Source organism: Sminthopsis crassicaudata, chromosome 3, assembly GCF_048593235.1.
Source record: "Sminthopsis crassicaudata isolate SCR6 chromosome 3, ASM4859323v1, whole genome shotgun sequence".
NCBI lineage: Eukaryota > Metazoa > Chordata > Mammalia > Dasyuromorphia > Dasyuridae > Sminthopsis > Sminthopsis crassicaudata.
Genome location: NC_133619.1, coordinates 185,173,963 through 185,295,858, shown reverse-complemented (window position 1 = coordinate 185,295,858; position 121,896 = coordinate 185,173,963). Strand labels below are relative to the sequence as shown.

Below are 121,896 nucleotides of genomic sequence, written 5' to 3'. Positions count from 1 at the left end.
GTGATAGGAGTATCACTTCCAGGAAGCTGCTAACTGAACCCATATGTAATGGTTCTCATAGAATGTTTTATAATTTAAAAACTTACTCAAAAGAGTTATATCCCATGGCCTCATTTTCACCATCATTGAAAACAATATCACGTTAAAGAATAGAGGACAACTTGCATGTTGTTGTTGTTGTTGTTTAATTATATCCAAGTCTTCATGAGTCCATTTGGAGTTTTCTAAGAAAAGATACTAGGATGGTTTGCTATTTTGTAGTCAATTTTATATAATGAAGGAACTAAAGCAAACAGTGACTTGCTCAGGGTCACAGAGCTAATAAGTGTCTGAGGCTGGATCTGAACTCAGGAAGATGAATCTGCCCTTTATTTTCATACATTCCCAAAATTAAAATATCTAGTGATGGTTTAATAATGTGATTCTCACAGACACACATGTAGTCAACAGAACTGATTATACATCATGAGTCAAGTAACAGCCATTGATATTGTAATGCTGAAGAAACTGAGGCAAGATAGAGTTTAGAGAGTTTTGAATATTTTATTTGAAAGAGAGATTGTGCTGGGGGGGCATGTTGCCCCCAGGGCTGATGTCTAAAGCATACAGCAACTAATGTGTGCTTCCCATGAAGTATATATACACACGTGGCTCAGCTACAGGGGTAGATCAAGGTGGAGTCAGAGCGCTGAGAACGAGAATGGACTATCAATCCGGTTATAACAGGGTTGGGGGAGGCACTGGACATTCTGATAAATTGGGATGGGGAGAAGCACCGGACATTCTGATGATGTCTAAGATAGAAGATCTTTATCCTTATCAAACATCCTGATGATTAAGAGGGAGAGGTAGTATTATAGGATTAAGCAGAACAATTCAGGGAAACTGAGGCAGGACGAAAAAAGGGTAATGTGGCACAACAATATGATCTTTTTATTTCAGCTTCCATCCCAAGTGATGGGCTATTCTTCCTAGTTGATGGCAATTTCTTGCATACCTTATGACTGAGAAATCTGGGCCACAGAATGATTATTTGACTGGCAGCTTGAATCTGTGTCTATCCTTTCTCTACTATTGCAATTCTTTTTCAATAAATAATGAAGGAACCCCTTGGGATGTATACAATGGTGGGAATGAAACAATAACAGGATATATATATATATAGATATATATATATATATATATATATATATATATATATATATATATATATATATATATATATATATATATATAATGATGGGAATGAGCTTAAGGGGACTTTCTAGGGTCAGTAATTACAGAGAAAAATGACTGATCTTATTTTAGAAAACACCTTGCAGGTGTGATGAACCAAACTAGCAGAAAACAGGAATGGGAAGGAGTATTCTTATATTTGTCATTTTGATCTATAGTGTGAGGAAGCCAAGTTGTGGTCCTCATAAGAAACCAACAGGGATCTTTTTAGGTTCAACAAACTTTCCCCAATCCCCCTTAAAGTCAGTGTCTTTCCTCTGTGAAATATTTCCTATTTATCCTGTATACAGATTGCTTTGTATATATTTGTTTGCATGTTATCTCCCCATTAGATTATAATAAACTCCTTGAGGGCAGGGATTGCCTTTTGCACTTCCCTGCCCCCCTCCCTTTTTTTTTCTTCAGTTCTCAGCACAGGCCCTTGCACATGCTAGGCACTTAATAAATATTTACTGATTGATGAATTTGCTGAATTAAAGAGGAGATATGACCTATTACCTTAGATCACTGAATATTTTCTAGGACTTTCTCTTTATCCAGAAAGAACAAGAACTTCAGATGACAATCACTTTAATTTCTGGTGCTTTGTATACTTAGCCGCTTATAAATTATATTAAAACAGCTTCCCCCTTTTAAAACCAGAAAGCTCTGCTACTCTGCTGAGTTTTTACTTTTAAAATACATATCTGAACATATATTTAGCATATCTAAATATCTACAGAGTAACCAGTGATATGTTTTAGAACCATCTGCTGCATAAATACTTTTCATACAAAAAAAGTAGGCAATTAAATAAGAAATTAATTATAAGCTATATTTAAGTGTAGATCATGCATATCACAAGAGGTCTTTGCAATTTGTAACTATGATTTATACATCTTCTATGAGCTTCTCAAATATCTTCTGGGATACCATTCAGCTCATGATAACTATTTTAAAATAAGAAATACTTGTTGAGGCAAGACTTTTTTTTTTTTTTTTTTTTTTTTTTAAGATAGTCACACCTATTGCTTTGGTACTATTTCATCTTCTTTCCATGTTTTATGATAATTTGAGACAGTGCCTGACACTAGTTAGTCATGGGAAGGTCAACTATTTTTGATCACTACGATCTTGATCCTCACTGTCCCCCCTCCTCTCCTGAGAAGCTCCTCAATTAATATCTTAAAATAGCAGGTCATCCTCAGCTGCCAGACTAAAGTCTGCCCAGGGGAGAGGAAAACATCAACTGATAAGAGTATAGGAGAAAAGTGACCAAAGACAAGGAAAGAGACACTCCCCAAATAGATTGTGTTTCCTTGGGAAGAAAAAGATCCCTTTCTTCTACATCAGTATATTGCTCCTGTCTTATTGAACATCAGAGTTTCACAAAAGATTTTTAAAAACTTTTTTGCTTTGTTTTTGAAAACGAAAACAGTGGCTTAACTATGAAACGGAACATTGCAGTCTTTTTTGGAGCTCTTTTTGGTGCCCTAGGAGTTCTGCTCTTCTTGGTGGCTTTTGGGTCAGATTATTGGCTGCTTGTGACTGAAGTTGGGAAATGTTCAGGTGAACATAATGTGCGTTTTCTTCTTCAGAATGATGATTTATTTTGTTGTTTCTAGTATATGTTTCCTTTCCTCATGTGCTTGGAGAATCCAAGGAAATCATGGGTTTAATGCTTGTATTCCTACGTTCAAGAGATGTGATGATATCAAATAATAGTCAACATTAGAAATATTTTTCTTTCTTTTTTTAAAAATGACAATGTGATTAGGTTGGTTGCTCTCTATTCTATAATATGGTTTTATGTTTTGGGCAGGTAGAAAATGTCACTTTCCATCATGAAGGTTTCTTTTGGAGATGTTGGTTTAGCGGTGTTGCTGAGGAAAACGCAGTCAACATTTGGAAATTCTGGTACAGTAAGTGAAATTTAACTTCATTTTTCCCCTTTTGTTAAAAAAAATAACTTTAACATTAAGTTAGTAAATATTTCACTGAGTTGTTATAGCATCTGAAATAGTTGCATTTACAATATTTTTAGGGAATAATTTCTTTGGTTAATACAGTTGAATGGAAATTGTGTGTGTGTGTGTGTGTGTGTGTGTGTGTGTGTGTGTAAAAGGTGACTGGTAGTAGTTAATGTGACACTTAATATCTTACAGTTCCCATCCAGCTAGGGGCAATTTAACTTTCCACTCCTTACCACCATACCAAATATTTGTTATTAACATTATCTTGAAAATCAAATTTCTTTTGATTATAATCCTTTAAAACCTTATAACTTCAGAAATTCTAGAAGACATGGTTTACCTTTAAATTTTTTGTCTAAGAATATACAGCAAAATCTTAAAAGAAATAGTAGTAGAGACACAAAAAAACGTATTTGAACTATTGTATGCTGTATTGATAGATTTTGTTTTATGTAAACAAAGTTTTGAAATGTACATAAGATATTTTCATGGCTCTATTTAAGACAGACTACTATGACCCTTTTCCCCCAAATATATTTCATGTGACTTATATAAACTCAGAAACTGATTTGTTTGAAAAACAAAACTTGCATTTTGGTCACTTAAAGAATGTTCATTTTTTTCTGATAATGATTGAGAACTTCATTCTTGCTGTTTATGATATCTATAATAATAAACCTTATGAGATATAGCAAGGAAAGTTACTTCCATGCCAGGAAAACTTGGAATCTATAATTAAGCATAGAATCATTGAACACTTTAGCAACCTAACTTATTGGGACAAAGGTAGGAATAAAGTTGATTTTAAGAGATTTTTTTGTATTTAATCATTTTTATTTTTAGTTCTATCTGACTGTAACCAAGTGCAAAACTTGGAGTTTTCTTGATAGACATACTGGGGAGGTTTGACATTTCTTTCTCCAGTTCATTTTACAGATGAGGAAATTGAGGCAAACAGTTATCTCACTTATTTAAAGTCACACAACTAGTAAGTGTATGTGAAGCCAGATTTTAATTCAGGAAATAGTATTTTTCTTCCTCTATATCTTGCCCTTTATCTGCTGTGCTACGGACTATTCCTTAAGGGTATCCTTTGAAGGAATAATAAAGATAAAGATAAATCAGTTAGTATGCTACATTTAGACTTCTAAAAGGTCTTTGATAATATTGAGTAGAATTTGAGTAGAGTTATGCTGTCTTGTATTTAAAGACAAAAATCAAATTATATTTTATATTGATAATATGGGGAATGACACATAGACATTGACATTTCTCTCAGGAGTAAATGTTGTCAACATTTTTCTGTATTTTTAGAAATGAATTTTTAGAGAGAATATACAGTGAAATCTCAGGTTTCCAGATCTTTTAGAGTTGTCTCTCTAAACAAATAAATAATAAACATTTAAGGGAACTAATGTTCTTTCCAATTTTATATTTTCTTTACAAATAGAAGTAAAAAAAAGACATGTAAAGGAAATATTCTTATTACTGATTTCTAGATAGTGCAGGTTTTATTCTACTGTTGATAGTAATAGAAAGGCCTGTCTTCATTTTGAAAACTCTGTTTAGTGGAACAGTTTCCTAATTGATTGAAATTGTAATTGATCTAGCATTATTGAAATAGTGATTCATCTAGCATGGCTATTATGTGCCAGATCTGTACTAATGTTTGAGAATATGAAGAAAGAAAAGAAAGAATTGCAAACAAGTACATACAAACAAGACATATACAGTATACATTGAGGGTAATTTCAGAGAGAAGTCATTAAGATTAAAGAAGATTGGGAAAAGTTTCTTGAAGAAGATGACATTTTAATTGAGACATCAAGGAAGCCAAAGAAGCTGAGATAAAGAGGGTCTTTATTCTAGTTATGAATGACAGGGCAAATTCTTAGAGCCAGGGAATGGAGTATTGTATAGAAGAAACAATGAGAAAGTCAGTGTTCCTTTAAGGGAGTAAGATAAAAGAAAACTGGACAGGTAGAAAAGAGCTAGGTAATGAAAGACTTTGAAAACCAAATAGATGATTTTACATTTAATCCTGAACTTAATAGGGAGAATTATAGATTCCAGAACCTTATCTTCAATAAATTACAGTTTATTGAATGAGGAGGAGGAATGGAGTGACTTGCTCAGACCTACATTTCAGGTAGTGGAGGATAGATTAGGATAGGGATAGACTGCAGGTAGGGAACCTAAGTAGTAGGGTATTGCAATAATTTAGGCATGAAGTGGTAAGGGCCAGATCTAGGGTGATAGCAGTGTCAGAAGAGAGAAAAAAATTATCTAAGAAAAGTGAAGGGACTTGGGGTAGTGGTGGAGAGAAAGTGTGATGAAACCTAGGTTTACTAAGAGGATAGTGGTACCCTTGATGGTAATAGGAAAGTTAGAAAGAAGATCACTGACTTTAGAGTCAGGAGAACCTGAGTTAAAATTCAGCTTCAGTTACTTACTAAGCTGTGTCAGAGCAAGTCACTTAACCTCAATTGCTTCACCCAAAAAACAAATCAAGAAAAAGTAAGGGTTTGAGAGAAAGATTCAGTTTTAAAAGTGTTTAATTTAAAATGTCTATAGGAGCAGATACTTTGAGCAAACAATGCTGAAATCAAGATGGAAAACAGTTTTCCAAGCTCCCCGTTGCCCTTCCAAATACCAAATAACAGTAGCTGTGTGTGTGTGTGTGTGTGTGTGTGTGTGTAGGATTTTCTGAATAATTTTAAAAATACTCTATTTTGTGTAATCCTAACTCTTATGTCCCCTTTATTATAAATAAGAACACCTTATCATCTCAATAACAAAGATTTTCTTTTTTTTTTTTTTTAATTGATTCATTTCTAGCAAATCAGTCACCATCTAAGAATTGTACACATGCTTACCTATCCCCATATCCCTTCCTGAGAGATGAGCACAATTCAACTTCCTATGACTCTGCAGTCAGTAAGTATTTCCATTTCTTGGAATGCACACTTTAAAGAATAATTACCTGAGTTAATGTTTGATCAAAAAGATTGGGGTTCATTTTTTAAAAAATCATTTAGTGAGCTGAAGTTAAGCATTTTTTCTTCCCATAAATAAATCATATGTCTATGGAATGATATTTAACAGATTCTTGGGTCTTCTAATACTACTATGAAAGGATTTCAGAATATGAAGTCAGAAGACCTTGGCTCAGATCCTAGTTTTGCCAGTTACTACTTGAATGACCTTGAATAAAATTCTTTACCTTGATAAGTCTCAGTTTCCTCACAAAATAGGGAGGTTAAAACAGATGATCTCTAAGTTTAATGAAAATGTCAAATTTTTCAATTTATTTTACCATTGGTTATTTGGCTACTCATAAAAATAAGGTTTTTCTGTCTTATCTTTAAGACTAATACAAGTGGCATAACTTATCCAACTTGATTCTCAGAATAATTAACTAGAAGATATACTTATGTAGCTTCCTTTGTGCCTACATAATTTCATTTAGTGAGTTTTAGAGAAAGTATAGAAATTTTCTAGGTCTCATAAACTGTCACCCTTATTTAATCATTGCATAAATCAAGGCTGATCAGCCTGACCAAGTGTAGGAGCCAGAATTCATCAATGTCATCAATGAAGGCCACAATATTTATATTTTCTAAATTTTAATACCTAATTCATTTTTATACTACACAGACTCAACAAATGTTTATATTATCCATCCATTTATTCATTTGTATGCAAAACTGGTTTTGTCTCCATATTATTATATCACTTTAGGTCTTCTAAAAGATGTAATACTACATTTAATGATAGCATCAATACAATACTTAATGCCAATTTTTCTTTTTTTTCCTCTCATACTTGCTTCAAATACTGCCACTCAAAGTTCTAAAGAATCCTAGCTATCTACCCTTGGCATATATTAATCTCTAGATAGGCCAAAGTATCAATAGTTACTTATCTAAATAGGATTTTGAGCCAGAATCACTTGATTAATTGTGTAGGATACTGAGCAGAAAGTAAGACACGAAGATATACCACTCCAAGGTCACTATATTTAGAAGTCACATTGTCTAAGTAAGTCAACATGGAAGAATTTATTAAAGTCCCATTTGTTTGCCATACTACACTAAGCATAATGCATGAATAATTTGTCCAGATGCCTCTTCCTGTCTCAATATAAAACTAATACTTTTCCTGGTTTAAAGACTTGTGTGTCCCAGAGCATCTATCATCAGAAAGTACTCTTAACTCCACATTATGTGGTATAGTTTACAAGTTTCCTTCATAAGGATTTGCAATCCTATTCAACTCAGTGCTTTGTCTAGTTAAGGAAGAACAATAAGGTTTCTATAAAGTAATCATGGATTATAAAATTAATGTAATCAATAGCAAATATGTTCTAATGGAGCTGGCAAGTACTTGTCATGGAAACTAGGGGAATTTTTTTTTTTAATTTAGACTCCCATCTTTCCTTTTTCTCTTCTCAATATTATTATATTTACCTTTGAATAAATGGCCTGCTCTGTAGAGGGCTGGAACTCTGAAAAGGTGTATTTGAATCCAGAACAGCAGAGTACTTAAGGCTAAGTACCTACTCAATGTGAGATAATGGTTCTATAAACATATACTTAGATGATATGGTGATGAGATGGTTCTCCTCACCATTGGCACCTGCTGAATGTGGTGTGATGAAATAATCATAGGGAAGGATTGGAGGGCTGAGGGAGAAAATTCTTTTGTCTGCTGAAGTAAACTCAGCAGGGAAGACTTCAGGCTCTAGACTCCAGAGTCCAGGATCCATCTTGGATGAGCTACATGGCAGCTTGCCTGCCTCCTTTACTTCTCTTCTTAAAGACCAAGGACTCTGATTCTGACTCTGATTGATCCTGAGGCCCTCCAGAGAGCTATCACAGACATTACACTGCTCCATGCTTTCCAGAATAGTATTTGTTGTCTAGTTGTTTCTGACTACTTGGGACATTATTTGAGGTTTTCTTAGCAAAGACACTAAAATGATTAGCCATTCTCTTTTCCACTCCAATTTACATACCAGGAAACTGAGGCAAACAGGATTAAGTGATTTGTTCAGGGTCACATAGTTAGGAAGTATCTGAGGCTAGATTTTAACTTGGGAAGGTGAGTCTTCATGCTCTGTACTTTATCCATTTCACCACTTAACTGAATAATATATTTATAAATCATTTGTAAATTAGGTGACTATAATTAGTGGAGGCCTGGGAGGTGGAAGGGACCAGGAGGTCATCCATACAAATTCCTCATGTTACACATGAGGAAACAGAGGCAAAGGCCCTAGGTCCTAGGCTATACAGTCAGTCAGTCAACAATTATTTATCAAGTGTTTATTGTGTGATAGCACAGTGCTAAGTAGGTTCTGGGATTCAAAAGAAAGGCAGCAGTCCCTGCCTTCAAGTAGTTCATGTTATAATACAGAAGAGAAAAATTTAAATAATTAAATGTGTACATATATATGATGTATTTATATACACATAGTAGATTGAAGGGATTATTAAAGAGAAACTCACTATAATAAAAAGGGAAAAGTCTCTTGTACAAGGGCAGATTTCATCTAATAATTGAAGAAAGCCCAGCCATGCTAGTCATCAGGACCTGTTAGTACAAAGGCAGGTGGACAGAGTATGAGAATATAAAAAGCAAGTGTCTGTATAGTTAGACTATAAGAGTTTGTAGTTGGGAGTAAAGCAGGAAAAGGCTATAAAGGTTGGAAAGGGTATTCTTCTTATGAAGAATTTTAAATGTCAAATAGAACTTTAAAATTGATTTTAGAGGTAACAAAGAGGTAACAAATGAGGGAGAGTAATAGTACTCTCTGCTGCATGCTGAGTGTAAGATAAATTGCAGTGGGGAAGACTTGAAGAAAGGAGATCAATTATATTTTGTTTTAATAATTTAGGATAGAGGTGGCCAGATCTTGAAAGAGAGTAGTCATTGTGTGTATAGAGAAGGGGAAACATGAGAAATGTTATGAAGGTAGAAACATAAAAGTTAAAATAATAAGTTTTGGAGACAAGATTTGAACCCAAGCCATCTGATTCAGTGCACTTTCCCTTGAATCAAGGCAAGTTACTTAACCCTGTTTTCCTTGGTTTCTTCATTTGTAAAATAGGCTGGAGTGGGAAATGACAAACCATTTCAGTATCTGCCAAGAACACCTTAAATGGGATCCTGACGTTGAACACAATTGAATAACAGCATAGTAAAGATGACTCATAGTTCCCCTACCACAATGAGATCATGTATATGAAACCATATACATGATCTCATTCAGTTGCCACAGCAATTCTTGTGAGATAGTTAGGAGATCTTGTTTCACAGTTGAGGGTACTGTGGCTCAGATAAATTAAAGGATTTGCCAGATGTCACATAATTACTAATTCCAACATTCAGCAGTTTTTCACTTTCTTTCTCTCTGTCTCTTTTTTCCTTCGTCCCCTCCTTCCTTCCCTCCTTTCTCCTTTCCTCCTTCCTTTTTTTCCTTCCCTCCTTCCTTCTCTCCTCTCCCTCCCTCCTTCCTTCCCTCCCTCCCTCCTTCTCTCCCTCCCTCCCTCTCTCCTTCCCTCCCTCCCTCCATCTCTCCTTCCCTCCCTCCCTCCTTCCTTCCCTCCCTCCCTCCTTCCTTCCCTCCCTCCCTCCCTCCCTCCTTCCTTCCCTCCCTCCCTCCCTCCCTCCTTCCTTCTCTCCTTCCCTCCCTCATTCCTTCCCTCCTTCCTTCCCTCCTCTCCTTCCTTCTCTCCCTCCCTCCCTCCTTCCCTCCCTCCCTCCCTCCTTCCTTCTCTCCCTCCCTCCCTCCTTCCTTCTCTCCCTCCCTCTCTCCCTCCCTCCTTCCTTCTCTCCCTCCCTCCTTCCTTCTCTCCCTCCCTCCCTCCTTCCTTCTCTCCCTCCCTCTCTCCCTCCCTCCTTCCTTCTCTCTCTCCCTCCCTCCTTCCCTCCCTCCCTCCTCCCCTCCCTCCTTCCCTCCCTCCCTCCCTCCCTTCCTTCCTTCCTTCCTTCCTCCCTCCCTCCCTTCCTTCCTTCCTTCCTTCCTTCCTTCCTTCCTTCCTTCCTTCCTTCCTTCCTTCCTTCCTCCCTCCCTCCCTTCCTTCCTTCCTTCCTTCCTTCCTTCCTTCCTTCCTTCCTTCCTTCCTTCCTTCCTTCCTTCCTTCCTTCCTTCCTCCCTCTCTCACCTCTTTCCTTCCCTCTCCTTCTTTCTTCTCTCCCTTTTTCCTTTCCCTCCTTCCTTCCTTTTCTCCCTCCCTTCCTCCTTCTCTCCCTTCTTCCTCCCTCCGTCCCTTCCTCCCTCCCTTCTTCTTTCCCTTCCTTCTTTCTATCCCCCTGCCTCTCCTCTTTTTCTTTTTCTCTCTCTTTCTCTCCTTCCTTCCTTCTTCTATTCATTTACTTTTTAAGTGCTTTTGATACTATCCAGCTGTCTTCCTGCTAGATTAGCAACAGCTAATATATGGGATGGAAAAATTTCATTCCTAAATAAGTCTATTTTTATATCACCATATTAATACAATTATATAGATGATGATTTTTCAGATTATTTGACTTGAAAACCAAGGATCCTGAATTTTGCTTTTCCTGACTCAACTATGCCCTTGTTAGCGCTAACTGCATCCCTAGCTTCAACTCAGAAAACTCCTTGAATCTCTCTCTAGTCTTAGCCCAATTCTTTCATGACAGCCCTATTTCTATGCTTACCCTCCAGGATTTCTGACTCTAAATCCCAATAGCCTTATCTCGTTCTAGTCTTATTTCAGTATATTTTCACAAACAATGAAGAATATGTTCTTGCTATCTATTTTTTCCACTTTCAAAAGAAAATTTCTCTAAATTTAATGTTAGTTTAACTTTGCTAAAAATGACAAAGGATTAAATTAACCTAGGGTTAGCTGTCTAACCCTAGTTGAGATGGAGAGGGAGAGACAATTCGGCTATCCATTCTGTAATGGACAGAATGTCCATTATGGAGTAAGAAAACCTGAGTTTAAATCCAACCTGAAACACTTATTAGCTGTGTGATACCCTGGCCAAATTGCTTAACCCTGTTTGCCAAATAGGATTTCCTTAATTGTAAAATGAGTTACAGAAAGAAAAAGCAAACTATTCCAGTATCTGTGGCAAGAAAACCCCAAAATGGGGTCACAAAGAGACAAACATGTTTGAGATGGTTCAATGACAATACTTTTAATCTCCATTTACTTATCCCTGAGCTCCTCTTATCAACTCTAATTCTTTCCTACTTTTTCAGATCTGGAAATTTAATTTGTTGATTCTATTACACTCTGGATAGGAAATATCAAGAGTGACCTTGTGCTACAGAAGCATCCTAGTCCTTTTCTCCTTTCAAATCAAAGATATCTAATCTGAAAACCTGAAATTGCAAAGAAAATTACAAATCTAGACATCATCTTTTATTCACTAGATAACTGTTTTCACCTCTTTTCATCTGCCAGAGCAGCAATTTGAAGCCAGATTTTTCACATCAAAAGTCACTGATCTTTTCACCATTATACACAGATAAATAAGACATGTTTTCTGAACTCACAGGGCTATTACTCTAGTAATAAGCTAGTGATAGCTCCTAGTATTAGAAGATGAAATTTTTGATGTTATTGTTCAGTTGTTTTTCAATCATTTCTGATTGTGGTTTGCCATTTCCTTCTCTTGGCCAATTTATACATGAAGAAACCAAATTAAACAATTAAGTGCCTTGTCCAAAATCATACAACTATAAGTGTCTGTGACTGAAGTTGAACTCAGGTCTTCCTGACTCCAGGCTTAGCACTCTATTCACTGTCACCTCCCTGACCAGTGAAATCATAGAAGAGGCTAAAAAGGAGAAAATTAGTAATGGACTAAAAGGAGGGGGAAAGTGTTTTATAAGTGTGGGAGCTCTGTTTATCTGCCTCATTACAGAATTCTGTTTTTTTTTTTTTTCCTTTTCATGCCACTGTGGCCTTATTATACCAAAGTTATATATTTTTCATGTCTTTCAAATACATGGAGGTTGATTTCTCACCCTATTGTGAGAACACAAGAAATTTCCTTACATAGTCTAATTAGAGCTACTTTCGTGAATGTGGATATGTGTAAACTCTCTCACTAATGAGAGGAAGAATGTCTTGGGGAAGCATAGGACAAATGCTTTCCTACTATTAAAAGAAAAAGACACCATTCACTTGCCAATCTTCTTTTATAAGCAAACTCTAAAGTAATGAAGGGTTGCAGCCCTAGAGAGTTGACTATGCATGCCATTATTATTTTTATTATAATTATTAATATAATAATTAATAATTTGTTTTCCACAGACAGAGATATTGTGTGAAGTTTTCAGTTAGAATAGAAGTTTCAATATTGGTGGAAAAAAAGTCTTTATCTAAAAGAAATAGTGGAGAGCATAAAAAACAAGGTAATATAATCCATGCATAATAATTATAGTGTAGATGGATAGTAAATACATGTCAGAAGAAATTGCACAGCAATTATACTTAGAATTATTAGGTAGCTCCATGTATAATTACTATGTCATTTTTTGGATCTAATGACAAAACAATATTTCACATTTTTTATAATCAGATCCATCTCTGGCAAGTAACTCCTTCATCATTTATAGCAACTTCATCAAATCCATATTCAAAACTTTTAGGAATGATGGCAACAGTAAAGAATATTTTGTTATGATAATAGGAATCTACCTGAGAAATAATTGTTTAGGTTGACTTTATTCTTTTTTGCCACTGCATACCCAGACATCTGACCTTATGCTTGGTCATGTACAATTTGTTTTTTACTTTAGCTGTGAAGAACATATACATACCGTTCTAAAACTGTACTATTGAATTGGAATTAAATATTGTTCTGTGATTCTTTTTATTCTTAAATAACATGAATAATCTTGTGCTGTATTACTTAGCTACAGATTCATTTTGTGAGCTTTATATTCTTTTTAGAGAATATTATGTATGGGTTGACTTATCATTGGCAAAGCAAAAGGATCATTTGCAAAAATGAGAGTACATAAGTATGGCAAATTATTTGTGTCCTATTTAGTTTGTGAAAATAATATGCTTCAGTTTGCTAGTATTGAAATAGGCTAAAAATAACAATCCTACTCTATTCTGAAACAATTATTTTGGAATGAATCATAGCATTTTAGAGCTGGAAGGTATCTTAGAGATCTGGTCCAATTCCTCATTTTACAGAGGAGAACACTGAGGCACAGAAAGTTAAGTACTACACTCACTGTAACAGTTGATTAGTGGCAAAGCCACTAGAAACCAAGTCCTCTTTTTTCCTTTTTTTGTTTTTGTTATATCAAATTTTCTGTTTGTCTGTCTCTGTCTCTCTCTGTCTCTGTGTGTCTTTGTCTCAATCTCCATTCATCTATACCTAACTATTTACACGTTGTTACATTAGAATATATGTTTCTTGGGGGTAGGACTATTTTTTATTTTTCTTCTTATATCTAGTACATGGCCCTTAGTAAGAGCTTATAAATGCTTGTAAATTGATTATAAATATAAGTTGGGAATAATGTGAGTCCGTAAGATAACAGAAAGAGTACCGGATTTCATGCCAGAGGACATGGTTTCAGTACATGGCTCTGCCCTCTTTGATTATAGGTAAGTTAAATAACTTACCTATAGCAGTTTTTTAGTTAGATGGCAAAGTAGATGGAGTAAGGAAGACTTGAGTTGAAATTCAGTCTCAAACACTTAAAATCTTGGACAAATAAATTAATCTCCATTTCCTTCAGTTTCCTCAGCTTATAAAACGGGGATGTTAATAACACCTACCTCACAAAATTGTTGTAAAGATTAAAAAATACTATTTGTAAAGAGCTTAACATAGTACCTGATATCTAATAAGTGCTATATAAATACTAGCTATTTGTATTGTTATTATTATGGTTAATTATCATATGGACTCATATAAAATACAGAGAGGAATTGTTCAATATATAGAGTGGCTTCTTGGCAATCAGAAATCTTAAAGTTGAGTGGGTTATTTTTAGAAATAGTGATTTCTTCAGCATTTATATAGTGGCTGATCTCTGTTCAAACATGCTGTAGAAAGGATTTATGCTTAGGTTTGGATTAGACTAGGTGAGTTCTAAAGTCTCTTTTAATTTCATGAGTCTATGTTCAATAAGTAGTTAAGAAACAATTTTTATCTACTAATTAAAGAAACTCAAGCAAAATGTTATATGTGAAGAAAAACATCTATATGATGTATATGACAGTTTTAAGCAACCAAAAATAAAATTTTATTCCAAACATAATACATTTTTAGTCATTCAAGTGAGTAGCACTATCTGTGGATTAGTGGATAAAAAATTGACCAACTCTATCAATCAGGAATATTTCTTATGTGACTCTGGTTGAGTTATTTAATTTTTTCTATGCTTCAGGCAACTCTTTAAGACTAAAAGCTAACACAAAGGTTCTGCAAAGATGAATGTTGAAAACTATCTTTGTATGTATTTGGAAAAATAAAATACTATTTAAAATAAATAAAAAAAGACTAAGAGCTACTGAGCTGTATTTACAGAGGGAACTTATGCTACCAATTAAATCATAGATTCAATCCAAAAAGAAAGGGACACATCAAAGAGTTGAATAAGATTGCACCAGAGAATTGATGAACTTGGAACTGTCTTCCTGTACAAAACAGATAACTTTGGGAAAAGCTGGTTTTTATTTATGAAGATTATATGTGGATGTGTATTGAACTCAGTATGTACATTCCTTAAATTCACAAGACATTTCAGTAACCTTTTGTTATGCTTTGACTGTAGAAACAAATTGTGTATATACAACACTGAAATGCTCAGATAGAAAGTGAAAAATTCAGTCAGTCATCCAGATGTTTTGTTTATAGAACATCAAATATCTGGGCGGTTAAAAACATCTGGATAATTGACTGAAATGTTTGCTGTTTATCCAGATGTTTGGCATTATATAGATGTTGTCATATGCAGGGCTTATACAACAGCAGTATCAGTTCTTAGTTGTTCACTGACTTGTCATGTGTGTTTCTAGGCTGGGCTTAATTTCACTGTTCAATTTTCTGTGTCACTCATAGGGTGGCATTCTAAGTTTTCTCACATCATCACTCATGCTGGCATGATCAACTTTTTACAGTTATAGGTTGCAGCTTCAAAACTGTAATTTTAAAAAATCTTTTTTACAGTTGCTGTTATTTTACGTTCTTTGCACGTTCATTCTTGAAAGCACCATGTGCCTCTAAGGATTGATTGGCAGTTTACAATAACAGTGTCTGCTAATGATAGGCAAATTCTTACCATGAAAGAGACTCTTCTCACTGGCTTCACAAAAAATTTCTCTGTGTATAGAAGACTCTGAGAACTAGTGTGGTGTAGTGAATAGGTGGTGTAGTGAATATAGTGCTAGGCCTAAAATCAGGAAGATTCATCTTCCTGACTTAAAACTTGATCTCAGATACTTATTAATTGTGTGATCCTGGGCAAGTCACTTAACCCTATTTACCTTAAGTAGAAGTGAAAGTAGAAAATGAAAGTATTGTGATAAAAACCAATTGGCGACCAAAAAAATCAGAAAATGTGCACTTTCCCATGCAGAAATAGAAATCCTATATTCTCATGGCATTCATCCCCCACTCCTCTTTTTGAGCTGCATTTGCACCATTTACACTATTTTACACCATCTGTAGACTACTTATTATGTTATTTGGACTAAAATATCCTTTAAATATTCCTGGTACATTTTTTTTTGATCTAGTGACATTGACTACTTGGCTAGTTCACAAGCAAGATACTTCATCTCTCAGTTCTGAGCAGTTTTCCTGGCTGTCCTTATGCCCACAATGTTCTCCCTTTTCCACTTTGAATACTAACCTTCTTTGTATCCTTTGAGTCCCAATTAAAATTTTACCATCTCTGGGAAGCCTTCCCCAATCTCTGTTAATTCCAATGCATTCTTTCTGTAATCATGTCTTTGATATAGTGGATAGAACACTGGCACTCAAGTTAGGAGGACCTGAGTTTAAATTCGGCCTCAGACACTTAATATTTCCTATCTGTGTGACCCTGGGCAAGTCAGTTAACTGTAATTGCCTCATAAATTTTTTTTTTTAAAGCCCTCAATAATTTTAATCATGTTCTAGTTAAATTGTATATGGCTTGTTTTGTAATATAATTGTTTGCGTGTTACCACCCTTGTCTCAAGTTTCTTGTAAGCTTCTTGAGATCAAAAATCACCTTTTGCCTCTTTTTGTATCCTTAGCACTTAGCACATTGCCTAACTCATAGTTCATATTTAATCAATGTTTATTTATTGATTGAATTCCTTCACAAAAAATGTGAACTCTTAGAATATGATTTTGAGAAGCTGTATGGGCTCAAAATATAACAAAAAAAACAATGTATAGAGCTGCTCTTAGAGTTATAAGACAACTGGTATGATCTTAGACAACCCACTTAATCTACTTGATCTAAAATTCCTCATTTCTAAAATGAAGGATTTGGATTAAATTGTCACTGAGATTCTTTTTGATTAGTGATTTTATGATTTTAGAAGTCTGTATCAGTGTAAACTATATGAACCTGGCCAAGTCACTTGATCTCTGCTTTGATTTTAATACCTGTAAAATATAATTCAATGGATCTAAAACTGGAAGGGACCTCAGAAGCTATTTAGCCCACTGCATCTCACTTCTATTATTTTAATGATAAGGTAACTGAGTTAATCGAAGAAAATTTAATTGACTTGCCCAAAGTCACAAATATAAGAAATGGGATTTGAATCCATGTCCTCCAATTCTAAAACTATTGATATTTTCACCTTATGTCTCATAAGGTTATTGATGAGGGGAGGAAGAGAGCTAGAGATAGAGAGACAGAGACAGAGACAGAGTGACAGAGACAGGGACAGAGAGACAGAGACAGAGAAACATTTTCTTTTTTTCTTTTTTTTTTGATATTTATTTATTCATTTTTTTTTACAAAAAATTTATGCAGAGGTCATTTTTTCAGAATTGACAATTGCAAAACCTTTTGTTCCAACTTTTCCCCTCCTTCTCCTTACCTCTTTCCCCAGATGGCAGGTTGACCAATATATGTTAAATATGTTAAAGTATAAGTTAAATACAATATATGTACACATGTCCAAGTTATTTTGCTGTACAAAAAGAATCAGACTTTGAAACAGTGTACAATTAGCCTGTGAAGGAAATAAAAAATATAGGTAGACAAAAATAGAAGGATTGGGAATTCTATGCAATGGTTCATAGTCAACTCCCAGAGTTCTTTTTCTGGGTATAGCTTGTTCAGTTCATTACTGCTCTATTGGAACAGATTTGGTTCATCTCATTGTTGAAGAGAGCCATGTCCATCAGAATTGATCATCATATAATATTGTTGTTGAAGTATATAATGTTCTCCTGGTCCTGCTCATTTCACTCAGCATCAGTTCATGTAAGTCTCTTCAGGCCTTTCTGAAATCATGCTGCTGGTCTTTTTTATAGAACAATAATATTCCATAATATTAATATACCACAATTTATTCAGCCATTCTCCAGTTGATGGGCATCCACTCAATTTCCAATTTCTGGCCACTACAAAGAGGGCTGCCACAAACATTCTTGCACATACATGTCCCTTTCCCTTCTTTAAAATCTCTTTGGGATATAAGCCCAGTAGTAATGCTGCTGGGTCAAAGGGTATGCACAATTTGATAACCAGAGAGACATTTTCTTGAAAAACTAGCCAGGAATGGGAAAGAGAGGAGAAGGAAAGAAGAGAGTTAAATTTCATTTTTTAAATCTGTGAACCTCCTCTCTGATAAGTATACTAAAAGAAGGAAAAAGAAAGGTAATCAGAAAATAGACATAATAAGAAGTGTTATCTCTATTTTTAAAATCCTTGAAAATGCTCCAAATACAATCCATCCAAGTAGCTCTACATAAGATTTCATCTTCCTTCTGATTTTCTCCTAATTAAAATATGGGCATTAAAACAAATTAAATTAGATAAAACATTTGTTAAGCTTTACTATGTAATAGGCCCTCAGCTAAATGCTAGGAATACAGATAGAACTAGAAAGGTATTTCCTGTTTTCAAGAAGTTTACTTATGGGTAAAGATTGTTCACATAAGAGTTGAAAAGGGAGTTGTGTGAGGGAGGCTGGGTGGAAAAGTAGTCCAGAGAGAGTCAAGAGCTCAATCAGCTAAGAAGTCAGTGAGATTGATGTAGGGTACTTCCTGAAAGAAAGGTAGCAAATGGAGACTCCCAATCAAAGGAAGACACCACAAGAGGAGAGGCATCTCTAGTATGAGAAGGCTTCTGGGATGGAGCTAAAGAAGCCCAGAGTCAGGAACTGATTTAAATCCTAAATCATTTTTTCATTTACTTTTCAATCTTTTAAAAATGTCTAGTAATTTTACTTGTATTTTTTGCTGCTGTTTTAATGTAAAATATCAGAGTTTCAGCTACATTATTAATGATTAGCTTGGAAACCCAACCACCTTTTATAACCCAGTTCTGAGTTCTGAGTTCCAAATAACCACTTATATATGGGGTAAAGTGTAGTATAGTACAAAGCATGATGAATTTGGAATAATTCTCATGATTTTCACCTCTGAGGTTATTGTCTATATGATCTAGGTAGATCATTTAACCTTCCTTGGTCTTTCATTTACCTCATTTGTAATATGAGAGGACTGGATTAGATGACTTTGAAGACTGACTCTAACTTTCAACTTTTAGTAAACTTCTTTTTAGATTTGATTTATACATGGGAAAAAAACAAAAAAGAAATCATTTGATCTACATATTTACATAATTTCTTACCTCTTTATTTCCCTTTGCTTTGTTAAGATCTGGCATTAGGAGAGATACTTTTAAATTCTCAAGACATTTTAGTAAGTTTAGTCAGGTTATGAAGTGGAAAGAATGCTAAAATTAGATCAGGAAGTCCTGAGTTCAAAACCAGTTTAAAACACCTATTAGCTATGTGACTCTAGGCAAGTTACTTAAGCATTGCCTGCCTCAGCTTCCTCAATTTCAAAATGGGGATAATAATAGCATTTATTTCCCTGGGATGTCATGAGGAAAAAATGGTATTATATTTGTAAAGATCTATATAAATGTTAGCTTTTATTATTAAGTCTAGTAGTTTTAAAGCCTGTTTTCTTAGACAATTGTCTAATGGTCAAATTTAAATTACTTTCTTTTATGCCAGTAATGGGTGGAATTCAATAGAAAAAGTTTGACTCTAGATATTTGTGAAATGCCATTTGAATGAATTCATTCTTTTTTTACTGCATATGTAACTATATGTTACATGTAATTATCACAATATAATTCTCCCTGAACTGAGAGAGTGATTGATGAAATGCTATTTTATAAGAGAAATCAAAAGAATTTATGAGTGATATGAAGTCTAGTCTATAAGTGAAATGCAATTTTAATTTGGAAAGCATGGAGTTAATTTATTTCTAGAGCAACAGCTGTTGTTATATAATACAGAGACATATTTACACACAACAGCTTGCATGTATCTAGTAAAGGGAAATCTTCCAACTCTGCACCCTCTCCTTACAAAATACATGAAATGAAGGAATGTATCAACTATGGATATATTGTATTTTTTCTCATGCAAAGATTTGAAGTTGGGAAATGTTAACTGCCAGCAATGGGTGGAATTTGGCACTTTATTATGGCACCTTGATCCCCAAGTTTTCATGAGTTTTTTAATCCAGAGAGATTATATTCTACATGAGAAACATGTTAAGATGATTCTTCAGCATTCCCAATGTACTGTGATTTTTTTTTATTATAGCTTTTTATTTACAAGATATATGCATGAGTAATTTTTCAGCATTGACAGTTGCAAAACCTTTTGTTCCAATTTTTCCCCTCTTTCTCCCCCAGATGGCAGGTTGACCAATACATGTTAAATATGTTAAAGTATATGTTAAATACAATATCTGTATACTTGTCCAAACAGTTATTTTGGTGCACAAAAAGAATCGGACTTTGAAATAGTGTACAATTAACCTGTGAAGGAAATAAAAAAATGCAGGCAGACAAAAATAGAGGGATTGGGAATTCTATGTAGTGGTTCATAGTCATCTCCCAGAGTTCTTTCGCTGGGTGTAGCTGGTTCAGTTCATTACAGCTCTATTGGAACTGATTTGATTCATCTCATTGTTGAAGAGGGCCTCGTCCATCGGAATTGATCGTCTTATAATATTGTTGTTGAAGTGTATAATGATCTCCTGGTCCTGCTCATTTCATTCAGCATCAGTTCTGTACTGTGATTTTATATAGAATAAATTTTTAAGAGAAATTTCAGAGTTATATTTAAATTTTATATAAAGAAAAGCCTTTTGACAATTAGGTCTATGAAAATGTGAAATGAAAAGTTGTGAAAAGTTGTGAATTGTGCAAGAGTAGAGGTCTTTAAGAAAAGTCTGTATTACTCCTTGTTGTATATTCTGTGGAGTAAAAGACACATTAGATGGGACTGAAAGTTTCCCTTTATGCATTTTCACAAAAATTCCTAATACTTTACATCCCCAAGACACCAAAATGGCTTTAATTACTACATTTAATAGATCATAATTTTGAAAATAGAAAAGATGGTATTTCCTCTAAAGTACAGAAAGTGTGATTCTTTAGTCTTTTAATGTCTCTTCACAGGCAAGGAAAATGTCTAGAGCTATTTTACAGCGGGAGGAGGAATGCTTGCCTCATCAGAATTTCCTACTATGTCTTCAGTTATCCTGCCTATCCCTGAGAGATACTCATTTTATAACATCTGAGTTACTTTTGCACATGGTGTGGATCCTAAATTGCACAGGTCCTAGATCCCCAACTGGCAAAGTATTTCTCAAATCACATCTATTCCTTGGCCTTCACAGTGTGAATACTCAGAAATACACTTGCATGCACACACACATACATACACACATGCTCACAGACATACATCCACAAATACTCTACACAATTTAATGGGTTCTTTCAATCCCATATCTTTGTTGGACTAATAAACTCAGGAGAGTGGCACAGGGGTCCTTCATAAAGGAATTTATGAAATTGAAACTGAAAAACTAGACTGGTAAAAGGAAGTTTATTGTTGGCTTTGGGAAGTCAGTCTTTGCTATGTATGAATAGAAAGACTGAATTCCTTAGTGTCAAGGTCTGACAGAGAAGTAGAGCTTCTAGTAGAGAAATCCTGGCAGAGAGGTATAAAGTCTTGTTAGGGAAATAGGTGAGAGAGTTAAGAGAGGGTAACGCTGAAAGAGAATATCATTTCAGCGGGCAGAAATTGCTGCTATGCCAGGAATGGCATATTAGGTCCTCCCCAAGGAAATGAGTTTAAAATTGGCTCGTTTTATAATAGAAACCTTGGTTACAAGCTGGGGTTTGTTCTTAATGGGGGCTGGGTGGGCTTGAGCTGGAATTGAATAGAATTAAATGAGTCTTTTAGTTTTGATCTTTAATTCAATAGGATTGGAATTTTCTAGCTCCTGACTCAACTAGCCCCACTTAGATAAACCACTTTTATCTTGATTCCCTGGAGCAGATCTCACAGAGGCAGATTCAAAGGAGAACTTCTCCTTCAAGGAACTTGTCAAATGCTCTACCTCATGGTTCATTCCCAAAGTTAGAAAGAGAGAAAGAGCAAGAGTTTTGGGGCTTCCCTCATCATTATGATATCTCTCCTCTAATGTAATTATAAGATGTGTGCTCCCTATGGAAACACTAATTTTTTGTGTAATAGGTTTGATTGCCATTCACTATTTTTAAAGACTTTTGTGTAATTAGCATTTGGTAGGAAGAAGCCAAGCAAATGAATATGAGCTTAAGAAATAATGACCAAGAAAGAATCTTTTTATTCTGAATTAATTATATTCCTAATCTAGCAATATTTAGGAAGATAAATTGATATAATTCTAGTTCACTAGCCCTCTCTCAGAGAAGAACTGCTAGCCCCATGTCTCCTTTTCCTGCTTCCCTCAAGGTCTAGGAATATAATTGATGTGAATGACAATCAAACATATTTATCAAAGCAAATAGAAAATCAAAATCAGAGAAATTCTATAGATTAGGGGGCAGCTAGGTGGCGCAGTGGATAGAGCACTAGCCTTGAATTCAGGAGGACCTGAGTTCAAATCTGGTCTCAGACACTTAACACTTCCTAGCTGTGTGACCCTGGGCAAGTCACTTAACCCCAGCATCAGGAAAAAAAAAAAGAAAAAGAAATTCTATAGATTAAATATATTAGAAAATATATTAATGGGGAAATGACTTTTTAGATAAGGATGAAATGAGATTTCCAGTCAACTAGGAGAGAGGACTAAATAGTATCATCTGAAATCTATAGGGAGGCAATCTTAGATATGAGCTGACTTCTTTTACATCTTAAAGAGATTGATTTTTTCCCTCTGCCTGAAGTTGGTCCCAAAGAGAATCTGTATCCACATGTGTATCACTGTCTTAAAAAGCTGAACAAAGCACTCAAAACAACTAAACTTCTCATGCCAGCACATAAGTGTTTTCTAGAAGATATTAACTTCACTGTTTACTAGGGTCTCAGGTATACTTCAGGCTCTACTGGAAACTTGGATTCCAGAATATTTCTCTCTCTCTCTCTCTCTCTCTCTCTCTCTCTCTCTCTCTCTCTCTCTCTCTCTCTCTCTCCTTTCTTTCTTTTTTCTTTCTCTTCCTTCTTTCCTTCCTTCCTCCATCCATCCCTCCCTCCTTCCTTCTCTTTCTTTCTTTCTTTCTTTCTTTCTTTCTTTCTTTCTTTCTTTCTTTCTTTCTTTCTTTCTTTCTTCTTTCTTTCTTTCTTTCTTTCTTTCTTTCTTTCTTTCTTTCTTTCTTTCTTTCTTTCTTTCTTTCTTTCTTTCTTTCTTTCTTTCTTTCTTTCTTCTTCTTTCTTTCTTCCTTCCTTCCTTCCTTCCTTCCTTCCTTCCTTCCTTCCTTCCTTCCTTCCTTCCTTCCTTCCTTCCTTCCTTCCTTCCTTCCTTCCTTCCTTCCTTCCTTTCTTTCTTTCTTTCTTTCTTTCTTTCTTTCTTTCTTTCTTTCTTTCTTTCTTTCTTTCTTTCTTTCTTTCTTTCTTTCTTTCTCTCTCTCTCTCTCTCTCTCTCTCTCTCTCTCTCTCTCTCTCTCTCTCTCTCTCTCTCTCCCCTTCCTTCCTTCCTTCCTTCCTTCCTTCCTTCCTTCCTTCCTTCCTTCCTTCCTTCCTTCCTTCCTTCCTTCCTTCCTTCCTTCCTTCCTTCCTTCCTTCCTTCCTTCCTTCCTTCTCTCTTTCTGTCTGTCTCTCTGTCTCTTTTTCTTTTCCTTTTATTATATAAGGTGGAGTTCAAATCTAGGCTCCAACACTTACCAGTTGTATGACCCTGAGGAGATCTCTTAACTCTCTTTGCCTCAGTTCTTCATCTGTATAATCTGGACAAAGAAATGGCAAATCACTTTAGTATCTTTGTCAAGAAAACCCCAAATAGAGCCATTGACAGTCAGACACAACTTAAAATTAACACAACAACAAAAGCAACTTACAAAAGGAAAAAAAAAAAAAGCATGTAGCTAACACAAAGGACTGCAGAGAAGCAATTGCTTTCTGTGGTATTTGTAAATTATTTTAATAAAAAAGAGATTTTATAGAATTCTAAGACATAGCCTTCTCATTTCAGATATAGGATGAGGCTATGTGTAGACAAAAGGCCAGTTCTTGTTCAAATATTTTATTAAAAATTTCTAAATGTTTACAGTAAAAAAAAAGATCGCATATGTAAATCTGTTTTAGTAAATATCTGTTAAACCTTACCCTACAAAACTCCCATCATAGTTTTAGAAAGTGGAATTTTTCATTATCTATCACTTGCTTTGTTGCATTCTTTATAATCTAAATGTATTATCTTCCTTTCTTGTTCATTTTCAAATTCTGATACAGAAAGGATTGAAACTGTATTTTGATTTTTTGCTTTCTAAAAGGAAAATAAATGAATCTAGGGAGGAAATAGAACATAAAAAGGCAAGTACAAATCATGGAGGACATACATACAGTACATTAATTATTTAATATAATATGTATTATGAGTATACATTATGATATAAATAATAATATGTATAGTTTTTTTTTAGAAAAGAAAAGAAGTGTAGTAGAACTTTAAGATGTAGACAGCAGTTAGCAGAAAACATTTACTGAAGTTACATTCCATTTTTCTGGGTTAAGAGAAAATTATAACAGGACAGATTATCTTGTATAAAACAATTAATACATAAAAATAATCATTTTTGTTTCATTGAGGACAGTAATAAAATAATCATGAGAATAGCAGAGATTTATGTAGAATGAGATGATTTACAAAGTACTTTCCATTCATTACTTCTCTTCATAGAAAAAGTATGTAAATTAGGTGAAATAAGGTGAAGAGGTATGTATGACAATGTATGCCTTGAACACTCTCATTATTGCAGAAGAGAATGTGATGAATAACAACCCTATAGATTCTTGTGAGCTCTGGTTTTTACTGTATTTCATTATTATGTGTATAATTTTTAATTCATTTTTATGGATATTCAGGTAGAATGGTAAAGAATATGATAAAATTCAGAAGAAAATAGAACTCTTGTAATTCTCAAGTACTCATATTCCAAAGAATATTTGAGTTATTTCCTCTACTACTATATTCTTCAAAGTATTTGAAGGGATATAATTTTGAAGAGTAAACTTCTTGTGTTTGGCTTTACAGGAAAAAATTAGGAACATTGAGTAAAAGTTGAAAAGAGATATCTTTAGGGTAGGTTAGGGAAAAAAGCTTCCTAAGCTCAAGTAGTGGATTCAATTCCTGCAGTAGTCACATAATTTCACTGTGAGCTATAGCAACCGGCTGAATATTAATTTCACCTCAAATTGTCTTACCAATGTATACAGAATAACTCAATGCAAAAACACATAGTGAATGATTTTCACCACATAATGACTAATGAAAAAAAAGTCAAAGGACAGACCTGATCTATTCATAGTAGTTAAGCAGAATAATTTTATTCTCATCAATATCTCATAACAGAAACAGCAAATAGCAGTAGCACTCACTAGTAATAGTAACAGCAACCTCATATTTATATAGCATTTTATGATTACAGATTATTTTCTCAATAGAGAAGTATTATTATCTTTCATATTACAGATAAGTAAAACATGCTCAGATAGCTAGAAAAGTGACAAGGCTAAGAGGTATACCAGTTATATACATACATATATGCATATATGTATATAAACATATATATGTATGTATATAGACACACACACACACACACACACACACACACACACACACACACACACGGTTTAGAGTCCAGAAGATCTGAGTTCTAATCACATCTCAGGCGTTTAGTAAATATGTGACCCTGGTAAAATTATTTAATCTTTCTCATCTTCAGTTTTTCTCCTCTTGATGACCCCTAAGTTTTTGACCAACTACAAAACTGTGTCTCAAAAGGTTATTTATTTTAAGGAAGTACAATTGCTTTTTGGACCATAAAATGTTCATTTCTTGACCTAAAAAAAAAAAAAGAAAAGTTTACTGAAGTCCATAAGTACTTAAGTGATCACTAGAGAATGACTATAACACCAGGAAGAATTTGGCTTGCTCTTTGAATAACTGTAGAATTCAGAAGCTGACATACTGTACAGCTTGTCCTTCTGTTTTGATCCAGGCATTACTGTATTTTTAGGTTCTTATGACATTGCCAAGACAAGTGGTATACTGAGATGAAAGAAAAGCTCACTGGCCTGCATAACAGACATGTTCTGTTTAAAGCGATTGCAACATATGCTGATAGCTGTGTTTGGGGGAGGGGTTGTTTTGTTTTGGCTCAATTTAGGACTTTTATAGCGTATTTCACACTCAACGTGCTTAGGAATGTGTTGAAACATAGATTTAGATTTCTGAACTATCTTGGGAGGTGTCTAAAGCAATTTAAAGTAAAAAAATTCAATAGCTAACCCTTATATTTGTTTTTGCATTCAGTTATGAATAAAATATTTTCTCAAATTAATTTTCTCATATATAACAAAAATTTAAAAATTTTGATCATACTAATTTGCAACCTATTCTTATTGGGATTGTCCTTTACCTCTTTGCTATTTATGAAAGTATGACTTTCTATGTGAATTGTACAGATGAACTACAAGAGAACTATTTGACCTTCCTAAGCAATTAAGCTATTTTTGAAATTTTACCAGCTCCAGTTGCTGGCAGACAATTAATGCACTAATTACAATGTTTTTGTAATGTTGTAATATTGTAATATTGTAATTGTGTTTTTTTCTTCTCTAAACTGGAGTTCAGAAGAAAGCATCCTGCTTGTATAAGCCTACAACAGAAGTAGCACCAATAGAAGGAGTGCAAAGAAAGACATTTATGTATGTGTAAAGCATCTTCCACATTCTTGTCAGTATGTTTATAGTTCAACTTTATTTAGTAATTAATAAATGAGAAACACTTATTGACAAAAAGGGAAAGAAAATAATAAATTAAAATGCAATTTAAAACAGTAGAAAACAAATAAATTTTTGAAATTTTAGTTAAACAATAAAATAGAAATTCTGAAAATAAAAGATGAAATTAACAAACTTTGAAAATACATTGAATAAAAATTAGAATCTTCCCCCAAAATAAAACAAAACAATAAAATAGATAAACTTTAGCTAAATTGAATAAGAAAACCAAATTACCAATATAAAAAATAAAAAAGGGGAATTCTTAACAAATTAAGAAAAAATAAAGTGTATTAATAAAAACAATTTTTGCCTAGCAATATAATAAACAATAAACCAGCAATTTAAATGAAATACATAAATTTTACACAAATATAAAAATATTCAATATAACTGGAAATAGAGACTTTAAACCACACAATTTCAAGAGAAAGAAAATAAATAAGCAATAAATGAATTTCCTAAGAGGAAAAAAAAAGAAATCCAGAATCAGTTGGATTTATAAATTAATTCTATCAAACTTTTAAAGAATAATTCATTTCAATATTACATAATTAGCAAAAATAGCAAAAGAAGAAATCCTACCAAATTCTTTCTATGACAAAGATATATTTTTGATCTCTAAGTCAGGGAGTGTTAAAAGAAAAAAAAATAAAATTGTAAACTTATATCCTTAATACAAAAATTTAAATAATTTAAATATTAACCAGGAGGTTATAATAATGTTTTTTTTTATTATAGCTTTTTATATACAAAACATATGCATGGGTAATTTTTCAACATTGACCCTTGCAAAAACTTCTGTTTCAACTTTTCTCTTTCTTCCTTCCACCCCCTTCCCTAGATGGCAGGTAGTCCCATACATGTTAAATATGTGTAACAATGTTTTACAAAGATTATACACTATGACCAGGTTGGAGTTATATCAAGAATGCATGATTGATTTATATAACTAAAACTTTAAAACCTAACTAATTACACTGTTAACAAAATCAACAAAAATCATATGATTAAAATAATCAATGGAGAAAAAAGCTTTTGACAAAATATAACACACATTTCCTTTAAATAGAAAAACACCAGGAAACAGGAATAATTGAAGATTTAGTAGAATCTAAAACTAAGATCTAAAACATTTTAATACAGTCGTGATATGCTAGTATCCTTTCCATTAAGTTTATGGGTGATAAAAGATGTCTTTGTCACACAATCTTAGAAATGTTCATTTATAGCTATAAAAACATGAAAATAAATTAAAAGTAAATAAGAAACAAAATAATCATTTTCCCCCAAATAGTATAAAGAACTACTTAGAGAACCCTAAAGAGTTAACTACAAAAACAAAGTTTAATAATTTTAGCTAGGGTATGAAATAAATTCACATGATATCAGCATTTCTACATAATTCCAATAAAACTCAATAGGAAGAAAAAGAGAAATTCCATTTAAAATACTACAGAAAGTGTAACATTCTCAGGATACTACCTGCCAAAATATACCCAATAAAAAATGAATACAGAAGGCAGTGAGGTGGTGAAGTGAATAGAACATGAGGTCTGGAGTTAGAAAGACTATTATCTTCCTGAGTAAAAATCTGGTCTTAAGTACCTTCTAAATAGGTTATTCTGGGCAACCCATTTACCCTTGTTTGCCTCAGTTTCCTTACGTGTAAAATGAATTGAAGAAGAAAATAGAAAACCATTCTAATAAGAAAACTCAAGAAGGGATGACAAAAAGTTGAACACAACTGAAAAACTATTGTATCAACAAATATAAATACAATTACAGACAACTGTTTACCTAAATAAAGATAGAACTTAATAATTGGGAAATTATTAATGACTCATTAGTAGTATTAGCCAGTATGTAAATGAGAAAATGGTAATACTTCTTAAATTAATTTACTCATTCAATGATATAAAAATCAAAATTCAATTTAATATGACAATTATTTATTAAGTACCCAGCACTAGAAACTGAACTATTTCCTGAGTATACAAAGGATAACATCAACAAATAATCTATTAGAATATGAACCAACATTTATACAGAAATTTAAGGGCTACAGAACACTTTTCCTTAGAACAACCCTATAAAAATAGGAATTGCAAATGTCATTTTCTCCATTTTACAATGAGGACCTGAAATAGGGAAAGGCTGTGACTTAAGTGCTTGTGGAATCTGGAGTTCTAAGGGATTACTGAAGTAACTGTGTAGAGGCCATCTAATCTAAGTTCCAATGTAGACCCAAATGATTTGCTCAGGATGATACAGATATTAATTGACAAAGGTGGAATTGGAGTTCAGGTTCTCTGACAACAGAGCCAAGTCCTCCTTTGATGTTACACTAGTCTAGATCCCTAATTTTTACAGATAAGGCTTAGAAATAGGAAGGGAACCATACAAGGTTCCATAGATAATGTTCCTTGAGGGTAAAGACAATTCTCTTTTCATATCCCCAAGCTCTGTACATTTTTTTTAGGTGGGGGGGAAAGGTAAAGCTTGGATTTATGATACTATATATGAAGAACATCAGGAGAAAAAAAAATTCTCTTTAACAATGTAGATGAGCTACATTTTGCTGTTTCTCTGAATAGAGTTGCACAGGGACTTTAAGAGGTTAAATGATGTGTCCATGGACTTTTAGCTAGTATAAATAACAAGTGGTACTAGAACCCAGGTCTTCTGGATTCAGAGAATGGCTTTTTATCCTTATACCACATTGTTGCTAATGCTCCCAAATGTTTTCTCCCATCTTTTAGGGAGTTCAGAAAAGAATAGCAATTTTGAAGAGACTTGAGCATCTAGACTAGTCAGTATGGATAGCCAAATTTAGGAAACAATTGTCAAACATTAACAATATGAACTTCTATCTTCTAATGTGCAACCCAGTGTTCTTTTGAAAATGATCACACAGCAGGGCCAGAATTAACATATAAGTTTTTCTTCTATCATTCAATAAACATATTATCAAGTGGCAGGCACTATGTGAGATGATGGATAAAGAAAAGCAAAAACAAAATCCCTCCTCTAAGAGAGATTATAATCTATTGGTAGGGAGAACAGGGAATACTGTGTACTTAGAAAAATAGAAAATATTTTGAAGGGTTGAGGGGACTCTACTTATTTTGCTTTACCGCATTACTTTTGTCATATCTTTGTCTTGTGTTATTTTTTTCTTGTTTTTGCACCTTTGATGCAGCATTAACTGCAAGTTTTGCAGGTTATTTGCCTGGAAAATCCCTAAAAAATTACTTTGGAGTTTGACCTCTTTTAAAAAAATATCAACAATTTTGCATTTTACTTCTGTTTGAATCTGAACATCCTATTTGTATAATCTTGATATCAGGCACTTTCCAATGAATAAAACTGGGAAAAATGAAATCAGAAAATTTTTCATTTTCAATATTATATTAGCATTTGCAAATGCATAAGACTAGAAAATGAAAACAGGAGAGTTACATAAGACAGTTCAACAAAACTTTACATGTTCTGTCTTCTTAAATTCAGAATTTTTAATTGAATAAACAGAATTTGAGCTTAAGTTAAATTGTCAACTTTACATGAGAAAAGGTAAAGTTGTAACTTTGTAAAGTTGTACCTGTAAAGGTAAGTTAATCATATAAGGAAAACTGAAAAGAGACTTGTTAAGCTTTTTTTTTTCAAATATTTCAGAAGAATTAAATTCACATTTCTTTGAAAATATTATGTTAAATATTTTACAAATTTAAATGTCCTTTGTGAAGTTTACTTAAGCCATATTGTAAATTTATATGTGATGTTCTAATGAACCATATTGTAAACCTTGCTTCATTCTTTAAAGACTTAATAGAAGTTCAACTTTTAGTTTATTATATTAAGTTATAAAACTTATTTTAATAATATATTTGCATTTAGTATGATGCTATGCAATGTATAGTCAACTGTCAAGAATGCTATTATGGAATGTGAGAATATATTATTTTAGAGTACTTGAGTAGAGATTTTGGTATCATAGACTTCCTTGGCAGTCTAGAAAGGCATATGGATCTCTCCTACTCAATTCCCTGGAATATTTTTTTTAAATTGGAGGAAATATTAAATTTCATTTATAGGTTAGTTGAAATGAAAATGTAATCATTTTTCCATCCAAGTTCATGGGCCTCATACAATCTATTTATGAGCCTATGTTCTAGGTTAAGAAGCTCTATGTTGAAAAAAATCAAATGATAGAATTTAGTGATGCTGGGAATCTTAAACTGTCATTTGATTTAGAAGCAGAAATATTATATCATGTTACAGATGAACTAAGGCACAGAAAAGCTTGATGATTTGGATAATGTTACAATAGAACCTAGATATCTACACCATATTTGTACTGAATTCACTTCAGAATTGCTCTATATCCCACTTAGAATGTCTACTTATGTGGATATATACATTTTGCTAAGAAACTATGAAGAAAGGAAGATATTTAACCTAACTGAAAAGCCTAACTAATTTTCTGCAGTGGTTAAAACAATAAAAGTTAAATTAAAGAAAGGATGATTCAGTTGAATTTGCAAGCTTGAGTAAAAAACAAAAACAAAAACAAAACAAAACAAACAACCAAAAAAAACCCAACTTCCTAATGTTCTAAATTAAAAGCTTTCATTTCATTTTATAGGATTCCCAGTCTTGAACTTTTATTTTCTAGACTCTGTTTCATTCTCACAAAAAGATCTTTATTAATATTCTTCTATATGACTCTTTTATTCTGGGGATAAAGAGGGTGCATAGGTCAATCAATCAACACATACTTATTAAGCTCTTATGTTTTCCAGACACTGTAAAGATGAGAATATTTTTTAAAAAGTTAAAAGAAAAGTCAGTTCCTATCTTCAAGGAACTTAAATTTTAATGGAGGAGGCAACATATCAACAAACTATGAACATACAAGATATATATTGAATAAATTGAAAATAATATCACAGGGCAGACACTAATTATGTGAATTAGTCTTGGAGCAGTGGGAAACCATTAAAAACCTTTTGAAGAAAGTAGGAATTAAATATAAGTCTTGAAGAAAGCTAGGGAAGCCAGAATACCAAGTGATTATGAAAAGGCATTCCAGACAAGAGGAAAGCAAAAATGCAAATGCCTTGATATTGGAGTCAGAGTGTTGTGTATAATAAAGAACAAGAAGGTAATTGCCGCTGGATCATAAAATACATAAGGAAGAGAAAGGTGTAAGAAAATTAGGAAGAGATTAGATTATGAGGGTCATTAAATGCCAAATAATTTGTTTTTGTTAGATCCTGGGGAAGTGATAGGGAACCAATGGAATTCATTGGGGGAGGTATGTGACAATCAGATTTATACTTAATTTCACAGTTAAGTAGATGATGGATTATATAGAGAAAGATTTGACCAACTTGAAAGTTCTTTAGTGAAGTAATCCATTGCTGGCAATGTGTTGCAGAGAAGGGGACATACATAAAAAGATTTGCCAAGAGACTGGATATTTTGAGTAAGTAGTACAGAATTGAAGATGATTTGGAGATTGCAAACCTGTTTGATTAGGAAGATGACAAGTGCACTCAATAGTAGTATAGAAGTTTGGAAGATGGTGAGATTTGGGGGCAAAGGGTAATAATGTTTTGGACATATTGAGTTTAAGATGCATGTGAGACATCCAACTTGAAATACCCATAAGGCAACTGGTAATGTAAAACTAGAGCTCAGGAGAGAAGTTAGGATATATATAATCAGAGAAGAGGGTGACCAACAGTGTCAAAAGTTATAGAGAAGTAAGAAAGTATGAGAATTTAGAGAAAGTCAATAGGTGATTACAGAAGATCATCAGTGATTTTTGAAAGAATAGTCTCAGGTGAATGATAAAGTCTGAAGCTAGATTATAGAAGGATTAAAATAGAGTAAGAGGAGGCAATGATTATAGACAGTTTTCTCAAGGAGTTTGAAAATCAGCAAATGGAGGATACATGCTTGAAATCTAATTACATCTAGGGAAAAAAGAAAAAAATACAAAGGCTTTAAATATACATACATGTATGTTATATATAATACATATATAATTCTTTCTTTGTTGTGAATCTTAAAGTGTTATATAAATGTTATCATTATACTTACACATGTGAAAAACATATGAGAAACAATTTCTCTTTAAGAACTTAAACATTACTCATTGTTTTGCTTAGTCTAAGCCTCATTATTTCCTGCATTTGTGGTCAAATTAACACTAGCATGTCATTGATAGAGATCCCAGACTTTCCATGTGTTCTTTTTTAACATGGATAACTCCTGTCCAAGTCCTTCTTCAAATCCTTCTAATTTCTCTCTTTTAAAACTCAGAATTTCTTGCAAAGTTCAGCTTACTTGCTATCTCTTATAGGAATCTATTCCTAATCACCCCATTTTAGTGCTTTCTACCTCTTAAAATTATGATGTATTACTTTGTGCTAACTTATTTTTAAACAAACATTATATTTGTGTTGTTACGCAAACCCAGTGGTTTCCAAAGATTTTGTTCCATTATCCCTTTTCAATAAAAAAAGTGTTATGAATCATCAGGCTAATTTTATATACTACTCAAAATATTCTTTGTAAGCACCATAAAGAATTTTTACTACAAACTCTTTAGACCATCATTGGATAGAGTATGTGAACCATTAAATAGAACCACTTACCTTACCCTATTTCACTCTCCCAAATATATTTTCAATATAAGCTCAATAAGGTACTGTTTCCTTTTTTTTTGTCTCTGTAATCATTGCACCAGGCAAATAGTAGATGCTTAATATATAATTGCTAAATTGAATTAAGTAGAACAAAGAGCTTTTATGGATGTTATACCCCATGAGATGGAGGATTTTAGTTCTTTTAATAGTTAATAGTACCAGTGCAGCTGCCATTTTTCCTGTTTCTTCTTCTTATCCTAGAAATCTCCCTTCACTTCAACATATTTGTCTTAACTTTACTACATCAGTCCTATACAACCTCAGAGGGCTTAGGTCGGGCACAAATAATCCATTAAAACATTTGGAATGAAGATGTTTCTCGATTTATACACCTTCTTTAATGCAGGCATGTTATGCTGGGTGGTCCTGTGCCAGGACCTCTCATGTCTCACAATCAATACAAAAGTTCTTCAGAAAAAAACTTGAAAATGTCCTAATACCAATTCTTCTGAGCATGATGTGGGTGCTTGCCTTGGGCAAGTTTTCTATAAAAATGTCCATTTAGAGGCTAACTGACCTGATTAAGATTACACTTCCAAAGTAAGACCTGAACTTGAATATTTCTGATATCAAGTTTAGCTGTTTATCCCTATTCCAGACTGATTGCTATTCAGTAATATTAAAATTAGTAGTTCATTGAAATCTTTTTTGAGGCATTTGTTGTTGTTTAGTTGATCCAGTCACATCTGACTCTTTATAACTCTATTTGGGGTTTTCTTGGAGTGATTTGCCATTTCCTTCTCCATCTCATTTTATAGATGAGGAAACAGAGACAAAATAGTGAAGTAATCTGCCCAAGGTCACACAATTAGGAAGTGTCTGAGATTTGAATATGAACACAGGAAGATGAATCTTCCTGAGTTTAGGCCCAGCACTCTATCCACTGTGCCACCAAACTGCTTTATTTTTGAAGCATTAGACTCAATCAATTCTATGTCAATTTTAAATGATACATTGAGCTGACTAGTTGTCCTAAGATTTCAGGGACAGAAGAGGTAAGTAAGTAATTCATGCCAAGATTTTAAAGTCTTAAGCATTTCAACATATATCTATTCTCTTCTATGTTTATTGATTGGTTGACTGATTACTTTAGCTGCAATGATGTCAACAATGTCACTTCTTAGCTCCTATCTGTTCCTCCTATATACTCTCCATTACCTTTCTCACTTTATAAGCTTTCACTTGATTGACATATTTCAGCATTGCCAGGTGGACCTTTTAAAAAGATTTTTGCTTTCTTTCTTTCTGTAGTTTCTGTTTTCCTATTCTGCAACACAGCCGATAAGAACTCATAATTTGACTAATAGGTTCCATTGAGGGTCTTTGAGTTAAATTTACAAGAAGAATTTATTTCAGTGTTTTAGCCTTTGAAAAATGATGAATTTGTTTAATAGATATGCAATTAACCAGCTTAAAAATGATCATTAGAAACCCTCTTTTATTTGGCTACTATATGCCTCCAAACCCTCAGTCCATTTATCACCAGCTGCATCCATTAATTCAGTATTACTTGTCCTTGACTAAGAGCCTTCTGAAACTTCACATTTTGAATTTAACAAAGTACAAATATTAGGACAGAGTCTTTTCTGCCTGAATATATCTGATTTTAAAGCTTGGAAAACATTGTTTTGAGTTTTTCTTACCATTTTTGTTGCTTTACAATATATTTAAAAAAAAAAAAAAGATTGGCAATCCATACAGTAGGATTGCAGTTGGTGAATATTACTAGTTTTCAAGTGATTGCTTTTTTCTAAGAAAGAAAGAAAAAGAAAAGAAATCGTTCTATCAGGGCTGGGCTGGGGTTTGTATATGAGATTTTTTTAGATTTAGTGCTAAGAATTTCAATGTCTTTTTATGTTTGTCTACATTTGTGGTAGAATACATATTTGATCCAGCTGGGCAGTCATTCAAAAGAATACTGCCTGCAGCTTTTGGTACTCCAAGTTTCAAAATATGAAATCTGATTGGGGAAAATTAACTCCCTAATTATATTAAGTATGTGTGTAGTGCAAATACCAAGAATCCAGGTTTGATTGTAGTCTACTATCATTTATTCCATGGCTTTTGGATAAAATCTGAGGTTCTAGCCTAATTCAATACACATGATGTATACTATGTCCTAGGATCAATAACAGAAGGGTTGCTGTTTTTACAGTTATAAAAATGAAAAAAAAAAAAAAAGAAACTTTATTTACTACTGGTTTAAGTTCTAAATATGTTTTTCTTTTCCTTCTCTCTTTTATTCTCTCTTTCCTCGGGGTTTCCAGTTTATCGTGGTTTCTGGGCAGTGTTCCTTTTCCTTGGTGTTATGGCAGCAATAATCGCTACCTTCTTCATCATCTGCGCTGCTCCCTTTGCCAGCCATATTCTGTTTAAAGCAGCAGGAGGTGCCTTTATCACTGCTGGTAGGTATAGTAGTACACTGCATAAATTTAAGTCCATGTTTTTCCATATTTTTTTTTATTTCTGTTTTTGGAGCTTTTAGACTTGACTTTTAGCTTAGCCTATAGCTATACAATATATATGCTTGCTCAAACATCTATATGAATTTTCCCATCTGTTGGATTGTGGAAAGTCGCAACTCCATCAATTTGATGGTTTCTGTGTAGCTGTGGACTTCCTTATGGTGTCTGAAAAGCAGGATAAAATTAACCCAAACTAAAATATCATGATATAGATTGCCTGTGAAGAAGTTGAGCCATGTAATCCTATTTGATACTGTTATAACAGGGAAGGGACAACAATAAGTACAGATGAATTATTTAGCATAAAATCAGGGTTTATATCATATTTTCTTTTTTTTTTTTCCTTTTTTCCTTCTCCCAAGCAAAATAGATGTGAACCTACAGTTCTCTCTCTCTCTCTCTCTCTCTCTCTCTCTCTCTCTCTCTCTCTCTCTCTCTCTCTCTCTCTCTCTCTCTCTCTCTCTCTCTCTCTCTCTCTCTCTCTCTCTTCTCTCTCTCTCTCTCTCTCTCTCTCTCTCTCTCTCTCTCTCTCTCTCTCTCTCTCTCTCTCTCTCTCTCTCTTCTCTTCTCTCTCTCTCTCTCTCTCTCTCTCTCTCTCTCTCTCTCTCTCTCTCTCTCACATCTGTCTTCCTTTTATCATATTAGAATCAATAGTAGTTTTATGTAATTGATCATGTCACATTAAGTGATATTTCAGAAAAAAACATTTTACTCATTTATGTTATTATCTTGCTATTTATGGAATCAATTGAGAAATCTTAATCTTCAAGGCTAGATTCCTTGGAATTATCTTTGAATTGTTCTTAACTTTTATTGTCAAAATTCTACTGATTTTTCCAAGACAATTTCTCTTAAGAATTCACCTTGCTTCACATATTTATGTCATGATTACATTGCATATAATATTTATTGGCCAGGGGACGGGTGATATTGTTCATCTTTCTGAATGATGACATATGAGCAGAAACAGTATGTTACTGGTACGTGTATGGCATGTACTTATAGATATATATCTATTTATATACATGTACTCAGAAATTTAGGTGACACAGTGATGGGTCTGGAATAAAGAAGATTCAGGCCTTGGGTTATGTGATCATGGGCAAGTCACTTGACTCTGTTTGCCCCAGTTTTCTCATCTGTAAAATGAACTGGATAATGAAATGAAAATGGAAAAACTACTCCAGTATCTTTGCCAAGAAAACCCCAAGTGGGATCATAAAGAGTTAGACATGACTGAACAACAAACTCATATATGTATATCATTTATAAGTGATATATGATAAATAAATATAATTTAATAAATTCATATATATTCAATTTATATGTGAAATTTACAAATAGAAGCAACCTAGCAAAGGGGATAGAGAGCTTAGAAGACCTGAGTTTAAGACCTGCCTCTAACAGATTTTTGCTGTCTATATTATAGCTCAGTCAACTCCCAAAGACTTTGAATTGCAGAGAAAGTGTCTCCATCTTCATGGACAGATGAAGTTTTCTTAAGGGGAAGATCCCAATATTAATGAATCTCAGGCTTTGTCTCATTCCTAATATCTTTAAAATGTTTCCCCCCTCAAATCCTAATAATTGTTTTAGGTATTAAAATATGCATTAATGAGTTGTTTAAATAAGTGTTAACAACTGATGGCACAAATTAAAAATAAAAGACATGTGAAGAATGATGCTATCTGCATTAAGAGAAAGAACTGACAAATTAGAAATATGTGTAGGATAATTTTATGTGTATATATTCCTATTTGTATCTAATGGTAGCCATCTTTAGGGTAGAGAGGGAGTGAAGAAAAAAATGAATTTACATTTTAATCTTATTTGGGGGGAATATTTGGAGGGAATAGCAAGTTGTATATGATAGATATGCAGTTTCATATGCAAACATCTTTTAATTTTACTGTGTAGTAGAAATGCTTGCACATTTCTGCAGTATGTCAAGCACCATGCTAAGTAAGAACTTTACAAATTACTATTGCATTTGACTCTCCCTACAACCTTATGATATAGGTGCTATTTTTATTCTCATATTACTATTGAGGAAACTGGGGTAAAGGTTTAGCAATTTGCTGAGACTCACATAGATAGTGTCAGAGGCTGAATTTGAACTCCAGTTTTCTTGCCTCCATGCCCAGGATTTTAACCATTGTAGCCTAAGTGATGATTCCTGATCACAAAGAAATTAAAACTTAGTCAGACAGATGTAACTAATATAATCCCTAAACAAAATGACTTACAGTGGCTCTTTATCGCTTATTAGTTCCAGCATATACCCTTGATCCTGGTATTTGAAGTCTTTTCACAATTCTCTCTCAGATCTTATTTTGATCAGAGAACAAAATGCTTGACCTGCAATAAAAGTTGAGAAGGATTCAAGTCCCAGCAGGGCCACTATTGAGTCTATATCCCAAGAAAATCATTAAGGAGAAAAAAAGAACTCACATGTACAAAATGTAGTAGTTCTTTTTTGTGGCAGCAAAGAATTGGAAAATGAGTAGATGCCTATCAATTAGGGAATGGCTGAATACATTTTAGTATATGAAGGTAAAGGATCATTATTATTCTATAAAAAATGAAGAACAAGCTGATTTTAGAAAGGCCTGAAAAGATTTATACAAATTGATGCTGAGTGGGGCAGCTAGGTGGCACAGTGGATAGAGCACCAGCCTTGAATTCAGGAGGACCTGAGTTCAAATCTGGTCTCAGACACTTAACACTTCCTAGCTGTGTGATCCTGGGCAAGTCACTTAACCCCAGCCTCAGGGGGAAACAAAACAAAACAAAACAAAAAACCAAATTGATGCTGAGCGAAACACGTAGAACCAAGAATATGTTGTATATAGTATAAGGAAGACTATGAGATGATCAACAATGAAAGACTTGGCTCTTCTCAGTGGTTCAGTGATCCAAGGCAATCCCAATAAACTTTAGATGGAAAACACCATCCAGAAAGAGAATTATGGAGATTGAATATAAATCAACACATGCTATGTTCACTTCTTTTTTGTTTTTTATTTTTCTCTCTTATGGTTTTTTTCCTTTTATTCTGATTTTTCTCTCCCAACAGGATTCATAAAGAAATGTGTATTAAAAAAGGTTAATATACATGTATATCAGAAAAAAATAAAAAATAAAAGTTCACAGATTACAGATTAAGGACCTCTACACTAAATGAAAAGGTACTCCTTTGTGAATCCTATTTTCCCCAAGCAAAATATAGGTATGTCCTCAGAGAATCAGTTAACATCTAATGTCAGGCCAGTAATAATGAACTGCCTCTTCAGACTTCTAGAATCACTTTCCACTAAGTGCTGAAGTAGAGCAGATAAGTGGTGCAGTACATAGAGTAATAGTAGGGTTAAGAGGACCTGAGTTCAAATTTGATTCAGATACTTAGCAGCTGTGTGATCCAGAGCAAGTCATTTTGTTAGCCTCAGTTTCTTCCTCTATAAAATGAACACTCCTTTGTCAAGAAAACAACAAAATGGAGTCATTGGGCATCTAAATGACGCAAAAATAAGAGTTGAGACACATAGAACAGAAGGACTAATTTTTGTGTAGCTTCAGGGCAGTGTAATAGTTTATTTATTTATTTTTGGTGTTAAACAATGCCTTGTTTTTCGTTTTATTTTCCTTTTTCCTGGGACATAAGAATTAGACACTAAGGGATCATGAAGTAACATGTAGCACCAAATATTTGAACTTCCTGATTATCCCGATTATGAGTTTGGGTTTGTAGAATTAATGACATAAATGCAGCAAGCTTAGCTGGGATAAATTACTAAATTGTTTGGGTGCATCAGAAGGGACATACTATTCTATCCACTGCACCAAGCACAACCATTACATATCTGTTGAATTGATTTAAATTGAAAAGTCAGTATCTTTGGAAAGACATTCATGTTATCCACTGTTCACGTACCTCTAGAGAAATTACAAAAAATACAAGTGCTCATACCTAATTGTCATTTTTTAAATTGCTAATTTTTTAAGGCATTGATTCAGACTGTATTTGTTAAGAAGATACTGTCCTTAGAGTCATGAAGGCATGTGCCATGTTCCAGTTTTACTGCTAACTTTTTATGTGAACTTGGACAAACTTGGTTAATTTCTCTGGATGTCAGGGGATTCTCTGAAATCATCTCTGAAATTCCCTTCTGGATCTTATCAATATCTGAGTTCAAGTTAATATATTGGAAAAGTTTTATAGTTAATATATGTTGTAAATAACAGGATTCTTCTCATTCCCCTACTCTGCTTTTTCTTATCTTTTCTTTAATATTTACACAGAATGGGGGAATGTAACAAAACTTTTCAGTAATTAAACATTACAGCAGATATGGCATATTTTTAAACTCAGAAATTATCCTGGCTATTCATTGATATTGAATTTTTCTTTTAAAGGAGATCTTTTGTCTTTTCTACTCATACATAATTCATACATAAGGCATTTCTTGGGGGAGAGAGAAGGGTGTTAAAAAAGTCTCTAAAAAAATCCTCAAACTGAAAACACATTCTTTACCTTTTTAAATTAGAATCTTACTGTGGATTATATATTTTGGCTGAGCACTCTGTGGGTAAATGAAACAGCTGTTACCAATTCACATGCCATTGACAGGTGGTTAGGGCTTTTTGTTAAGAATCATGTACTAACTGGGCCCAGGAATACTTATGGGACAGAAACAAATGTGTGGAGGGGAACTTAAAGTTGGGCCCTGGATATCCTGAAATGGAGGCATGCCTCCAAATATCCCAGAATTATTATATGCCAATCGTGGGAATCATTATATTCCCGCGATTGGCATATAATTCTTATGGAATTACATAATTAAAAAATATTGTTCTTAAATGAAATAAGAAGGCATTTCCCAGATTGGACAGATGAATGAATGGAATGGATGGTATAGTACATAGGCCATGAGAATGGAGTAAGGAAAAACTGCACCTATCTTGGGTATTTGTTAGCTATGTGACCTTAAGCAAGTTGTATTCTCTGTGTTTCAGTTACTTCATCTATAAAATGAGGATGCTAGATTTACTGGGCTCTAAGATCTCTCCCAGTTCAGAATCTTTGATCCTATGAGTAAATTAAAAAATGATTAAGCATTTAGTCTATGCCAATTAGTGTGGTAACTGCTGAGGTTATACATATAAAAATCATACTGTTCCACTTTCAAGAAGCTTCTGTTATAATAGAGAAAAACAACATAAATGAAAAGATATAGTTTCAAGGTTAATGGTAAACCCTGATAGTTCTTGGGGTTCTAAAGCAGTGTGGAAGAGAAGGGAAGACTCTGAAAGAAGAGCAGAGTGCTAAGAGGTTAATTTTTTTTTTTTTTCAGAGGGTTAGCTCTGGGTGAAGGTTCTGTGCATAGATGATTACACAGTAATTATTTTTTTCAACTATAAAGCATTATGTCACATAAAGATAAGCTGAAAAAGCTAGGTTTGTTTATCCTGGAGAAGCAAAAACTTAAGGGAAATGTCATAATAAGCTTTTAATTATTTAAAAGAAAAAAACTGATTAGACTTGTTCTGTTTTGTCTCGGGAAGAACTAGAAGTAGTGGTTCAAAGTTACTGATGAAGAATTAGACTAGATAAAAGGAAAAATCTTCAGCAACTAGCTATTTAAAAATGAAATCGATTTTAATAGATTTAGAATCAAAGACTGGATGATTACTTGTTAAAGTTGTAATTATGGAAATTCTTGGCCTGGTATGTGTTGGACTACTTTGTTTTTGAAGTTCCTTCAGTGTCAGAAATTCTGTGGATCTATGACTAAAGGATGGGAATATGAAGATCCATATTTCAGTTGAATACAAGGACAATTTTGAAGAAAATAGTGCTATCCAAATCTAAACTTGGAAGGATGCTTTGAGGTCTGAGATGTTCAAAATCATGATCTTATGGTAGATAAGTCCAACTTTACAATATTATCTTCGCTGGAGTCATTTGTCCTTTTTTTCCTCCCATTACCAGTTATCTCTTTCCAAATTCAATGCTATATATATCAATATATATGCTGACATGTCAGTATGTATGCTGGCAGGATGCATTACAAATACTGTCAAAGCATCTTTCCAGGTCTAAATCAGTGATGACTTTGGTTTTATTCTTGACTTGGAAGTTAACTGACTGTGTGATTCTGGAGAAAGGGTTGAGCTTGGGTTCTTAATTTTTCTAAATCTCAGTTTTCTCATCTGTAAAATTAGGATAATACTTTTATTACTTACCTTCAAATGCTATATGAACATAACTATTATTATTATGCTGTGTAGAAATCTATGGCTTTTCACTCATCCAGACTCTTTTCTGCCATAAACCAATCCAGAATAATCCCTTGAGGCAGATAACTGCTGAAACTTAATGTAGTCCATTTCTGCCTTTCTAATTCTGAATGCAGAGTTTAATTAGCTTCTTTCCTGAGATTATGCTAAACTAGAAAAGGGCAGAAGTTGGCTCTTCATTGGTACATGAGAATATCAACACTAAGTAGTCATCAGAAAGTGGTGTCTGACATTCTCCCCTTAGTAGAGATATACTGATGTCTTCCTGTGTGTCCTGAAAAAAGGATGGAGCCAGTATCATTTTTGTTCTGTTCTACCTATAATTCAAGCTTAATGGAAGAATGTCTAAGTGTTCCCTAGAGAAGTCTAACTCTGGCAATAAGGTCAGTTAGGCCATTAAGATACTTTAATAGTTTATGAATTCCATAATTTTATCAGTGTACATATTCTCTCAACTAATCTGGTTATAATCTTTCTCTCCAGGCTTTCTATACCTTTGTGGATAGTTTACATGATTTGTTCAGCCCTCAAATATTTATTACCTGGTGGCCAATTTTTAAAGTGATGAAGCTCTTTAAGCATAGTGAGGTTGAACTTCAAAGAATAGGTACTCCTTGCTTGGTCCATATACAAAACTTAGTGAATATAGTACTGGACCTGGAGTTAGGAAGACTCATTTTCCTGACTTCAAATATAGCCTTAGACACTTAATGATTGTGTGACCCTAGGCAAGTCACTTTGTTTCTATTTCCTTGTCTGTAAAAGGATTTGGAGAAAAAAATGGCAGACCACAAATGTCCAAAAAAAAAAAAAAAAAAAAAAACCCACAAATAAAGTCACAAAAATTCATATACAACTGAAAAATGACTGAAAAACAATAGAAATTCTTACAACTCTTTTTTTTTTTTCTTTCTAGTGGCAAAGAATTTAAAATTGAGGGGAGTACTGTCAATTGATAATCTTGAAGGGGCTCGTGGGTGAAGTCCCAGGTTGGCTCCTGGCTGGTTTCAGCCAGGCTTAGAATTTGAATAGAATTCAATGGGTTTTTAGATAAGGAACTGTTTGCGCTTGGGGTGGGGGTTGGGGAAACCTGAACAGATCATTAGAATAGGGGTTGGGACAGCCCAAGTTAGTTCTGATCCCATGGTGGCTGGGAATTAGAAAGGAATCTTAACCCACATCAAAAGTGCTTGCCTTCTGAAACAAGCCTCCCAAGGAGGAGTGGGAAGATAGAGAGAATTTGAAATTCAAAAGTTTAAAAAATTTTTGTTTAACTTTTCTTTACATATAATTGAGAAATATTTAATGAAATAAATAAAAATAAATATACCTATGACATCAGGCCTCTATACAAAAGTGTATAAAGTATAAACAGCAAGCAAGGTGATCCAAAGATTTTAATGCAAGACAGCATCATAAATTGATGGACATGATCTATAATTGAAATATGGGTCTGGAAGAGAATAGAGATGGATACTTGACTTTAGATTTCATTACTACAGGAAATTCTCAATTAAGAAAACTCTCATTATCAATACATTTTGATTTCTCTGCATCCTGAGAAGTCAATTGACTTGTCTTGTGTCAGAGGCCAAACCTGAACCAAAATCTTCCTAGTTTCAATCATGGTTTTCTATTTGCTACAAAATGATAGCTCTGGAGATTTATACCTGAAAATGAACTTGGGTAAAAGGGAAATGGTGGGAAGTGGCAGAAAAGAAGATGTTACAAGATGGATAGAGATTAGCATTGTACATTAATTTAGAAGATATCTTTATGTTAGTGAATACAAGATCCAAAGTGGGAAAGCAGGGAAGAGAATATTTGGATAAAGATAAAGAGAGGCAGGAGTAGATGGGACATTGTCAACAGAATGTACTAAAGACTATCTAGACAAAAAAAGAAAAGAAAATATGTAAGGCATTTTGTTGAGAGGTGAGATTCTGTAACAGTGATGGGGGTCTCTAGGCCAGTGTCATAGGTTTTGCAAAAGAATTCAGTCCCAATCTTCAAGCAAGGTTTTTGGCAAAATAGGTTTATTTTCACTGAGAAACTCTTTCTCTCAGTGGGCCACTTCCTGATTAGGAAGATAGAGAAAGGGGATACAATGTTTTGAATTTTATTTAGCCATCTATGGTTTGGTACTAGGGAATGATTAGGAGAATTTCCACATCAATAAGGGTGGTGATTATTTCCCAGACTAAAGTGATTCCCAGATCAATTGGAGGTGGGAGTTTCCCATGGGAACCAGGTAGTTTTCCCAGAGCTAGGAAGGATTGAGATTTAAGATTTTTCCAACCCAGACCTACTTCACAAAAGATCAATAAATCTTCAATAATTCTTTCCCTTCCAAAAGCAGAACAGCTAATGATTTTTTGGCTTTCCTTAATGATAGTTTTATCATTCAAAAGATGGAGAAAACGGTGAATGAAACAAATTTTCTGGGACTGTTTTTGACCCATTAGGAGAAAATGTTATTGCCTTGGAGGCATCTTGGAAGGAAGTTACTATTCTATGTGGCTCAAATTGGTGAGTGGTCACCATTTAATAAAAAGCTGGAGATCTCTAGGAGCAAAGCAAAAATTTATTGTATGTTCTCACCAAAATCCAGCGTTCCTCCCATTAAGCAAGCAATGGAAAGGAGCAGGTACCTTTTAGGACAGGTTTTACACTTTAAATAGTCCCTAATGATGAGGTCTATACCTAATGTTGAGGTCTAGATAAGGGGTACCTAAGTAAAATTAGGATTAATTGAGGGCTAGTGGCAGTTTTGGGGTACAGGGAGTTACACGGAGCTCCCCTGCAACCCTTTTGGATTTGGCACAAGAATACAAAGTTAAATCAGATCTAGTGGCAGCACAAGAGTCCCCTGTAAATTAATTTACAGGCCCGAAAACCTAGATTGATAAAAAAAGGTTTATTGTAGGCTTTGGAAATAAGGTTAAAGTCTGGTTAGTAAAAAGTATTAGATGGAGGAAGAAATACACCAAAAGTGGCGGACAGAGAGTCTGTGATGCAAATCATGGTGCTTGCATGTTTCAACTCTCTGCCAAGAGATGATTCCAGCTTGGCTCTTTTATTTGCTTGAAGGGGCCTATGGGTGGAGTTCCAGGATGATTCCTCTAGGGCCAGAACCCACCGGGTGGGGGTTGGGAAACCTGAGCACATCATTGGAATGGGGGTTGGGTACAGCCCAAATTAACTCAGATCCGGATCTCTCCCTTTGGAACACAAAAGGGTGGTTTTGACCAGATCTTGTAAATCAAAGGTCAGTCATGGGGGTTGGGGATGAGAAAAAGAATCTTAAAGGGGCCACCACCCTTATCACCTAATACAAATAGCCCTCCCACTACTGACCATCATCCTCATTGGCTGAGGGTCTTACATTCTAAATGCTGAAACTACACAAGAACTTGAATTTGACCTATAAGTACATAGTTACCCATATTTGATCAAAGTAGGGAGAAAATGATGTCATGGAAAGGTAGCAGAAAGGGGATTTAGGTATGATCTTGAGTCAATGCTCAAGGACCTTTAGGCCTACTCCAACTCCGAAGCAGATGAAGCCTTACTTGATTTTCACAATTGTCTTGAGAGATCTCACCTTGTCTTGTTCAATTCCATTTTAGAATTCATGATAAAGTAGAAGAAGAGAAAATCAGTTCCTTTTTAAAGTGTACCCTTGATTTCTGGGAAATAAAATTTATAAAGTTTAGAGAAAAAAATTGGTAGTAGCCCATTTTCTGAAATTCTACAGAGGAAGTCAACCCAGGAAGAAGAGCCTTTCAAAAATGAAATTCTGAAGAAACAAAAAGTAAATGGCAGTGAGCAGAAAAAGGATGAGTTGCCTCCAGAAACTGGCATGGATGCTCCAGGAACTCATCCAACAACTTATATTTTATAATAAGTTATATAGAAAAATGGAAGCAAAGGAAAGCAATGAAAGATGATAGAAAATTGTAACATTTTTACAAGAATAGTGGGAAGAGGGGCAAAGTTTAGAATATCTGGTGTTGGTGAGGAATGCTAAGGACTTTCCTAATCATTAGATTTGAAGGTTAAGGATAAGCAAAGAAGATGTAAATACTGTTAGACTTTGTCAAAGGTGTGATAATAATAGGCAGCAGAACAAAGGCAAAGTGACTTAACTTTAATTCTATTTCTATTTTCTTTGTCAAAGAGAAAGATCTTTGTCCTGAAAGGAGCTGAATTAAAATGTTAAATTGGGACATTGAAATTCAAGACAAAGAGGGAGATAGTAAAGAGAATCTAGATACCTTTAATGATTTCAAGCCCAAATTAATTAAATCCCAAATCCTGTAAAGAACTGACAGTTGTGATTGTCAAACTATCACCTTTGAAAGAACATGAAGACTAGAGACATACCACAAAACTGGAGAAAGACAACTTTTTAGATATTCAAAAAAGCTAAAAAAAAGTGTGAGATAAGAAAAAGGTCAGTGAAATTGACTTTGGTGCTGGAGAAATTAAAGTTATTGTAAAAGAATATCTAGAAAAGGAAGCAGCAATCATAAAGAACAAACATGACTTCAACAAGAAGCCATTCTTAATATTATTTTCCTTTTTTGGTAGTTACTAACTAAACAAGTAGAACAGGAAGATATTAAAAATGCTATTAATCTAGATTCAGCAAAGCATTTGCTTCTCTTTCATGCTATCTTTTTGAGCAATATGCAGGTTTAAATAAAACAATAGTGAAGTGGGGTGATTTTACAACCATATGGATAGCTAGATGCAAAAAGTAGCCATGACAAGATTTTCTGGGAAAGAGATGTCTAATGGAGTGCTTTGGGAATCTGTCTGGTCTTCTTGTTATTTGTCAATGAAAAAAACCTTAGATATTGTACTTCTTTGATTTACAAATGACACAAAACTAGAAGAGATAGTTTATACATTGAATTCAGTTTGATTCAGCAAACATTTTCAAAGTTTCTACTATGTGCCACAAATAATGCTAGTGTTAGGAATATACAAAGACAAAACTGATAAGGAAGAACTGGAACACCAACAAGTATGTGGATAAGTAAATTTGTTTAAAAGAAAAAGTCGTTGCTTTTGGGGGGAAATACAAGCAACTGAATCAAATGAGGTAACACAATATTTGTAAAGCACTTTCCATATAGTAGGCTCTATAGAAGTGCCATCACCACCACCACCACCATCATCTGTAGCAATTACCATTATTATGAAGGAGGGTAGAAGTATTATCATCTAAGAGATAGCAGTTGAGCTAAGCCTTGAGTGGAATTAGGGATTTCAAGAGGAAGGTGAGAATGGAAAACATTCTAGGCATAGGAGACACACAGCTTGTGTTAAGTCAAAGATGTGGGAGACAGACTGTCATGCATAGGAAACAACAAGAAGGCCAGTTTGGCTAGAAGAAGAAAAAGAATGTAAAATAAATCTGTAAAGAGGTTGGTGCCATCTTATGATGAGGTTTAAATGCCAAATGGATAGAATCAGGATCCAAAAGATCTCAACAGGCTAGGAGACTGAGCCAAATGTAAACAGCTAACAGTACAGTATGGCAGCCATATAGTAAATCTGATTTAAGACAGCATTAAGACATTTCTAGAACTAGCGAGGTGATAGTTCTCTATATTGCCTTTCTTAGAACATTATTTATGAAGTATTGCATTTAGATCAGGGCACCATTATTATTATTATTTGCTGAAGCTATACTAGTAAGCTATACTAGTAAGTACTAATTGTCTGAGGCCACATTTTTACTTAGGTCCTCCTGACTTCAGGAATGGTGCTTTATCCATTTATCTGCCCCAGAGCACCATATTTTGAAAAGGATTTTGGTAAGTCATAGGATGTCCAAAGGACATTCGGAGGCAATAAAGGTGGTGGGAAACCTCCAGATGATTACATACAATGACTGGTTGAAAGAACTAGAGATGTGCCTAGAAAAGAGAAGACTCAAGGGAATAGCATATAGAAGAATTATACTTCCTGTGAGATCAGAATGATGAGGGAAAGGAAAGGGGGAACCCCGTTTGTCAGCGCAAAGATCCCATGAGGTGCAGTGTCCCCTGTAAATGAATTTACAATCCCGAAAACCTAGATTGATAAATAAAAGGTTTATTGTAGGAATTTGGAAGTAAAGTTCAGTTAGAAAGATGCCAGGGCCAGAGGTGGTCGCTGGGTGGGCAGGAACCCTTACATGGCCGGAAGGATACCATGTGTTGGGGGGAAGAGCTCCTGCAAAGAGAGAGCTCCAGCTTGGCTCTTTTATACCTAGAAGGGGATTGTGGGCGGTACCCCCAAGTTCTTGGAGGGCTTTTCAGTTAGCTCAGATCCGGTGGGGGGCTGGGGGAAGCTGAGCAGATAGTAGGGGCTGGGCCCAGATATTCAAAAGGGTGCTTTTGACCAGGATTTGTGAATCAAGGTCAGCCATGAGGGTTGGGAAATCAGAAAGGGACCTCAACCCCATCAAGAACTTGGATCACTGGGTGAAAATTGCAGAGTGAGAATTTTAGACTAATATTAAGGAAATATTATCTAACACAGAGTTATGTAAAAATTGGATAGGCTTCTTCAGGAGGGGATGGGTTCTGTCTAAAAGCAAAGGTCTTAAAGCAAAGGCTAAAGGAACTTTTTAGGCTATGAGTGTGAATTCCTAATCTAGTATGGACCAATGTAGTTTTTGCACTATATGGAGTTGGATTATATAGCTTTTGAAGTTCCTTTCAACTTAGATTTTGTGATTCTAGGTAGCATGAATAGTCTATATTAATAGTTGTTGCTATTGTCATTATTCAGTCATTTTTCAGTTGTGTCTGACTCCTTGTGACCACAGTTTCTTTTTGTTTTTGTTTTTTGGGGGGGCAAAAAATATTGGAGTGGCTTGTTATTTTCCTCTCCAGCTCATCTTTAAATGAGCTCATCTCTAATGAACTCTTCAGCTCATCTGCAATGAGGAAACTGAAGCAAACAAGGTTAAATAATTTGCCCAGGGTCACACAGCTTCTAAGTGTTTGAGGTTGATGAGGTATGAGCATTGAGGGTAAGAGATCCTCTCTGGTCCATGTTTCAGATTCTTTATGAAAACAGTATTCTAAGAAGACAGCTTTCTTAGCAGGCCAACTCCTGATTAGGAATTTAGCAAAGATGCTTTGACAAACCTTTGGTTATATAGGATTAGTCTTGGCCTGGAGCTGGGGTGCAGTTTGAGAGGATGTTGACTATGCCTTAGGCCCAGATTTCCAATTGAATGAGATTACTTATCTGGGAGTTGTCTGGGAAGAATGTGCCCCTCCCAGAGGTTGGATGGGTTTGAGAGTCAGGAGCACCCTTCCCCCAAAGGTTCCTTTCTGAACTCTCCCCCTAAAAGGGGGCACAGTTTACATCAGGGCCTCCCACAAAGATTAAAGGGGACACAATTTACATCAAGGTCACATTTGAACTCGGGAAGATTCAGTCTTCCTCACTCCAGATCTGGTGCTCCTATCCACTGTACCACCTAGCTGTATTCTATACTCATAAGCAACTGCTTAAATCCTGACAATATAAGTGATAATTTTATCAGTATGATTGGGTGTAAAAACATTCTTACTTATATGAAATCAACTTTTTCTTGAAAGTGAACTCAGAATTATATTTGTATATGTAACATAAACTGTTATATTTATAGTCATTTTCCCCAGTGGATCTGGCACCTGAAATGTATCTTCTGTTGTTAACAATTCTAAAAGTAACTTGTAAATATTCAATTGATGTAGTGTGCTATATTTTTATTTCCCTTTGCACTTGCCCTCATGGACTTGCTCTAGTGATGGCAAAAAGAGATTCATTTCACTTTATCCCCTTCCTTAGAAAATATTGTTAAAGAGATTAAAGGTAAGGACTCTGAAAGGACTAGTCACTGAAAGGGCTAGTTAACTTTGCTCTCCTTCAAGGAAATGAACAGTTTTCTTAATAATGCATAGGTGCTTTGCAAACACATGCTTTTGATCACTAAGGGGAACCAGGAGGGAAGATATGGTTTAAAGCAGGTAAGTCCATCATCACTTGCAGAAAAAAAAATCCCCCTATGACAGTGCTTTACTGAAGATGCATCTGCGAATGAAGGATAAGATATTCTAACCCACTTTTCTGTAAGCTGGAACAGTAAAGGAAAAATAATATAAAGGTGCTATAAAAATCCACCTAATTATAAAGTAATAAATACATGATTTAAGAATAAAAAGGATTTCAGTAGTGATTTTTCCTTTTTCTTGAAGAAGTAAGAGTATCATGAGTTTGTATCATGAGATGATCTTATAAGTAGATTAACAACACATGACTTCTTCCCATGGAAATTTAGGTATAAGGATGATTTTACACAGGCCGAATTTGTTGCATTAAAACTAGAAAAAAAAAAGTATTGTGAGAACTAAAGGACATATCAGACAATTGCTTTTTTTTTTTTTTTTTTTGTTTAAGGAGAAGCACTTCTCAAATTCTGGTACTTCCTAATTTCTCTTCTAGATAAAGTAATCTCTGAGGGTAGTAAGAGTACTAAGAGAATATATGAAATAGAGCAGATGAAAAAAGAAAGGAAAGAAACAAGCATTTATTAAACACTTACTATGTTCCATGCTTAAGCATTGTAAACTTACAGGCACACATACATACAACCATATACCCACACAAGGCTCACTTCACTCTTCTGCACCTGTTGTCTTCATGTCTGTATGGTGAAAGATCCAGGCTATAAACAGCCATCCAGAATTGACAAGTGAAAGGCATTGCAACCTTGGAATAATGTGACTTGAAAGGATTGTAGACTGTTTCATGAATTCACAAGAATTTTTACTGGTCCTATACTTTTTTCAATATTCAAGAGGCTGTCATTTGAGAGAAATTCAAAAGAATAATTGCTCAATGCAGAAGAGAGTGATCTGAGGAAAATATACATCTTATCACTTTGCACAGGACCCTGCAGCAGACTGAGCTTCTTGAGGGGCAGGGAGAAAGGAATAAAGTAGAGAATAGTAAGAATATTTTTTACTGATAGCCAGAAAAATTTAATACTGCAAAATTAGTTCTTTACCTTTTGTGATATATGGCAGAATAGTTTCCCCTCTCCCTATTTTGTTCCCTAAAATGCCTATGACACTTGTACTCACACTCTAAGAGGCAATACAAGAGCTAGTCAGTCTTGTGTTTTCTAAAATCATTGACTTTGTGAACTTTCCCAGGCTTTGTTTGTTGTAATTGAGATTTGGTTAGAACTCTGCAAAGAGGCAGTAACAACTAAATAGTTTGAAGTAATTTCTTCTCTCTTTTTAAGCTAGGAATCTAGATCTAGTTAGGAATCTACTCCTAACTCTGGGACCAGTGCTCTATCCACTATGCCATCTAGCTGCTCTTTATTCTTGAAGATGATCATAACTTCAGGGAGGTGATGCAATGATGTGCAAGTGAGTTGGGTTTAAGCCAGAGAGCACTCTGCAAAGTCACCAATCTCACTTTCTCCTCTGGAACCATCTGGGTTCAATGGCCTGATGAAAATGAGTAGAGCTGGCCTTGATGAAGATCAATTTAAGGGATGCTTTTATGCTTTTCCTGAAGAAAAGACTTACATTAAGCACTACAACTGTCTGCTAGCATTTTTTTTTTTTTTTTTTTTTTTTTTTTTGCTTGGAATCAGAAGAGATAGGAGAAACGAGGTAGACTTTGAATTGCTGTATAAAAAATTTCCTCATGAACTCTCCATAAGTATATAACTGCTTCAGGAAGCAATATGTTCCTTTTTCATGGACAGCTTCAAGGATAGGTAAATTGTCTCTTGTTGGTTATGATGTAGAGGGGTATACTTGTTCAAATACAGGTTGTATAATTGTGATTTTATGGGGGGGTTGCATTGAAAGAAAAGTATAATTGTTGATGGAGTTGTAAAATGATCCAACCATTTTGGAGAGCAATTTGTAATATACCCAAAGGGCTATAAAACTGTGCACATATATATATGTATAGTATAAGTATGTATTTTTTTTGTGATAGGAAAGAATTGGAAGTAGGGGCCCATTAATTGGGGAAAAACTGAACATGTGGTATATGAAGATAATGGAATATTATTATACTATAAAAATGATGAACAAGTTGATTTTAGAAAGACCTAAAAAGATTTATATGACCTGATGATGAGTGAAACAAGCAGAACCAGGAATACACAATATTGTACACAATAACTGCAAGAATGTGCAATGATCAACTATGAGAGACTTGATTCTTCTCAGTGGTTCAGTGACCCGCAGCAATCCCAATAGACTTTGGACAGAAAATGTTATCTGCATCCAGAAAAAGAACTCTGGAGATTGAATGTAAATCAACATATGTTTCTTTTTTCTGTTTTTTTTTTAATCTCTCCCATGGTTTTTACCTTTTGCTCTGATTTTTCTCTCCCAACATGAAGCAATGTGTATTAAAAATAATTTTTTTAAAAAGAAAGAAAAGCATAGAAATTGTATTAAAATGACTCATTTGCATAAGCTTAATAGACATTACACACAATCTACACTTCTTATAGCTTTTACATATGAGAATAATTTGGGCAAAATATAAAAATATCTTTCATTGTAATGGTGTGTCAATTAAAGGATTCTTGATTTGATCCTTCCTAAATGTTTACTACTGGAAATATAAGATTGATGATGCCACCTTGTGGATGGCACCAATAAAGACTCATTGGAAATATTACATTAAACAAACTTAAAAATGCCAAACCACCTGCAGAATTTATAACCCTGAAACCTATTTCTTTCATAGAGTTTTAGGACTAGAAATGATGTTGAAAAATCAGCTATTCTTTCCCTCTGACTTTCTAATAGAACCACTCTGACAACAGTGTAGACACATGAGAGTCTATGTGACTTCAGAAAACTTTAGAGACTAGCCCCAATTAGGTACCCATTCTACTTAGGAGTTATTGCTCTCAAAAATAAAAATTATACCTAATCTAAATCATCATTCTTTATTTTATTTTAATTTTTTTGGAGTTACATAGTTTGTTTATATTATGACCAGGACTATATTCATATCTTCTAGGCCCTGATGAACTTTTTAAAAATTATTATTAATAGTTTAAATCATCATTCTTTAGACTGAAACCAGAGTAACTTTTCCTTTCAGTAGAGATGGCAAAATGCCTGATTGCTATATTGTATAAAATGCAAATTTTAGGATTGGGAACAGACATACAATAGAAATATAAGAAAGTAAAAATTTCCGATGCTTAATCAATGAAAGACACAGGCAAAATAAATGGGATTTTCTGCCCTTTTTATGTGTGTCAGGGACCCCTTTAGAAGTTAGGTAAAGCTTACAGATCCTGCCTCAGACTAATGTTTTTTTAAATGCATGAAATTAATAAAATGCATAAAATTGCAAAAGAAATAATTTTGAAATAGTGATTTATTTTTTCCTATCCAAGTTTTGTAGACCTCCTTAGTGGCTTATGGATCCATGTATAAAGAATAGTATGAGGATTAAGTAAAATTAAGGGAAAAAGGAAGACAAGTAATGAATGTTTTAGGAATTAAAGTAATCTGATACATGTAAGAGTGAATATCTGAAATAAGATATAATTAATAAAATATTTTACAAATGTTTTACAATCAATTGTGGAAATAAGAATATTAGGGAAAAGGAAAGAAAAAATTCCTAAGAAGAATGGAAGAAAAAAATCAAGTCAACAGCATTTATAAAAGATTTATAAGCAAAAAAGAAAGATAATTTCTGCCTTTAAGGAGCTTAAATTCTACTGGAGGAAGACAATATATAAAAGAGAGCTTTAAAGGGGATTGGGAGATACCTCAATGGGAAAAGGTAGAGAAATTCAGAGAATGAAGAAAAACTCTGTAGGACAAAACATGGTGTGAAATATGGAGTCAAGTTAAGACTAATTATGTTGAAGATTATATTTTTACAGATAACACTGACTGAAGTATAATGTATAAAATAAGCAGAACATGGAATTTTATTGAAAGGAGAAATAATAACTTGCTAATATAGTTAGGAATGAATGAATAAGATTTTTAAAATAAACAGTAACATTTAGGATGTAGAACTTCCAACATATCTATCATCTGAGAGAAGTATTTTATATCAAAAAACAAAATGAGATAATATATATAAAATAATATAAGAATAAAGTTGTAGATATATAAGTATAAAGTATTATTGTCTAGAAAATAAGGGAGTAGAGAATTCTTCCTTTTCCTTAAAGAAATGTAAAGAGGGTTGTTGTGGTGGTGTTTTATATTATACTAAGAAAGGATTTTGAAACCTTAGCCAGCCTGGTTGCAAATGATACACATTGAATCTGAAAAGTTATAGAATAACATTATCCCATTGTGTTCTGCTACCTAATCATCCTTTGTATCTTTATCACAGTAGGAGCCTTCTAGGAAACTTATGCCACACTAAATGGAATAAGTTCCTTTTTGACCATGACCAAGCCTTCTTGGTGAGAAAAATAAGGTATAAAAAATTCTATTTTACTGAGTCTCTGCCAATTTGTCTCAAAAAAAAAAAAAAAACTACTTTAGGGTAGAAAAGCACTTCTCTATATATGTTCAGTGAGATATATCTTTTAACTAAAATTCTGTTTGCAAAATCAATCCTAAGAAAATGATAAAGCATTAGCAACATTCTTTTCAATATCTGAGCCATTACTAGAAATTGGGAAAGTGGTCAAGATGCAGCATTTCAATAGACATCTATAGGACAGAAATTTCACACCCTATTTAATTTCATAATTCAATTCAGCCTTAGGGGAAGAATGTTCTGCAGTTGAGTTTTAAGTTTAGGCATGAAGATGTCTACAATGGACAGAATATACTTCACACAAGAAAATTAAGTGAGTAAGACAAAGGAAGAAGGTACAGAATATGAACAAAGAGCTATTCTTCCATGAAAGAGTAATCAAAAGAAAAATGGCTTTTGTGCAGTGTACATTCTGGAGAGCTCTATTACTAGTTGTGGTAGTCTTTGAGATCAATTTGGTAGTTATTGCAGACATGTAATAGGGATAGGTACTATTCCTATGATTGTGATTTCATTGGCGTAGAAAACTGCAATATTACATTATTGAATATTATACTGTATATTTAAATTATTATATGTAATATATATTATACAATATTATTATATCATAAAATATGAATATTTATAACTAACATATAATGTTCCTTCTACCAGTGCAATTTGGGGTCTTTCTCTTCCCTTTCCTCTGACAGAACAGTATTTGACCTCAACTTTCATGGCTTAAAGGTCAATTGTTCATCCACATAACTTTAATTTCTAGTTTAGTATGCATTACTATTTTTCTAAGCTTTGGACCAAAAGAAAATTAATATATAACTACGACGATCACTTAACTCAACTTTGCTTTTGCTAAAACCCTTTTTTTTAAAAAAAGGAATCTTGGCACAGTTCTGAAGTTCAGAGTGTTATATGAAGGAAACTGGGAGTGGGAAGGGATTTAGAAAACCCAGGTTCAAATCTTAGCCCTATTCCTTCTTCTCCATGTGACCTTGAGTACAACAATAATAATTCACATTTATTTAGCATCTTAAGTTTTGCAAAGCACTTTATAATAACATTTCATTTAATCCTCACAACAATACTGGGAAATAGATACCATTGTTGACACCCATTTTTAAAGATTAGGAATATAAGGTTAAGAGAAATAATTACTAACCACCCAAAGAAAGAGTTGAAGTAAGATCTTTATGACTCCCTGTCCAATATTGCCCACTGCACCATCTCTTGGCCATGGTTTGCCCCTTCATAGTAGGAAGGTTTTGGCCTAAATTATATTTAAGATATCTTCCGGCTCTGTATCTATCATTCTGACTGAAGGCCATGACCGAGAATTAATGCATTAGTTATTTCAAGTTAGCTCTTTGTCAACATTCATTACAGAAATGAAGTATAGCTAGCTATGTAGGCAGGGTCATGTTAGATTTTTGAAGGTTGAAGATTCCAAAATAATGGATCATTCTTAGGACTAAAGCTTTAAATCTCTAATTTTGAAGTTACAAGAAGTTTTTTTTTTTTTTTTTTTTTTTTTAAAGATTTGGATAATTCTTGAATATGAAGAACTATTTAGAATCACTTTGTCTGATGATACCAATCAAATCTATGTTAGGAGACATTTATTAAGCACTTGCTAAATGCCAGGCACAGGGGAAATAAAGACATAAATGAAATAGTCCTTGCCCTCAAGGAGGATAAAATATGCAAATATATATGTTGTTGTTACTTGTTTGTCTTTTGTTCTTGAAGAGGACCATGACATCAGGGAGGTGACTCATGACATGCAAATGAATTGGATTTAAGTGAGGGAAGGCTGTACAAATTAGTATTTACAAAATAACATATATATAAAAGATAAATACAAATTTTTTTGCTGGTGGAGGGGAGGGAGGACATCAACACCTAGCAGGATCAAGAAAAGCCTTATAAAAGAAGGGATATCTGAGATAGTCTTTAAAAAATAGCTAAGGAGCCTAAAAAAGATGGAAGTGATGAGATAGTATATTCTAGGAATAGAAAGGTAAGGCAAAAAAAATGGAATTATCATGCCTTTATGTATTTATAAATTTTTCTCAAAAATATTCTGTAGAGATAATTTTGTTGATATATAACTACAACATGAATTGGTGCTTATTCATATTTTTTGGGCTTCTATTTTTGGTAACTTTCAACTTTGGGTACCTCTTATCTTACAAAAAAGTTTATTGACATTTCCAAAAATTGTGCTGCTCCCAGAATAGAACTCTTCTGTCTATAGCTTGTCTCAACCAGATGTCCTTCAATTTTTTCAGTTTTTCAAATTTTATTTTTATTTTCTTGAGTGATATTTTTACTTATATATGGACTATAAAGGGTTAGAATATAAATGACATGCTTCTATTGTCATTGATAGAGGAAAGAGTTTGGGATGGATATGTTTATAGATTTTTTTTTTCATTTGTTGATTATCCTTCCAGTTTATCCTTTAATGCACTTAGTCTGGTGACTAAGACTGACAAGTTATCTTTGACTTTGATTTCATTTTCACTGCTCTTTGATCTTATATAGATAGATAGATAGATAGATAGATATAGATCTTAGACATAACACCGTATTTAATCATTTGCCTTCCTCTTTTGCATGATTTTACAAATAAAGTTATATTATAAATTGATATTATCTTTAGCTATCTTTTTTTGTGATAAAATAGAATATTTTCTGGTAAAGATTTTTTTTTAGATTTTAATGATCATTCTGGTAATTTATAATACTTAAAGAAAATGATAATTTGTTTTAATTTCTCTTCTTTTGTCCTCCCCACCTTTTTGGAATTAATAGCTTAAATAGCTTAAGTAGTTAATACTTTTTATTTAAATTTTTTTTAAAGAAAGTATTCATAATATATATGACTTATAAGTCTTTCACTTTTCTTGTTCCTTATTCCTGAGCTCACACTCTCTCTCTTTATATATATATATATATATATATATATATATATATATGTACATATATATATATATTTTTCTCTTCTCCATTTTCCCTTCACCTTTGCTTTGAAGTATTAAAGTATATGTTGATTCAACTTGAAAAGTCTTTGTAGATTTATTTATTTATCTTTTCCAAAGGACGTTGATGAAAAAAAAAAATCTGTTTTTCCCCGCTGGTGATTGTTATGTATATGCTTATCAAATGTACTGCATGCTGCATAATGAGATGGCCAAGTGTCCAAAGAAATAATGTTTCTTCTTGTCTTTGAACAATGAAATAAAGCCAACTCCATTCTCAACCTTACCTCTTTTTCTCTTTTTCTCCCTCTCAAAGATATAATCCTATGTTGAGTTGTAACTTCTTTTCTTCCAGTTTCTTAGAAAAATCAAGATCTGAGTTTTTATCTTTATGCACTGGATTTTTATAACTATCTAAGAGACACCAAGCAGAAGTTCCATTAATCTTTTTAAAAAATCCCTATTGAAACATTAACTAAAATATGAATTTTGCAAATTTATAGCCAGTACTTATTAGCAAAATAATACTACTAAAGTCTGTTAGAAATGCTAGTATTAGAAGCAAAATTTGGATATTACATGTCCAATAAACTCTTTAATAAGATTATAAATCTAAAAGTTACATAGTAGGAAGAGATCTCAGATGGCCAGGAGAGATCCTCTTTGTACTGAGGAGAAAACTAAGGAACAGAGAGAAGTTGAATATATTTGTCATGAATTATGCATTTTTTCATGCATTTATCATTAATCATCTGCTAAATCAGTGCCAGTGCTATTTGTGTAAATGCATTATTTCCCTATTAGACTATCATCTTTTTAAGAGCAGAGACTGTTATTTATCATCTTTATATATTTCTTTTAAAAATATCCCTTTTTAAAATAGACAATTAATAAAATATTTGTTGAATTGAATAATTGTGTTTAAGAAAAATTGGCTGTAAGTCAAATATTACTTTTCCATTAACTCACATTAAAAAGTTAGAGATAAATTTTACAGCAAACATTCTCTTAGTTGGCACTGGTTTAAAAATATTAAAATGATGGTAATAGTTATTATAAGGCCTAAGTCCACTTGCAACTAAATTATAGAAAATTATAGTGTTACTTGTAATTTTATAGGATCAGGAATTTGAGAAAGATCAGTGTTCCAGTTTGGGGGTGAGTGGATGGGCAATTAGCAAGTGAATTCACTTTACAAAAGCCAAGGGGAAGAACAGAAATGGAATAACAATCCATTCATTAATTCATTCCAGGGATCCTTTTCTATGAAAGATTGTATTTTTTTCAAAGCTGTTAGTGTCACAGTAGCAAGGAAAGCATGATAGTTGTTCAAAGAGTTAAAAGGAAAATCTATGTGGTATAAAATTTTAGGCTGGCTTGATTTTTTTTTTCCTTTAAAATTTTGCTTAGATTCAGGTAACTTAAATGATAAAAAGGGTAGTTGATTTTTTCATGCACATTATCTAGAACAACATCCATGGGTCAGTCAGGTCTTTTTTTTTTTTTCTTCTTTTTTTCAACTTTGACCCTTGCAAAAAATTCTATTCCAAATTTTCCCCTCCTTCCCCCTACTCCCTCCACTAGATGGCAGGTAGTCCAATACATATTAAATATGTTAAAATATATGTTAAATCCAATATATGTATGTATGTATGTATGTATATATATATATGAAATTATGTTGCTGCACAAGAAAAATCAGATTAAGAAGGAAAAAAAACCTGAGAAAGAAAACAAAATGCAAGCAAACAACAACAGAAAGAGTGAAAATGCTATATTGTGGTCCATATATACTACATATATGTGGTCCACAGTCCTCTCTCTGGATGTGGATGGTCTTGTTGTTGCCATTTATAATGATCTCCTGTTGTTGCTCATTTCACTTAGCATCCATTCATGTAAGTCTCTCCTGGCCTCTCTGAAATCATCCTGCTGGTCATTTTTTACGGAAAAATAATATTCATTCATATAACATAATTTATTCAGCCATTTTCCAATTGATAGGCATCCATTCAGTTTCCAGTTTCTTGCCACAACAGAAAGGGCTGCTCACAAACATTTTTGCACATGTGGGTCCCTTTCCCTCCTTTAAGATCTCTTTGGGCTATAAGACCAGTAGAAACACTGCTGGGTCAAAGGATATGCATAGTTTGGTAACTTTTTCAGCATAGTTACAAATTGCTCTCCATAATGGTTGGACCCATTCACAGTTCCACCAGCAATGTGTCAGTGTCCCAGTATTCCCACATCCCCTCCAACATTCATTATTATCTTTTCCTGTCAGCTTAGCCAATCTGAGAAGTGTTTTGTGGTATCTCAGAGTAGTCTTAATTTACATTTCTCTGATCAAAAGTGATTTGGAGCACCTTTTCATATGATTAGAAATAGTTTCAATTTCTTCATCTGAAAATTGTCTGTTTATATTTTTGATTATCAATTAGAGAATGTCTTGAATTCTTATACATTTGAGTCAATTCTCTATATATTTTAGAAATGAGAGGCCTTTATCAGAACCTTTGAATGTAAAAATGTTTTTCTAGTTCATTACTTCCCATCTAATCTTGTCTGCATTAGTTTTGTTTGTATAAAATCTTTTTAACTTTATTTTAACTCTATTTTGTGATCAATAATAATCTCTAGTTCTTTTTTTGGTCACAAATTCCTTCCTTCTCCATAGGTCTGAAAGGTAAATTATCCTATGTTCTTCTAATTTATTCATAATATCATTCTTTATGTCTAAATCATGAACTCATTTCAACCTTATCTTGGTATACATTATGTTATGTGTGGGTCAATGACTAGTTTCCAACATACCAGTTTTCAATTTTCCCAGCATTTTTTGTCAAATCCCCAAATCTGGGGTCTTTGGGTTTGTCAAACACTAGATTGCAATAGTTATTGACTATTTTGTCCCATGAACATAACCTATTCCACTGATCAATTAATCTATTTCTTAGTTAGGTTAGGTTTCGATGACTGCTGCTTTATAATATAGTTTTAGATCTGGTACAGCTATGCTACCTTCATTTGCTTTTTTTCTTCATGAATTCCTTTGAAATTCTTGATCTTTTATTCTTCCAGATGAATTTTGTTATTATTTTTTCTAGGTCAGTAAAATTGTTTCTTACGAGTTTGATGGATATAGTACAAAATAAATAGATTTGTTCAGGAAGTATTATAGGTCAGTAAGGTCTTGTGACTTATACAAGACTACAAAACTAGTATCTGTTTCTCCCCTGATCTTTGTCACGTTCATTTGACATTGCTCTTTGTAACTGAGGATGTCTAAATATAATATAATTTGTTGAAACGGTTGACTCAAAGTGAAGCATAAATTTACAATTATGAACAATTTTGTATTGAGATTAATGTACTATGATGAATTTTCAGGTTTCTTCATTAAGTGCATCTTAATAACTCAAGCTAAGTTTTAGAGTTCTAGGAGTATTGAATTTAAAAAGTATAGTTTTAGTGAGTATCATATGCAAAGTATTATTCCAGGTGTTAGTGTTACAATGAAGAAAAATGACATAATTTTGATTTGAAGGATTTAAAAAATTTTTTTGGAAAGAAGAGAGAGGTACAGAAATAATTATAATAATAAATTAAAAAAAGATTGAGTATATAGCATGGGATAGTAGAAAGAATTATAGATATCAAATCAAAGAATTTTGATGCCTTTGTTTGTTTTTGCTGAGGTAATTGGGGTTGTGATTTGCCTAGGGTCACACAGCTAGGAAGTATTAAGTGTCTGAGTTCAAATTTGAACTCTGGTCCTCCTGACTTCAAGGCTGGTACTCTATCCACTGCCATCTAGATGCTCCTTGGATTCCTTTGTGACATCAAGTTTGACTTTAGACAAATCTTACCTTCAAGGTCCTCAAGTTCCCCAGACATACAAGAAGTTATTTGGATTTAATTTATAAATCCTATGAAAATATGAGAAGTCAAAGATGAGCCTTTATAGATTGAAATTTGGAGGGATCAGATGGGGGATGAAGGAAGCAATCTAGGACAAACTTCAATGAAAGGATCACAACAGATGAATCTGTTTGAAAAATGAGGGATGAAATACAAATTCCTAGAAGTAAGAGAAGGCAAGATAAGAGTATGGAAAAGTGAATAGTAAAGGAAAATCATATAAAAGAAGACTGGAAGGTAAATTGAAACTAGGTTGTAAAGGACTTGGGATACTAAACTTTATTCAGTAGAAAATTAGGAGAAATTGTTGGCAATTATCATTTTAACTGTGAATTTAGGAATTTCTAAAACTACATATTGGCAACATTTTTTTCAGAGAGGTAATGGAAATATGAACTGTGTTTTGCAAAAGTGTCTTAGGTGAGGGAAATGAGAGGTGGGATGAGCAGATAGATGACACAATGGACTTGAAGAGCTAAATTTGAAATCAGAAAGATCAGATTTCAAATTCTGTCACAATCCTGCCCCTTCCTGACTCCCTTCTCTTAGCATATTATTCTACAAATGTTACTTCATTTACATCAACCTCATTTCCTTCAACTATAAAATGAGGGAGTCAGATTCAGTATTCTCTAAGGTCCCTTCCAACTCTAAACCTATAATTTTGCATTCTTATGACTTATTACTAATAAACTGACATTTATATTAGACCTGTCTTCTCCCATCAAAAGATTATTTTGAGTATATGATGAGATATCAGAATGAATTGATTCTAAGAATACCCTGAGTGAAGTGGTCATCTCTTCAATAGCTACTTGCTTATTTCCTTATTAATTCTTATCTCAAATTCTAAGACATTGAAAATATATTTCCTTTATTTCTTATGAACTGAAAGGGACATATATTTTGTGCCATTAAATGAACATTTAACTCTGAGGCCACATCCTAGCCTTTAGAATAAATTTGAAAAACTTCTTTTCCTGAAAACTTTCTTTTCTTTCTCAAGTCTCTTACTCTCATGTTCTTAAATTGTTACCAGATTTATAATTCATTACCAGCATAATATATATTAAAAAAGGAATATTCAGTATTTAACTACTGATTCATGGTGAAAACATTTTCAGTCACTCACTAATTACAGTATTTATCTCTGGAAAAATAATCCCATTATCTAGGTCTTTCAGGATGGCAGTCAAAATCTTTTAAGAATTTTCTTTGAACTACCTTATCCATTAGATACTTAAACTAAGTTCTCGAGATGTGTCTTGATCTTTCTCAAAGATGATATTTAGCACCTAAATTTCTGAGGAAAGGAGTTCCCTTGGGTCCTTTCTCTCTGTACCTAAGTTTCTTCCTTGTCATGACAGCATTTTTAAAGTGATAATACAACTTCTTCTCTCTAAAGACTTTGTAACTTAAAAATATATCACTACTAATGCCTTATTGGCAGAGTTGTCAACTGATTTAACCACTCTGGAAAACAATTTGGAATAAATAAAAAAAGTAACTAAAATGGCCATAGTTTATGACTCCAGTAGAGGGCAAAACAAAAACATCTAAATTTCTAAGGGATATACAATTCATATTTCATTTTCACTTTGATCTAGCCAATTCTCTATAAACATACAGCTGTGATTTTTCTATATATCCAAGAATAGTCAAAGGAGTTGGTTTATGTTGCATATAATTCCTTCAAATAATTTGATGCTTGAGGAAATCTTCCTTAGTTTATTGTTGACCCAAGCCAGCAACTTACTGTAAATGTGTTTCAGGATTTAAATGTGCCTTTTGTTTTAATGTTTTACTATTTTCCTCAGCTAGGCTATTTAAATTCAGGTTAATTTTTGAGGAACAGTTTTTTATTTCTTAGACAAATGTTTGTTCCAGAAAAGTTTTAATCCAGTTTTTCTCCCAGCACTAAAGATTACCTTTAATTTTTTTAAAGACTATCTTTCCTTTTCATTTTAGTTGATTATAGAGAAAATGCAATTTTATTTCTCAGTCTGTTCTGCCTCCAAGATGATCTTTTTGTTTGCTGTTGTCTCAATATCATTAGTAATTGACTACCTAATGAAATTTTGTGACTAAATACAAACAAAACTTTATGTGGCATTTGCTTCAGGGAAAATAATCTAGATTTGCATTTGAACTAGTTGGAGTTCAGGGTAGGGGGTATGTGGTAATACCCAGCATTTATAAGATTTTAAGTCTGGATAAATCCCAAAACACATTTTAATACTCTACTGTGTTATATTCAGTCTGATTGAAATCATACAAAATCTCAGGGATTCTTGTTTTGATTATATCTTGGTTTATTCACTTGTAGCTTATTTTTAATGAGTGCAAAATCTAATGTTTCCAACTTTAATGGATAAATTAACTGTTGCGAGCTGTCGTCTCTAGAAGCTGCTGGATCGCTCTCTGGGAAGAGATCTGCTGTGTCTACTCACTTCCTTTCCTGCAGAGAGCCCCGTCAAGCCTGATGCAATTCTGAGTCTTCTCCTTTGAATCCTGGCTCTGAATCTCCTCCAGCTCTTATCCTTCTCCAGGCCGATCTGCCCTTTGCGCCCAATGCTGTCTCTTTTTATCCTCCCAGAGAATGGGCGTGGGATAATGCAAGGGCTTCTGGGAAGAACCACCCCAGCCAATGAGCTTGCCCCCTCTATCAAGTCAACCTGAGTTCTCACCTTGTAACTGTCCAGAAAACCTGAGTTCTCACTTAGTAATCCTAACATCTCCCCCTTTCTTTTGATTTAGAACATAGGACAGTCATGACCTTGAAACATAAATCCATCAATATGGGAAGTATTACAGATAATTACATAAATGACCTTGAAACATAAATCCATCAATATGGGAAGTATTACAGATAATTACATAAATTACATAAGCACATAGTAACATAGTAACGTAACACATGCTAGAAGTATATAACATAATCAAATAATCATAAATTGAAAATTTATAAATGTCCATAAGTCCATTGTCCATTATTCTCATCTTGTGTGAGGAAGTCCAATGATTCCTGCTGGTTTTTAAAGTTCTTTAACAGTCTTCTTATTATCCATGCTCTTTCAGTGTCAGATGTTTCTTAGATCTTCTCCTTTATTTTGAGGTCTTTCTCTTTTTCTGTCTCTCTCTGATGGACAAGGCGAATATGACTCGTTGGCACCCATCTGATTCCTTCTCCTGCTGAAGAAATACAAGCAAACCCTCTCTCCCAGGCAGTTAACCTATCTAATTTCCTTCTATTTACCACTTTCTAAATCTCTTCTCATCATCTGACAATTACATTGGAGTTGTTTGCACTGGGCACAGCCCTGTTGGTTTAAAAGGCCTGTATTCTCCCCAAGTGTAATCCATTTTTGCAATCTGATTGCCTTTTGACTGACTTATCAGGTAATCCCTTTCTGCCATGTGATTGCTTCTCTGCTGATTGATTAAATCAGAGTCCTGGCCTTCTAAAGGTTCTTTGGGTGTAACATCAGCTGCCATCATGTCCCAAGTCTTTTTTGCCTGGGGCCCTGGACCTGGGCCCCTCATCCCATTTCCCTGAATTATTCCACACTCTGATGCCCAATGGAGTCCTCTGTTGCATTTTGGACATGGGGTTTTAGGTCTTCTTTCACCCTGTCTTCTCACTGTATCTCCATACCTACACTGAGCTCTTAGATGCCCAATTTTTCCACATTGAAAACATCGCCGAGTTTCTCTAGAAGGCCCTTGCCAGGAGGGACCCTGTCTTTCCACATTCATCATTGTCCGGGTGTAAAAAGCATTTGTTCCCACTGTAGCACAGCGTCTTATGATCTCCTCTAAAGGAGCATCTTTGTCTAATCCCCATATAATTCTTTTGCAAATCTCATTGGCATTTTCCCTAGCCAGATGTCTGGTCATTATTTCTGTAGCTGAATTTTCTCCAATAGTTCTTTTGACAGCAGTTTGCAAACGTCCCACAAAATCTGCAAAAGGTTCATTGGGACCTTGCTGTATTTTAGTGAAAGCCTCTCCACGATCTTTCTGTCCAGGAAGGACACCCCAAGCTTTTATTGCAGCCTTAGCAATTTGTTCATATATTGTCATGGTATAATTAATCTGTTCCGAATTCTCTCCATATTGACCTTCACCAGCTAAGTGCTCAAAAGTGAATTGTGTGTTAACTCCTATTTCCAAATTGCATCTGACTTGAATTTTACATAATTCATGAAATTCCGCAAGCCATAATAAATTTTCTCCAGGTTCCAGACATGTCCTTGCTATGGATTTCCAATCATTCGGGGTTAGGACTTCATAAGACAAACCATCTAGTAACATTTTGACATAAGCTGATGTAGCCCCATAAAGGGTACAACCTTTTTTCAAATCCTTAATTTTATTCAAATCTAAAGGTGCATATCTTCTCCTTTTTTTACCTACAGAGTCAGTATTTTCAATCACAGGATATGCATGTATAAAATCACTTATATCCTGTCCTTCTCTCTTAGCTTTAACCAATGCTTTTTCTAATCTTGTCATAGGCTTAGGCTGCTTCACAGGCAATTCTGTTTGTGTTTCTGCCTCTTCCTCTCCTCCTTCTTGCTCCACCCATGAAGGGTTAATTGAGGGAGGAGATGGGAGGTGCTCCTGTTGCTCAGAATTGTACTTAACTTCATTGTTATCTGATTCATCCTTTTCACCTAGTTTAGTTGACACCTCCCCATTTTGCTCCTTCATCTCTTCCTTTAGAATAACATTTTTTAAAGCCATTTGGATTAAATTGTAGGTATGAATTGTATCTTTGGAAACTGAGTTTGGTCTGGAACCAAAGGGCAAAATGTCACAAAGGCAATTGTAGTGTTCACCTAATTGCTCTCCTACTAATTTCCACTCATCTGGATCCAATTCTTTTTCCAGAGAAAAAGAAGGACATATAACCTTCACAGTTCTTAAAAGTTCAGTAATCTCCTCTAAAATTATAATCAATCCTTGGCTTTTCATAACCTTGATGATGCTCTCCAAACATTTTCCTTGAACAGAAGGTGTTTGCCCCATTTCACTATAAGAGATTCCTGGTTTAGCCCTTAATAAGTTAAGTTCCTTATTTATCTATTAGTATGCTCACTTAATCTTTAACAAAGTTTCCTCGTTACTCACGGTTCTGGGTCAGAGAGACTGAGATCTAGATCGGAAGCTTTTCCACTGGAATCAGGACCGTGTCTGTCCCTGTTCGGGCGCCAAATTGCGAAGGTCTGGTCTAGCTCTTCTTGTCAGGATAAGCAAATGTCCTTGCCCCACGTGTGGACGCCAATTGTAATGAGCTGTCGTCTCTAGAAGCTGCTGGATCGCTCTCTGGGAAGAGATCTGCTGTGTCTACTCACTTCCTTTCCTGCAGAGAGCCCCGTCAAGCCTGATGCAATTCTGAGTCTTCTCCTTTGAATCCTGGCTCTGAATCTCCTCCAGCTCTTATCCTTCTCCAGGCCGATCTGCCCTTTGCGCCCAATGCTGTCTCTTTTTATCCTCCCAGAGAATGGGCGTGGGATAATGCAAGGGCTTCTGGGAAGAACCACCCCAGCCAATGAGCTTGCCCCCTCTATCAAGTCAACCTGAGTTCTCACCTTGTAACTGTCCAGAAAACCTGAGTTCTCACTTAGTAATCCTAACAATTAACCATCTAGGATTTACTAACTATTCCATATGGGCCAGGGACTTGAGTGCCAAGTATACAAAAATAAAAATGAAATAATTCTTGCCCTCAAGGAACTTATTTTTGCAAAGAAGAAATAACAAACTTGTTTATACATAAAACATACAAAATAAATACATTGTGCTTCTATAAGAGAAATTATAAACTTTTTCCTCTTGGATGTAACTAGTAACAAAATTAAGCACCTTTTAATTCATAAATAAATCTGCAGAACAATGTGGACCATACTAATTTGAGAAATAATTATAAAACCCAACTCACAGAATCATAAAATCTCAGAGTTGGAAGGGACTTCAAAGTCTGATGAAAATCACACAAAAATATCAGGGATTCTGAGCTTGTTTTGATTGTATTTTAAGTTATCCATTTTCAGTTTATTTTTGATGAGTTTTAAAGTCTCATGCTTGTAACTTTAATTAGCAAATAAATCAACCCCGGGCAAATTTGTCCAATCCATATGGGATATGAATCTCCTTTATAATAATACCTTTGCCGAAGAGTCATCTAGTTTTTGCTAGAAAGTCACTAAAAAGGAGAATTTGTTATCTCCTGAAATAACTCATTATACTCAGATTATCTCTAATGGTCAATAAGTTTTTCTGAATATAAAACCTAAATTTGTGTTTCTGTAACTGTTGCCTAAATTCTAGTTTTGACCTTTAGGGATAGCAGAGCTACTCTGAACTTCTTTCCCAGATGATAGTTGAGGTTGAGGGGATTTTAAGCAACTCTTCCATGATATCTTCTTATGGTCCTATGTAGAGTTCTGATCATCTCTCAGTTGTAATCCTTCTATGGGAGGAGGTTTCTTTTCTGTATAATCTTTTCCTCTGTGAGCAGGTTTCTTGGTTTTCTTCTCCAGCTAGCCTCTTCTTCTTCCCGAATCCTGGCTCTGAATCTCCTCCAGCTCTTGTCCTTCCCCAATCCAGACTGTTCTTCAGATTCAATGTTGCCTCTTTTTATCCTCCCAGAGAATGGGCTTGTGGGTTCTGCAGGGGCTTGTGGGAACTACTTACAAACTTGCTTGTTTGAACTAAAGGTGTGAACTTTGAGCTAGAGAATTGTTAAGTACCGACTTAGCACTTAGTAAGAACCTAACATCTCATTATCTCATTAGCACTTAGTAATGAGAACCTAACATCTCCCCCTTTCTTTTGATTTAGAAAATAGGGTGGTCATGACCTTGAAACATAAATCCATCATTATGGGAGGTATTACACATGATTACATAAATTATATAAACACATAGTAACATAGTAACATAACATTTGTATGTAACAAATAACATGATCAAATTATCATAAATTGAGAATTTATAAATGTCCATAAGTCCATTGTCCATTAGTTCATGTGCCAAAAATCAAATAATTCCTGCAAGTTTTGAAGTCCTCCAATAGTCTCATCTTGTGTTAGGAATTTTTGCTGGTTTTTAAATTCTTTGACAGTCTTATCTTGTGTTAGGGAAACTTTAACAGTCTCATTATCAGCCATGCTCTTTCAGTGTCAGATGTTTCCTTTCTTTTGAGGTTTTTCTCTTTTTCTGTCTCTCTCCAGGTGCTTGTTGCCACCCATCTGTTTCCTTCTTCATCTGTTTCCTTCTGTCTGTTAAAATACAAGCAAACCCTCTCTCCCAGGCAGTTAACCTATCCAATTTCCTTCTATTTACCACTTTCTAAATCTCTTCTCATCATCTGGCAATTACATTGGAGTTGTTTGTACTGGACACAGCCCTGTTGGTTTAAAAGCCCTGTATTCTCCCCAAGTGTAATCCATTTTTGCAATCTGATTGCCTTTTGGTTGACTGATCAGGTAATCCCTTTCTTCCATGTGATTGCTTTTCGGCTGATAGATCACATCAGAGTCCTGACCTTCTCTGTTAGCCTTAATCAATGGCTGTCATCTTTTAGTCAATATTTTAGTCAATATTCTTTCTCAAATTTGGCAACCAGAATGGAATGTAACAAGTTTAATATGATCAGGGCAGTCTATAAAGAGACTTGTACTTCTTTAGTCCTGGCTACAGTGTCTTTTCTACAACAGCCTCCGGTCATGATACATTTTATTTTGTTTTGTTTTGGCTGTGATATTACACAATTGACTTATATTGAGCTTGTGGTTCACTAAAACAACTGTCAGATTATTTACACATTTTACACTTAAAGCATTCCATTTATGTTTAAAAATAACAAAAAATATGTTTATTCTTTTCCTTTCTTCCACCCCATTAAAAATAAAATAAAAATAAATATCATAAGCATGTGTACTTAAGCAAAACACATTTCTTCAATAACTATATCAAAATACATGTCTAATTCTGGACCAAAATCATCAATTCTCTGGAGTTATGGATGATCTTTGCATTAGTTCTTTTAAAGTTGTTTAAAAGCCTTTTCAGTTGATATTCTACATAATTATTTTTCTATAAAGTATTTTACAGGTTGTGCTCATTTTATTTCTCATCTGTCTGCCTCAGAAGTTCTTAACTTCCTTTTCTATTTCTTTTTTTATTCTGGACCCATTTGGCAATCTAGTAAATATCTGGACCTCTTCTCAGAAGATTTTTAAATGCCTAAAACAAATCACATAAAAATTACAAGGAAAACTGATACTAAAATATAAATGATCAAAAATTTGAGCTATCAAAATATTGTTTAGTAAAAGTTTATGGACTCCATCTCCTTGGCTCCATCTGTATCTGTAAAGTTGTGTTAATGAATTAAAAGTAAAGAAGAAAGACCTAAGGTAAAATATCTTTTTGCAAAGGAAAGAATGTACACAAAGACATATATACCAATTGTCCTCTTCCCTAACCAAGGACTCCCTTTTGTGGGCTGCATTTTGATTTAGAAGTTTCATTTTAAGAAGGATGGTAGTGAGAATGATGGTTAGATTTAAGATCATGCCATAGAATAAAAGAACCAGTTATAAGAACAAGAGTTGTTTATTCTGAAGAAGAGACACTTTTTGGAGACCTGCCTGCTAAAAAGATCATGTATGTAGAGAATTACATTTTGCTTTCTTGTCAACATAAGATGGAACTAGGAACAATAGGTTAAAGTTACAGAGTTAGATTTTTATGTAAACGTAATAGGGTCAATTCTCCACCCTCCAAGTTCTTTACCTTAGGCTTCTTAATGCCTTAATGAAAATGGGAGGATAGCTCTTTCTTTTGACATACGTTTGAGCCTCTATCATCAATGATTTTAGAGTCTAATAGCTAGCACCCTTTTTTCATCTAATTATTTAACATGGTTTTACAAAGGATATTTACAAATGCTGCAAAAAACACAAACATTTTCTTTGCTCTTTTTTCTAACTTTTATTTCCCCCATTATATATAAAAACAAATTTTTGATTATATATATTTTAAAAAAAACCTTATTTCCTTATGAATCATGTTGGGTCATTTTCCCTCCCTTATTATTTCCTTGGAATACAGACCCAGTAATGGCAAAGGGTCAAAGGGTATGGCCAGTTTGATAACTTTTGGGCATAGTTCCAAATTGCTTTCCTATAGAATAGTTGGATCAGTTCACATCTCCACCAGCAACGCATTAGTGTTCTACTTTTCCCACATCCTCTCCAACATTTATCATTATCTTTTCCTGTCCTCTTAAGCAATCTGAGAAGAGTGAGTTGTTTTAATTTTCATTTCTCTAATCTATAGTGATTTAGAGTATTTTTATATTATTACAGATGGCTTTAATTTCTTCATATGTAAATTGTCTGTTCATATCCTTTGACCACTTGTCAATTGGGGAATGAGTTGTATTCTTATAAATTTGACAATATAAATTATATATTTTAAAAATAAGACTTTTGTCAGAAAAACAGATTATAAATTTTTTCTCCAGCTTTCTGCTTCCCTTTTAATCTCAACTGCATTGATTTTATTTGTGCAAAAATTTTTAATTCAATGTAATCAAAGTTATCCATTTGCATTTCATAATGTTCTCCAGTTCTTCTTTGGTCATAAATTCCTCCCTTCTCCAAAGATCTGATAGGTAAACTATCCCTTGCTCTCTTTATTTGATGATAGTATCATCCTTTCTGCCAAACTCGTGTATTCATTTTGACCTTATTTTGGAATGAGGTGTGAGATGTAGGTATTCCAAGTTTCTGACATGTTATTTTTTTCAGTTTTGCCAGCAATTTTTGTTAAATAATAAGTTTCTATCCCAGAAGCTGGAGTTTTGTGATTTATCAACCACTAGCTTACAATAGTCATTGATTATTGTATCATGTGTATCTAATCTATTCTACTGATTCACCACTCTATTTGTTAGCTAGTATCATATGGCTTTGATTGCTTTAACTCCTTAAGTTCATCACCAAATAAATTGGGTGAGTGATAGAATGGTGGTATCCTGAACAATAATTAGGAATTCTGGAAAAGGATTTCTTTTGAGGACTATGACAAAAAAATGTAATGCAGTTTATGAAGTAAATTGCAACTCATTCATACCTGTTATCATACTCTGATCCACTAAAACAAAAGGAGGAGGATGGGATTTTTATGAACAGTAACTGACCTGGAGCTCAAACTCTATGGGGCATTTACCATAGCCAGGTAGTGATTTGAAGAGCAGTGTCAGACACATTGCTAAAGGGGCAAAGTTTTCCCATTGGTACCTGTCCAGCTGTTGCTAGGGATTCCCTAGTAATGTTTAGATAATAATTGCCTTAATGGGCCACTGGCTTAGTTTAGGAGATTATAAATTTGTGGAGGAAGGGAAGAATTTTGTAGAATAAGGCTGTATGGCAATGTTAAAAACAAATAACAGTTGGAGTATTTAACAAATCTTCTAATCCTTCAAATGGGTTATCATACCCTTAGGGACAGGCCACATACCCCATTTGGAAACATTATACCAAGAAATTCTCAGGCAGAAGATGGATCACTTATTAGGAATGACATATAGACTTCAGGTAAGTGTAGACAAGGTGGTATCACCTAGGTATCTTCCAGTGATGAATCTTTGAATGTTAGAGCTGGAAAGAACCCCAGTGATCATAGCATCATAAGATTTAGAGTTGAAAAGTAGATTGAAATAGAAATCACTTATATTGACATCTTCATTTTATACCTGAGAAATTTCTGAGGCACAAAACAATGACTTGATGATTATATGACTACCTAGTAAGTGGTAGACTTAGAACACATATCCAGACCTTTTGACTCCTGTTCTACTACTTTAAGCCCAATACTGCTGAGCAATTATATTCCCAATTGATAAACAAGTTTAATATTGTCATAGGGATGAAAAACCATATCCCCAATGGAGTACTCTCAGGAAATTATTCCTCTTTACATTGTTAATATTTACATCAGAGATTATTTTATTACAGATTATGTTACATGTTATCATGGCATTGACAAATCAGTTGGGAACATAATTTATAGGCCTGCCTGTACCAACATGATAAACTTTAATCCTTATTTTGAACACATTATAAGCAGAGTAATTTTTTTTGTAAATTTTGAAAGAAGTGATATATGTCTTGATTATTTACAAAGAAAATTTTCTTTTGTCATAAATAATTTGAAAGAACTCTTTTTTTTTTTTTTTTTTTTTTTTACCAAATAGGATAAAAACCATTATCAACAAAGGATAGCAAAGACTTTGAAAATATTTTCATAAGGTGAATGATAATATGCAAATTGATAATTATGGTCTTTATATTATCAGAGCAGCACTGCCCCATATATTTAGCACATAGATTTAAATGCATAGTTCTGCTGTACAATACCTGACATTGTTGTGTTGTTGTCACCCTCTGAAGTATGAGGCTTTGTGAAAGATTTGTTCCCCTGCTATGACTTTTCTATTTCTTATGATAGAGCTGTAGATCACTGGTTTGCATTGTCCTCTTTTGAGTACTAGTTATAGGCTGCTGAAATGACAATTTGCATTTACATGAAATGGAGGTCCATGCAATGTAACAGTTATTAGTGAAATTGCTGCATTTATTCTATCTTGCCTCTTAGTCTTGCTTATAAGTACTGGTAGAGTTTGATCAGCTTAGGAAGGGCAGACTGTTAATACTCATGCCCATGTTTATTTTCTATTTCTCTTTTCTATTTATCAGGAAATCCATGCAGTAAGCGAGAGAGCATGGTATATCTTCTTTAAATTGGGAAGAATTTAGCGTCCTCCAGAAAGAAATGCTTTATCAGTGGAGTGTTTTTTCTTTCTGATATGTGTATTTGCTAGTTTCAATATCCATCTATATTTTACTAGGTGTTAGGGGAAATTCAAAGATTTATCCTTATATGCCCATATAGATTTCAAAATACAATAGGAAGTGTGTCATACATAAATAATTATACAGTTATCGTTTCCACATCATGACTTTCCCCATTGTGGTTTTGACATATTGTGGGTTGATATAAGAAATTGAATGGGAATTTTTGAAAAGTTTTGCAGAAACTGCAGATGAAATGTGAAGGCCAGCACACAACACAGAGCCTATGACCAAATAATTAATCTGAATTTTACAAGATACTATAAACATCCCATTAAAAAAAATTCAAACTTTTTCTGTGGTACAAAAGCAGGGCCAACATTTTTAAGATTTCCCAGATTGTGAGGGCTCTGCACCCTTAATCCACATGATATGTAAGAGGTATAACTATAATATAAACACATATATGATAATAATTTGTGAAGGGTAGAAATAAAATGCAAGGTGAGCTCTGAGCTCTAGGGACATCCATATGGAGGTGATGAGGTGTGGGAATAGGGGGAGAGATCCCCTCTGCTTGGAGAGGCAGGTCCAATGTGAAAGAATTCACAAACCCGAAAATCTGTGGCAAAAAGGGAATTTTGTTGTTCACCAAGAAGGAAGCTTTCTTAGTGAGCAAAAACTCCTCATTAGTAATTTGGCAGAGATGAATTAACAAATCATGATTATATGGGATAAGTATTGTCCTGGAGCTTGGAGTTGTCTGGGCTAATCAATAGAGGACCATCATACAAAGATTTCCAATTGAATAACTGGGAGTTTGAAGGCTTTTCCCAGCATCTGGGAACTCCCTGAAGGGGATCTGGGCCACCCTCAAAAGATCTCAGTTTCAATGGAGGATGATTTGATCAAGATCTCCGACTGAATGAAACCATTTAACTTGTGAAAGGCTTGTCTGGGAAAAGTGTGCTTTTCCCAGGATTTGGGAGTCTCCCCAAAGGGGACACAGTTGACATCTATCCTCCCCCCAAGATTACATCATTTTTCCCAAGAAAGATCTAGTTTACATCAGAGGGATCAAGGAAAACTATGGAGGCTGTAAAAGATTGAGAGAGATTCAAAAGACAGAAGGAAAGAAAGAACAAAGCATAAAATAGAATATGGCATTAAACAAAGGAGTAATGTTTGAAAAGGCAAATCAGTTAACAAAAATTCTTAAAGTACCTACTGTGTGCAAGGTACTGGGAAAGTTCAGTGATTATAGTGGTGATAATAAGTAGCAAATTGATATCAGGGGGAAACTACTGGAAAATTTTAAGGATTAGGATAATGTAACTACTTCCATGCATGAGAAAGATTAATTTATTTTAATGTGAAAGATTCCTTTGAGGGAAAAGGGAAGAGAGAGGGGGGAAATGTTAGGAGGTTATTGCAAGAATTCAGCTGAGTGCTAATTAAGATTTCTACTTGAGTAATAGCAATTGGAATTGAGAGTGCAAAAAATATTGATTTGATGGAATCAGCAAACTTTATTAGATTGGGTATATGAGGTACAGGAAAAGTGTCAAAGATGACATACCAGTTTTAAGTATGGGATACTAATGAATGGTTAACAGTAGCAATGAAAATAAAAGTAGTAAATTTTGAGCTAAAAATTAAAAAAAATGGTTTTAGACTAATTGAGCTTAAACTATCTATATATGTACACATACATGCACAACATATATAAACACACACATGTGTATATGTTTTCTACCTCTGATTCTTATTACTTGTATCACTTTAAACAAGTCATTCAACTCTGGGCCTCAGTGTCCAAATCTGAAAATAAATGGGCTGAATTTGATCGTTTCTGATATCCCATCCTCTCTAAATCTCTAGTTCCCATAATCTTATTGTAATGCCAGAGAAACTGAGGCAAGATAGAGATTAGGTTTTTAATATTTTAATAGGGGAGAATTTGGGCTAGCAAAGTCAGCTGGCTGAATAGGACTCTTGCCTCAAACTAGCAAGTAATTCCAGAGACTTTTATAGGGCTCCAGCTATCAAGGGGGTGCAGAGCATTGGGTGAGTGGAAATTCCAGGAAAGGATCATAACTTAATCCTTACAGATAAGGAGGTTGAGCTGGAGACAGAAATCTGAGGCAGGAGATAACCAGGCATTTGAGATAAGCCATCTGGAGTTTTATGATTAGATGGCTAGAGTATTAGAGTGACCGGAGCATCTAGGCCTCAATTCTCTCAGTTCCAATGAAGCAAGAAAAGGAGTGGCCACCAGAGAAAGTGAAGCAGAACAATTCAGGGAAACTGAATTTAGGTAGAACTAGAGATGTGAAATGAGAACTCTAACAATAACCAAAATCAAATATTGGCAGTGGAAAAGACCTTTAATTTTAGGCTTATATCTCAGTTGGTGAAACCAAGGAAAAGTGTAGAGCAAAAGTGCAGGAACAATTTATACACCCTCTGAGGGTAGGAAAAAAGGCAAAAGAAATAATCAGATTGTACTCTAGTTTAATTCAGCCTTCCAAGAAAAGGACAAGGAAGAAAAAGGCCTTAGAAAGAAGAATAAAAAGAGAGTCAAATGGTGAAGCACTGAAAGAAACTTCCAGTGAAGGGATGTTCTTACAGGACAATTATTCTGTGATAGTATGATTTTTGGCATGGTCATGGGAGAGGGTCCAGATTATATTTGCATTGTTAGCCTGGGATTCCCCTATTATGATCCTTTATAGCTGGGTTGCCACAAATAGTTTAGGCTATTGGTGTCTGTTTACACTGACACTATGCTTTTAGGAGAGCTAGATAATGAGGAACCTTTTGTTGTTGTTGTTGTTGTTGTTGTTAACCTATACATGGTGGTGGAAAATATCAATCAAGAGTGATTGAAATTAATCTGTATAGGGGATAAACTCATTGCTGTTTGAAATAAAGAAGCAGCTTTAACTGTAAAATTGGCACACATGTTTTGATAATTTTTTCTCCTTTTATCTTCACTATGGCATATGTGTATGTACGAGTCAGTTTGGAGTCGTGGATCTTGCTCTAACCTTACAACTTTCTTTCCCAGTCTATCTTTTATGAAGCTGCCAAAGGAATTTTCCCCCAAAACAGATCTAACTCTCTATAATAAATTCCAGTGACTCCCTATTAGCTCTAGAATCAAATATAAGATTCACTATTTAGCATTTGAAGCCCTTCAATCTTCTTAGTCTTTACTCCCCTTCATGTATTCAATGATCTAGCTGCATTGCTGTTCCTAGGAAAGGATTCTCCATCTCTTTACTATGGTTTTTCCCTCTCTTCTCACCTCAGATTCTTGGCTTTCCTGGTTTTCATCAAGATCAGCATTAATTCTATCTCCTACAAAAGGACTTTCAGAGTTTCTCACTTCGAGCCCTTTATTTCTGGGATTATTTCCCATTTATACTATATATTTTTTATGAACATGGTTATTTGGATGTAACATTTCTCATTACAATGTAAACTTGATGAGGTTTGGCTCCCAGACAGGGACTCAAAAATGATAAGGTTTGGTGCAGGGCAGGGAGTTGTGGGAACCCTCTTTTGGTTGGCTCAGGTCCTTTCTAAATAAATTTACGAACCGAAAAGTTAAACTGGCAAAAGAAGTTTATTATTAGTACTGAGAAAACAGCTTTTGCAGGTTGAAAGTTTCTAGAAGAGAAATCCCAACAGAGAGATAAAGAGGGATAAGGTCTAGTTAGGGGAATAGGTGAGAGAGATAAAGAGGGAGTAGCTGAAAAGAGAATGCCTTTTCAGCAGGCAGATGGTCGCAGCTATGCCAAGGAGAGAGAGAGGTTCCTTGGCATGATTCCTGCTTTTGAGTCCTCTGCAAAGAATTGAGCTAAAGGTATGATGCCAGAGAAAATGAGGCAAGATAGAGATTAGAGAGTATTTAATATATTATTTGAAAGGGACCAAATGGATCCATGGTTTGGTCCCAGGGATGAATGAGACTATCATCTCCAAGAATCTAGCAAACAATGAGAGTTCTCAATGACATATATATACATGTGGCTAAGACACAGGAAGTAGATCAAGGCAGGTGCAGAGTCGGGGTGCTGAGAGTGGGAATAGGACTCTAACAGAATGGAGGGAGGCACCAGAGATGGGGATGAAATAATGAGGGGAGGCACGGGAGATGGGGAGAGGCATCTTGATAAAACAGTAACTGATATTCTGATAGATTGGGATGGGGAGAGGAATTCTGATATTCTAAAATATAAGATTTTTTATCCTTATCAAATATTCATATAATTAGGAGAGAGGGGTGGTTGAGCAGAACAATTAGAAACTGAGGCAGAACAATTCAGGGAAACTGAGGCAGGAAAATTTAGGGAAATTGACTCAGAACAATTAGGGAAACTGAGCCAGGACAATAAAAAAGAGCTAACTGTGGCACAACAAAGGAAGCTTGTTAATATGGGTAACTCTTGGTGGGGGGGCTGGGAGCAGTTTGAGTTGGAATCAGAATAGAGAATCTTTGAATTGAATAAGTGTCCCTGGACTAATCTCCAACTCAATAGAGTTGGATAGAAATCTCCATCTCCAGTTTGGGATAAGTAGGAGTGGTCCTGGACTATACTAGTCCCACCCAGATATCAGAATGAAACCACTGTATCCTGATTCCCTGGGGTGGGTCTCTCGGGGGAGAACTTCTCTACGGGAGTTTCCCAAGCTTTCCCCCCAAAGTCCGAAAGAGAGAGAGTTTTGGGGCTCCCCTCATCAAACTCGTTTAGTGCAAGGTCTATGTTTTTCTATTTCTTTGTTTCTTTAGTACTTACTTAGTATTTAGCTCATGTTGTTCAGTTGTTTTTGCTGTTTATTTAGCTCATGTTGTTCAGTTGTTTTTGCTGTGTCTGACTTTTTGTGATCTGGTTTGATGTTTCCTTAGTAAATATCTATGTCTTTAGTGTTTTTAGTGGTTTGACATTTCCTTCTTTAGTTCATTTTACAGATGAGAAAACTGAGGCAAATAAGGTTAAGTGACTTACTCAGGGTCACACAGCTAGGAAGTGTTTGCATCCAGATTTGAACTCAACAATAATCTCTCTAAAACCTCTTATTTGTATCTTTGGAGTACAGTGTATACATACTATAAATGTATAGTGCTACTATGTTTCCAAAATGTGTAAAAGCCCTTTAATGTGTCTTTTTTTTAGGTATCCTGTTCTCCCTGGTGGTGGTTTTATATGTCATCTGGGTCCAGGCTGTGGCAGATATGGAAAGCTATACGAACATGAAGAGGAAAGACTGCTTAGAATTCACACCCTACATCATGTATGGCTGGTCATTTCTGCTGGCCCCGGCTGGGATATTGTTCTCTCTCTTGTCTGGATTACTATTCCTCCTCGTGGGGAGGCATATTCACATATACTCCTAATCATCTTTCTGCCACCATTGGATATCATAATCTTGTCGAAATGTTTAACTGGAATGTAATCTTTTCATGGTGTTTCAATTATTCCATTGTAGAGTTGTTTGGTATAACTCTATAGATGTTTTAAATGAATCATTTTATTTTTAATTTTCTTCTGACAAGAAGGCACTCAGATCCTTCTAGAAAGCAAAATCTCTTAGTTTTATCCAAATGTAATTATGAATTTTCATTTCTTTTAGGAACTCTCTCCTCACAGGTCTCTCTCTCTCTCTCTCTCTCTCTCTCTCTCTCTCTCTCTCTCTCTCTCTCTCTCTCTCTCTTTCTCTCTCTCTCTCTCTCTCTCTCTCTCTCTCTCTCTCTCTCTCTCTTTCTCTCTCTCTCTCTCTCTCTCTCTCTCTCTCTCTCTCTCTCTCTCTCTCTCTCTCTCTCTCTCTCTTCTCTCTCTCTCTCTCTCTCTCTCTTAATGGCACATAAAGTGTTAGATCTCTTAGTTCTGGAAAACTGATAACAACCAAACCTCACACGAGTCAAATAAGTTGTTTTTTTTTTTTTTTTTTTTTTTTAAGCTGCCTCTTAGCATCAACTTCCTTTGGTTTGGAAAAGAAAAAGATCTTTGTAGAAAGCTTAAGAATGACAAACAAATGTTGATAGAGTAACTCAATCCATCTTCCCCCCACCAGACACATTCATATCTGCAAACACATTAATTGAAACTGATGAACAAATTCTTTACTGTTTAAAAATAGACACCAGTTGTTCCTAGTGTACAGACCATAAAAATCCATCAGTAAAATGTAACAGAAAGCAGGGGGCAGACTAATATGTACATCATAAAATGTACATATACTACTTAGAATAGAATATTATTTATTAATTTTTGTAAATTTCATTATCTTCATTAAAATTTTGCATGTTGATGCTAATATTAATGTTAATGCATATTAAGAGATGGTAAAGATAAATGACAAAATTAATATACCTAGTATTGAATGGATAAAAAGGAAACAAATATGGAGTTAAATCAATGAAATGATATGTGTAAAGATTTTTAAAATTACACAGAAATGAAAGACCTTAGCTTGGGGTATAATTCTATTTAATATTTTAAAATTCCCATTTTGAAAGTATATTGCTAGGATGATTTCAGTGTGAAAGATTTATTTAAGGGAGTATGTTTTTAATATTCAAAAGCCATAAACATTCAAAATAACTCTATGTGAGTATGAGACCACAGTTGTTTTGTTAAATAAGGTAATAAATTAACTTTTCCTACTCTCTTTATTTGCCCTTGAACTCCTTCTGAGTATATAGCTTCTTTAATTATGGTTCTTCAGTTTCTTGTGGGGGAAATTTTTTTTTTTTTTTTTAACATTTTCATGTTTTTAATCACCTTTGACACCCTGAAGGGAAAATCCCCTTAGGGACAGCAACTTTCTGATTTCCCCAGTTCGAGCATTTCTAATATCTAAGAGATTAGTTTCATTTGGCTTTAATTTGGATGAAAATCAAATCCATTTGAGATGCATAGGTATCATTTGCATATGGAAAGCTACCAAATAGTTTGGTTTTAGATAGGGAAAAACAGAGAAGGACTATTTTTGGCTTTGTTCAATTCAAAGAACTTCATTCCACAGCTGTTATAATTACTAAAGACATCTCTAAGAGACAAAAACAAGAGTGACCACCTAGAAGCAGTGTGATAGATTGACCATTGCTTCCAATCTAACTGCTTTTGTGATTGAAAGACTATCAGGGTTTTCTCTGCTATTCATTTACTTTTTTATTAAGGCCCCCCCTTTTTTTTTCTGTAGGTCAATGTGAAAAGGGTATGGAAAAAGAATAAGAGTTGGAGATAGCAAGGGGATCGAGAAAACATTTTAGTGACAGCAAGGGCCATACCCACAATCAAAGATATCTAAGTGACTTAAAAGGTCTCTCAAGTCATTTCAATTATGTTGATAATTTTTTTTGAGAGTTCTGGGTTTTTCTTTTAACTTTCTTATTCCTTTATTTCCTTTTTGACTTTTTATTTGATTATTGGAAAATTAGTTGTAGATTCTGCTATACATATTGACTGTAATATTAAGTTACAGTATGCTATTAGGTCTTCCAGATGATGCTAGATACATTTGATTAGGATAGTCATCTGTAAATAGTTTTTTTTTTTTTTTTTTTTAGAACTTTGGAATCTAGCCTTTCTCTGATGTAATGTATGTCATTTAAATCTCATCTACAATCTGTTTTTAGTAAAGGTTTGAATATTTATAACTTTCAGATGGTTATCCTCACTTTCTAGAAAAGTTATACTGGTACCATACATTCATTTCAAAGCAATTGGCTTAACGTTTGATATGTATGATACTTTCCCACAGGCCCACACTTTGGAAATATTTTACAGTTGTAATGCATCAATCACATTAATTTCAAACACATTTCCTAATCTAATGGCAATGCCCAGAAAGGGCAATGATAAATAACCTTTGCTAAAAAAAAAAATGAATAAATGCTGCCATATATTCCCCTAGTTCTATCAACTTAAATTGGCTCCTCCTTGCAATTTTTTTGCTGGAACACTATTTCACTATAGCCTTCATTTAACTCAATGAAATTATCTAAGTTCATTCTCTAAGAAGAATACTAAAGCTCCTAGTGTCTTAAAGTCCCTAATTTTAAAGGTAGGCTATTTTTACACTAGAATCATTTAGTTGAATAAATTAGAATCTTTTTCCAATACTAAAATAAAAGAAAGTACAGCAAATCCATTTGTAGTTTTTGGTGAAGCTTTTGTTCAGTCTCTCCTGATATTTGCATGAAATCTGGTTTAGTTATATTTGGCCATGAGATTGTATGATTGCAGATTGCAAAGTATTGGGAAAACAACTACAACAATAAAAGCTTGATGTTTATAGCTATGGAAGGGAATAGAAAAGGGTGAGGGAAGTACCTGTGATTCATTGGGGTAAAAAATTTATAGGAGAGTAAACTCCTCTACCAATGCTGGTTGGCATTTCTACAAGTTATATAGTCTTAGAGAGTTTCCTTAAAGTATTAGGCAGTAAGTGACTTGCCCAAGGCCACAAAATCAGTTATGGTTAGAGTTGTTGTGCACAGTCTTCTTGAACTGTTTTACCTCAGTTTCCCTGTACTAGTTTCCCTTATTGTCCTGACTGAGTTTCCCTGAATTGTTCTATTTCAGTTTCCTTAACTGTTCTGCCTCAATCCCCTTAAGGTGCTAAATCCCTCTGGGGTTTGCTCTAAGTTTATAAACTGTGAATGGGAGATGAGGAGCAGATCAGACGTCCTGGCTCCTAGCTCCCTGGACCTTCAAAGAATTTGTGACACTGTCCCTCTAAAATATTCCAAGAGATAAGACCATCCCGGATATTTCAATTGATATCTTTACTTCTGTTTATTCAAAAATCCTGACTCTGGCTTTTTAAGACTTTATTGCCTCTCCCCATTCTGACAGAACCAAAAAGTTCTGTAAGAACTTTTCCCGCTCTTCTTTTCTTTGTTTGAAAGATATAAAAGGGTATGCATCACTGGATACTTTGAGATGAGAGTCCTGTCCAGTCAATTAAACTCTCCAATTAATAAAATATTAAAAACTCTCTAATCTCTATCTTGCCTCAGTTTCTCCCACATTACAGAGTCTTGACTTGGATGTAGGTCTTCTTTTCACCAAGGCTGTTTAGTATGCCATCCTTATTGGGAGGAATTATGTTAGGAAAAATATGTTAAAACATTAGCTTTGCTCTTAATGGGCATTAAAAATCATTGATCTATAAAAATAAATTCTTGACATTAAATGTAAAGTTACAATGGATTACTACTACTACTACAACTAGCATTTATATAGTACTTTTAGGTTTGTAAAGCATCTTACAAGTATTATATCATTTAATCCTCACAACAACCCTATGAAGTAAATACTGTTGTTATCCCCATTTTACAGTTGAAGAAACTGAGGCAAAAGAACTTAAGTGACTTGCTAGGTTCACACAGCTACTAAATATCTGAGACTGGATTTAAACTCTGGCCATCATGACTCTTGGTTAGTCTATCCAATGTACCACCTAAGCTGCCTATCAAGGCAGAATGGTAACCAAACTTGCAGATCCAACATGGGCTAAAATTTTAAAATTTTGGAGAAGAAAGAATAAATTGTATTCAAGTTTTTATTTGAACCTTAGAAGTCAGCTAGGTAATACAGTGGATAGAGTGCTAGTTCTGTTGTCAGAAAAAACAAAAAACAAAACCTCAGTTCAAATCTGACCTCAGATACTAACTATATGTCGTTGGACAAGTCATTTAACTTCTTTCAGCCTCAATTTACTCAACTATAAAATGGAGAGTATAAGAGCCTTTGCAGGATGTTATGATGATTATGACATAATATTTATAAAGTGCTTAAAAGTGCTTAGCACAATGCCTGGGATATAATAGATGTTTAAGAAATGTTTGTTCCCTATCTACCTACTCCTATTCAGGAGAAATGGGTGGAAGTTGCAAAAAAGTAAAATTTTACCTTGATAGAAAGTCAAAAGCCCTTCTTCTAGCAGTGTTGGATTAAAGACTTCCTTGGTGTTTTCAAGTCCAGGATGGCAACTCTTTGTTGATATGCCAGAGTGGAGATTCCTTTGGTTCAATGAGTTGGGCAATATATCTGTTGAGGTCCCTTCCAACTCTCAGATCCTGTGATTCTATGATATATGACAGCTTGGAACATTGGAAGTGATACAGTTTGTAAAGATGTTTATTGTAAAATATTGCCAAGATAATATGTGACATAATTATAGATAATTAATAGACTTCTTGATACATGACTATCTCTGTGACATGTTATATATAATACATGATAATTTATTAAGGAGAAAGCATTTTCAAAAAATACTTCATCATTCATTTTTTTAAAAAATCTGTATCTTGTGAGAAAATAAATTTTGACTTTCTCCTCAGCCAATGGGGAAAAAAGCATTTCTTAAGCACTTCCTATATGTCAGGTACTGTGGTAAGGGCTTTACAAATACTCTTTGATTTGATCCTCACAATGACATTAGGAAGTAGATGGTATTCCCATTTTACAGTTGAGGAAAATGAGGTAGACAGAGGTTAGGTGACTTGTGCAGGGTTCTAGAATTATTAGCAACTGAGTCTGGTGATAAACTCAGGTCTTCCTGACTTTAGCATCACTGCTGTAACCCACTGCTTCACCTAGATGCTTCACAAGGTACTAATTCAATTGCTTAACTGAATGAATGACAATTAGGTTCAAGATTTATCATTTTTTTCCTGAATTTACCAGATGCTTAAGCTTGATCTTGAGACTATTTTTGAGATTAACACTGAAGACAGAAGTACTGATAAATGGTCAAAACCAAATCTAGATATGGAATTTGGAGTGTGATCCAGGAATGAAGTGTGCTAAAATCATTGGATTGTAGACATGTTCCTTCTGTTGACTCCACAAAATCTTATTTCAAAGAAGGAGCAAGAGAGACCCTAGTTACTTGATCTTGGTGAGACTCTTTAAATATTGCATACAGTATAGGGGACCTACATAGGGAATCATAAGGTCAGTGAAGAAGAAATGAAGTACTTAATTTATGATGGCTGAATAAAGGTGCTAACCATATTAGTAGCATGTCTGAATGATGATTATTCTGAGAGGGAGGAGAGGAGACTTGATAAAACTTACTAATATAGTATGTGAAAAATGTTGAGCACTAAAGAGGGAGAGGAAATATTTACAGTATATAGTACAGAAGATAACAAGATGAAACTAGGAGAGGAACATTTAGTTTGAATAACAAGAAAAACATCCTGTTTATGGTTTCTGAAATAGGGAACTTGTACAGGCAATAGAAACTCCATTACTTGGGACATCTAAAATTAGCTTGGACAGCATCATTGGGAAGGGAACTACGTGAGGACACAAATCTGAGCAACTATTGAGATGAACTGCCTTTGAACAGATCATATTCTATTTTTGTTTGAATACAATCAGTCTATCATGAAAGAGAGGCAGCTGGTGGCTTAATGAATAGCATGAATAGGACTCATCTTCCAAGTTAAAATCCAGCCTCAGAGACTTACTAGCTGTGTGACCTTAGACAAGTCCTTTAACCCTATTTGCCTCAGTTTCCTTTTGGGTCACAGTCAAATATGATTGAAAACAACTGAATAACAAATCAAAAAATCAAACAGAAGACTTTTTTTTTTTTTTTTTTTTTTTTGAAGCTAGGGTTAAGTGACTTGCCCAGGGTCACACAGCTAGGAAGTGTTAAGTGTCTGAGATCATATTTGAACTCACATACTCCTGAATTCAAGGCTGGTGCTCTATCCACTGCGCCACCTAGCTGCCCCCAGAAGACATGTTTTTGAAGGACTCTTCATTTGAAAAGATTGTATTTTATCTTTAATCACCACACAGTATTTTATCTTTCTAACTTTACACATTTCATGTATATAATTGTCCACATTTTCCTATTACTCATATGGATTATGAATTCTTCAAGTGATGACTTGAATAGATTATGTAGGTGACAGTAATTATCTAAATTTACTGTTTCATATTAGAACAGTTGAAGTAATTGATATTTGTAAAAATGGTGAATAAAATATGGATATTATAGCAAAAGACATGATATTTTGCATCTAAATATAGTTCATATATTTATAATTCACAAAATAGTCTACATATCCTCACTAAGAATCTTCACTAATACTTATTTTGATATCCTTTATTGAAAATATAGTCCCTCTTCATTAACATCCTAACTCTTCCTATTCCATTTTTTCTTAGCTTTCCTTCCATTCATGCTAAAATGGGTTTCTACTAATGCAGAACATTCATTATTTGAAGAAACCTTTACCAATGAAGGTTACCTAAGGGAAAAATTTTTTCAGTCTACTTTTTTATGTAGTCAAAGAAACCAGATCCCTGGATTCAGATTCAGCATAACATTGCCTATTTTTGCACATTTGCCATAATCAGGTTATCTCCCATGGTTGGATTCAACTCACTCTTTACTTCCATTTAGAATTCTCAGCTTTCTTTAAGCCTCAGGTCAGGTACCAACTCCTAAGTGAAGCCTTTATGATTCTCTCCAATTTTTAATGTTCTCTCTCCTGAAATGCCCTGTCTATTTACTTGTCAGGATTCTTAGGATTTATACCCAAGGAGTTAGATTTTGGATTTTGGAATTAGAGACTTGTTGTATAGAAATGAAATAAGGTATGAATCTAATCCCGCATAGGAAACAATATGCATTCAAATGTTGGGAGGGGGGATCTTTGCATATTCTTGCTATAATTTTGGAGTAAATATTTCTTTGTAAAAGACTGTTAAGTAGTTAGATGATAAGTTAGAATCAAAGAAAGAGTGCCTGGACATCTCCCAATCCCCTTAAGGGTACTAGAGAACTCTAAAGAAAGTTGAAATATGCTGTAATTGATTACAGTGGGGGCTAAAAGAGACTGTAACATTTATGTGTGTGCATGCCATTCCTTTCATTAGAATACACATTTCTTGAGTGAAAAGACCCTTTTACTTAGGTCTTTGCATCCTCAGGGCTTAACTTGGTACCTGGCATATAGTAGGTAGTAAATACATAATGGTTGATTTACTTATTGATTGATCAATAAATTAATCAAGCAATCAAAAATATGCTTTATGAATGGTGCTAAGTGCTGGAAATCTAAGTACAAAGAATGAGTAAATCCCTGCTTTGCAATGAGCTTATATTTTAATATATACATACATACAACACATTTAAATAATTGTAGTACTATGTATTGTATATATATATATATATATATATATATGTGATAAATATAATTTAATAAATGCAACTATATACAAAGCTGCCAAATGTAATATAATCTGAGGAAAAGGGCACGAGCAGTTGGGATAGTCAATAAAGTCTTTATATATTGAACAGAGTAGTGAAAGTGACAGCTCCACTTTGTTGTGTTTCAGACCACAAATGGAGAGTTTTTAATTATTGGTGTCAAATTTTAGGCCGAATATTGATTAAGTAAAATTCATTCAGAAAGAGGTGGCCAAGTGCTGTTGGGATTCAAAGAAATGTCAAATGAGGAGTTTGGGAAAAAAAAAAAACAACAACATCCTGATGCTTATTTTGGAGAAGAATATACTAAGAATAAACCGTGTTACTTTTTTCAAATATCTGGAAGATTACCAATCAGGTGTAAAAAGGATTAAATTTAATCTGCTCATCCCCAGAGATAACATATGTCAATATCTTTGTAAGGTGATGTATCAGTATCTTATTATTATTTAATAATTCAGAGTATTCACATTTCATTCATAATGATTCATACTGATTAAGACCAGTAGGTGGAAACTGGGCAACTAGGTGGTATAGTGGATAGAGTTCCAGATCTGGAGGCATGAAAACTCATCTTCCTGAGGTAAAATATGTCCTGAGACACTTATTAGCTGTATGACCCTAGACAAGTCACTTAACTCTGCTTCAGTTTCCACATCTGTAAAATAAACTTGAGAAGAAAATGGCAAACCACTTCAATATCTTTGCCAAGAAAACGATCATGAAGAATCAGAAATGACTGAAGAATGACTGAACAGCAACAAGATAGAAACTACAGGAAAGATTTCAGCTGAATGCTGAATGCTGAATTTTCTAAAAATGCTATTCCCTCACAAAAAAGAAAGAGGTTCCTCACCTGTTACTATAGGAATCATTATGAATATCAATATTATTCTTAGTTTATAGATGATGAAACTGAGATGCCTGTCCTTTTTAAATTCTAGATTAAAAAAAATTTAAGCTTAATCTATGTTCAATTTTATTTTTATTTATTTTGTTAAGTATTTTCCAATCACATTTTGGTTTGGGGATACTTAGAAATGTTGCCAGTCACTACAGCACGTTTGACATCTCTGCTACAGGTAATTATTCATTTCTCAAGAAGGGTATTTAACCTCCATTGCCAGATTTGATGCTAGAAGAAGCCTTAAATTAAAGATAAAATGTAATTTATAGAAAATTAAAAAAATAAAACTTTACTTGATTATTCTTAAACCTGAGCCTCTTTCAAATTCTTTGGGCTTTTATTATCAGAAATTATTATATTACATTATTTTAATTAATTTATTTTATTTAATAATAAATTATTTAATTTATATTAAGTTAAATATAAATTATTATATTAAATCAGAAAAAATATTTTAGGACAAAACAAAATGAACTCACATTTAGAACATGATGATTATATCATGTTAGCTAAATCTTAGCATAAATTTTGTAAAATTCAAAATATCTGGTAGAATATAAACTCATAAAAGTCAGGAGCTAGATCCAATATTTTCTTATAATTCCATTAGATTGTAACTCTTAATTAGATATAAGCTCCTTGAAGGGAACTGTCTTTTGTCTCATTTTGTATTCCTAGTATTTATCACAGTATTTGCACATATTAGACACAATATATTTTTATTGATCGATTGATCAAATCGAATCAAATAGGAATCAATTCCTATAACAAGAACTGTAACTAATAATTTTGCACTTGGGGCAAATACCAGAAAATCTAAGTCAAGAAACATGAAAGGTACAGTGAAATCATCTATTTTAGGCAAATTCAACTTGAGGGGTAATATTAGACCTTACAATGTGAAGCTCAGATGAGTCAGAACACCCAAGAACCTAGTTTCTTGAAGGAACTTTAGATTCACTGTGAGACAAATGCTCTACTATCAACTACTTTGAATTTGGTAATCCATGGCAAAACATCATTTACTTACCCAAGCTACTGGTATTTCTATAGCACTGGGTACATAGTAGTAATAGTAGTAGTAAATAAACTGGAAAATAATTTTTGATAGATGGTTATCTTTCCTCCTCTAAGTAGATCTAACATTTTCAAAATTTTAAGGGAGGCATTTATTACCTATCTAATTAACTTAATTTGATGTTTTAATATGATAAAATGTATTTAAAGATAATAAAAATCATAGAGTCTAGAATTGATCTATCTGCCAAATGCTTCTTCCAGGATGTTACTTCTCAAATCCAAATCAAATAGAATTGAAACAAAGACAATAACACATTGTCTATACACGAGTGAATCATTTCATCTCTCTAATCTTCAACTTTCCCATCTATAAAACAAAGAAATTCTTCTAGAATATGTAATTGGTATTCTAGGAGTATTAGATCCCAGGTATACTCTTTTGTGATTGTACTTCTAAAAGGTTTACATTGCTTCAAGGAGTGTGAACAGATTATATATTTCTATTCTGAAGGGCCAAGTGAACAGGATTTTCTACAGCAAGCTTTAGTTTCTTAAGAACAGTAGAGTTACTTAGTACTTGCTGTAATCTGTTATCACTGATATTTTATCTCTTTTTCAGAACATTTCAACTTACCTGACCTTCCTCTCTAACTCCTGAATTTCAATGATTGCATTTATCTATTTATCTTATCTATTGTTGATTTTTTTTTCTCTTAAAGAACATGGAAATATTACCTTTGTGTAGTTGGAGGAGAAATTTATGGTAATTTTTTCTGTGTTGAAAAGTTCTCATTCTTATGGACATAAGGATAAAGTTCTGTTGAAAATTTTTGTGCTAAGAGTTCAACAAGTTAAGCTTGTTGTTTGTTTTTTCCAAAGTCTAAATACCCTGATTCTATCATATGATTTTCCTTGACCATAGTAAATTCATTTGTGAAATGGGTATGATAATACCTACCTCACAGGATTATTATCAGAACTCTTTATAAAATATAAATCACTTTGGACAAATACAAGCTATTATTATTATTATTATTATTATATGAAATTGCCTACCAAACCTTCTTGGTATTCAATTTGAATGATAGGATCTTTGAATGAGAAGTCCTGGAGCTTATAGTGACCATATGTTGTGATTGCTTTAATATACAGATGAAGAACCTTAGCTTTAATTCTTCAAGGTTGTCTCTTTTTATCTCCAGAGGTGACAGAACTAAAAAGAAAGGGTGACATCTGGTAAATCCATTAACCTGTAATTGTAGCAGCTTCATAGTTGGGAACTTTGTGACATCAACAAATATTAAACTGGATAGTTTCTAAGGAACCTCCCAGCCTTCATATTCTGCATTTCTTCCCAAGTGTTTCATTCTCATGATAATAGTCCAAATGTCATAGCATGGGTAAGAGTGGTAACATACAGCGTACCATCAAAGACTGTGAATTCTGTTCTCAGATTTTTCACTGATTAGGTGACTATTTTCTTCATTTTTTAAAGTTTTTAAAGGGAGATACAATCATGACCTATTTTTCAGTGTCTGTCAGCACACATTTATAAAATACCTACTATGTGCCTGACTATGTTCAAAGAATACTGAGAAAAAGATTTGGTGGAGGGAGCATTTCCAACCCCAGTTTTATAAAATTCATATTCCAAATGAATAAGAGTTAACTTTTATTGAGAAGACATTAGCATTTTGGATCAGAAAAGACTTCATGGTGGTACATTAGCTAACGCTTATAGAAAAGGAGGGGTGTTTTTTATTTCCCATAGTGACCTATACTGTGCTAGAGAACAAAATATTTTTGATGCCTGGAAAGCACAGTGGAAAAATTCCAAATGTCTTGTGAAAGAAGAAAAATTATCTTGAAAACTTGACTGGAGCAAAAAGCCATCCTCTGATATGTGAGTTAGCTCTGCATTCATAAGGTAAATCCCAAATAAAACAGGGGCTCTTTATCTTTCATTTCATCATCATCCATGAGATTATAGAATGAGTTAAAAAAATTAAATCAAGTCAGAGTTTCTGAGTTCAAAACCTGCCTCTCACAATATTTGCATGACTTTATCAAGTCACTGAATCTTCTTGAGACTTCTTTTCTTCATTGGTAAAAATAAATAAATAAAGGGCTTAGATTACATGGCAACTCCCAGATTTATCTGTATTATTTTATAATCTAAATTGAGGAAAATGGATTTATTGCTTTATTAGAAACCAGAAACTTTGAATTTAAAAATTAATTCTTTGTTTTTGGAAATCATGTCTTCATGTGTGTATGGTGATAATAAGTACATCTCAATGATAACCATTATATCTATATTTCTATCCATATCTATATCTATCTATCTATCTATCTAATTAAATCATTATAACTTAAAAGCACCATGATCCTTTAATAAAAATTTGTTTTGGATTTTTTAGCTTTTGTTTCTTTTAAAAACAAGAGGATAGAGTTGCTAGTAGCATTTTTTTTTTCTTTTGTTCCCTCTCCTATACCAATACAGGAGATATTGTTTTGCCTTCTACCAATTAAATGAATATTAAGGGTAAAATTTTGGTGTATTAGAAGAACTGCTTTTGGAGTTTGAAGAATAGAGTTCATATTCTAGTTCTATACTTATTGGTTTTATCACTTTGTTCTGTTGAGTAATCCCTGTAAGCTTCATTAGATTTACTTCATATGAGATAGGGCATGTGAAAACATATAGCCATAAAGCACCAGATATGTTTGAGTTACTATTATTATTCGAGCATTTCCTTCAGATTGGAAGGCCTGGGAACAATTAGAAACATTAGGGTTAAAACATTTTCTGCTACATGGTTTAAGACCTTGAAGAAAAGGCAGGGTCAGAGGACCATACTCTTTATGCCCACTTTAGCTAGAATAGACCATTTAGGAACACAAATCCTTTCAGAAATACCTTGGGTGGGTTATAAAACATAGACAATCCAAGAAAAGTATTCAAATTAAAATTTATGATAAAGAAAGACATATATAAAAAAGGGAAAAGAGAGACAATGAAAACCAGTTTTCCCTCTCCATCAGCTCTCTGAATGTGGCTTTACTTTGAAAGAAATCACTTTCATTGCAACATGTTATGATGCAAATAATCTCAACATGGTTATTTGGCAGCTATTTAAAGCACAGATCGTATTTCTCTGTCTCACTGTTAGGCATCCACATTCCAACTGGTACATAACAGATCCCAAACAGAAATCAGCTTCATGTTTTATTCTCTAAAATTAAATTTGATGGCATGATCCCTGTGATTCCTCCTCCTTCTCTTTCTTTTTTGCATTATAACTTTTTTAGAACAGTGCTTTGCTAACACCACAGGGGAAATTGTGTTAGGTTGTCTGTCTAATATTATTCATTATCAGCAACACAAGTTTTTCCTCCCTTTTACATTTGCTTGTGAGTTTATAAACCAGAAAATAAAAAGTGCTATATCTTGAAGGCTAGCTTCTTTTCCTTTTCCTTTTTGCCCTTATTACTTATTCCCTTTAACTAAAGTACTTTGAGTGATAAAGGTTTCTGAAACTTGTTCCTTGACACTGTTTTGTTTTTCTCAGTGAAATATAAAGTGCTTAGCACAACTGCTTGGTACAGAGTAAGGACTATATAAGCAGTAGATATTATTATGTGACCATGAACAAGTCATTTTAATAGCATTTTATGTTTTAAAATACATGCAAAAATGGTTTTTAACATTTATCTTTGTAAAATCTTGTTCTCCAAATTTTTCTTCATTTCCTTTCTCTCCTGCCTCCTCAAGACAGCAAATAACCTGATATAGGTTAAACATGTGCAATTCTTTTAAAAATATTTCCATATTCATCAAGCTACACAAAATATCAGATTAAAAGGAACATGAAAAAGGGAAAAAAACCCAAAAAAACAACAACAAAAACAAAATACTATCTTTTGATCCACATTCAGTCTTTATAATTCTTTCTCTGGATGTGGATGACACTATTACAAGTCTATTGCAATTGCCTTGAATCATCTCATTGTTGAAAAGGAGCAAGCTTATCACAGTTGATCATCACATAATCTTGTGGCTACTGTGTACAATGTTCTCTTGGTTCTGCTTACTTCACTTAGCATCAATTCCTATAAGTCTTTCCAGGTTTTTGTGAAATCAGCTTGCTCATCATTTCATATAGAATGATAATATTCCATTATATTCATATATCAGAACTTATAGAGCCACTCTCCATCCCCACATGGCTCCAGGGGCATTCACTCAATTTCTAGTTCTTTGCCACTACAAAAAGGGCTGCTACAAACATTTTTTACATGTGGGTTTTTTCCTTCTTTTATGATCTCTTTGGAATATAAGCCCATTAGATACACTGCATGGACAAGTCATTTAGTTCTAATTTTACAGAATTTTAAATAAAGCAAAAATGAGAAATTTCCAAGAATGAGCATTTGTATTTTAAATCATAGTAAATTTGTGGTCCCAGGAGTACAGAATAAAATTTTCTGGATGCTGCATGGTTATCATAGCCTAGTTGTTGTTGTTGTCTTTTCAGCCTAATTGTTAATTATGGAAAACATAAAATTTTTGAGTTACGATTGGTCAAAAGCCATTAAATATTAGCCATGAAAAGTGGCAGTTTTATACTGTTTTCTTTTTTCTTTTTAAAGCTTTTTATTTTCAAAACATGCATGGATAATTCTTCAACATTAACCCTTGCAAAAGCTTGTGTTCCAATTTTCCTCTCTTCCTTTCCTTCCTCCCCTAGATGGTAAGTAGTCCAATATATGTTAAACATGGTAGAAATATATGTTAAATCCAATATAATCATACATATTTATACAATTATCTTGCTATGCAAGAAAAATCAAATCAAACTGGAAAAAATGATAAAGAAAACAAAATGCAAGCAAACAACAACAAAAAGAGTGAAAATGCTATTGTGACCCACACTCAGTTCTCACAGTCCTCTCCCTGGATGTAGATGGCTCTCTTCATCACAGAATCTTTGGAAATGATCCGAATCATTGTTGAAGAAAGCCACATCCATCATCAGTCATCATATAATCTTGTTATTGCCATGTATAATAATCTCCTGGTTCTGCTCATTTCACTTAGCATCAGTTCATGTAAGTCTTTCCAGGCCTCTCTGAAATCTGTTTCTTATAAAACAATAAATAATATTCTATAACATTCATATACCATAATTTATTCAGCCATTTTCTAACTGATGGGCATTTTCAGTTTCCAGTTTCTTGCCACTACAAAAAAGGACTGCCACAAACATTTTTGCACATGTGGGTCCTTTTCCTTCCTTTAGTATTTCTTTGGGATAAAAGCCCAGTAGAAACACTGCAGGATCAAAGGATATGTACAGTTTGATAACTTTTTGAACATAGTTCCAAACTGCTCTCCAGAATTGTTGTATCCATTCACAATTCCACCAACAATGTAATAGTGTCCCAGTTTTCCCACATCCCCTCCAACATTTGTCATTATATTTTCCTGCCATTTTAGCCAATCTGAGAGGTGAATAATGGTATCTCAGAGTTGTTTTAATTTGCATATTTCTGATCAATAATGATTTATAGTACCTTTTCTTATGACTAAAAATGCTTTCAATTTCTTCATCTGTTCATATCCTTTGACCATTTATCAACTGGAGAATGGCTTGAATTTTTAAAATTTGAATCAATTGTCTATATATTTTAGAAATGAGGCCTTTATCAGAACATTGAATGTAAAAATATTTTCCAAGTTTATTGCTTTTCTTCTATTTTTTGCATTGGTTTTGTTTGTATAAAAACTCTTTAACTTAATATAATAAAAATTATCCATTTTGTTATCAATAATGTCTTCTGTGGTCACAAGTTCCTTTTTCTTCCACAGATCTGAGAGGTATACTATTGTATGTTCTTCTAATTTGCTTATAATATTATTCTTTATGACTAGATCAGGAACCCATTTCTACCTTATCTTGGTATATGGTGTTAGGTGTGGGTCAGTGCCTAGTTTCTTCCATCTCAGTTTTCAATTTTCCCAGCAATTACCAAATAACAACTTTTTATCCCAAAAGATGGGGTCTTTGCATTTGTCAAATATTAGATTACTATAGTCATTGACTATTTTGTCCTGTGAACCTGGCCAGTATCAAATGGTTTTGATGAGTGCTGCTTTATAATATAGTTTTAAATATGGCACAGCTAGGCCATCTTTATCTGCATTTTTTCTAATTAATTCTCTTGAAATTCTTGACTTTTTGTTCTTTCAGATGAACTTTGTTATTACTTTTTCTAGATCTTGTTTGATTGGTATAGCACTAAATAAATAGGTTTATTCAGTAATATTGTCATTTTTATTATATTCACTTGGCTTAACATAAGAGCATTGATATTTTTCCAATTGTTTATATTTGTAATGTAGAAAGTGTTTTGTAGTTGTATTCATATAGTTCCTGACTTTGCCTTGGCAGGTAAACTCTCAAATATTTTATATTATCAACAGTTATTTTAAATAGAATTTCTCTTTGTATCTCTTGCTGCTGGACTTTGTTGGTAATATATAAAGCAACTTTGATAAAGTTGTGTATTGTTTTGAGTATTTTGTTGTTGTTGTTGTTGATCTCTAGGGTTCTCTAAGTATACCATCATAACATCTGCAAAGAGTAATAATTTGGTTTCCTCCTTACCTACTCTAATTTCTTTAATCTCTTTTTCTTCTCTTTTTGCCAAAGCTAACATTTTTAATACAATATTGAATATTAATGGTGATAGTGGGCAATCTTGTTTCACCCCTAATCTTATTGGGAATGGTTCTAGTTTGTCCCCATTACATATGATGCTTGCTGATAGTTTTTAATAAATGCTACTGATCATTTTAAGGAAAAGGTATGTGTTCTTATATATTGGACTACCTCTTTTTATATTGAAGAAATGAAGCCTTTATCAGAGACACTTATTATATTGTTTCCCACAGAGACATTAATGCATTGTTAGTGAAGCTATGAAATGAATCCAACCATTCTGGAGAACATTTTGAAATTATGTCCAAAGAGCTATAAGATTTTGTATACACTTTGATCCAGATCATAAAAGAGGGGAAATATTTATTACATAATTACTATAATTTATTACTATTACATATGCAAGGATGTTCATAGTAGTTCTTTTTATAGTTACAAGGAATTGGAAATTGAGTGGATGCCCATCAGTTGAGGAATAGCTGAACAAGTTGTGGTACATGAGTGTAATGGAATATTATTGTTCTATAAAAAAATGAAAAATCAGAAAAGCCTAGAAAGACTTGCATGAATTGATGCTGAGTGAAGTGAGTAGAACCAAGAAAATTTTGTACATAGTATTTATTGAGACTTCCTGATATTGATTCTTATCGATACTTATCACAAGATTATGTGATAATCAACTGTTATGACTTCTTCTCAACAATGAGATGATTCAAAACAATTCTAATAAACTTGGTCTGAAAAAAGTGTCATTTGCATTCAGAGAGAGAACTATGGAGACTGAATGTGGATTGCGTGTTTTATTTTTTTTTTTTGTCTTTTTTATTTCTTTCTTTTTTTTGTATATGTATAGAATGACAAATATGGGAATATGTTTAGAAGAATTGCATGTAATTAGCTTATATAAGATTGATTACTATTTGGGGGGGGAGTGAGGGAGAGAGGGAAAAAAATTTTGAATATAAATCCTTTCAGAGATGAAAGTTGAAAACTATTTTAACATGTATTTGGAAAAATAAAATACTATTAAAATTGTTTCCCAGATTTCTGCTTTTTTTTCTAATCTTAGTCATATTGAGTTTTTTATGTAAAAACTTTTAAAAATTAATATAACCAAAATTATAGATTTTATATTTCATAATGCTTACTATCTCTTGTATGTTCATGGACCTTTAACTCACTTAACTTCTTTAAGAATTAAGGTGGTAAGAATATACCACTGGTGCATATATATTTAGTTTTGATATTACTTCATTGTTTATTATACTTTTTAGCAAGATTTAGTTTTCTTCCCTTATTTCTTTTAACTAGGTCTAATTTTGCTTTTATTTCTTCTGAGATCAGGATTGCTTCTCCTACTTCCCCCCCTCCCCCTTTACCTCAGCTGAAGCATAATAGCTCCTTTCCAATCCTGTGTGTGTTTCTTTGCTTCAAGTATATTCTGAAATCTGTCTAAAATGTTCCTTTGAGTTTTTATTTGGGGATTTTTTTTGAGTTGATTGGTAGATTTTCTTTTTCTCTTTCTCAGCAATAGTATCTTATTTTCCAATTATATGTAAAAATAGGTTTCAGTCTTTGGGTTTATCAAACAGTAGATTACTATAATCATTCACGATTGTGTCTTGTGTACCTAAACTATTCCACCATTCTATTTCTTTGCCAATACCACATGGTTTTGATAATTGCTGCTTTATAGTATAGTTTTAGGTCTGGTATGGGTGGGCCACCTTCATATTAATTTTTTTTTATTAATTCCCTTGATATTCCTGGCTTTTTGTTCTTCCAGATAAATTTTGTTATTATTTTTTCTAGCTCTATAAAATAATTTTTGGTAGTTTGATTGGCTGTGGTACTGAATAAGCAGATTACTTTAGATAGAATTATCATTTTTATTACATTATCTTGGCCTACCCATGATTAATTGATCTTTTTTTATTTCATTAGATTGTCTGAAAAGTGCTTTGTAATTTTATTCATAAAGTTCCTGGGTTTGTCTTGGCAAGTAGACTCCAAAATATTGAGGTATTTTAAATGGAAATTATCTTTTTATCTTTTGCTGGGCTTTGTTCATAACATGTGGAAATGCTGATGATTTGTATTGGTTTATTTTATATCCTGCAACTTTGCTAACATTGTTAATTGTTTCAAGTAGTTTTTTTTTAGTTGATTCTTTAGCATTCTCTAAACATATCATCATATTATCTATAAAGAGTGATAGTTTGGTCTTCTCATTGCTTTCATTTTCTGCCTCAATTCTTTCAGTTTCTTTTTCTTCTCTTATTGAAAAAAGCCAATATTTCCAGTACAATGTTGAATAATAATGGTGGTAATGGACATCTTTGTTTCACCCTGATTTTTCTAAAAATGCTTCTAATTTATATCTATTGAATATGATACTTGCTGATGGTTTTAGATGGATGCTATTTATTATTTTAAGGGAAAATCAACTTGTTCCTTTGTTTTCTAGTATTTTTAATTAGGAATGAGTGCTGTATTTTGTTAATTGCTATTTCTGCATCTATTGAGATGTCATATGTTTTCTCTTAGTTTTGTTATTGATACAATCAATTATGCTGCTAGTTCTCCTGATCTTGAATGAGCCCTGCATTCCTGGTATAAAACTGCACTCGGTCATAGGTATTATGGTGATAAATTGCTGTATCTCTTTGCTAATATTTTATTTAAGATTTTTGCATCAATATTTATAATGAAAATTAGTCTATAATTTTCTTTCTCTGTTTTGACTTTTCCTGGCATATTGGTGTCATGAATGGAATTTGATAGGACTTCTTCTTTCCCAATTTTTCCAAATAGTTTTTATAGTATTGTTCAGTACATTTTTGGCAGAATTTGCTTTCAAATCCATCTGACTGGAGATTTTTTTCTTAAGGAGTTCATTGGTGGGCTTGTTTAATTTTTCTTTCTCTAAAATAGGATTAAGTATTTTATGTCCTCTTCTGTTAATCTGGGCAATTTGTATATTTGTAAATATTAATCCATTTCAATTAGATTGTCAGATTAACTGACCTATAATTGGGCAAAATAGTTCCACATTAATCAATAATTATTCATTTAATTTCCTTTTCAATGGTGATAAGTTCACCCTTTTCATTTTTGATGCTGGTCATTTGATTTCCTTCTTTCCTTTTTTCTAATAAAAGGTTAATCCATTTTATTGTTTTTTTTTCCCTCATAAAACATGCTCTTAGTTTTATTTATTAGTTTAATAATTTTGTTACTTTCAATTGTCATAATCTCTTTGATTTTCAGAATTTCTAATTTGGCATTTAATTTGAGGTTTTTAATTTGTTTTTTTTTCTAACTTTTTTAGCTGAATGCCCAATTACTTAATATCCTTTTTTCCTGTCTTATTCATCTAAACATCTAGTGATATAAAATTTCACCAAAGAACTGCTTTGACTAAATCCCACAAGTTTTATCTCATTATTATAATTTTCTTGGATGAAACTATTGATTGTTTCCTTGATTGGTTCTATCTACCCATCCTATAGGAATACATTCTATAGTTTCCAATCAATTTTTGGTTTAATTGTTGATGGCCCTTTATTTCATGCAATTTTTATTGTATCATGATCTGAAAAAGATACATTTAATATTTCTGCCTTTTTGCTTTTGATTATGGTCTATTTGCCCTTATATATAATGGTCAATTTTTTCTAGGTGCCATTTCCTGTTGGAAAAAAGTATAATTCCTATTATTCCCATTCAATTTTCTCCAGAGGTTTACCACATCTAACTTTTCTAAAATTCTACTCACCTCCTTTAGTTCCTTCTTTTTCATTTTATGGTTAAATTTATCCAGTTCCAAGAGAGGGAGGTTGATATTCCACCACTAGTGTAGTTTTGCTGTCTATGTTTTTTAATAACTCATTTAAATTTCTCCTCTAAGAATTTGGATGATCTACCATTTGGTACAGATATGTTTAACATTGATACTATTTCCTTATTTATGATACCATTTAGCAACATGTAGTTTCCTTCCTTATCTCTTTTTGTGCTTTTGTTTTGTCTGAGATCAGAATTGTTACCCCTGCTTTTTTACTACAGCTTGAAGTGTAATATGCTCTGCTCCAGACTTTTACCTTTATTTTATGTGTATTTCTTTGCTTCAGATATGTTTTTGGTAAACAACATATTGTAGAATTCTGATTTTTTAATCCACTGGGATATACTTCCGTTTTGTGGGGGAGAGTTCATCCCATTCACAGTCACAGTTATGATGACTATTTCTTTTCACCCTATTTTCCCCTTTTATACTTTTCTCTCTCTCCTTTTACTCTTTCCCTCCTCACCAGTGTTTACTTATGATTATTTTTCTCCCCACAATCTGCCCTCCCTTTTATCAGCCTTTCCTTTTTTTTTTTCCTCCCCTGTCCCTTCCTACCTCACTATATATGGTAAGATACATTTTTATACCCAATACCTCTTTGAGTCAAATCTAATGAGATTATGGTTCAAACAATATGCATCCTCCTCCCTACTTTCCATCTACTGGAATAAGTCTATTGTGTCTCTTCATTTGATATAATTTGCTCCATTTACCTCTCCTTTCCTCGTCTTCCAGTACAAACCTTTTCCCACTTCTTATTACTTTTTTATATCATCACATCAAAGTCAACTTATAGCTATATTCTCTATCTATTTATACCCCCTCTAACTGCCCTAACAATGATACAGTTCTCAATTTACAAATATCATCTTCCTCTGTAGGGATGTAACAGTTTATTGGTGAATTCTTTCAATGCTTATTTTGCCCTCTGGTTCCAGGATACCAAAATAGTTTCCCTTGATAATTTCCTGAAAAAATACAATCCAAGTTCTCTTTTAAATTATTGTTTTCAAGTTAACTAATGATTCTGACATTGTCTCTCAGATCTGTTTTCTAGGTGAACTATTTTTTCAATGAGGTATTTTTAAATTTCCTCTATTTTTTTATCCTTTTTGAATTTATTTGTTTGATTCTTGATGTTTTGTGGGTTCATTAGCTTTCACTTGCCCAATTTTAACTTTTAAGTATTTTTTTCCAGTTAGCTTTTGTACTTCTTTTTCCATTTTATGCATTATTCTTTTTAAGGAGTTGTTTTCTTCAGTGGATTTTTATATCTACTTTTTCGTTTGACTATTTCTACTTTTTAAGCAGTTTTCCAAGATGCAACTCTTTTTTATAATTCTCTTGCTTGACTCTCTTCTATTTTCCCAAATTTTCTTTGATTTTTCATCTAATTTTTAAGTTCCTTTTTAATTTCTTGCTCTTTTCATTTTTCTATGAGATTCTGTCATTTGGTGTTTTAACTTTGTTCTCCTTTTCTGAGTTGGCATCTTAGTCTTCCCTGTAACCATAATACCTTTAAATGGTAGACTTCTTTTTGTTGTTTTTGCTCATCTTCTTTGGTCTTTTTACTTTCTATAAATTTGAGCTCTCTTCTCATGACATGATTTCAAGCTTTTTTTGTGCCAGTGACATCAGGTCTTGTATAGTTTACCTGATGCTGCATTGATGTCCTGAGATTCATGGAAAACCTTTGAATCTGGTAGTGCACTGAGGGGATAGACTAGGGTAGGAGGTAGCTGGCACTTTTGGAGGTTTTAGGAGTCTGACAGCTTTTGTTGCTGATCTGTAGTCCTACTGCTAATTTCTGGCACCTGCTGAGACTTGGGAGGTGTTTCTGTATCTCCCCCGTACTACAGTGAAGCGCATTGCATTCCAGTCTCTGGAGGCTGCCTGTTTGTCTGTAATTATGATGAAGCATGTTTTGGGCCAGTGCTAGTTCTGCCTATTTTGCTTAGACAACCATAGAGTAGGTGGCTACCCATTTGTTCCAGCTGTGCTGAAGCATGTTGAGATCTGCTATTGAAGGGCAAAACTGAAGCACATGGTACATGGGCTCTTATAAGCTTGATCCATATTTTTTCCACCTGTCTCCTCATGTTCAACCCCATTTTCTTTTAAAGCTTCCTTTGCTTCACTTTTTTTTCTTAGTACTTACATGATTCCAGGAAATCTTCAGGAAGATTTTCCCTTGGGTTGTATGGGTGGGGCATGAGCATTATAAATACTAAATAAGCATAAACACTTTAAATTGAACACACAAATATTTATGGAACAAATTGGTAGTATATATGATAAAGAGAGGAAGAAGTTAAGGAGAGCTAGAGATTTTGATTTTTACTCTTAAAGTCTCCACTTAAACAATTCTGGAAGTCTTGGTAAAGACACTTCCCTATTCCTGTCACTTATTTGTTACATTCAATAGGATTTGTTATATTAAATAGGATCATCTAGATAACTTGAAAACAAACAAATAAATAGAAAACCATAGGCATTTTGAAGATTCATCTGCTTTTGGGTAAGAAGATGATTATTAGGCACTGGACTAAACTCTTTCTATAAACAACTTTCTGACCACCATCCTTGCTTCAGTTCTAATTCTTTCTTTTATTTCCTTACCCCTACTACCTTCCCATCCCAAACTATGGCCTAGATAAGTCTTACCAGGATTTCTGGAGACATTGACTAATCCCTTTCTCATTTCTTTTACCTCTTTCTTGTTCCTGCCCTGGATTCCTTTGCTGTATACTTGTGGCTTCCAATATAACCCTTTTTGTTCATAGAAAGAATAGGACAATGAAGAGCTTAATAATTAGATTAAGGGCAATAGAATTCTTAGTATTGTAACTTAAAATGGCATGTGAATGGATTGGCAAGTTTTTGTGGGATATGTAGATTTATGTAAAATGTTGATGTATCATCAAGATACCTATGTGTGGTCCAGTGATTTTGCACTTTGATATAATTTGAGAGAAAAGCTATAGCATTAGACAGTAAATATGTCATCATTTTTGGTATATATGCTTGCCTTTGCATCTTAGACACCTACCTGCTATGTTTGGGATTAAGAGTAAGCAAGACAATAGAATAATTACAATATTATTATGATAATTATCATTGTTGTTGCTGTTGTACTAGTTCTACTTCGCTTTTGCATCAATTCATATAAATCTTTTGAAGCTTCTCTGAAACCATCCCTTTTAAAATTTTTATAGCACAATATTATTTGATTACATTTATATACAATTCAGCCATTCTTCCATTTACAAGCATTTCATCAATTTCAAATTATTTGCTAAAAGGATTACTATAAATATTTTTTGCACATCCCTAATTCAAGTGTGTTTTGCTTAGAACTAATATTTTCCTTAATTCACCCTCTTAATTGCTTTCTTTTCCTTTTTTTTTTCTTTCTTTCTCTCCTCTTCAGTGATCTGAATTTGACTGTAGCTCTATTTTTCTGAACCCTACAAATTTCCAACTTGGGTTTGGGAAGGAGCAATAAGATTATTCCTTGCTGGAATTCTAATAGACTGTTGCTTCATGCAAATGCTATCAGCCAAGTGAAAATCTGTGATTCAGGGTGACAGAACTATAGGTTTTCCTTTGGTTTAGGATTCTTTTCTTCAGATTGGGCTGAAAGTTATAATAGAGATCCCTTACCTGCTTCATTCCTGCTACTGTTTGGTTCTCATGATGGTCCTTGCTCAGTACTCAATGTAGAGGACTTGATCACACCTTTCTGAAATGCCACCAGTCTCCTCCTCAGCCCATAGTGGATAAGTGACATGGAATTAGATAATGGATAACAAATGTTCTTCTTGCTTCATATATAAGTTTAGACTTTTATTTATTGGATTTGTTTACTCTTCTTGCCTTCGTGCATGGCCATTCCTTGTGTTAATATGGTCAGGTCAAGTTATTCCTTGTTGAAATCTTATTCTCTATTTGTTTTGTGAAGGTTGATCTGCACTGGAAAAAAATGATATATTTTGATTTGTTTTTCTTCTTGGGTTTTTAGTTTAGAACTCAGTCTTGTGTATTTTTTAGATATTTGTGGTGTGGAGGTGGGGAGTTTGGTTCTACTTCTTTTTACTCTCCTTTTTTACTTTGCTTTTAACTTTATTTCTTTTAAGTTCTTCCAGTATTTAGTTCCATCAGCCTTCAGTACAATTGTTTTCTGTGTCTTTCTATAAAAAAATAAAGGATTTATTCACCTAAATTCTGGCGACTTTCTTCTAATTCTTTTAATAAGTTGAGAATACTAAGAAAGTTGTAAATCTACCAATCTATTTTATTCTGTTTTTGATATATGCCAGAAATACCTCTATCCCATTTCAGGTGTGTATTCTCTTTGTTACATTTGACAAGTTACTTAAAATCCTTTCATCACAGTTTCCTCATCTATAAAATGAGGGACTCTATTATATCTGAAATCTTTTCAGAATTATAAGGATCAAATAAGATATTTTAAAGACTTTTTAAACCTTAAAGCACTATTATGATTATTCATTGTATTGCTTAGATAGATATAATTAAAGCAGAAGAGGAAAGTATAAAAATATTAAGTTTTAAAAATAATATCTTCTGCAGGGAAAATTTAGTCTATTGCAAATATACATATATAATTCAAAATAAGGGAGAGGTGGGAATCAATGCATAATTTTAAATGATCAGATTCAGAGAGACAACAATTGCATATCAGTTAGAAGATATATATATATATATATACATATATATATATATATATCCTTAATAGCTTTTTAGAAAACTATTCAGTTATCTTTTTTCCCCTTTGGCTCTCAAGAAGTGCCAAGAAATCAAACAAACTTTTTTAAAATCATAATTGATACAATGTGGTAGCTTTTTGAATATTTTAGAATATTTATAGCCTGTTAACATATCTGCCAAATTGTACAGAGCCATCCTGTGTTGGCAGGTAGATGTTCTGGATAACCTGCTAGGTCTTTTTAATCTCTAATATCTATGATTCTCTGAAACACATCGCATAGTTTAATTATGACAGTAGACTCTCTTTAAAAGAAATTCTGGACTCCTAAAGATATCTGACAGGAGAACAATATAAAATGATTATTTTACACTAAACTTAAGCTTTTATATTGGCTTCTTTAGAAAATGTGTCTTGCTTGGGCTTCATGGAAGAACTCTTTCACCTATCACATGATGAACATCACATTTAGCCACACTATTTTTTTTACTAAGTCATCATGGCGATCACAAATGGGGAAATATAACATCTTCTTGAGAAATGAAACAGCTTCTTTCCCCTTCTACATCTTTTCCAAAGACAGTGCTTACCAGAAGAAGAGGAACAACTCCAGTGTATATGAGTTAGGGAATTTTGCAATGCTTGCTCTTTGGATAAGGAAATGTGCTGTTGATTAGAAAAAAAAGAAATCATATTTCTGGACCTGTTCAAGGAGAAAGAAGATATTGCCATTTTCCATTCCCACAAGAGAACAAAGTTTTATAATTGCAATACAAATTGAATTAGTCAGCAAACTAGTGTAACAAATTTGTGGCTGCAACCAGGCAGATAGCAGCTGAATCATGCTATACAATGTCACAAGGACCTAGACTTCAAGACCATAATGACAAGCTACTTGCCTGACAACTATGCTTATAAGGAGGAACTGTCTAGGTTAGGCCAGTCAGATCAACTTTTGATGCTCTTGTGATTCTTGTAAAGCATGAAAAAAATTTATTTAAAATAATATGAAAATGAGTTAGATCAAGACTTACCAGATTTAACTCATTGTATTACTTTAAACAGGACATAAAGAAACATGGTGCTTTACTAAATATGTTGATAATCGGGTTAACAGTCATTTAATTTTTTAACAATATGCTAAATAAACTTTTTTACATCAAGTAACAACCTTATGGGTTGTAGATCTAAAGAAAACTTCATTAGGATTAATTGGGCTTCATTTTTATACATGTTTTATCATTACCGTACATATTACCAGATTACTTGAAATGTGCTGGAATCCCATGTAAAAGACCAAACACCTAGTCCAGACACAAGGCCAGAAATTGCCTTTGTCCTGAAATATTTTGTATGCTGTGTACATAGATTTAGCCAGGGGAAAAGAAGACTTTGGTGGAGATGGCACATGACAGCAACCCTCAGATATTTGGAGAATTGTCATGTGGAAAAGGGATTAGAGTCATTCTACTCAGAAATTAGAAAAAGGAGGAATGGCTGAAATTATAAGGAAGCAGTTTAATATAAAGGAGAGTTGATATTCAAAAAGCTTAATAAATTGTAATAGTGAACCTAAGCTAACAAGATGAAATCTAAAAAGAAAATGAAAAGTCTTACACTTGGGTTCAATTTACTGTGCAAGTATGGGTGGTTATATAGTGGTAAATCTGGCTGGAAAAAACTTCATATGTAAATTCTTATTAATATCAATGAAAATAACATGAATGTAAATCATATTGTAAGGTTTATAAGAGCTTTAAATATGTTACCTCATTTGATTCTCATAAAAACCCTGTGTATTATCATCTCCATTTTATAGATGAAGAAATTGAGGCTGGAGCACCTTGCCTGAGGACATTCATGGAAAGTTGTCTCTTCTCCTCTTCTTCCCATTTCACATGATTAAGATGTCTTCTACTACTATGCCCTTCACCCCTATTTCATATTTCACCCCATATAAAAGTTTGGTCTTTGCCCAGAAAAACTCTACTTTCTCAAATAATCTAGCAGTTTGCCCCCTATATCATCTTTACTTTCTCATTTATCTTTAATTTCTCTCTGTGTTCTGGCTATCTTTCTATTGCCTACAAACATAGCCATGTCTCCTTCAACAGCAAAAAACTTTATCAGTCTTTCCCCAGCATCTGTAGTCTCATTTCTCTCATAATAAATTCCTTAAGATGGCTAAAGTCTTTAAGAACTCCTATAATTGATGCCTCTATGTCCTTTTTCTTAACTCATTACAATCAGACTTCTGATTCCTGATGAGATTGAAACTACTCTCTTCAAAATTACCAATGGACACTTACATTCCAAAGTTAATGTTTCTATCCCCTCAGTCTTCATCATTCTTGAACTTATTGCAGCTTTGACACTTTGAATCACCTTATTCTTGATACTTTCTTCTTTCTAGTTTTATATGATCTGACTCTCTCTTGGATTTCCTCCTCCTTGTCTGACTGCTCCTTCTTGGATCCTTGTTGGATTTTGATTCAGTTCATACTTGCTAAAGGTAGATTTCCTCTAGGACTCAGTCTTGGGCTCTTTTCTTCCTCTATTTTGTTTCACTTGTTGATTTCCCACATTTAATTATTATTAAATTATTATTTATTAAATTCCATTCTAGACATGTTGAGTTTAAGGTATCTATGGGATTTCCAGTTTGAGATATTTAGTGGGTAGCACAAGAAAATCTGAAGGTTAGAAGAGAGAGCTTATTGCTGAATAAGTAGATTTGAAGATCATCACTGTAAAGACTCTTATAAAATAATATAGCATCAAGTCCTTTTCCCTTTTTAACTTCTTTAAATGTATTTTTAATTTATGAATAAAACAAACATTTCCATAACAATGTAATAAAATGATTGCAAATGAAACTGGAAATCTTTTATGTACAACTTATTATTATTATTTTTCTGCTGAGGCAATTGGGGTTAAGTGACTTGCCCAGGATCACACAGTTAATAAGTGTTAAGTATCTGAGGTAAAATTTGAACTCAGGTCCTCCTGACTTCAGGGCTGGTGCTCTATCTGCTACACTATCTAGCCCTATTCTTTTAAAATATATAATAAGGTCATCATATAAATTTCTTTGAATTTTTCCCTCTTCTCCTTTTAAGTATTTTTGTTATTGTGTAGCAAAAAGTATGAGTATGTTCCAAGTCACTCCTGGTTCATAACCTAAAAACCATCCTTATTTCCTCTCATCCTCACATGTCTGTTCTGTTGACAAATAGTGTTGATTATCTACCCACTTAACCTTTCTAATAAACATTCCCTTCTCTACAACAATAGCATCACTATCATTATGACTTTATCCTGTGACTCTTGCAATAGCCAGTTTATTAGTCTATCTTTCCATTCCAGACTGTCTTTCACTCACCTTCAAAATGATCTTAAAGTACAAGTCTGACCATGATATTCCCTTAACCCCTCCATTTAATAAACTCTTGTGGCTCACCATTATTTTTTTTATTTTTCTACACTTTATTTATTTTCATTTATTTTTAAATTTTTATTAAGCTGTTTATTTACAAAACATATGTATAGGGTAATCTTTCAACATTGGCCCTTCTGTTCCAAATTATCCCCTCCTTCCCCTCATCCCCTCCCCTAGATGGTAGGTAGTCCCATACATGTTAAATATGTTAAAATATATGTGAAATCCAATATATGTATACATATTTATATAGTTATCTTGCTACACAAGAAAAATCAGATCAAGAAAGAAGAAAAAAAAACCTGGGAAAGAAAACAAAATGCAAGCTAACAACAACAGAAAGAGGGCTCACTATTATTTCCAAGAATTCTGGAAGTAATAATATACTGTGTTTGAAATTCAACTCCTTTTATACCATGACCCCTCTTACCTTTTCTATATTCTTGTATCTTACTTATTCCCATGTCTTCCATGATCTAGTTACACTGGCCCCCTTGCTGTTCCTCCCACAAGAGGAAGCCATAATCTGGGCCATTCCTGGAATTCTCTCCCTCTTCATCTCCAGCTTCTGACACATCTGGCTTCCTTCAAGCCTTAGCTACAATCTCACCTTCTACAAGAAGCCTTTCCTTATCCCCTTAATACTGCTATCTTCATATTGATAATTATCTCCAATTTATTCTGTATGTGGCTTGTTTGCTTATAACTGTTTAAATGTTGTCACCTCCCTTAGACTATGGGATCTTTGAAAGCAGGAATTATTTCCCCCCCCTTTTCTTTGTATCCCCAGAATTTAGCTCAGTGGAACACTTAGAACAAAGCAGGTACTATTGTATGTTTTTTGATTGGCTGACTGACAAGGAAACCATTTTCTCTTACTATTGAAAACAAACAAACAATAATACATACAACAACAAAAATAAAAACCCTCCTAGCAATAAGAATCATTCCAAAATGAAAAGGACTACCTCAGGAGATAGTACTTCACCTAGTACTAAGAGTATTCAAGCAGAGTTTGTATGCTCATTTGTCAAGAAGATGGTAAAAGGAATTTGGGATTTTGACAAATTTTAGTGTAGACAAAAAAACAGCTAGGTGATACAGTGGGTAGAATGCTGGCTTTGGAGTCAGGAAGACCCAAGTTCAAATCCAACCTTAGATACTTACTAAGTATTTGACCCTGAGCAATCATTCAATATTGTGTGCCTCAGTTCCTCATCTGAAAGAATAATTAAGAGAATGTGGCAAACCACTTCAGTGTCTTTTCCAAGAAAACCCCAAATGGACTCACAGAGAGTTGGACACAATTGATATGACTCAATAACCACCAACAACAAAGTATAATAGTCACTGAGCTGAAAGATTCAATTAGCCTACCTTTATAATCACTCATCTTCCTTGTCAAATAATTTATGATTTTCTAAAGTGATTAGAAATGAGGAAAGAAAATGAAAGGTGCAATAGATCCTAAAAGCTGTGCCCACAAATGTCCTTTGCTGTACTTAGGGGCTTTTATATGCTCAAGAAAGAAAACATTTAATCCCAAAGACAAATAAATAGGATGGCTCAAAAGACAAAGCACTGTGAGCATGGAGCACAATGTTACTGTGACTTTAACATCAATTTGTTCTGAAATCTCTGGAATTCAATTGCTCTGGTATCTGTGATGGTTGCTATTTCCCTTGCAAACCACTCCTGGGGCTCACTACTAATTTAACACTGAGATGTAAATTGTGTTTCCAGTATTTCACCAGAGGAGTGAATTGTGTATAAGTTATAACTGCAAAATAGGAACCCATTGTGTTTGTTTCCTCCTTTTAAAATAAAGGATAATAATATCAATTGGTGGCATGCTAGACTATTGTGCCAAAAAATAAAAAGATGAAAGGCTGCAAAGCTTTTGGGAGAACCAAGTTCTTAAACATGCTTAAAGTAGTTGTAATAATTATGACATTTGCGTAGATCTGCCACTAGAGGCCATAATAACACAAATACTTGTGCAAGGCTGATTTTTTGCTAGGAAATGTATTCTCTCTCTCTCTCTCTTTCTCTCTCTCTCTCTCGATATATATATATATATATATATATATATATATATATATATATATAGTATATATCATAAAAATAAGCTAAAGAAAACTTAAGAAATCATCTAAGCCAACTTTCTGTTTTCAAAGAAACTGAGGGAGGAGGAGAAATAGAGGCTCTTATTCAAGATCACGCAGGTAATTAGTTGTAGAACTATGACTATAATTCAGGATTTTTAACTGTTCATGTTCTAGTTCACCTACTAATATTGACTATTAGCAGCAGCATAGTATTAATGGATTTGCTCCTCAAATTTGAAATTTAGTTAGCTTTTTATTTTAGACATATAAATATTGGATAACTGATAAAATCATTATTTTTTAAAAATTATTGTTAAGTTGTGTCAACTCTTTGTGAACCTATGCCCTAGACTTTTCTTTTGTGTATGTGTGTGTGTGTGTGTGTGTGTGTGTGTGTGTATGAAGCAATTGGGGTTAATTGACTTGCCCAAGATCACACAGCTAGTAAGTATTAAGTGTCTGAGGCGGTATTTGAACTCTAGTCTCCTGGATACTGGAGTATGCCATTTCCTTCTTTAGTTAATTAAGGCAAACAGAGATTAAGTGACTTGCCCAGGTAGTTGTGTTTTAAGTCAGATTTAAGCTCAGGTCTTCCTGACTCTATACTCAGAGCTCCTTCCACTGAGATACTAGCTTTTTCTTAAGGCAGCTTTTTAGATATGCTATTTTATTGACAATATATTTATTAGCAATACTATCTCACATTTTCAAATGATTTTAAGATTTTTCAAAATCCATTTTCTGAAATTGAACCTCAGAAAGATAAATGGATTTTCTGTAGGCCATACAGCTAGTAAGTGTTGGTTAAGATTAAAACCTAAACCTTCTGTTTCTAAGCCCAAAACCCATCTTGCATTCTATTATAGTGCCTCTCATTTTCATCAATTTGCTGAGAATGAAGGCAAAAAGAATATTCTAAATGTGCGAACAGATAACTCCACCTGATTTTATAGTCTATTCAGACTATATATGTAGTGTATTCTTTTGATGTCACAAACCTCTTTGGCAGTTTGTGGAAGCATAAGGATTCTTCATAATATTTTTAATGCCTAAAACAAAATACATGGAATTATGAAGTTTTTTCTATCTATCTATCTATCTATCTATCTATCTAGCATTCATGGACGCCGAATTAAGGAGTCTTGTGCTAAGTAAACTCATCATCAAAACTGTGTCTAAAAATCAGTGGAAGAAGAATATTTTTTGTTATTAGAGCTTTATGATGCTGATAGTATATTTAGAATGGTTTATCCATCCAGATTTTCTATCTCTTCATGGATTCTCCAATTCTTTTTCAAAGTAGAGGAACATTTTACAAGCAGAATCAATTCTAGTCTATTTAACAAAAACAAAAGAAAAAAATAGTGTAAGTGTAAAATATCATATTATTTGTAAAAAAAAAAAAAGACAAGGCATCACTACTCCATGGAAAGTGTTTATTTGACAATCATGATTGTCTTTCTGAGAATAAATGCTGGATTTCGATTTCTAGGATTCTAATACTGGTTCTTCTGCTTTCTGTTTTTGTGTGGATTTGGACAAATCACTTTCCCTGCCAAAGTTTCCCCATATGTTCAGATAAAGGAGGTTGGACTCTATAACCTTCAAAGTTCTTTCTACCTCCAAATCTAAAAATTGTTATAACCTTTCTTGATCCAATCTCAGTTTTAGTGCTCTTTCTTCTTTCTCATATTATCTTGTTTTTACTTATATGTGTACATGCTATATTTCCTAGTAAACTTTTGAAGGCAGGTATTATTTTCATTTTTTGTTACTCATCTCCAGGTCATACTTTGTACCTTGTAAGCAAAGGTACATGCTTACATGCTTCTGTAAAAATGCTTACAGAACTGAATAGGTTCTGTATTTAAAAAAGATTGTCTTGTGGAAGTGAAAAAAATGGTTGCATTAGATACCAGGAGGCATAGATTCCAGTCTTTGTGATTGCTAGTTATGGAACCTTGAAAAAGTCTCTGACTCTCACTTTTCTCCATTATAAAATTATATGTGTTGTAGAATATCTTCCTTGTCTACTATTGGAGAATAGAAATGAAAGAGTTGTTTAACTCCAAGATTCTATTATTATTTTGGTGGAATAGTAGAGACATTATTGCTGAATTGATTCAACTTGGCAAAAAGGAATGATGATGAAAAAAGTCTTTATACAATACAACACTGCTTTGCATAGCTATAAGTAACCATGCTTATGTTTTTGTGTCTGTGAATTGTATTCTTATGTACTTTAAATTTACATTTGTCCTACCAACACTTGTAATCAACTGGGAACAATCTGAAGATTAGTGCTGTGTTCTAATTGCATTGTAACTTTCCTAACCTAAAGTAATCAACATGTGCTATAATAAAAACTGGTGCAAAATCAAGGATGCAGTTGTTGATTCACTACATGGTTATTATTACAATCTTCTTAGATATTATCAAATTATATTCAAGTACTTTACAAATAAATTTGTTAACCTCTCTCTCCAGTATGGAAAAAGAAATTGAAGAAAAGAAGCAGTTTACAACCATTTCTTTGCAAATCTGTGTCTAATAGTTCTCTCCTACATTATTTTTTAGAGATTTTAATTTTTTAAAAAAAGATATAGTTTCAAACAGCTCTTATGAATTACCTACTTGTATAAACTACTATGATATTTGTCAAAAGAAATCATTCTTATTATCGTAATTCATTTTTGGGTTTGTCCTAGACATTTTTGACTCTTCACTCTCCTGTATTCTATATAACTGATCAGTTACTAAGTTTTGCTGTATTTATTTGTGAAACCCCAGGTATATTCAATCACTTCTCTTTAGGTTTTTATGATATCAAACTATGATTATTGTAATAGCTTCCTAAAATTAGTCTACCCATTTTAAGTCTCTTTCCACTCCAATCTATCTCTCAAGTTGCCAAAGTAATTTCCCTTAAATGTCATGTCATTTCCTAAGGCATTTACCTACTTATTAAACTCCAATAACTCCCTACTGTCTCTAAGATCAAGTACAAACTCCTATAAATATAAGAGGTGTTCAAGCCCTTCACATTTTGGGCTTGCCTTATCTTTCCAGTCTTTTTCCCACATTCTGTGATCCAGCCAAACTGTCTTTCTCTTTGTTCTTTTTTCATAGCATTCCATTTTCTTTTTTGTGGCTTTTGTAGTCACCACCATGTCTGGACTATATTTCCTTCTTACCTCTATTTCTTAGAACCCCTGGTTTTCTTTGAGATTCAGTTCCAATCTCAACTACTTCAAGAAGCTCTTTCTGACTCGCTTTCCCTCACAACTATTAGTTTCCTTCCTCCAAATCTTTTTCCTCTTTTTATTTTTCTGTATATGCATATGTTTGTAATATAGGATACAAGTATACAGAGAGAGGTATACAAGATTCTCTCTGTCTTTCTGCAGCTATCTCTGACTGTCTATCTGTATGTCTGTCTTTATAAATTTGTATCATCAAAGCCTAGTTTAATATCCACCAAGCAAGTCTTTGCCTTTGTGAAACTCATCATTGCTTTGACACAGGAAGATAATAATACTAAAAAATGACATATTATAAGAGAGATATTGTACAAAGTTGTAGGGGGCTGAAACTCTGAATCAGGCCAGAGAGCACTTAAAACTACCTATTCAAAGTGAGACAATAACTCTAGTAGCATATATTTGGATGACGGCTCTCCTCACCATTGGTGTTTGCTGAACATTTGGTAGTAAAATAATCATAGGCAAGGAATGGAGGGCAGAGGAAGAGAGGCACTTGACAGCAAGACAAGAAGGAGAGAGGCTGGAGACTCCAGACTCCAGAATCCAGGATTTATCTTTGGTAAGCTGCATGGCAGCTCAATTCCCTAGAGAATGGCCTCTTTGGATTATAGACATTAATGATTGTTTCTATTCTATCCCTCTAAATAAAAAGGATATGAAAACATTTGCCTTTTCAGTGCCTAGCGTTAACTTAGCTGAGCCTTATAAAAGATAAGAATGGACAGTTTTACCACAGGGAATGAAAAACAGCCCTACTATGTGTCAAATGTATGTTGCTGCTGCTCTTATTGCAGAAAGAAACGCATTTCCAAAAGTAATGTTATTATGTTACATGGATGATATATTGGGATGTGTACCCGAGGAGCAAATGCTAGAAGCATTTCTACAAAAGACTATAGAAACACTAAGGAACTACAAATTGCACATAGCTTCAGAAAAAATTCAAAGACATGCTCCTATTCAATATTTGAAGTATACCCTAAGATACTTACAGTATAAAAACTTTCCTTAAGAACAGAGTAGCTAAACACCTTAAATGACTTTCAGAAATTGATTGGAGATATCCAATGGATGCATCCAGTGTTAAACTTGACTACTTATCAATTGCGATCATTATATGACTTTTTAAGGGGAGACAGTGCTTTAAACTCACTTTGCCAGTTTATAAAAGAAGCTCAAGAACTTTGAGAGAAGTTGAACTGGCTTTATCCAATGTGGTTGAAAGAGTCACTCAAAAACCCTTGGAAATATCAGTTTTTGCTACAAAAGATGCACCCACCATAATCCTTCATCAATGAGAAAGTATGATAGAGTGGGTGAACATCCCAGCACAATCAGAACAAAGGTTTACTCCTCATGCAGTGCTTGTGGCTAGAATTTTATTAAAGACCATTAAAGGAGCAGTACAATTATCAGGAATAAGACCTGTCAAGATATACACCTTTTATACCAATGCACAAATTAATTATGCTGTGAAACCATCCCAGAGTGGCAAATTTTATTGGCCATAGCTCCAAATTTCACACATGGATTTCCATTAAAGATAACCTGGCTATTACATAATTGGCAACGGATTCTTGAAGGAAAAGGTTCTAAAGTTCCTCTTAAAGGACCAACTATCTATGCAGATGTATACAAACTTAACAATTTGTGCTGTATACTCTCATGACTTAACTATAAAGAGAGTAGTCAGAACTCCTTTTCAGTCCACTCAGCAGAATGAATTTTATGCAATCATTCTAGCTCTTACTTATTATCCAGGAGGTAATAAATATAATGTCTGATTTGGCCTATTCAGTAGGTGTGATACAAAGAATTGCCATAGCCAAAATAAAATTTGTAGCTTCTAATATATGTCAGCTCTTTAAGGAACTTCAAGAGCAAGTGAGAAAGGATCCAGGTAAGATTTCTAGCATGTCCAGTCACATAGTAGACTTCCAGGTCCAATTTTTGACGTTAATTCAAAGAGAGATAGCATTTTAACCATGTTGGACAATATGCCTTTATTTCAGAAAGCCCAAAAATCTCATTCTAAATATCTTCAGGCAGCTCAAGCATTATATTTATAATTTGGAATAACAAGAGAGGGAAGTTAGGACTATAGTTAAAGCTTGTAAAACGTGCCTTCTTTTCCACACTCCTACCCACCATACAGGGAAAAACCCTCCTGGTCTGAGACCCAATGAAATTTGGCAAATAGATGGGACCGCTTATAAATCTTTTGGTCATCTGTCTGTTATCCATGTTTACTTGTGCAATACCAGCAGTAAAAGAGATAGCCCAAGTGTTCAGTGAATTCCTTAAACAAGCTTTTGCAATTATGGGTGTACCACAAGCAATAAAAACAGATAAAGGACCTGCATGTATTACTTTTTAATTATTTATTTATTAATTATAACCATTTTATTGACAGAACATATGCTTGGGTAATTTCTTACAACATTATCAATTGCACTCCCTTCTATTCAGACTTATCCCTTCCCTCCCTCCATTGCCTCCCCTAGATGTAAAATATGTAACCGAAATACTAACCCAAACCCTAAACCTAACCCTAAAACCATGACCCTAACCCTAACCATAAAACTAAGCCTAAACCTAAAGTTAAATTCGGTCTAACCTTAACCCTAAAACTACCCCTAACCTTAACCCTAATCCTAACACTAACCCTATTTTTCCTAACACTAACCCTAACTGTAAAACCAAGCCTAAACTCTAACCCTAACCCTAACCCTAACCTTAAATTCCCTAACCCTGACCTTAACCCTAACCTTAAATTCCATAACCCTAAACCTAACACTAACCTTAACCCTAACCTTAAATTCCCTAACCCTGACCTTAACCCTAACCCTAAATTCCATAACCCTAAACCTAACCCTAACCCTAAATTCCCTAACCCTAACCCTAAACCCTAACCCTATGATATATGTGTGTAGGACTGAACAGTTCTCTTGTTGCACAGGGAGAATTGGATTCAGAAGGTAAAAAATAACCTGGAAAGAAATACGAAAATGCAAATAGTTTACACTCATTTCCCAGTGTTCCTTTTCTGGGTGCAGCTGATTCTGTCCATCATTGATCAATTGGAGCTGAATTAGATCTTCTCTTTGTCCAAGATATCCACGTGCATCAGAATACATCCTCATAGAGTATTGTTGAAGTGTATAATGATCTCCTGGTTCTGCTCATTTCACTTAGCATCAGTTGATGTAAGTCTCTCCAAGCCTCTCTGTATTCATCCTGCTGGTCATTTCTTACAGAACAATAATTTTCCATAACATTCATATACCACAATTTACCCAACCATTCTCTAATTGATGGGCATCTGTTCATTTTCCAGTTTCTAGCCACTACAAAGAGGGCTGCCACAAACATTCTTGCACATAGAGGTCCCTTTCCCTTCTTTTATATTTCTTTGGATATAAGCCCAGTAGTAGCACTGCTGGATCAAAGGGCATGCACAGTTTGATAGCTTTTTGGGCATAATTCCAGATTGCTCTCCAAAATGGTTGGATTCATTCACAACTCCACCACCAATGCATCAGTGTTCCAATTTTCCTGCATCACCTCCAACATTCATCATTATTTTTTCCTGTCATCTTAGCCAATCTGACAGGTGTGTAGTGGTATCTCAGAGTTGTCTTAGTTTGCATTTCTCTGATCAATAGTGATTTGGAACACTCTTTCATGAGTGGAAGTAGTTTCAATTTTATCATCTGAAAATTGTCTGCTCATATCCTTTGATTATTTATCAATTGGAGAATGGCTTGATTTCTTATATATTAGAGTCAGTTCTCTATATATTTTGGAAATGAGACTTTTATCATAATCTTTAACTGTAAAAATGTTTTCCCAGTTTGTCTGCATGTATTTCTAAACATTTTACACACTTTTGTGCACAGTGTCAGATTTTACACACCACTGGCATACCCTTTAATCCTCAAAGACAGGCAATAGTAGAGAGGAGAAACAGAGACATCAAGATGCTCCTCCAAAAACAAAAGAAAGGGGGAGTTACAGGTAATTCTAGAGAACTTCTAAATTTAGCTCTTTATACAATTAACTTCTTGATTTTTGATAATGATGAACTGGGTCCAGCAGACAGTTTTTTTTTAATCCACTGGAAAGGCATTGTCCAGTGTGAGCAGCTCCACTATCTTTAGATAATCTCTGGGTGATGTGGAGAGATCCAGAAATTGGTGAATGGAAGGGACTAGATAAGTTAACTGCTTGGGGGAAAGGGTATCTCTATGAAGGAGAAATGAAGGAGAAGAGCCAAGAAACATTTCTGATTGTGCCCACCACTGAAAGAGCATGGCAAAGAGCATGGCAATTATGGCAATTGATTCATGAACATCAAAAATTGTTAATGAAACTGAAGCAGGACTTGAAAACCCTTAGGAATCATTGGATTCTCTGACACATGATGAGGCTGTTGCAGGACTTCAAAATCTGCAAAAATCATTGGATTCCCTGACACATAAAGTAATGAACAATAGATTGGTTTTGGACTATCTTTTGGCTGCTGAAGGAGGTTTATGTTGTGATTGTTATTTACATACCCTCCTTGGACTCCTGGAAATCTTTTACAATATCATGTTGATTCATATTGTTTGTTATATCACTACTTGCATGTACAATTCATGTTTGTTACACCGCATTAAGTCTTCACTGACTGTGGGGAGAGCCATCACTAATAGCCTGTGTGTTATATCCCATGCTGATGGGTTTGTGCATACCTGTTTCTAGTAAGACCATTCAGCGCAGAAACCCGCTATCAATATCTGGCTTGACTCCCCATTTCCCTTTTTCATCTCCCTTCCTGAGAAGTCAGGGAGGGCATGACTAAAACTCTAAATCAGATAAGAGAGCACTTAAGGCTACCTATTCAATTTTAGACAATGGCTCTATTAGCATATATTTGAATGATGGTTCTCCTCACTATTGGTGCTTGCTGAATGTTTGATAATAAGATAATCATACAAGGAGTGGAGGGTGGAGAGAGAGAAGTGAGAGGCATTTGGCAGCAGGACAAGAAGAAGAGAGGCTGGAGACTCTGGACTCCAGAATCCGGGCTATATCTTGGGCAAGCCAAGTGGCAGTTTGCCTGCCTCCTTCACTTCTCTCCCTAAAGACCAAGGACTTTGATTTTTCCTGACTCTGACTGGAGCTAGCCCTTACTTTACACAAACTGCTGTATAAGATATGAGGAAGAAGAAATAATTTCTGGTGCAAGAATCAAGGAAGGTTCTTATGAAGTATGATAGATAATTCTTGAGGAATAGGTAGAATTATTACTGGAATATGGGAGAAAGAATATTCTATGCATAGGTGAGGGTATGAACAAATAGTAGAGTATGGATGAGGATGTCAAGCAGCCCAGTTTAGTTATAACAGTGTCAAGACTTAAAAAAAATGATGCTTATATTTTGAATTTTTCTCTCTGTTCTATTTTTAGACTTCATTTATTACTAGAAGACCCAGAATGTGACTTCTTATAAAAAATGACAAAAACCAAATGTATATTGAAACTAAACACAGTATTTTAGATCTTTAGGAAGAAATACTAGTTATTTTCTTTTGCTATATGACATAAATTAGAGGGGGAAGAAGTTCTGGTGCAAATGAGTAAATGAGTAAATGAAGCTAGAATATGAGAGACTGATTCTTCTCTTGTTAATTCTGTGGAGAATGACCTGTATGAATATAATATTTAAAGCAAAAAAGATATGGTTATAATTTGAGAGGAAGATTCATTGAATAGGGGGGAAAGCAGTATCAGGGGTAATTCAAAAGACATCATTTTACAGTAAAAATCAAAATTATCCCTTTCTATTGAAGACAGAAAGCAGAAGACCAAGGAACTTGTCATAAAAGTGGGCTTGTAAATTTCCGGGCCGCCACTAGAGGGCTTCATTTATCTATAAAGAAACCTTTCCATTGAAAATCCCAGGAGTAGCATCTAATGGGCCTTTAACCAAGTCTCTAGAAAAGTCCAAACCAGTTACTAAAATAAAAATTTAAAAATACATAAAAATTCATAGCCTCTAATAAAAATAGGGCATTATATCTTTATTTTTGTTATTTTTGTCTAGTGACCTTAACTCCTGACTGATACTTTCTCAGTTCTGACACAATTAGTATGGAGGTTAAGGAGATATTAAAGAATTAAAGATGATCAATCCCCACGTAATTCATGGAGGATTAAGTTTAAAAATCTAGTGAATGGGACTATTGTGTTTCAAGAGGTCTATCAATTTGGGAGTACCTCTAGGAAAGGGTTGGGTATCTACATAAACATTAGATAACATCTGGGTCAGGCCGGGGACACATAAACAATTGGAAAGACTGCTATTGCCCCTCTATAAAGTGAGGAGAGAGCAAAGAAAGTGAGGGGTTTTGCCCTTACTGAGTTCCTGGGAATATACCTCCTGGGATAAACCAGGGGAAAGAAAACAGAAAGAAATAGGAGAACAATATATATCTGAAAGGGCTTCACACTCGAAGCCCTTTTCCCAGCAATCTGGAAGGATTTCTGTCTCTCTGGAGAGCAGGATATTTTCTTACAAGTTGAGGAGGGGGTGTGTGCATGAGGTGTAGCTCAAATGAGAAAGCTCCAATTTTAGAAATTCATTGCTAGCAATCCCTTCTCGGTTTCTGCATTTCCTCATTTTGACACCATATGAACTGCATAATTGACAAATCTTCAATTCACATTATGTTTAAGTGGTTCTTCCCCATCATTCCTCACTGTTAAACATACATTACATAAATTACTATCCTGCCTAGTGAAATAGACTGCGACTCTGTTGTCTGTCGTTTATTTCTAAAACATTTTGTCACTTCCCTTCGAATTCTTCCTTTCCTCAGTTATATCAGGGGATTTTTTTCAATTCAACTTTGTTATGGCATTTAACAGTGTGGCACTCCAGGCAAAAAGAGAGTGGTATTTGATCCGGGGTCTCAGGGATGAAATACTAGCTGAAGGCAGAGACCCTCTTTTCCAACTCCCAGCTCCCCCAAACACAATAAAAACTAACCCCCCAAACCTAGGACCATGAATGGAATAGAAACACTTCAAAGTCATAATGTTGGGTTGTCCTTTTCAGTTGCCAGTTTTCCTGTGGGACTCTGACTGAAAGATTAGCATGGCTCCTGAGCCACTGGATTTGTTTAACAAGATTCTGGATATTAATCATGCTGGCACAGATCCGTTTTCCCCATGACAAGAGAGCTGCTAAGTCTGGAAGGAAAGAAGAAGAATCAATCTGCATGATTGCCCTAGACTCTTCATTTTGTTCTCCCTAGCCCCTTATGGAGCTAGTCAGCAGGGGACCATATACAGTGATCATCTTAGTTCTTCCCAGCAGGTGTCACTATGGAATGGAAAAAAAGGGCAATGAATATGAGTGAGCTGAGCTCCAAATAAAAAGACCTTGATTTAAAATTGTGGACAGAATGTGAGCCAATGACATAAATGAATTTTAAGAACTTCCTTCACTCGAACTGATTGTAGGAATGCATAATGCATATTGTATTGGTAGAAACAATGTTAAAGGTTAACTTTGCCTTTTGATGATTTGGGCAAGGAACTAGAGACAAAGACAGTAATTGTAATTCAAATAATAGATCACTGGATTGCAAAGTAACAGAATGATTATTACATAAAAACAGTAGTGGTATTTTCCTATTTAAAAGACTTATAAGGCGGATTAAATATTTTAGAATTATTACTCAAATATGCTCTAGACTCCCCCATATCTTTATTTAACCATTTTGATTTTATTTGGAAAAACTTCTGTTACTATTATAAAAGCAACACTCATCTTTATTCAGAGGACTTTTAAAACTTTAGCACTAATCTTGATGTCTCTCTTAGTCCTGTGTCTCTTCTTATGAACATGTCTACTTGATTATAACTAATACAAATCCAGCAACATTAATTAATCTCTTCTTCTTCCCCCAACCCCAATGTCCCCTCTTATGCATCTATTTTTTATTCTCAGTGGCTCCATTATTTTACCTATCACTGATATTTGAAATCTTGGAATTACTTTCTCATGTTAATAAACAAAATTATATGCTTATTATATACAAAGAATACAAAGAAAATTAAAACAAAAAACAATCTCTATCCTCAGGGAGCTCAGATTCTAATAACTGAGATAATATGTAAATAACAAAGTACATACAAAATGTATACAGAGAGTATAAAAGGTGATCTCAGAGGGAGAGGCATTAACATATGGGAATTTGGGAAAAGCCTCTTGAAATAAGGTGGGATTTTATCTGAATTATGAAATAAGCAAGTAAGGAGGGAGTACGTTGTGGTTCTGGGAGACTGCCATTGTAGACACTGAGATGAAAGATGGTGTGTTCTTTCTAAGGAATAGCAAATAGACAAGTGAAGCAGGATTGTAGAGTTCATGGAAGGGAATAAAGTAGGAAGGGGCAAGGTCATGGAGGACTTTAAATACCACACTAGGTTTTTGTTTTTGATTCTGGAAGTAATAGGAGCCACTGGAGTTTATTGAGTAGCGGATTAACTTGGTCAGAGGTGCATTTTAGGAAAATAACTTTGGCAGCTGAGTAGAGCATGCTGTTAGCTTATCCTCCTATCTCAATCCTTGCATACAACTAAGTACCAAGTATATTAATATTCTCACAAAATCTCCTTCTGTGTGTGTGTGTGTGTTTCTACCATACTTTTTTATCCATATCCATGGCCACTCTCAAAAATCAGATCCTTATAACTTCCCACCTGGATCATTAAATTATCTCCTGTTTATATTCTCTGCTTTCCATTAACTCTCCTTTCTAATCCAAGATCAGGGTTTCTTAAACTTTTCTCACACCTGAGAATATATGCTATTCTGGGTATATAGGTATATAAATCAAACATTTACTGATAATAAATCATAAAGAAATTTATTTTAAAACAATTCTTTGTTATACATATAATTTTATCATTTATTAAAGAAAAAAGCAAATTTGCACTCTAATGAGATGATGTAATTATTTTTGAATAAAGAATTAGATCTTGGCAGAATATTTGATACCTTTTACTATTACTAAATTTTTCATGATCTTCACATTTAGTTACATGACCACATATGGGGGGTCACCACA

General features: G+C 33.9%; 1 protein-coding gene across 1 annotated transcript; it reads left to right on the top strand.

Annotated features, from left to right (window-relative positions):
* Nucleotides 1–2,428: 2,428 nt before the first annotated feature.
* On the top strand, nucleotides 2,429–80,153 carry TMEM182 (transmembrane protein 182). Its single transcript, XM_074299711.1, has 5 exons — nucleotides 2,429–2,795; nucleotides 3,038–3,137; nucleotides 6,027–6,125; nucleotides 35,655–35,792; nucleotides 78,659–80,153. The coding sequence occupies exons 1-5, from the start codon at nucleotides 2,664–2,666 to the stop codon at nucleotides 78,877–78,879; spliced, it is 690 nt and encodes a 229-aa protein (XP_074155812.1). The 5' UTR covers nucleotides 2,429–2,663; the 3' UTR covers nucleotides 78,880–80,153.
* Nucleotides 80,154–121,896: the final 41,743 nt, after the last annotated feature.

What these genes read in the sequence shown, in the direction of transcription:
- TMEM182 (XM_074299711.1), top strand. Translation starts at nt 2,664, where the DNA reads ATGAAACGGAACATTGCAGTCTTTTTTGGAGCTCTTTTTGGTGCCCTA. An exon ending in CATTTGGAAATTCTGGTACA is followed by an intron (nt 3,138 to 6,026) that starts GTAAGTGAAATT and finishes ATTCATTTCTAG; the next exon opens with CAAATCAGTCACCATCTAAG. An exon ending in AGGTGCCTTTATCACTGCTG is followed by an intron (nt 35,793 to 78,658) that starts GTAGGTATAGTA and finishes TCTTTTTTTTAG; the next exon opens with GTATCCTGTTCTCCCTGGTG.